The following is a 144,179-nucleotide window of genomic DNA, read 5'->3' as shown; positions in this document are numbered from 1 at the left end:
CGGACAAGATGACGGCTCTGTTGACCGCCGCGGTTGACCCGGCGGATCAAGCTCAGCATGACGCGGAGGTGGCACAGTTAAGGTTAGATCTAGTGAAAGCCAAGGAGGATCTAGCAACGGAAGGGATCAGGATGGCTGCGGAGAGGGCGGCTCTCGACGCCCAGACTCAGTTGATTCAGGCGCAGTCCTTCCGGCTCGCGATGGATCAGAACACGTCCAATGAGGTCATGAGAAGGAGGCATCAGAAGGCCCAGTCTCGGCTCCCTCCGGTCTACGATCCTCGAAACCTCTTCAACACGCCAGGTGCAGGGTCCAGTAACCCGCCAGGGATCATAGTGCCCGGGTCTGGGACCCCTGTTCAGCCACAAGTGATGGGGCCTCCCCGGGTGAGCCCTGCCCCGCCTCAGTATGTACCGATACCGCCGGGTCATTATGCTAACCCGCTGGAGAACATGGTCGCCGCAGCAGCACGGCTGGCGGCCCTCCCAATTGACAGCGACTCTCCAACGGCTATTGAAACCCGCCGGGTCAGGGAACTCCTTCAGACAGCGCTGGCACAGCAAGAGGCGTACTCTTACAGCCGGGACAGGATCCACTCGACCCCTCATCCAGGCCGGAGCCCGAGTTATAGCAGACACATGGTCTCAGCAACCGGCTCAAGTAATGTCCGACGCCATGACCCGCCCCCTGGCCATGGCCCGGCTCATAACGGAGCTTTTCACGCAGCAGACCAAGACAAAGCGCGGCAAGAGGCGGAGCAGGTGCCTCAGTTGACGGCTTACCAGACCCCCTCGGCTTATCCGACGAGTTCCGTCGACGTGGGTATCCCTACGAGGACTGGAGGTGTCCCTTGCTTAGTGTCAGCTCTCCGCAATGAACATCTACCCAAAGACTTCAAAGGCCCTAGGAAGGTGCCTAATTACACGGCTGACTTACAACCCGCAGCCTGGATCGAAAGCTACGAGATGGCCATGGAACTACTGGAGGTCAGTGACGCGGCGATGGCCAAGTACTTCACCATGATGCTAGATGGGACCGCCCGCACTAGGTTGAAAGGGCTACCGCCGAATTCCATTGGATCTTGGGCTGAGCTGAAGGCCCGGTTCATACAAAACTTCAAAGACAGCTGTAGGCAGTCTATGTCAATAGTGGATTTGACTAACTGTAAACAGCAGGAGGGTGAGTCCACGACACATTGGGTTCGCCGGGTCAAAGAGATCATACATTCATCGGATAAGATGGATGCCGGCTCTGCGGTCTTGATGTTGGAGCAAAATTGTCGTTTTCTGCCCCTGAAGATGAAACTCGAGCGGCTTAAGCGCGACTGCAATGATATGGGTACGCTGATGGCGGCTCTCGTCAAGTACGCCGATTCTGATAGTACCAAGGACCCCGCTTCGGATGACGAAAGGACAGGGAAGGGAAAGAAGAACGGCAATGGCAAGGGTCCTCAGCATAACCCGGGGAACCAAGGAGGTGGCAAGCGTAAGGCCGACGGCAGCCTAGAGTTCGTGGCCAACGCCAGCTCACAGGGTAATAGCCAGAGACGCAAGGGGAGGCCCCCTCCCCGAGCCGGCAGGTCAGGCCCGACGCTGGAGCAGCTGTTGAATGAGCCCTGTCCAAGGCATGGCTCTAGAGAGAAGCCAGCTACTCATCTGTGGAAGGATTGTGCAATCATGAAGGCCTTTAAGAATTCCAACGCTTTTAACGGCAACAATGGCCCGGGCGGTGGCTCAGGCGCTGGCGGCTTTCATGGCCCGGGCGGCGGCTCAAATTCTAATCCTCAGAACGGTCAAGGGGGCTTTAATCAACAGTCTGGCCAGGGCCATCAACAGCAGCAGGGGGGTTATCAGACCAATCCAAAGCAGCTTAGCGGTGGACAGTATCATGTATTTACCACCAGTCTGTGCAAGCGAGATCAGAAGCTTCATAAGAGGGCTGTGAATGCTGTTGAGCCGGCGGTTCCGCGCTACTTATGGTGGTCTGAGCAGCCTATAGTGTGGAGTAGGGAGGATCACCTCCCCGGGTGGATAATCCGGGTCACTTGGCCTTGGTGGTGGCTCCTCAGGTGGGAGGATATAAGTTCACTAAGGTGCTCATGGATGGAGGCAGCAGCATCAACATCCTCTATTATGAGACTTTCCATCGTATGGGGTTGATTGATAAGAACCTCAGCCAGTCAAACACTATTTTCCATGGTGTAGTACCTGGTAAGTCGGCTTATCCAGTCGGCAAGATCGAGTTGGAAGTGGCCTTTGGAGACGAGCACAACTACAGGGCGGAAAATTGACCTTTGAGGTGGTCAAGATAAGAAGCCCGTATCATGCCATATTCGGGCGGCCTGCTTATGCCAATTCATGGCACGACCGTGTTACATGTATTTACAACTCAAAATGCCGGGTCTCAATGGGACCATTACGGTTCATGGCAGCCGGAAGGTGGCCTTGGAGTGCGAGGAAGGCGATGCAGCCTATGCAGAATCTGTTTGTGCAACAGAGGAGTTAAAATTCTACAAGGACAATGTTGACCCAACAGATATGACCTCTCTGAAAAAGCCGACTACGGAGCATGAGCCGTCAATGAAATTTAAGTCGGCTGATGAGACTAAACTTGTTGATTTCGTTCCAGGTGATTCATCTCAGCAGTTTAGCATCGGTGCCAATCTGGATCCAAAATAGGAAGGCGCGCTCATCGAGTTCATCCGTGAGAATAGGGACATTTTTGCATGGAAACCTTCTGACATGCCAGGTGTACCTAGAGAACTCGCTGAGCACACTCTCAATGTTGATCCGAAATTTAAGTCGGTCAGGCAATTCCTTCGGCGGTTTAATGAAGAGAGGCGGAAAGCTATTGGTGAAGAGGTGGCCCGGCTCTTGGCGGCTGGGTTTATTGTCGAAGTTTTTCACCCAGAGTGGTTAGCTAACCCGGTGCTCATGCTCAAGAAGAACGGCACTTGGCGGATGTGTGTGGACTACACGGACTTAAACAAGGCGTGTCCGGCTGATCCTTTTGCCCTTCCCCGTATTGATCAAATCATTGATGCTACGGCGGGTTGTGAGCGCTTAAGTTTCTTGGATGCTTATTCTGGATATCATCAGATTAAAATGGCAGTTAAGGACCAGGAGAAGACGGCGTTCATCACTCCCTTTGGATCCTTCTGCTACGTGTCTATGTCCTTTGGACTCAAGAGTGCACAGGCGACCTATCAGCGTTGCGTGCAGAACTGTCTTCATAACCAGATTGGGCGCAATGTTCATGCTTATGTGGATGATATTGTGGTTAAATCCAGGAAGGAGGAAACCTTGATAGACGATCTGAGGGAGACCTTTGATAATCTCCGGGTCTACAAGATGATGCTTAACCCGGCCAAGTGTGTTTTTGGTGTTCCTGCAGGCAAGCTCTTGGGTTTCTTGGTTTCTAATAGAGGCATTGAAGCTAACCCGGAGAAGATCAAGGCCATCACCTCCCTGGCTAAGCCGGCGTGTATAAGCGACGTCCAGCGCTTGGCGGGTCGCATCGCTGCTTTAAGCCGGTTTATAAGCCGTTTGGGAGAGAAGGCCATGCCGTTATATCAGTTGATGAAGAAAACTGATGACTTTGTCTGGAATAATGCAGCTAATACTGCTTTTGAGGATTTGAAGAGGCAGCTGGCAGAGCCCCAGTCCTTGCTGCTCCGGTTGACAAGGAGCCTTTATTGCTGTATGTGGCTGCTAACACACGAGCCGTCAGTGTGGCCGTGGTGGTGGAGCGCAAAGAAGAGGGTAAGGAGCATCCGGTTCAGCGGCCGGTTTATTATGTCAGCGAAGTACTCATTGAGTCCAAGCAGCGATATTCGCATTGGCAGAGCTTGTTTATGGTGTGTTCATGGCAAGCCGGAAACTTAAGCATTATTTCCAGTGTCACCCCATGACTGTGGTCAGTTCTGCCCCCCTTGGAGATATCATTCAAAACAGAGAGGCCACGGGGAGAGTGGCTAAGTGGGCTATAGAGCTCGGACCTCATGGTCTGAAATACGTGCCACGCACTGCTGTTAAATCTCAGGCCTTGGTGGATTTCATCAATGATTGGACAGGGTTACAAGTGCCTGAGCAAAAGCCGGATAACACATACTGGACTATTCACTTCGATGGGTCCAGGCAATTGGAGGGCTCGGGGGCTGGAGTCGTGTTGGCTTCCCCTAAGGGTGACAAGTTCCATTATGTGCTACAGTTGATGTTTCCTTGCACTAACAATGCGGTTGAGTACGAGGCCTTGCTCCACGGTCTTCGGATGGCTAAGGAGATGAGCTTGAGCCGGGTAAGGTGCTTCGGCGACTCAGACTTGGTGGATCAACAAGTATCAGGAAAGTGGGACTCCAAGGACCCTCTCATGGTGGCTTATCGCCGTGAAGTTGATGCCATTGCTGGGCACTTTCAGGGTTACCAAGTAGAGCACATCGATCGCAGGAAGAATGAGGCGGCTGATGTTTTAAGCCGGCTGGGCTCTCAGCGAAAACCGGTGCCGCCTAATACTTTCCTTTACGTCCTGCATAACCCTTCTCTTAAGTTGCCCACAGAGGAAGACTTGGCTGTCCCTGACCCGGAGGCACGACTGGTGGCGGCTCTCCACATCATCCCGGACTGGACAGTGCCCTATCTGGCTTACATGACCCGGGGAGATTTGCCCGAGGACGAAACTTTGGCCCGACAAATAACCCGGCGGTCTAAGTCAATGGTTGTTATCAATGGTGAGTTGCATCGCCGCAGTGTTACGGGAGCGTTCAAGCGATGTGTCTCCGCTGAGGAAGGTCAAGACATCTTGCGTGAGATTCATGAAGGGGATTGTGGCCATCACGCCGGTTCAAAGTCTCTTGTGGCCAAGGATTTTCATCATGGTTTTTATTGGCTGACGGCTCATGCTGATGCGGAGGACTTGGTCAGTAAATGTGATGGTTGCCAAAGGTTCTCGCGACGGGCACATGTGCCGGCTCAAGAGCTGAGGATGATCCCAATTACTTGGCCCTTTGCGGTCTGGGGGCTTGATATGGTAGGGCCTTTTAAAAGGTCCAAGGATAAGAAGACCCACCTTTTGGTGGCAGTTGACAAATTTACCAAGTGGGTTGAAGCGGAGCCAGTTAGCAAGTGTGATGCAGCCACGGCAGTTCAGTTTATGAAAAAGGTGATCTTTCGTTTTGGCTTTCCACACAGCATTATAACTGACAATGGTACCAATCTATCCAAAGGCGCCATGGAGGAGTTGTCAACGAGAGCATATTCGACTTGATGTTTCATCAGTGGCTCATCCTCAATCCAATGGTCAAGCTGAGAGGGCTAATCAGGAGATTCTGAAAGGCATCAAACCCTGGCTTTTGGTCCCTTTACAACGAACGCCGGGTTGTTGGGTGGAGGAGTTACCCTCCGTGTTGTGGAGCATCAACACTACTCCTAACAGGTCTACGGGTTTCACGCCTTTCTTCATGGTTTATGGAGCGGAAGCAGTTCTCCCCAGTGACATCCGTCATGACTCACCTCGAGTGGCGGCTTATGTGGAGGTGGATAATGAACAGGCGCCCCAGGATGCTCTTGACTTGTTGGACGAACAGCGTGATGTGGCAGCAGCTCGCTCAGCGATTTACCAACAAGACCTGCGCCGTTATCATAGTCGCCGGGTTAAATCCCGGGTCTTCCAGGAAGGCGATCTGGTGCTCCGGCTCATCCAAGATCAAACAGATACGCACAAGCTATCCCCGCCTTGGGAAGGGCCCTTTGTGGTCAGCAATAATTTGCACAACGGGTCATATTACCTCATTGACATTCGGGCGCACAAAGATTCACGTAAGTCGGAGGAAGAGACCCGTCGGCCGTGGAACATAGCTCAGCTTCGGCCTTATTACACTTGAGCCACCGGCTCTCATAATGTACATATTTCTCTAAGCCATGTATATATTATGAGAAGCAATAAAGCAGGACCTCTGTCCTTTTTTCTCCTCCAAATGTGAACGTGTTGTTTTCGTTACAAGATCACATGATAACTTGAAGGAGGATCCGGCTTATGATCGTATTCGAATCTAGCCGTATGCAATAAGGTCACTTGGGGGCTTCCTGTTCAAACATAGGTCGTATTCGAACCAAAGAGAACATAGCTGTCGATACCCATTTGATTGGCAAAGTGCCGAGCTCATTGGGGAGTTTTCTTTGGTCATATTTGAATCATGGTTCAACCCCCTTTGGGAACCGACGTGGATCGTATTCGAATCAGCGTCGTTAAACAATTCTTAAAGTCATTTGGGGGCTTCCTGTTCAAACATGGGTCGTATTCGAACCAAAGAGAACATAGCTGTCGGTACCCTCTTGATTGGCATCGCCACACCCACTGGGGGCTATATGATCGCATTCGAATCCTAGCATAACCCCTTTGGGACGGGTCTCTGGTCGTATTCGAACCGGAAGCCCCTAAGTTTTTCTGATTTATAGCGAGTTCTTCTGATTATTTCAAGTGTGCTCAGCGGGTCTCATTTTGCCGGCTTAACTTTGATTCACAGTACTAGTCGAACACAATCGGCGTTGTTAAGACTGGTAAACCGGGATTGAGGTACCAGCCTTATTACCCGGGTTATATAAACCGGACGTGTACTTAAAAACCGGTAAGTGTGTTGTTACGACTATGTCAAGGACATAATTGAGGCCCAGTTTTTTATGATTCATATTCCGGGTTATATGTATAAGCTATGATTCTCAGTGCGGTAAGCCGCCTAGAGACTTGTGATTTGTCTTTCTATGCAGGATAGTAAAAGATAACTATTTGAGCTTAAGGAACATGAATGATCATTTATGACCCGGAGGAACATAAGGAAACAACTTTCATAGAATTCAGCATTCAACACGTGCACGATGGCACGGCAAAGTTAAACTGTTGATCCTATTCTATTACAAGACTCATCGAGTCCAAAAGGGTGAAGCATTGTTTCAAATAAATCGCCTACAGAGTTAAGACGCTTGCTGGGATGAAGTTTCCGGCTCATCCCTCTCCGCTCCTCCGGCTGTTCCCAAGACCTGGAAAGTTGACGATTTCCAGTCAATGCCGCTCAGAGCTTCAAATTGAGCTTCCTCGTCAATTAACCCGGCGGGTCAATTTCCGGGGCAAAGGTGTGCTTACGAGTCGGCGGGACTAAGCTGATGGCTTCGTAACGCGGAGTGGGGATCCTCTGATTCTCGGCATCGTAACCCGGCTGGTACTTGGTCAGATCCGTGTCATTTCCAATCAGAGTGGCCACCTGGCGCACGGTCTTCACACAGGCTGCAAAGTCCTTTTGGTCGAAGGGGGTGCCGTCTTCCTTCAAGCTGGGATAGCCAAGGGCAATGTCCGCCGGGTCTAATTCCGGAAGGAACGCCTTGGCCCGGCTCAGAGCAGCTATGGCTCCGGCTCTTGCGGAGGCCCGTCGCAGCTCTTGGACACGCTGAGGAAGAACGGCAAGCCGGCGAAGAACTTCTGCCAGGTGAGTCGGCACCTCATTGGAGAGGGCCACCACGGCCAAGGCACGCTGTGACCCGGTGTAGAGTTGCTCCACCAGGGTGTACACGGCCTTCAGCTTGGTCACCACACTTTGGTTGAGGTTGGCGCTTCTGGGACCTGTTTAACAGAGTAAGATAAGCCGCTGGCAATGGTGGGTTATGATATATAAAGATTATAAACTGGACGAGAGCCGGTGGCATGACTTACCGAAGATCGCGGAAACCATCTGGGACACGTGGCGCTTTAAGCCGGAGAGCTCGGTGGTTTTCTCTGTCAGAGCCTTCTCCGCCTGTTCAGCCCGGCTCACCAGAGTAGCCTTCTCTTCGGCCCAAGCTTTCCGTTCAGCTTCAAAGTCCTTTTTCAGCTTCTCTTGAGCAGCAATACTGGACACAAATTTGGCGTTGGCATTCCGGGTCTCAGTTTCTTGCGTCCTCAGGCGGGTCTTTAGATCGGAGATGTCAGCCTCAAACTTCTTGCAAGCAGCCTGCATAATTTCCGGGTTATAGTATGAACAGTTACTATGCAAATTTAAATTCCCAAGCGTTTTCCAAGCAAAGACACTTGGCTCTTGGGGGCTAATGCATATCGAACGTTTCTATCTACAAATTACCGGTTCATGGAAGTAAGCCGGAACTTAAGTCTACAACATATTTAATCATAAGTCGTCGACTTGGGGGCTAGTATGGTAAAGATAACTATGCAGTAAGCAAGAAGAGTGTACCTCAGACTTCTGCTGAATCTGATTCACCATGTCGATCTCTAAGTCCCGGCTCTTGTGCACTTGACTGACATAGCCGGAGACGATCTCTCCGATGCTCAGATTGGCATAGTCGGTGAGGTCCAGATTGGCCCGGCGGCGCTCTAGCAGCTCTTCTTTGGCGGAGCACTTGGCCAGTGCAGTGGGTCTCCCCGGCTCAACAAACTCCGTCCGGGTGATTACCACGTCCGGGTCATCGGCCGGGTGAGCCAGGCCGGAGGTCTCCGGGTTAGCAGAAGTTTTTGCGATTGGCTTGTCGGTTGGAGCGGCGGCTGCAGGAGCAGAGGCAACTGGCGGTTCTTGAGCTGCAGCCTCCGGTTCAGGCAAGTCCGGTTCTTCGACCGGTTTGTTCTTTTTTGCCCTCTTGCTGAGCTTTGCCTGGGCACTCAAAGGACAAAAAGATTAGTATAAAAAGTATGAGTAAAGACAAAGCACAGCAAGAGATGATCATCATTACCCGGGTACAGTCTTGAAAGTCGGCAGATTTGACTGCATCGAGTCACCAGAAGAAGGAGACGTTTCCTGATAATTTGAATCAGAAGAATTGAGAGGTTCACGTATAACACCCGCCAAAGGATGAAAAGGATATAAGTTGGAAATAACCTCGGTCCGGCGTTTCCTTGATGCCTCAGGTAAGCCGGAGGAGAGGTCAGCATCCTTGTTGGTCCGGGTGTGCCGCCGGTTCTCATGGATCTGTTGCTTCAAAAGAAATTGAGGATCTTGATAAGCTAAAGGATGTGAAAATCTTACTTTCCGGGTTACCCTTCGGACTTTCAGCCTTGGCAAGGGCTCCGAGTCGGAGGAAAGTGTCATTACCTCTTCAACCACCGGGTTACTTGCTCCGGTGTCATCCTGTTGATGAACGGTATTGATAAGGTGGACAGAAATAAACAAGACATATAACAAGAGCTTACAGGTTCAGGGGTTACCTCTGACTCGGAGCTGTCGCTTAGTTGCAGCAGCTCTGAAGCAGTAGGCCTACTTCCCTTCTTGCGGGGAGCGGCTCTCTTGGCGGCTTTCTTCGCCTTCCTGGCCTTCTTGGCCGCCTCATGGTCATACTTGACCTTCCAGAATTTGTCATCAACCTGAAAAATACAATGACGATTTCTTAAGGATCAGATGAAAGTTATCTACAGAAGAAAATAAGATGTTCAGATTAGCGGCTTACCGCTGGGGCCGGGTTGGTCTTGCAGAAGGGGCTTAAGTCGGTCCTCCCGCAGTCTGCCAAGCTCTCGTTCAAGAGAGCCTTGGTCATGTCCTCAGCAACGTCTTCAGGAAGATCGTTGCGGCTGTGTCTCAGGGGGTCATCCTTTCGGCCCGTGTACTCACACATTAAGCCGGGGCGGCGGCTCAATGGGATCACCCGCCAGGAGATCCAGACTCGGACCAGATCAATGCCGTTAAGGCCATTTCCCAGGAGAGCCTTGATCTTGTTGATGGTGGGGATCAGAGGTTGGCGCTCTGCTTGAGTTAACTTGTCTGACAGAGGGTGAGTTGGTTCCAGACGTGAAGGGCGAAAGCCGGGCAGCGGGCTCTCGTCAGCCGGCGACGTGTCTTGGCAGTAGAACCACGTCTGGTTCCAGTCCTTTGGGTGGCTTAGCGGCTCGGCGTAAGGGAAAAGGCAGTCTCTCCGTCACTGAATGGAGATTCCACCAAGTTCTAAGCTTGGCCCGTTGGCGCACTCGTTCTGGCGGTTCAAATAGAACAACTCTCTAAAGAGCAGAAGGCTGGGCTCCTCTCCAAGGTAGACCTCGCAGAACACTTGGAAGTTGCATATGTTTGACACCGAATTGGGTCCTATATCTTGTGGCCGCAGGTCAAAGAAATTCAGTACATCTCTGAAGAACTTTGAGCCGGGCGGTGCGAAGCCCCGGCTCATGTGATCCGCAAAAATCACTACCTCCCCGTCCTTTGGCTGTGGTCTCTCCTCTGACGGGTCAGGGGCACGGTAGGACATGACGTCCTTCTTGGGCAGGTAACCCGATTTCATGAAATCTACTAAGGTCTCGTCGGTGACGTTGGACCTCATCCAATTGCATGTGATGGGTGCTTTGGGAGCTTTGGGAGGCATGGTGAAAGTCGGAAGCCTATGATAAAAGGAAATGTCCGGTTTAATTATAAGCCGGAGGAAATTTACAGTTCAATGTTTAAAGTGGCGGCTTATGGAGGGGCCTAATGACATATATCTAAGTGCATCGGGTTATCTAAGCCGCTGGAGGTATTGAGAGTAATTCAAATCATCTACAGCCTTGTTGTGAGTGAGCCGGAAAATTTTACGGCGCGTGGCTTCTTTTGAGCCGGAAGGTTTTACAGTGCGTGGTTTCTTTAAAGCCGGAAATGTAAACCTCCATGACTCAGCAGGTGCAAATTTTCACTAAGTGTAGTGAAAACAGGTTTCACACATCGCAGTAATTAATTTGGATCAAAACGGTTGGCTAAAAGGAAAATTTCTAGACCTAAAACAGACGCAAGGGAAGTTCTTGGGTTCGAACGGAGCTTTCATGCAGTGAAAAGAGATCTATTTTACATTTGAAATGGGTGCCAAACAGCTACCGCGTTGGTTTTGTACTATCTTAAGATCAAGAAAGGGCGGTGGTGGTGTAATCTATGAAGAGTCATGACGAACGGCGAAGAACACGGGAAGAACGGCAGGAGCTAAATGCAGATCTATTCTACAAAGAGGAAGGAACTTACAGATGCAGGTGTCCTGCGAGGGTTCGCCGCGGTTTTTCTGGACGGTTCAGGGTGATGCGACGGCCAAGGTCGACGAGGGCACGGAGCTCTGCTGCGGCGGCGGCGGCGGAGCTCGAGCAGCACAAGAGTAGCGGGAGGAAGAGGACGACAGAAGGAGGAGAATGGGAAAGACCCGAGGGTCGGGCTATTTATAAGGCCAGACTCATAAGTGGGCGCAAGAAACGAGGAGACCACGGCGTGGTTATCTCCCCATAAAACGCCTCGATTTTCGGGATGGCAGTAAAGATAAGATCCGTTGCGGATATGGTGGAGTAAAAAATGGACTTAATGGAAGATGACGTCACGGTGGATTACCCGGAAACCAGAGGATGACGTCACGCCGGGTTATGGCTTTCACACAAACGTAAGCCGGAGATTTTTCTGTTGAAAAGGATTGAAGATTGACATGAGCCGGCTCAAATCAATCTGGGGCCTAATGTTGAGGATATAACCCTTAGAGTCACCCGCCCAGCGGGGCCGGGTTACACATACGGGTCATCACCTGAAGCCTGGCGCCAAGCTTGAAGACGGCGGGCCGAAGATGGGCTTAAGACCCGGAGATGGCTTCGGGCCCGTAGTTACAACCGCCATTATGGTAGAACTTGTAGCGTAAGGCAAGAATAGTTGAGAGTCCGAGCCGGACACTCTTATGAGCCGGCCGGGATTCTGAGAGCTGCTGGGCGTCAACCTCCCTATATAAAGGGACGACCCAGCAGCGGTTTAGGGGCAAGAGAGATCTCATCGAGAGCCAGGCATAGCAGTTAAGCTCCCTGGTCATCGAAATCTTAATCAACACCTCCTCAACTGGACGTAGGCTTTTACCTTCACCGTAAGGGGCCGAACCAGTATAAACCCTCGTGTTCCTTGTCCCGTTAACCCCTTCAAGCTTCCTAGCGGCGATGGCTCCACGACTAAGTCCTAGCTTGAGGACATCTGCCGTGACAATTCCACGACAAGGGTCTTACTGATAGAGTTGTACAACGAGGTGTTTATATAAGCAGGGAATTATCACTACTCAGATAAGTTTAGATTACAAGAAAGGTTAAACAAAACAATGGAAAGGAAAATGTGTTTATACCCGAGGATCAGGAATATATCTTTTCCAAGGAAAGGCAAAGTATCATATTAATGATAGGGCTCCCAGTATGTAACCATCTAGGGAAAAGGGGCGAGGAAACTCATGATGTTACCCATACAATGGTGTTTGGATAATTGATCAAGAAACATTTAGCATTATGCTTTCAACGTTCTTGTTGATGTTTGAGTACCACGGTCATGTAAAGGTCAAACTTTGGATAAAGGTCAAACTTTGGATAGCATTGACATGGTCATCAGGTAAAGGTCAAACTTTGGATACACAAAGGATCCATCGGAAGCAACTTATAGAATAAGTCTTACAATTTCAGCAAGGAAAAGATGAGGATGTGGCCGACAGGCTCAACAACAATTCATCAAGATTTCCATAAACATGGATTTCCACAATTAAGTGAACAAGGTGATAGCATTGGACACACTGATATGTCCATTTTGCATCATGTTTTCTTACTGTTATTTATAATATTTTTATCCATAATAATGCTTTTTGGAGTAATTCTAATGCCTTTTCTCTCATAATTTGCAAGGTATACACCAACAGGGAGAATTCCGGCAGCTGGAAATGTGGACCTGGAAAAGCTACGTCAGGCCTCCTATTCTGCACAACTCCAAACAAGCTGAAACTTCATGGAGATTTTTTATGGAATATTTAAGAACTATTGGAGCAAATAACTACCCTGGTGGGTTGTGCTCACCTAGGCCCACCTCCGGTGCCCATCTTGTGGTATATAAGTCATTTTGACCTAGAAAAAAATAAGGAGAGGACTTTCGGGACGGAGCGCCACCGTCTCGAGGCGGAACTTGGGCAGGAGCACTTTTGCCCTCCGGCGGAGCGATTCCGCCGAGGGAACCTCCCTCCCGAAGGGGGAAATCATTGTCATCGTCATCACCAACGACTCTCCCATCTTGGGGAGGGCAATCTCCATCAACATCTTGAACAACATCATCTCATCTCAAGCCCTAGTTCATCTCTTGTGTTCAATCTTGTCACCGGAACTATAGATTGGTGCTTGTGGGTGACTAGTAGTGTTAATTACATGAAAAAGAATTTAATTTTTCCAAGTTTAGTAGAAATCTTCATGAAAAAGAATTGCCTAGTAAGGATAAATTAATTGGTCTTGCTTCTATTGTTGTGCCACCTACTGACCCTTTAGAACAGTATTTGCTAGACCATGAAAATGATTTACATATGCATGAAAGGAACGAAATAGATAAGATTTTCTTTGAACAACGTCCTCTACTTAAACACAACTTGCCTATTGAAACTCTGGGAGGTCCTCCTCCACCTAAAGGTGATCCTATGTTTGAATAAAAAAAATTTACAGACACTTTGAAATATGCTTATCTTGATGAAAAGAAAATATATCCTGTTATTATTAGCGCTAACCTTTCAGAACATGAAGAAGAAAGATTGTTGAAAGTTCTAAGGAAGCACCGAGCTGCTATCGGATATACTCTTGATGGTTTAAAGGGCATTAGTCCCACTCTATGTCAGCACAAAATTAATATGGAACCTGATGCTAAACCCGTATTTGATCACCAACGTCGGTTAAATCCGAAGATGAAAGAGGTGGTAAGAACAGAAATATTAAAACTTCTGGAAGTAGGTATAATCTATCTTATAGCTGATAGTAGATGGGTAAGTCCTGTTCATTGTGTCCCTAAGAAAGGAGGTATAACAATTGTTCCTAATGATAAGAATGAACTAATTCCACAAAGAATTATTACAGGCTATAGGATGGTAATTGATTTTAGGAAATTAAATAAAGCAACTAGAAAAGATCATTACCCTTTGCCTTTTATTGATCAGATGCTTGAAAGATTATCTAAGCACACACACTTTTGCTTCCTTGATGGATATTCTGGTTGTTCACAAATACCTGTTTCTCAACCTGATCAAGAAAAGACCACATTTACTTATCCATTTGGAACCTATGCTTATAGACGTATGCCTTTTGGTTTATGTAATGCACCTGCTACCTTTCAAAGATGTATGACTACTATATTCTCTGACTTTTGTGAAAAGATTGTTGAGGTTTTCATGGATGACTTTTCTGTTTACGGGAAGTCTTTTGATGATTGTTTAAGCAATCTTGAGCGAGTTTTGCAGAGATGTGAACAAACAAATCTTGTCTTGAATTGGGAGAAGTGCCACTTTATGGTAAATGAAGGCATTGTCTTGGGTCATAAAATTTCTGAAAGAGGTATTGAAGTGGACAAAGCTAAGGTTGATGCAATTGAGAAAATGCCATGTCCTAAAGATATAAAAGGTATTCGTAGTTTCCTAGGTCATGCTGGTTTCCATAGGAGGTTTATCAAGGACTTCTCTAAAATTTCTAGGCCTCTCACTAATCTTTTGCAGAAGGATATTCCTTTTGTTTTTTATGATGATTGTTTAGAAGCCTTTGAAACGCTCAAGAAAGCCTTAATTTCTGCACCTATTGTTCAACCACCTGATTGGAACTTGCCTTTTGAAATTATGTGTGATGCTAGTGATTATGCTGTTGGTGCTGTTCTAGGACAAAGAGTTGATAAAAAATTGAATGTTATTCATTATGCTAGTAAAACTCTGGACAATGCTCAAAGAAATTATGGTACTACTGAAAAAGAATTCTTAGCAGTGGTGATTGCTTGTGATAAATTTAGACCTTATATTGTAGATTCCAAAGTAACTGTTCCCACAGACCATGCTACTATTAAATATCTTATGGAAAAGAAACATGCTAAACCTAGACTTATTCGTTGGGTTCTTTTGCTACAAGAATTTGATTTACATATCATTGCCAGAAAAGGAGCTGAGAACCCCATAGCTGATAGCTTGTCTAGGCTTGAAAATGTGCTTGATGACCCACTTCCTATTGATGATAGTTTTCTTGATGAGCAGTTAGCTGCAATAAATGTTTCTCATAGTACTCCTTGGTATGCTGATTATGCTAATTACATTGTTGCTAAATATTTACCAGCTAGCTTTACATACCAACAAAAGAAAAAAAATTCTTCTATGACTTAAGACATAACTTTTGGGATGACCCACATATTTATAAGGAAGGAGTAGATGGTATTATTAGACGTGGTGTACCTGAGCATGAACAGGGACAAATCCTACGGAAATTTCACTCTGAAGCTTATGGAGGGCATCATGCTGGAGATATAACTGCTCATAAGGTATTGTAGTCTGGATTTTATTGGCCTACTCTCTTCAAGGATGCCCGTAAGTTTGTCTTCTCTTGTGATGAATGCCAAAGAATAGGTAATACCGGTAAGCATCAAGAAAATGCCTATGAATTATTCACTTGCTGTTGAACCATTTGATGTTTGGGGATTTGATTACATGGGACCTTTTCCTCCTCTAATCGGTATACACATATTTTGGTTGCTGTTGATTATGTTACTAAGTGGGTAGAAGCTATTCCAATTAGTAGTGCTGATCACAACACCTCTATTAAAATGCTGAAGGAAGTTATTTTCCCAAGGTTTGGAGTCCCTACATATTTAATGACTTATGGTGGTTCACACTTTATTAATGGTGCTTTTCGTAAAATGCTTGCCAAGTATGATGTTAACCATAGAATTGCATCACCCTATCATCCTCAGTCTAGTGGTCATGTTGAACTTAGCAATAGAGAAATAAAATTAATTTTGCAAAAGACTGTCAATAGGTCTAGGAAAAATTGGTCTAAGAAATTAGATGATGCACTTTTGGCTTATAGAACAACATATAAAAATCCTATGGGTATGTCTCCTTATAAAATGGTTTATGGAAAAGCTTGTCATTTGCCTCTTGAGTTAGAACATAAAGCATTTTGGGCAATTAAAGAACTCAATTATGATTTCAAACTTGCTGGTGAAAATAGGTTATTTTATATTAGCTCATTAGATGAATGGAGAACCCAAGCTTATGAAAATGCAAAATTATTCAAAGAAAAGGTTAAAAGATGGCATGACAAAAGAATTAAAAAGCGTGAGTTTAAAGTCGGAGAATATGTTCTTTTGTAAACCTCTCATTTCAGATTCTTTGTAGGAAAACTCCTCTAAAAATGGGAAGGCCCCTATGTCATCGAGGAGGTTTATCGGTCTGGAGCCATCAAAATAAATAATTCCGAAGGTACTAACCCGAAGGTTGTCAATGGGCAACGAATAAAGCATTATATGTCAGGTACGCCCATTAATGTTGGAAGTAATATTATCCAAACTTTGACACCGGAAGAACACATAAAAGAGTCCTTCCGGAACACTCCAGAATCATGAAAATAAGGAGGTACGTGATATGGTAAGTAGATGGACTCCAAAAACTCCGCAAAAATATTTTTTATCAGTTTTGAAATATTTAAGAATTTTGGAAATAAAGAAACTTCCAGGAAGCGTCCCCTGGTGGGCACAAGACACCAGGGCGCGCCAGGCTTGCCTGGCGCCCAGGTGGGTTGTGCCCACCTGGGACACCTTCCGTACTCTGATCTTATCCTGTATGCTTGTCCTCCAAGATAAAAAAAAGTCTATATATACTCCCCGAACCTGTTAACCACCATATCGCGCAAAAATTCTCTGTTCTCTTTTCTTGTTGTTTTCTGACAGATTCAACTAGAACAACGTCATGTTTTCCTCACCCTTCAACAATGGGGAAGGAGACATAAGGTTGGTTCAGGAAGATATAAGGGGAGATGAAGCTGAAGAGGTTGCTATGGAGGAAAAAGAGGAAAGTCCCTTCGGGATTCACCCTCCGGCCTCTGAGAGGGGCACACTAGCTGGCATCTCCACTCACCCTAATCTTCATCAAGCCATGGGATCATCGAACAATCAAGCGATCCTGGAAGTGCAAGAAAATCTCCCACCAAGGAGGCCCTTACACGGGTTACATCGTAACAATTTTCACAATTTGTTTCACAATTATGGGTTCGAGAACACTCCTCGTAGGCACATACCATCCAATTGGGACATATCTCGGCCAAAAGAAAACAGTGCAGAACCAAACCACGGGGCCCTGAGAATAAACACATAATGGCCGAGGTGAAGAAAAACAGTGAAATAATTCATCAAGACCTCCGGGAGATTCAAGGATTGAAGGATATACTCATGGTTATATTGGAGAATACTACTTCATCACCACCATCATCTTCTTCACCACCAAAAGAGAACTAAGTATCGGGTATGGGCACTCCCCTTGGCTTCCGCCAAGCTTGGGGGAGGTGCCCCGGTATCGTATCATCCCACTATCCTTTTGCTTTTACTTATCTTAGTTCAATCTTTTTTGCTTTAGATGAATAAAAGTTTAGTTCGACCCTTTCCTCTTTGAGAGTTTGCTTAGTGATCTATCATTGTAATCGCGTGCAAGTTATATAATAAAGTTTAGTTTGATTCTTTTCTTTCTCTACTTTCATGTTGCAAATAAAGAAAAGAAATAAAAAGCGAAATGAAATAAAAGAAAGGAATTAAATCAATAAGATCATATACTAATCCTATGGTAGGTGATGGCACCACATAAGGAAAAGTATAAGTAGGAAATTTTATTAGAGATTGACAAACATAGTATTAGTCAATGATGCAACTCATGAAAGAATTAATAAGGGAAGAGAAGATTCACGTATAAATATACTATCCTAGAAATCTTTTGTGATTGTGAGCCCTCATCAAAATATTATATGCCAAAATGGTTGACGTTGGACAAGGAAGACAACTTAATGGTTTATATTTGTTTACATTCACATAGAAGTCATATTGTCATAGATCCTTAAACATGTGGTGCTTGCCCTATCTTTGCTAGCCAAAAATTCCGCACTAAGTAGAGATACTACTTGTGCATCCAAAAACCCTTGAACCCAAATCTTATTTTCAAGTGTCCACCATACCTACCTAGGGATTGAGCAAGATCCCGCAAGTAAGTTGTCATCGGTGCAAAAAGGCAATAAAAATTGCTTCTAAAAATGTGATATCATTTAGTGTAAGAGAAGATTGAGCGTTGTACGAACTTGGATGACAAAGAATAAAAGCGACAGACTGCATAATAAAGGTTGTCATCTTAAGGGGCAATACAACGCGACGCTCTTTTGGACTAAGGGATTGAGCATACAAACAAATAAGCGCATGGAACCTCTGCTTCCCTCTGCGAAGGGCCTATCTTTTACTTTTTATGTATTTACTTTTATGCAAAGAGTCAAAGTTTTTCTTCTATTCTCTTTTATTTTTCTCCTTTGGCAAGCATCATTTGGCGAGGAAAGATTTAGGCACATATGTCCAGTTGAATATAGATAGCATAAGTTATTATTGTTAACATCACCCTTGAGGTGAATATGTTGGAAGGCGAAACTATAAGCCCCTATCTTTCTATGTGTCCGGTTGAAACGTTTTGCTCATGTGTACGCGGTGAGTGTTAGCAATCATCGAAGACTATATGATGGTTGAGTATGTGGACTTGCCTAAAGACTCCGACGCGTGACCCTTCCTGAAAAGATGATGAATTGTAGTTGCAAAGTGGACTGAGAACATAGTTTGTTGGTTTCTAATAGAGTTTTTGCTTTGTACTTTGATTGTGTGATGGATTGTTACTTATTCATGAGAAGTACATGATAAAAGTTCTATTATAAAAGTCCTATGTTTAAATTTGTTGCTGTTATAATAATCAACATGATGCTTCCATGTCCGTATTTTGTTTTTATTGACACCTCTCTCTCAAAGCATGTGGACATGCTTTTCGATTTCGGTTTTCGCTTGAGGACAAGCGAGGTCTAAGCTTGGGGGAGTTGATACGTCCATTTTGCATCATGTTTTCTTACTGTTATTTATAATGTTTTTATCCATAATAATGCTTTTTGGAGTAATTCTAATGGCTTTTCTCTCATAATTTGCAAGGTATACATCAAGAGGGAGAATTCCGGCAGCTGGAAATCTGGACCTGGAAAAGCTACGTTAGGCCACCTATTCTGCACAACTCCAAACAAGCTGAAACTTCACAGAGATTTTTTATGGAATATTTCAGAATTATTGGAGCAAATAACTACCAGAGGGGGCCCACCAGGTGGGCACAACCCACCTGGGCGCGCCAAGGAGCCCAGGCGCGCCCTGGTGGGTTGTGCTCGCCCAGGCCCACCTCCGATGCCCATCTTCTGGTATATAAGTCATTTTGACCTAGAAAAAATAAGGAGAGGACTTTCGGGACAGAGCACCGCCATCTCGAGGCGGAACTTGGGCAGGAGCACTTTTGCCCTCTGGCGGAGCGATTCTTCCGGGGGAACCTCCCTCCTGGAGGGGAAATCATCGTCATCATCCTCACCAACGACTCTCCCATCTTGGGGAGGGCAATCTCCATCAACATCTTCAACAGCACCATCTCATCTCAAGCCCTAGTTCATCTCTTGTGTTCAATCTTGTTACCGGAACTATAGATTGGTGCTTGTGGGTGACTAGTAGCACTACAAAAAAAGACACATCCGTGACATTTTGGGCCGAACGAAATTTTTTCTGTCATACATATGACACTTCTATGACGATAATTGTGACAAAACCAGATATCATCATAGCGACAGAAAATGGGCTTTTCGTCCTGGGCGGGCCGGAGACGCAGCTGCATGACATTCTTTGGGCCGTCCATGACGGAAAAAACCGTGGTAGAAGCGAGGGCGAGGAAAATTTCGGGGAGTTCCCGGTTACGGTGGGAGGTCGGGGGCCGAGCGATGCGCGTTTCTCTCATACACGTACGCGCGTGTGTGCGAGGCGTTGGCTCTAACTGAACCCGAGCGAGGCGTTGGGCTCTAACTGAACCCGAGCGATTGCACTGCAGGCTACGCGTTACTGAACCCGAGCGATCGATCGATGGCTGTTAACTAAACCCGATCGAGCGATTCCTTCGCTACTGCTGCTAACTGAAGCCGATCGATTGGATGAACAGTGAGCGTTGCAGGGGGGTTGGATGAACAGTGAGCGGTGGCGTTGCCTCTGGATGAACAGGACCCCGTGGTGTGGAGGGCTAGATGAACAGTAGACGATGGAGGGGTGCCCGTGGAGGGGTGGTTGAACAGGACCCCGTGGTGTGGAGGGCTGGATGAACAGTAGACGGTGGAGGGGTGCCCGTGGAGGGGTGGTTGAACAGGACCCCGTGGTGTGGAGGGCTGGATGAACAGTAGACGGTGGAGGGGTGCCCGTGGAGGGGTGGTTGAACAGTAGCCGGTGGAGTAGCGCGCGGTGGAGGCTGGATGAACAGGAGCCCGTGGAGGCTAGAGGAGGTCGACGGTAGCCCGTGGAGGCTGGAGGAGGTCGACAGTGGAGATGAACAGTATCCCGTGGATTCCCGTTTTGCGGTACGCCACACCCCTCCCGATGAATAGGACCCCCGTTTCGACCGTAGGAGGTCCGTTTCGTCCGTTTTGCGGTACGCCACACCCCACCCGATCAACAGGACCCCCGTTTCGACCGTAGGAGGTCCGTTTCGTCCATTTTGCGGTACGCCACACCCCTCCCGATCAACAGGACCCCCGTTTCGACCGTAGGAGGTCCGTTTCCTCCGTTTTGCGGTACGCCACACCCCTCCCGATCAACAGGACCCCGTTCCAAACATAGGAGGTCCATTTCCTCCGTTTTGCGGTATGCCAGGCCTCGTTTCCATCGCCTGTTCCGTCCAAGCCCTCCCGATGAACACGACCACGCATTCTGTTCTGACCCAGCTGGTTGGCTCCCACGCGTTCCGTTGCCTCCCGATGAACACGACGCATTCCGTTGCCTCCCATGAACACGGCGCATTCCGTTGCCTCCCCATGAACACGACGACGACGCTGTTTCTCCGTTCCGACCCAGCCATGTACACGAGCCCTGGCCGTACGTATGCGCGAGTAGGCGTTCGAGACCCCGCCCGCATGTACACATACGTGGCCGTATTTTCTTTCTTGCACCCTGGCCGATGTACGTACGTGTACATGCTACATGCACGCCACTACTACGATACGTACGCGCCTCTACTATGACACGTGCGCGCCTCTACATCCACCAGTATATATGTACGTACACGTTCGCGACCAGAGTGACAATGCTACGTATGCTTCGACCAGGTGGGTCCCGACTATGAGGCACTTCCTTGCCTGCGAAGATGTAGCTGGTGGGTCCCAGCAGTCCGGGGGGCGAATCGTTTTTTTCCCCGACGCACTTCCTTGCGTGCGAAGATGTAGCTGGTGGGTCCCAGCAGTCAGGGGCAAACATTTTTTTCACGAAATACGGTGGCCCGTCCGGTGGGTCCCCGCTGTCAGGTGGAGGAATAATTATTTTGCACGTAATAAGGAGGCACTTCCTTGTTGCGGCCGTGGACCCAGCTGTCAGCCTCTCCACGTACAGTCCACGTCCGATGGAAGCCATTCCTTGACCACGTTGACCACGCCGCGCCGAGAGCACCAGGGCGGTGGACGACGGCGAGGCCTAGGAAGGGGACGACGCGGAGCCAGGGAAGACGCGGTAGTGGATGCCCACGCGTAGAGGAGTACGAGGGTTCACTGGTTCGCTGCGGTGTGAGGCTGCCGTCGCCGCAGAATAACAGGGGGTGTGGGTGAGTAGAGGGATGGCCTGGCCAGCGGTGGGAGTAGTAGGGGGCGGTGAGGCCTCCACCACATCACAGCCGGCCACGGGAGGCAGGAGCACGAGGCACGGCCGGCGCTGGTTTGGGCGGCTGGAGCAAGAGGACCAGAGGTTGAAGAAGCACTACGGCCGTTGGATGGACATCGTACGGTCACTGGAGCTAGAATCGTGCATATTGACTAAGTTAACAAAGCCCTCCGTCTCCGTCAACTTAGTAGGCCCACAAGTCAGCCTGCCACCATACTGGGTCCCAGCTAACAGGGGGAGTATTCATTTTTTTGTGCATAATAAGGAGGCACTTCCTTGCATGCGAAGATATAGCTAGTGGGTCTGAGCTCTCAGCGGCGGTAACGTTTTTTTTCACGAAATACAGAGGTCCTTTCGGTGGGTCCCTGATGTAAGGTGGAGGAATCATTATTTTGCGCGTAATAAGGAGGCATTTCCTTGCGTGCGGCCGTGGACCCAGCTATCGGCCTCTCCACGTACAGTCCACTTCAGATGTATATCGGTCGTTGACCACGTTGACCAGGCCGCGCCGAGAGCACCAGGGCGGTGGACGACGACGAGGCCTAGGAAGGGAACGACACGGAGGCAGGGAAGACTCGGCAGTTGTTTCCCACGCGGAGGGGAGTAAGACTGTACGAGGGTTTACCAGTTCGTCTACCGTCGCCGCAGAATAACAGCAGGTGTGGGTGAGTAGAGGGATGGCTAGGCAGCGATGGGTGTCGGAGTAAATGGCCACGGGTAGCCTAACCGACTCCCCCTGGCTCTTCAAGAAATTATCAGGCCATTTAAGCCTTCAAGCATACAAAGCATAGGGCCGCCTTCCCCCGGCCGGCTATCCCCAGGGCCGACTCCCAGAAGGCGACCCAGTCTCAGAAACCTTCCCCAAGAAAGCTACGAGGTGGCCGACTCCAGGAAGCCGGCCCCAAGGGGACCGACTCCCCGAAGCCGGCCATGAAAAGCGCCGACTCCCAGAAGCCGGCCAAGACTGCACCCACCAAGACCGTGTCCACATAACGGTGATAAGATGGGGCGTGGTCGCGGTACGGTCCACTACCCCCGAATCCCGAAGCAGGAATGGCCACAGGACGCCGTACGGGTCAGCCATCTCCCGTCCGGCACGGCACTGTAGCCATGTTGGCCTCAACGTCATCCACGACAGACGCCAGTACGGCCCGCAGGCGGCGGGCCCCTTTAGCCAGAGAGACGCTCAAAGGCGGCCCGACCTCCCATAGTCGGCCAGGGGCGTAGCCGGCCCCCAGGAGCCGGCTACCTCCCTACCTCGAAGCATGTGCCACATTAAGGAGACAAGACGAGGTAAGGCTACAGTGAGAGCTCGCAAGGCAGCTGCGCTGTAGCCATGCTTACCTCGACAAAGCCCTCGTCATCAGGGGCGAGGCAACAGTAACCCGCCGCCGACAAGACCCCCAAGCGGTGGGGCTGGCCTGTCGACCAAGAAGCCGGCAGCCGGCGGGCCCCACCAGTCGGCGGGCCCCAATGGTCGGCGGAGAAGCCGGCGAACACAGGCACTGATGGCTGGGACCCTCGCCCAGCCGGATTACTATTGTACCCCCGGGGGGTAGGCCTATATAAACCCCCCGGGGCACCCATGCAAAGGGTTGGTCTCATAGAATTACACACACCACTTAGAGAGAGAAAAGGAGAGCTAGCCTTGCCTTTCTTCTCCCTCTAGCCCGACCGCTCAAGGAGCGTTTGTAGCTACTCATTTCGATCTAGTGATCATGCGGAGACCCCGCAGAGCAGGACTAGGGGTATTATCTCTACGGAGAGCCCCGAACCTGGGTAAAATTCGCCGGCGTGTAGTCTTCGCCTCATCCCGTTTCTAGGCACCGGCGACGTCTTATTGGCTCCCACAATGATAAGCCACCCGTTGGCATATGTCGCACCTACCAGCCGACATTTGGCGCCCACCGTGGGGCCAGGTGCACCGTCGTCCGGGGACCTGTTCTGGACGGGAACCCTTTTCCTTCCTCGCGAGCGCAGCCAGCCTGCTGCACCCGACGGCGTTTGCCCCGACGCGCTGCAAGGCGTCGATGACGCCTGTGCGGCGAGCCGCCTCGCCGATCTGCTCGGCGAGACTCGCATCTCCGACAAGCCCGCGTCCGACGCGGGCACGGACTACCCCGAGAGCCGCCTCGTCAGCCTCCTCGACCAACTTTACGTCTCCAGCGAGCCTGCTGTAGACTTGGAGTCGGTCGGCTCCACCGACCCGATGCTTGTCGACTCCGACACGGCATCGCTTGACGCCTACCCCTCCGATGTGGTAGTCTTCGACGACCCTCTCCCCCGAGCCGACAGCGGCAGCTGTGCTGTCACGGAGGTGCTGGTCATCAGCCACGCCGCCAACTCGGGCGAGAACGCCCACGACGCCCTGCAAGCGGCGATGCACGACTTATCCGTCCCTATCCCGGTTGACGCCGACGCAGAGACCCTCGAGGCACGCCGCCTCGCCCTCATCGCGGAAGGCCAGAAGATAGCCTCCATGAGACGCCTCACCGAGGCTCACCAGCGCGAAGTCGACCGCGCCACCTTTGGCACGCCGCCTCATGGCGGGCCGAGCCGTGCCGGCTTCGTCCAGAAGCGCGGCGCGGCTATCGCCAGCATGCTGGGGGCAGACCGCCCCGTCTACGCCACCCCGCTTGAGAATCTGCGAGGCGCTCAGGCGGCTGCTGAAGAGCTAAATGGGCTGGGGGCCGATGAGCTCCCCTCGTGACAAGGCGAATCCAGCAGCTGATCGACGCGGCCGCAGAACGGCACGAAGCCGGCGCCCGCGCTGAGAGTCCTCCCCCGCGTCGAGAGCAGGTCGCGACATCCCGGCCGCCGACTGCGAGCGGTGCCAGCGCGAGGAAAGACAAGGAGCCGGCTGCTAGCTGCAGCCGGACTCGGATCACCATCGAGCGCGACGCGGAAGGCCGCCCTCGAGCAGTGGAGCACCAAGGAAATCCGCCTCCTCCCCCGCCTCGAGGGGAGAGATATCCCACCCCGTCGCCGGTCACGCATCCGACTCTTGGTGGCCGACTAGGCCACCGTGAAGCAGTCGGCGAGAACGACGCCCGCCACCGGATCGACCGCCTGGCTCGATCCCTGGTGCTAGAAGAAGAAGACGATGTCGGTCCGCCATGCTTTGGCCCCCGCATCCGCGACGAGCCCTTCCCCAAAGGATTCTCGCTCCCCAGAGACACGCCCAAGTACAACGGCTCTGTGAAGCCGGAAGATTGGCTCATCGACTACTCTACTGCAGTCAGCATAGCCAACGGCAACCGGCGCGTAGCCGTGAAGTACGTCCCCCTCATGCTGCAAGGCACGGCGCGCACCTGGCTCAACAGCCTCAAGCCCTACAGCGTCAACAGCTGGCTGGACTTCACTGAAGTCTTTGTCCGCAACTTCACCAGCACGTACAAGCGGCCTCCCAAGCCGCGCCAACTCTCCCTATGCGTCCAAGGGCCCAACAAGTCGACCCGCGAGTACCTCACGCGGTGGGCCGAGCTTCGCAACTCCTGCGAGGGGGTGCACGAGGTTCAGGCCATCGAGTACTTCACCGTCGGGTGGCGAGAGGGCACCCTCCTCAAGCACCGACTCCTCTGCGACGAGCCGGCTACGCTCGACGAATTGCTGATCATCGCGGACAAGTACGCCATGGCCGACTCCTCGATGAAGACTGAGCTTCGAGTGGACGCCTCCGGGAAGGTGATCGCTCGGCTCCCAAGACGCCGGCTGGCGACTCCAATCGGCACCCCTACCAGAGTGATCACAAGCGCAAGGCCCCTATGCCGCCTTCCACCAGTCGGCAGGTGGCCACAGTCGAAGATGAGCAGCCCGAAGAACGGCCCCCTCCCAAGAAGAAGGGCGGCAGGCCTGCTTGGCAGCCGGCTTTCTCCTACGAGCAGACTCTCGATGCCCCCTGCAAGTTCCACAGCGGCGCGAAGCCGTCCAACCACACGACCCGAAAGTGCCACTGGCTCACGCAGATCTCCAAGGGCGAGGGGCTGGTGCCGCCTCCGCCTCCCGGCCCGCCGCCTCCAGCCCCCCAGCAGCCGGCGGCTCGACCAGCAGCCGGAGCCATTCAAGATGAGTTCCCTGAAGAGCACGCCGCCTACGTTGTCTTCACAAGCCAAGTTGAAGACAAGCGCAGTCGGCGCCGACAGCACCAAGAGGTTAACGCAGTCGCCTCCAGCAACCCCGAGTTCATGCACTAGTCCGAGAAGCCCATCAACTGGAGCCAGGCCGACCACCCAGAGGTGATGCCGTCCCCTGGCTCGTACGCATTAGTATTGGACGTGACCCTCGCAACGGAGAGGCGAGCCGCCCGATTCTCCCACGTTCTGATTGATGGCGGAAGCAGTATCAACATACTGTACCGCGATACCATGGAGAAGCTGAACATCAAGGCGAAGCAGCTCATGCCAAGCCGGACCGTGTTCCATGGCATCGTACCCGGCTTGTCCTGTTCCCCGATCGGCAAGATCAAGATGGATGTTCTCTTCGGAGACAAGGATCACTTTCGCCGAGAAGCGATCTGGTTCGAGGTGGTGGATCTGGAGAGCCCTTACCATGCCTTGCTTGGCCGACCTGCTCTGGCCAAGTTCATGGCTGTGCCCCACTACGCCTACCTGAAGATGAAGATGCCGAGCTCGAAGGGGATCATCACTGTAGCCGGCGACTACAAGAAGTCCATCGAGTGCGCTACAGCCAGCAGTCGGCTGGCCGAATCCCTCATAGTGGCAGAAGAGAAGAAGATACTGGAACGGGTTGTGGCCATGGCTGGCAAGCAGCCGGCCTTGTCCCCCAACCCCAAGGATTATGATGCGCAGGGCTCCTTCCAGCCGGCCAAAGAGACCAAGAAGATACCTCTGGACCCAGAGAACCCGGAAAGGTTTGCTGTCATTGGGGCAAACCTGGACAGTAAATAGGAAGGCGAGCTCGTCGACTTCCTCCGTGAGAATCGAGACATCTTTGCATGGTCCCCAAAGGACATGTCGGGTGTTCCGAAGGATTTCGCCGAGCACAAATTACACGTCCGAGCCGACGCGAAGCCGGTCAAGCAGCCCCTCCGCCGACTGTCAGAAGAAAAGCGAAGAATCGTAGGAGAAGAGATAGCCCGGCTCCTCGCCGCCGGATTTATTATGGAAGTATTTTTCCCAGAGTGGCTTGCCAACCCAGTCTTGGTGTTGAAAAAGAACAACAAGTGGCGTATGTGTATAGACTACACCAGCCTGAACAAGGCCTGCCCCAAAGATCCGTTTGCTTTGCCACGGATTGACCAAGTGATAGATTCCATGGCCGGATGCAAGCTGTTGAGTTTTTTAGATGCCTACTCAGGGTACCATCAGATCAAGTTGGACCCAGTGGACCGCCTGAAGACTGCCTTCATCACACCATTCGGAGCTTTCTGTTACCCGACTATGACATTCGGCTTAAGGAATGCCGGTGCCACTTTTCAGCGTTGCATGCAGAAATGCCTCCTCAAGCAACTCGGCAAAAATGCCGACGTCTATGTATACGATATTGTGGTGAAGACAGAGAAGCGCGGCACCCTGCTGGAGGACCTCAAAGAAACATTTGCCAACTTGCGCCGATTCCAGATCAAGCTCAACCCCGAGAAATGCGTGTTCGGAGTACCAGCCGGCCAGCTGCTAGGCTTTCTGGTCTCCGAACGCGGCATTGAGTGCAACCCTGTGAAGATCAAGGCCATTGAGAGAATAGAGATTCCCACCAAGTTGCGAGATGTGTAGAAGTTCACTGGGTGCCTGGCCTCCTTAAACCGCTTTATCAGCTGGCTAGGAGAGAAAGCTCTCCCCCTATACTGACTCATGAAGAAATCCACTCATTTCGAGTGGAATGACCAAGCCGACCAAGCCTTCCATGAGTTGAAGAAGATGCTGACTACTCCACCTGTCCTGGTGGCGCTGACTGAGAAGGTGCCCATGCTCCTCTACATTGCCGCGACTAGCCGAGTGGTCAGTACAGTTGTCGTGGTCCAGCGCCCAGAAGAAGTCGAGCCCAGCTAGTCCAGAGGCTGGTGTATTATCTAAGCGAAGTACTATCCAGCTCAAAGCAAAACTACCCGCACTACCAGAAGATGTAATATGGGGTGTACTTCGCCGCCAAGAAGCTGAAGCCCTACTTCCAAGAGCATCCCATCACGGTCGTGTGCACCGCCCTGCTTGCCGAGATCATAGGCAGCCGGGATGCATCCGGCCGGGTGGCTAAATGGGCCATTGCGCTGGCACCCTACACCATCTTTTACCAGCCCCGCACCGCCATCAAGTCCCAAGCATTGGCCGACTTCCTCATCGACTGGGCCGAGACCCAGTACCTACCGCCGGCTCCCGACTCTACCCATTGGCGGATGCACTTCAACGGGTCCAAGATGTGCACCAGCTTGGGAGCCGACATCGTCCTCACCTCTCCCAAAGGCGACAAACTCAGATACACGCTGCAAATCCACTTCGCCGCCTCCAACAACGTGGCCGAGTACGAGGCACTCATACACGGGCTCCGACTGGCCAAAGAGCTTGGCATACGCCGGATCCTGTGCTATGGCGAGTCAGACTGGTGGTCCAGCAGTCATCTGGCGACTGGGACGCCAAGGATGCAAACATGGCGAGCTATCGATTCCTCGTCCAGCAGATCAGTGGGTATTTCGAAGGGTGCGAGTTCCTTCACGTACCACGGGCCGACAACAACCAAGCAGATGCCCTGGCACGGACCGGCTCCACCCGACAGGCTATACCGACCGGTGTCTCTCTCCAGCGCCTCCTCAAGCCGTCCATCAAGCCGTCTCCAGAGTCGGACTCTATCTTCGTACCGCTTGCCCCTGATGCAGCCGGATCCGACTGGAGGATCCCAACAGGCGGCACGGGGACTTCGACAACCGGCCCGGGGACTGACGTAGTCACACCCGACCCGGGGACTTCAGAACCCGGCCTGGGGACTGCAGCAGTCGGCCCAGGGACTGCAGCAACACAAGAAGCGGTGGCTGACTTCAATTCCACGCCACCCAACCCGCCCGCCCGAGTCATGGTGGCCGTACTGACAATAGAAGAAGTCACAGCTCCATCATGGCCCCAGCCCATCCTCAAATTCCTAGTCAACAGAGGGCTGCCGGCTGATGAGATCTCAGCAAGACTAGTGCAACATCGAGCCGGAGCATATGCAATAATAAACAAAGAACTCGTCAAGCGCGGTGTCACTGGAGTCTTCCAGCGCTGCGTCGAGCCAGAGAAAGGAGTGGCAATCCTCAAGCATATCCATAAAGGCGAATGCGGCCACCACGCAGCCTCAAGATCACTTGTGGCCAAAGCTTTCCGCCACGGTTTCTTTTGGCCGACTGTGTTGGCAGATGCCAAAGAGATAGTCAAGAGCTACAAAGGATGCCAAGTCTTCAGTTCCAAGCAACACCTGCCGGCTTCTGCACTCAAGACCATCCCCCTCACCTGGCCCTTTGCCGTCTGGGGGCTGGACATGGTGGGCCCATTCAAGACAGCCTGCGGTGGCTTGACACATTTGCTTGTCGCCGTGGACAAATTTACCAAGTGGATCGAAGCAAAGTCGATCAAGAAGCTGAACGTGCCGACTGCCGTGACGTTCATCACCGACATCACTACTCGGTAAGGCGTGCCGCACAACATCATCACCGACAACGGCACAAACTTTGCCAAAGGAGCACTGGCACGTTTCTGCGCGACGCAGGGTATCCGACTGGACTTAGCGTCCGTTGCCCACCCACAGTCAAACGGCCAGGTCGAGCGAGCAAATGGACTCATCCTCTCCGGCATCAAGCCCTGACTGGTCGCACCACTGGAGCGATCGGCCGGCTGCTGGCTCGATGAGCTGCCGGCTGTCCTCTGGAGTCTGCGTACTACCCCCAACAAGTCAACTGGCTTCACTCCATTCTTCCTCGTATATGGTGCCGAGGCTGTCATCCCAACTGACATCGAGTTCGACTCGCCTCGGGTCACCATGTACACGGAGGCGGAGGCCAAGGAAGCACGAGAAGACGGCGTCGACCTGCTGGAAGAAGGCCGGCTGTTGGCCCTCAGCCGGTCCGCCATCTACCAGCAGGGGTTGCGCCGTTACCACAACCGCAAGGTCAAGCCAAGATCTTTCCAGGAGGGTGACCTTGTGCTTCGGCTGATCCAGCGAACAGCCGGCCAGCACAAGCTCTCGGCCCCTTGGGAAGGCCCTTTCGTCATCAGCAAGGCACTAGGCAACGACTCCTACTACCTGATCGACGCGCAAAAGCCAAGAGCACGCAAGAGGGATGATTCTGGCAAGGAGTGGGAGCGACCATGGAACGCGAATCTCCTGAGAAGATTTTATAGTTAAAAGCAGTATGTATCATGCTACCCTTTTGTATTAAGTACGAACAACAGCCCCCCCGAGGAGCACTCGGGGACTGCCTTCCTTTATCTATGAATGACGAGTGCCATATTCATGAATGTACTATTACATTTGATATTCTGTCTGGCACCGGGTTCGACTAGTCGGCCCGGGGACTGGCCTCCTTAAGTTATATCAAAGTTCTATCTGAAGTCAGACAAGTAGTGTGCCGGCTCCCGAGTCCTCTCTTGTTGAAAGTCGCAGCTCGAAGAACCGACTGTCCGACTAGCAAGAGCCAAGGCAGAAAGGATGCCCACACGAAAAGCGGCTAAGGACTAACGAACTTGTATAGCGAAAAGACGGCCTCCAACCACGCTTGCCAACTGTCAAAACAGCCGGCTGGCCGGCCTCCCAAACACTTCGCTATAATCCAACAAAGCTAGAGTACTTGCCCTCCCAACTGGCCAGGCACTCCTCCAGCCACAGATTGCAGAGCAACTGTCCGACTGGGGAGGCAGCAACCAAGGGAAGGCGACAAAGGAAACAGCAGAAGGATGGAAATCAAAGAACAAGGGAAAGCCAAACGCATGCATAATCATATTTACATATAAAGCCCCCAACAGGCCGGCAATCAACATAGTTTGAATACACCCCCAGTGGGTGGAATTGCGCAAACTTAACAAAATATTGTTCCAAAAGTGATAAGACAGGAACATAAAGATAGCAGACTAGACTAAAGGAGCGGTTTGGGAGCCGGGTTGGTCGGTGGAGACGGCGCCACCAGCTGGAGGAGTGGCCGGCTAGCGGGTCTCGGCTTGATCATCGCCGGCTGCAGGCAGTGCACCCGCGCGTGCCGTGTTGCTGGAGGCACGGTCAAGTTGAGGCTGACCGGGCGCTCCACCATCTGGGCCGGCATATTCACCCTCCTCCTCCTCCTCTTCGCCCTCGTCGCTGGAGTCGATCTCCTCCGCCGAGTCTTCGCCGTCTGGCGGGTTCAGCCCGAACCATTCCTCCGGCTGGGCAACACCGTTGTCGTCCACCTCAGGAGCGAAGGCGCTGGTGTCGGTGTAGTCGGCGATCGCTGAAGCCCGCCGCGCCGGCTCCAGCTCCGTGTTAGCCTGCTGCCACCAGGTGGCCAGTAGGTCCAGACTAAGCTCGGGATACTAGGCCTTGACGAACTCCAGCGCCCGCCTGGCGCCGGACCGAGCCGCCGAAGCCTTCCAGGCCTCGAAGCGGCCGACCGCCACCTCCAGCCAGCCGGCAGTCCGACTGGGGGTGCGGGGAATCACTTCACCAGGCCAGAGAGCGTCCAACACCTGCGCCCCGACACGTTGAAGCCGGCGGAGCAGGCGATGAGCCGGCTGGAGGCGGGCCTGGATCGCCAAGAGCTGCTCCTCCAGCGACCGGCGAGCGCTTGGCGCGATCTTGGCGCCAGCCTGCCTCTGTGCCTCGCGGCGGGCCTCGATGATCTGGTTGGCAGTGGTAGAGTAGCCAGGGAAGTACTCTGCGCAAGAAAGAAAGAGAAAGAAGAGAAAAACACCAAGTTAGAAAATGAGCCAAAACGGCAAACGGTAAGCAAGGACGAAGAAGAAGGCGGCTTACCGTCAACCAAATCTTCGATCTGGCCATAGCCGTTGGTCAGCGTCTGCTTCGCTTCGGCCCAGCTAGCCGCCTCTGTCTCATACTCGGCCTGGAGGGCGGCCTCGCTGTCCTGCACTGCCTTTAGGGCCGCCTTGTGGCTCTCCTCCTGGTCGGCCAACATCTTGGCCAGGCGGTCACGCTCCTGCGCCAAGGCGGCAAACTCGGCCTCCTTAGCACGGAGGGCGGCCTGAGACCCTCCCAGCTGCTCCCTTAGACTGGCGTTGGCCGCTGCAGGGATGGCAGAGTAAAAGAAGCAATAAGAAGAAGTCGTCAAGGAAGATCCGACCCGACTGCTCAGCAGTCGGCCCGAATCTCGGGGACTACACCTAGTGGGTGCGCTGACGCGCCCCCACGTGAGATAAAAGACGAAGCACTTACCCCGGCTCTCAGATTGGTCAGCAGTCTTTTGGGTCAGCTCCCGAGCCTGGGAGTTGAAGGCAGCCGCGCGGAGGTTGTGGTAGTCCTGCAAGTCAGGCAGAAGAGCGAAATAAGAGCACGAATAGCAAAACAAGATCCGCTAGGAAGTTCCAAGCCGCCTACTCAGCAGCCGACTCGGAACTCGGGGACTACACCCAGTGGGTGCGCTGACGCGCCCCCACGGAAGAAACCAAGATCAAAAAAGTAAAGACAAGAAGACTAACCCGGATGGCCACCCGCGTCGCAAGGAACTTGTCGTTGTAGTTCCTCAGCGCCGTAGCCTGGGCTTGAAGCCGGGTTCGGACGTCCTGCGCGGCCACATTCATCACGGCCGTCCCTCCGCCCGGCGTCCACCCCGAGCTGGCGCTGGCCGCCTCCATATCCTGGGCCGACGAGCTGGAGCCCGCGGCCGGCTGCGGCTCTGATGCTGCCTTCTGCGGCTCTGATGCGGCCTTCCCCGCGCGCTGGCGCGACGGCGTCCGGACCACCAGATCAGTCCTCGCGGCCGGCTCGCCCCCGGTCGATTGCACAAGCGGCAGGTTAGGCCGGCCGCCTTGAGTCGCCCCAGTCGGCGGGGACGGTGCCGCCACCCTATCCAGGACGACGACGTCGTCCTCCCTCTCCAGCCCCGGCTGGTCACCGCCGGCTTCTTCTGGCGAGGGCTCTGGGGCCCCAGGCGCCGCACGCGCAGTGGGGTGACCAGCAAGGCCCCCTCCGCCATCGCTGCAGCCGCAGCCTCCGCTTGGGCCTTGGCCGCGGCGTCGGCGCGCGCCTTCGCCGCCGCCTCCTCCTGCGCCGCCTTGGCGGCGGCCGCCCTCAATGCCTCCGCCTCCCGCGCCTCCCGCTCCTCCCGCGCCTCCCGCGCGTTCCACTCCGTCGCCGCCTGAAGATCGGCACGGGGGTCCACGCGGCCAGTGGTGCTCCCGGATCCTCCCGGCGACCCAACGATGGAGGCGGCAGCAACCCGCTCGAGCGACAATGGAGCCCTGGTTTTTTGAGAAAGGACAAGGATGCATGAACTACCAGAGAAAAGAAAAAAGAATACACGAAGGAGTATATACTTACGCCGACACCGTCTGCGGCTGCTTCACTGCCTTGCGGAAGCGGGCTGCCTTCGCGCCGCCTCCTCCCGCCTGGTCGCCGCTGCCCCGCCTCTGGGCTTCCTCGGCCGACTACCGAACAAGCCCGGCGCGGCACGACGCTTTTGCCCGCCGCCCCGAGCAGGTGGCGCGGCGGAGGAACCCGCGCCGTGGCCAGGCGCCGGCTGGCGGCGTGGGACGACTTCCGCCTCGTCATCATCCGGCCAGTCGTCGAAGCTGACTCCAAGCCCGGAGCCGCCTGCCTCGCCGCCGGCTTGGCCACCGCCCGCCTCGGTGTTGTCATCCATGGCGGCCACCCCCAAGTCGGGGTCCTCCAAATCGTGCTCCGCCCGGTCGGGGACGAATCGGCGCTCCATGTCCAACCCGCCTGCAGGCCGAAGAAGAGGGCTCTGTCGAGAGAAGCCGACTAGTCAGAGTCGGCCAAAAGGAAGTCGGCGACAAAACTGAGAGAGGAGAAAGGGAAAAAGAGAACATACCGTGGGCGGCGGGTGAGCTCGGCAATATGGCTCCTTGCCAAACTGCCACTCTGCGGAGAGCCTGCAGTTCGCAAGGTAGTTCACCATGTGGGCCACTTCTTCGTGCGGCATGTTTTTGGTGCACATCCGACTCGGATCGAGCTAGCCGCTCATCTGACAGATCAGATGAGGGCGGCTCTGGAGCGGAAGCACCCGGCGCGTGACGAAGGTGGCCAGCAGGTCGGGCCTCGATAGGCCCTCCGACTGGATCATAGCCCGCAATCGGGAGACAGCCGCGGCTCCAGCCGGCGTCAGCGTCACGGCCCGATAGGACCACTGGGGCCGCCTGCCCGCCAGCGGGCCGGCTTCGTAAGCCGGCAAATTGACGTAGTCGCCTTGCGGGGCGACGTTCTTCACATAGAAGTATGACTTCTGCCAGAGCTTCACCGACTGGATCAGCGTAATGACGGGGAAGGGGTTGTCGGCTGTCACCCTCCGCATCGCAATGAAGGCGCCACTCTGAGCCGGCACGCCCTGCATACGCGTGCCTAGCTTGGACTGGAAGAACTCCCCCCAGAGCTCGAGGGTGGGGAGGACGCCGAGGTAGCCTTCGCACAAGGTGACGAAGGCGGACAGTAGCACCACCGTGTTCGGGGTGAGGTGGTGCGGCTGGAGTTGGTAGAATTCAAGAAAGGAGCGGAAGAAGGCGCTCACCGGCAGGCCGATGCCGTGCAAGAAATGCGAGCGAAAGACCACCCGCTCGCCTTCCTCCGGCTCCGGCGTGATCTCTTTCTCCAGCGCGAGACGGACCCACACCTTGTCTGCGCCGGGCAGCCGCCGCGTCTTGCGGAGGAACTCGACGTGATCCTCATGGACGTTGGAGCCGTCCCAGTCCCCGCCGTACTGCATCGCGGCGTAAGGCTGGCGAGAATGAGAGCGGCGGCGGGGAAAAGAGTAGTGGAACGGTGCGGCGGCGAGACGCTGTTGTGAGGAAGAGTAGAAGGAAGAAGATGGCGGAGAGGAGAGGGACGTGCAAGCGCCTGCCGCTTCCCCCTCCCCCTACTTATAGATTCGTACAGCGAAGCCGAGGAGGCGAGGCGTGGGGTGGGACGCGGGATTAATTGCACCCACTCCCTCCACGACCCGCGATTACTGCGCCCTAATGGCGTGCCGAAACCGCCGCAGGAAGACTTGCGGGCGGCTTTGGGCCACAGAGAATCCGCGCCTGGGCCCAGGCGTAGGAGTGGTGGGCCCCCGACCTGCGGCGACGTCTTGTCGCGCGCGTGGACTAGTAGGCTTTTCAACCACGGGATGCCACGTGGTTCGCAGGCGGCGAGTGGCCGGCCCGCAGCCCGGTGCGCGCGCCAGCAGACTCCCGCCCTCCGACTTCAATTTTTTTTGCCAAAGACAGCGCGCCCAGCCGAAGCCGGCTCCCAGCTGCCGGCTCGTCAAGATAGGAAGCTGACCGAACTTCTCGACTTCCACCCAACCTCGAAGCCCAATCAGCTTCGGGGACTACTGTCGGAGTAAATGGCCACGGGTAGCCTAACCGACTCCCCCTGGCTCTTCAAGAAATTATCAGGCCATTTAAGCCTTCAAGCATACAAAGCATAGGGCCGCCTTCCCCGGGCCGGCTATCCCCAGGGCCGACTCCCAGAAGGCGACCCAGTCTCAGAAACCTTCCCCAAGAAAGCTACGAGGTGGCCGACTCCAGGAAGCCGGCCCCAAGGGGACCGACTCCCCGAAGCCGGCCATGAAGAGCGCCAACTCCCAGAAGCCGGCCAAGACTGCACCCACCAAGACCGTGTCCACATAACGGTGATAAGACGGGGCATGGTCGCGGTACGGTCCACTACCCCCGAATCCCGAAGCAGGCATGGCCACAGGACGTCGTACGGGTCAGCCATCTCCCGTCCGGGCACGGCACTGTAGCCATGTTGGCCTCAATGTCATCCACGACAGACGCCAGTACGGCCCACGGGCGGCGGGCCCCTTTAGCCAGAGAGACGCTCGAAGGCGGACCGGCCTCCCATAGTCGGCCAGGGGCGTAGCCGGCCCCCAGGAGCCGGCTACCTCCCTACCTCGAAGCATGTGCCACATTAAGGAGACAAGACGAGGTAAGGCTACAGTGAGAGCTCGCAAGGCGGCTGCGCTGTAGCCATGCTTACCTTGACAAAGCCCTCGTCATCAGGGGCGAGGCAACAGTAACCCGCCGCTGACAAGACCCCCAAGCGGTGGGGCCGGCCTATCGACCAAGAAGCCGGCAGCCGGCGGGACCCACCAGTCGGCGGGCCCCAATGGCCGGCGGAGAAGCCGGCGAACACAGACACTGACGGCTGGGACCCGTGCCCAGCCGGATTACTATTATACCCCCGGGGGGTAGGCCTATATAAACCCCCGGGGCACCCATGCAAAGGGTTGGTCTCATAGAATTACACACACCACTTAGAGAGAGAAAAGGAGAGCTAGCCTTGCCTTTCTTCTCCCTCTAGCCCGACCGCTCAAGGAGCGTTTGTAGCTACTCATTTCGATCTAGTGATCATGCGGAGACCCCGCAGAGCAGGACTAGGGGTATTATCTCCACGGAGAGCCCCGTACCTGGGTAAGATTCGCCGGCGTGCATGTCTTCGCCTCATCCCGTTTCCAGGCACCGGCGACGTCTTATTGGCTCCCACAATGATAAGCCACCCGTTGGCATATGTCGCACCTACCATCCGAAAATGGGAGTACGGTGGGGCGATGAGGCCTGCGCGGCAGCAGAGCCGGCCGCGGGGAGGAGGGAGCAGGCAGTCCCGCCGGCGCTTGTTTGAGCGGCTGGAGCAGGAAGAGCAAAGAATGAAGAAGCACGACGGTCGTTGGATGGACATCCAACAGTCAGGTCTTGGGCGTCAACCTTTTTTTTAGGAAAGCCTCAAATCTGTGGAAAACAGCATACAGCCCATCTGCCATTATTTCTAATAATTTACAGCCCATTTGCTAATTATTAAGGTTTTTTTTGGAGCCCATATTCTTTTTGTTAGCATTACAGCCCATATTGTGGCCACGGTTAAAAAATTATACGAAATTTTGCATATTTCTGTGCGGTCCGAACTGTTTTTAATCCCGAAATTTTGACTCACATTCAAACTGATTTTAAAAATAAATGTATATCAATATAAAATCCAACAAATTCTCCACGCATAAAAATTAATGTAATTTAAAATCTCGAAATGAAAAAAAAGATATTTGAAACTAATTGCTGGTTTGATGTGTTTTAAAAATGTACAGCCCATTTCTCATTACTGATGGGCCATTTTCTCGGCCAGCCGAATGAAAGCTCTCCTCGTCTTGAAAGATTTGCAGCCCAACAGGCCTGACAAAGCGACTTACTTGGCAAATCACAAAAAAACTGGGCTGTGGCCATGGACCCAGCTGTCAGCCTCTCCACGTACAGTACTCTTCCGATGGAATGTTGTTGACCACGTTGACCACGCCGCGCCGAGAGCACCAAGGCGGTGGACGACGGTGAGGCCTAGGAAGGGGACGACGCGGAGCCGGGGAAGACGCGGCAGTGGATGCCCACGCGGAGAGGAGTATGAGGGTTCACTGGTTCAGCTGCGGTGTGAGGCTGCCGTCGCCGCAGGGCCTGGCTAGCGGTGGGGGTAGTAGGGGGCGATGAGGCCTCAACGGCAGCACAGCCGGCCACTGGAGGCAGGAGCAGGCGGTCTCCCCGGTGCTGGTTTGGGCGGCTGGTGCAAGAAGAGCAGCGATTGAAGAAGCAACAGGACCGTTCGATTCAAATCCAACGGTTACTGCTGCTAGAATCGTTTGTTGACTAAGTTGACAAGCCATGCGTACGCGTCAACTTAGTAGGCCCACAGGTCAGCCTCCCAACCGGTGCGCCCCAGATGTCAGTGGGAGGAATCATTTTTTTCGCGTAATAAGGAGGCAGTTGATTGCGTGCGGCCAGGCCAGCGGAGGGAGTAGGGTGGGCCGGGGAAGCCTGCGCGGCATCACAGCGGGCCACAAGAGGTGGGAGCAGGCAGTCCCGCCGGTGTTAGTTTAGGCGGCTGGAGCAGGAAGATCAGAGATTGAAGAAGCACGTCGGTCGTTGGATGGACATCCAACAGTCACTGCTGCTAGAATCGTGTGTTCACTGACAAAGCCTTGCGTAAACAAGTCAGCCTCGAAATCTGTGGCGTGTACAGCCCATTTGCTATTATTTTTATAATTTTTACTCATTTTCTAATTCATATGGAATTTATTGCAGCCCGTTTTCCATTTTTAGAATTGCTGGCCATTTTCTGGTCAGTACCAGGGTAAAAAAATTAACTAAATATGTGGGAAATTTTGAAAATTCGCAAATTTTTACTAAGGAACGAAATATTCTTAATCCAAAAATTAATAGCCATACTAAAACAATTTAAAAATAAATTAGTACTATGTCATGTTAAATCCAATGAAATACGTATAAGATATCAGTGAAGAACAAAAACAAAAAAGAAACTTATATCCCATTTGCTATAATTTTTTTTGGAATTTTCAACCCCTTTTGATATTACTTTTAACAGACATTAACCATACTCTTAAGCCAGGCCGGAATGCATCCCTCCTCGTCTTGAAAGATTTGCAGCCCAGTAATTCGGAGAAAACAAATAGGCCTAGCTTGGGTATTCTTCAAAAAGAAATACTGGGCTACCTATTTTCCCAAAGAACTGGTGCATGAGCATAGCTTTATTTATTTATTTATTTACTTATTTATCTTTAGGGGACCATGAGCATGTACCTGGGCCGGATTCATGTGAGAGCCTCCCTTCCAGTTAATTATGGGCTTCTCTATTGGGCCTTCATCAGTGGGCTGCATGTTATCAACAAGTGGAAAATGTGTTCCGTATGAAAAATAGTATGCGCTACGTACGGTACGGGGCACCAAAGGATCGAACCGTGCAACGACTTCCAAAACATTGTGTTTGTCGTTCTAACAACACATTTATTCAACCAACAGACGAAATATACTACTGATTGTACATTGAAAACAGCAGCAGCAGCAGCAGCAACCAGGGCTGGGGGTGCAACAGAAGCAGTAAGCAGGCCAGAAGAGTGAAGACGCAGCTCTCTCTTCCAAACCAAACATCAGCCATCATTACAAAAGGGCTACCAAAAAAGAACAAGTGTATGCATCAAACTAAATAAAAATCCTACTACACCAAGTGTACGCATCTAACTAACTGGCTCAGTTAGACGTTACTATTTATTAAGCTATGGAGATTGGCTGACGGCTAGAACCAGATGGGTGCCTGACGGGGGAAACTCCAGCCAGCAGGTCAAAGTCTGATACTTGCGACCCTCTCTCCTACTTTGGGCTGCACAGCGTGCCGGCACATATCAGGGTATGGTGCATGCAGAGACGCATGGTACGCTGTGTACACACAGTTTTGCCTGATGAACGAAACCACGCTGCCATCATGATCCTTGCCGTCGGTTATCTCCTGGTTAATCGGATAATTCAGTCCGACAAACAGAGAGCATCTACCAAGGCTACTTACCAGCCTCCAGTCAAAAATTCCTGATGGCCCGGAGAAGCTGGGATCCTGCTCAAAGACCTTGCAGTGACTGTGATTGTATTCCGCGAAACAACACGTCCGGTACGTGCGAACGATCATCAATCTTTCGCCGTCGTCTGATTGAGCCAGGAACCACCTGGAGCTGCCATGCCGCTTTTCTTTGAAAGGTTCTGGGATTAGGAAGGATAGGGACACCAGGCGGCCTACAACATCATATCAAGTTGGAGTCAAATAAAAAAGGGCTCTTGATTTAGTCAATCTTAAGAACAGCATGTTATGAGCATGAATATTTTTTCAGCAAATGTTGACAGTAATATAAGCAAGCCATCATGATATCATAGGAAAGTAACATACTGCTGTAATAGCCGTTTGTAGCGATGACTGGAGTAGGCCAGCAATACGTCCAGCCATAGAAGGAGTCGACGGCGTAAATGAAGCCCTTGTGTTCAATGGCATCAGAGAACCATGGAGGATGTATGATCCTGTGATGGACATGCAGATTTATCCACTTACCGCAGTGACCTGTCAGATAGGCGAGACCGCGGTTGAAGAATGCAATTAGCCTGAAGTCTTTATAATTCGCAGATCTTGTGGGCACTTGGCAGATTACAATCTTGAGCAAATCAAACTTGGTATCATGTTGTCTACTGTAAGATTCCGAGTATTCTGGGCTGCGGTGCCAAAGCAGTGCAGTGTTAATCGAAGGAAGGGGGATCAATCGCCGGGTGTAGACCTCCACGAGCATCCAGCTGCCGCGACCGTCGACGAGCACCATCCAAGACGTGTTCATGCCCACCCAGTACATACCGTTAATGTAGTTGAGGCTGACGGGGATCGGATCGCAGTCAAGGGGGTTGATGCTCGCCACCCTACGATCGTTATGCTGCGTGACACGCCGTTTCTGAAGATCAGGCGGCATCAGCAAGCAAGGAGTTTCTTAAAAAGCTCCGGCCTGAGGGCTTTGAGTAAACGGTACAGCCCCGACGAGCACGCGGCGAGCGGCATGGTACTGAGATTGTCCACGCGCGAAACAATGAGCTTGATTACCTCGGTGGGGAGCGAATTCCAGCCACTCTTTTGACGGACGCTGCTCGGTTCTGCCATTGTTAGTGCTTGGGTTTCGGACGAGGGGGAGGCGCCTTAGCGGGGATGGAAGATTGGACGAGATTATGTGCGGACAAAGATGGAGAAGCGAATATGTGTTGCGGGAAGTGGACAGGTGATGATGACTGCAGCACGCCGCTTGACTTACGAGACACATACCAGCAGCGTAGGGTCATGTCGATGCCAGACAACTTGCTTGAGTGATCACAGTACTGGTACTCCCTACAGTGCTATGCCCTAACTTGCTTGAGTAGAGTAGTAGAGTAGGACTCTGCTCTACTAGTAGTATATTCTAATCTAAAATAGTTACAAACTTCAATGCCCGAGCATGGAACGACTACAAACCATGCTCAAAGACCGTGTCTACGTGGTGTTTGGACATGGGCGACAACCTCAACGCCAACAGTGCTGCTCCCGTTACACCGTATGTGTTTCTGTCCTTCCTGTTCGAAATCGTGGTAGAATTCATGTTTCTACTCTGTATCCTACTACTATGCTAGTCCACATGATTAGTTTCATCTCTGTTATAGCCGTCATGATTTATTTTGTGCTTATTCGGATTAAATCTCGTAGTAACTTGCTCATATATTAAACTGGCACAATGTCCCCTACAGCCACTACCATTTCATGGACGGCCTGGTCGATGCCTCCAAGGAGCCCTTCGTCCACTGCTATGAGTGCCCGATGCCGTTTTGTGGCTCGCCGGCGGACATGGTGCATCACCTCACGGATGCGTGCATCGGTCACTGCTGGCCCTTGGCGGAGAACATCAAGTACGAGACGTGCTACCCGTTCACCATGCCGGAGTCCCTGGAGGATCACCGCCGCCTGCTAGTCTCGGAGGAGGACGGCAGCGTCTTCCTCTTGATCGTGGGCAGGAGTAATCGCATGTGTAAAAACTAATGATATCTTGAGAATTTTATCAGAAAATAGTATGTCGACCATTTCATCGAAAAAATGATATGTCGAGAAAGATGATAGAGGTGAGGAGGAGTGGGGCGTGGTGGTGACCGGTGGTCGGACTGGGCGGAGGCATGGGGATGGACGGCGCTGGCAGCGGCCACCATGCCAGATTGTTCCAGAGACTTCCTTTTGTAATTGCTCAGCAATGAGGTTGTGGGAGATAAGGATGAATGAGGCAAGGCCTTATCTGTAAATGTGGAGAGAGGAGCGGGTATCTTTTGTAAATTTGTCATGGTTTGCTTTTTATCCGTCACATATAGATCGGACAATCTATATTATAAGATGGCAGGCGCACCATCATCACCAACTCAGTTTTTTCTCTACCCCTACTCCTATAAAAGACTCAGTTGGTGATGATGGTGTGTCTGCCATCCGCCATTTCTGACCATTAGATCTGCATCTAACGGCTGTGATGTAAGTTGTGGACTTTTGCAACAATTCCCACTTCTCTGCTCCAGTTTACACAAAACCCCTTAGTATCTTGAAACCAACCACATTCCTCCCTTACTTCATCAAAATAGCCCAAAGAATATATTTGGAGTGAAACATAAGATTTTTTTAGTGATATGTATATCAAAAGTAAACTGTTTTCTTTAAAATTTGTGAATATGTATTATTCTACTTTGGATCTGTTGAAACGGACGGGCTCATAGTTATAAAGGTTTATCTCTTGCATTCTCCGCAACCAACACCTAGTGTACTGGTCCGGGCCGGATGCTCGCAGCCCGATGACCTGAGTTCGAATTCTGTCCTAAACTTTAGCTTTTTATATTTTTTAATATATACTACTTCTTTTGCTACTGTACTGGCAGTGGAACCCACAGAGTACTTAGAATACATGATTAAGGATGGATTTGTTTCTTTTTAACTTTCTGTACGAATCTGTAGCCAGCCTGCAAGTCATGTACACTGTACTGACAGTGGAACCCACGGAGTACTTAGAATACAAGATTAAGGATGCAATTAACTTTTTATAGAGGGAGAATCATACACGCAATCAACTCAAATGGATTGGACGTGACTCTATTATTCTCCAACTGCAACCGACAAATTTCCTCCCGCGGGCCAGAGTAGGTTTCTCGGTTTGCATGCTGGTTTAACGGAGGGGTTTGATGGAGGCGAGGAGGCGTGTTCAGCTGGGCGTGCAGTGGACGGCGCAGTACTATTCGATTTGACAACTACAACTAGTATATTATAAATAACAAAGAAGAGTAGTAGAGATAGAGATAAGAATAGAGACTAGGGAGGAGCACCATCTACTGCTTCGTGGGCTACTCTTGCGCTCCATTCGGCGGCCGCAACGTCCCCTACAACCACTCCCTCTTGCGCTCCATTCGGCGGGCACTGTTGAGATTTGCGGAGCGCACTCTCGCGACTGCTAGCAGCGACAACTTCACCGACGACAACTTCTTCCCCGACCTCGACAACCTCTTCCTCAACGACATGGGTGACAACCTCAACGCCAATGGTGCTGCTCCCGTTGCACCGTATGTGTTTCTGTCCTTCCTGTTCGAAATCGTGGTAGAATTCATGTTTCTAGTCTGTGTCCCAGATTCGATCTGTTCATCTACTATGCTAGTCCACATGATTAGTTTAATCTCTGTTATAGCCGTCATGATTTATTTTGTGCTTATTCGTACTAAATCTCGTAGTAACTTGCTCATATATTCAACTGGAGGAACGTCCCCTACAGCCACTCCCGTTTCATGGACGGCCTGGTCGATGCCTCCAAGGAGCCCTTCGTCTACTGCTATGAGTGCCCAGTGCCGTTTTGGGGCTCGCCTGCGGACATCGTGCATCACCTGACGCAGGCGTGCGACGGTCACTACTGTCCCTTGGCGAAGAACATCAAGCATGAGACATGCTACCCGTTCACCGTGCCGGAGTCGCTGGAGGATCACCGCCGCCTGCTAGTCTCGGAGGAGGACGGCAGCGTCTTCCCCTTGATCGTGGGCACCGGCGAGGCCCGCGCAAGCCGCCACCCCGTCTCTGTAGTGTGCGTCAGGGGCGCTGACGCTGACACTGACACAAGGCCGATGTACGGGTGCGTGCTCACTATTACTACCCCTCGGAGGTACGTGGGTGGCGACACTGGCTACGTCAAGCTGACTTGGACTCTGCCGAGCTGGGACCTTCCCGCCGATGTGGACATGGAAGACGCACGGTATTATTTGACCCCCAACAATGTGCACGAGGACTCCAAGGAGGTTCACCTGGACATCTGCATTATCAAGTTAAATGTTGATCATTAGTCTTCGCTCAATGTAATCCGCTGTCTAAGCATGTGGAGACTTCCATGCATGATCTTGCTCTATTGGAGTATCGCGCATGAATAAAAGTGTGTCCATTTATGGTTTAGTCTAGAATCCTCCATGTATGAATTTTTACTACAGTACTGGTGAAAGACTTATGATGAACCATTTCTTACATATCCTCTGCCCCCTTCCAAGTCATCCTGATTTAATCCCTCCGTCTAGGTGTATTAGGGCATGGTTAATACTTAAATAGTATTGCCAACTGTTGACTATAAGAAAGTGCCATGTCATCTGTAGCCAACATGTATAACAATGGATACTCAAAAACTAATTCTTGAAGATCATTTCTTGCAAAGCACAATAAGAGTTATTTCTTCACAAGTTTTGGATGCAGGTTGAACAGTTGAACGCTTTTGTTTGCAAACGATACTTTTTTATCTATTTCACCCGGATGTTTGTGAGCTCTAGAGATGAAATAATATCCGAACAAACCTATCGTTACCCGTTACACATGAGATGACCCCCACATCCTTTGTCAAAATAAACAACTCCCCAATCAATGCTTTTCACTCTTCCGTGCAACGCACGGGCACCTTACTATAGATTAGTACGACCAAAAATTGAACTAACATTATATATAGTATGATAAATGATGATGCATGTCACCTAAAATTATATCATTGAAAACTATGTTCAAATACGAATCCAACGATATTGTTTTTGTTGACATGCACTAACATTTTGTCAGTTAAATCTTCAGTCAAATTCAATGGGGGATAAACCACGACCGATGTAGTACTAGTGTAGACGGCGGCGCTGCACGGGAGTCTCGCCCCGCTCGTGGCGCGGCAGTAAAGCCGTCATATCACAAAACCCAACCACTCCCAGTAATAAGTGGCCTGGTAAAATAAACGGACAAGCAACCATCACATCCCTTCGTATTTTTTGCATTTCATCTCTCTGCATTTACTTTCTCCGGTTCATCTCGCACACTCGATCCCTAGCTACTACTCCTAGTATCCCTAGCTACTACTCCTAGGGCCAGTTCTTTTGGCGGCTTCCCCAGCTTTTCCCATAAGACTAGTCACAGTGGAGAGTAACATTAAGGCGCCTCACTCATTTATTTGGGATTCTAAACTACTACTAGTAGTACCTCCGTCTTGGTTTATTCCTCACCATTGTAATTTGTGCTAAATTTTGACCAAAGATTTAACTGATAAAATATTAGTGCATGTGACATGCACTAACATTTCATTAGTTAAATTTATGATCAAAATTTGACACAGATTACAATGGGGACCAATAAACCAGGACGGAGGTAGTAGTTATGGGATTACTAATCTAGAAGCCTAAAAGAACTGGCCCCTGGTACTCCTACTAGTAGTAGTACTCAAGTTGGAATTCCAATTGCACGGCACAACTTGTTAGGCAAAAAATTCGATACTGGGTGTAGGAAGCGGTTTTGGAATTTGCATGCCTTTCCAACCAGTGAGATACTCCGTACAAAGTACGACAGAGAAATAACCACAGAGAAGGAAGCTAAAAGTAAACAATCAAACGAGCATTTTTGCATTTGTTTTGCATTGAATCATTTCACAAGCTTGACTAGTGCTGTTTTTCTACTTTTACAAAAACCGCATCGTAATGTTAAAACGTGCATTTGCACGTACATAAGTAATACTAGTACTCCCTCCGTCTAGGTGTATAAGTCTTCCCTCCTTCTTGGTCACGGTGCACAACCAAAGATGACTTATTGACCTGGACGGAGGGAGTAGCACAGTCTGCAAGCATATATCAAGAGAGACGTGTAGTGCGATAGTATATAGTGAAGTTTGTGCTATATGCACGTACTTGCAAAATGCGTACGAATACACAAGGTTTCCAAACTTTCCCTTTTACATACTTAATTAAGGATGCTAAAAATTCCTGAACATTCGGGATTTATCATTTCCGTCCCAAAACTAATGAGATCGCCTTACGAAACAAAAATTATACTCCTCCTAAAAGCCACAGCGCTCGCAGGAGCGCTTGCGGCGTGCCACGAGTGCCCTGGTGCGCGGCCGTTTCCCAGCGCGCTGACACAACGCCTCTTCCTCAGCCTCGCAACTCGCTAGGTGCTGATTGGCGGCTTGCCGGCGGGCGAGCGCGATCTCACTGGTGTGGTGATCCAGTGCCAACAGGTACTCCTCCTCGCTGGAAGCGTCCACCCGGTCCACGTACCGCCAAGCGTAGATGAGGCGCTTGGGCCCGACTGCACTCTGGCGTCGGCACGGGCGTCCTCCGCCACCCTCATGGCCCTCGCACGAGCCTTCTGCCAAAGAGCCAATTGCCTGACTCTCGCGGACGCAACATAGGCCTCCCAGGCAGCTTGTTCCGCGGTGCGCTTCTCTTCCTCGGCCTTCTTCTCCGCCTCTATTTTGGCGCGCTCTGCTGGAGGCAAAGCCTCCCACAAGGCGACATCCATTTCTTTCCAAAGCTCCTCAAGGGTGGGGGGCTCGGCGGGCGGCGCGGCGTTCTCCTCATAGCGGGGAGCCGACGCGTCCTCCGGCGCGCGTGCTGGCGAGATTGGGAACGCCGACACGTCCACCTCGATGCGTCGCGGCGAGGAGCGGAACACCGACGCGTCCTCCTCGACTAGTGGTAGCGAGGAACGGAACAGCGACACGTCGCATCGTGGCGAGGAGCGGAACACCGATGCGTCCTCCTCGACTAGTGGCGGCAAGGAACGGAACGGCGACGCGTCGCGTAGTGGCGAGGAGTGGAACACCGACGCGTCCTCCTCGACTAGTGGCGGCGAGGAACGGAACGACGACGCGTGACCGTCCGCGCGGTGCAGCGAGGAGCTCCTAGGGCTTGGGAGGGGCGATGCCATGGTGGTCGACGTGAGAGGGAGGGGAGGAGATAGCGATGAACGTGAACGTGAGGGGGAGGAGATAGCGATGAACGTGAACGTGAGGGGGAGGAGATAGCGATGTCGTGGGAGGCGCGGTATTTATAGCGAGCAATGGCACACCTACGTAAGATATGGACTGACCTGCACTGACTGAACTGCAGGTCTAGTTGCGTCACTGACATGTGGGCCAGACCCCTGTTGGGCCCATATGTCAGTGACCCAATGCACCTGCAGTTAAGTAACAACTACGTGGGCATATTTGTTGGAGTAAATTACGGGGGAGCGAAGGGGTGGAAATATTGATGGTCACAACGGATTGGACGAGCATGGGGGGAGGAGAGTCATGCATGCAGATTTTTTCACACGGGGTGGAGTGGTGGGACCGCCGGAGGGAGAAGGAGAGTTTGGCAAGCATATTGTTTCCACACATGGAGAGGAAAAGATTTGGAGACGAACGGGCTTCCTGTAGGTATGGGGAACGGTGCATAATTAGTCATCTTGCATGCCGGGCTAGGTATAGTCTCAAGTCATTAAAAACATACACACCCCACACATGTTCATATTTCAAGGTGCACTAAATTATTGCATGCGATGATTAAGGCTGGCCATAATGGTGGTATCTTAGCTGGTATCATGCACACGGGAATAGCAAACATGCTGATGTGGCAAAGAATTGAAGAAGAGAGGGGGGTTAGAGTAACTAGTGTTCATGCATGCATTGGTAAACACATTTTTTTGTGAAGAACGACAGCACTAGTTGAGTACTTTTGCAGACTTCAAAAACTATTCCACCGCCTCTACTATCTTGCTAAGAGTAGGTGAAATTTTTGGATCGAGCCCTTTAAACTAGAAGGGAGGTAGTGGTACTCTAAGGCTGGTCATAGTGGGGAGTAACTTAGACTAGTAACATGCATATGTTACTAGTTTATGTTACTACCTCGATAGTGCATAGTATCATAGATTAGTATCATAGGTGGTCTCATTTATTGCCATGCATGACACATAGTAGCATCACATTTATTTTGTTACGGTATCTACCTATGTTACTATAACCATCTCTCTCTTCTTTAATTGCCTACCACATTAGCATGTTTGCGAGTCCCAAGTGCATGATACTACTTATGTTACCCCCACTATGGCCAGCCTAATAGCTAACCTTGTTGTGATGACAAGATAGGACATGGCACGCACCTGGACGGAGGAACTAGTCTGCATTGTGCATTTAAGTTTTGTCTGAAGTCAACATACCTCTACTTTCACCAGACTTATAGAAAAATGTGTCAACATTCACCATGTCAAATCAATATTTTTACACTCATTATAAAACGTAGTTCTTATACTCATTATAATCAGTATTGTAGATATTGATATTTTTGGTATAAATTTGGTCGTGGGATTTCATTGATGCCTGTCAAAGCGTGGAGGAAGCGGAGCTTAGGGCTTGCATTGCCGGTCTCTACATAGGCATTTCTCTTCATAATCCTGTAATTTTAGAGACTGGTTGCGCTTTTTTGGTAGCGTCTCTTGCATTGGGGGACTATGACAGGTCTGCTATGCGTGACCTGAAGATGAAAGCATTGAGCATCTCGAAGTTGATCAACAATCTTCAATTGTCAAAGATTAGCCGTTCGGCCAATAAGGTGGCACACTTAATCGCTAAGTATAGCTTTGACAATAGATTAGATGGTATTCTTGTAAATAACGTACCGCCCTGTGTGGTGAATATTGTATCGAATGAGTGTACTCGTGTGGCTGGTTAATTAATATAAGGTGGTGTTCAAAAAAAAGTATAAATTTGGTCAAACACTTTGCAAATGGTTGACGGGAGTAAAAAGGACCAGAGGGAGTATCATGCATGCGGAGTAGGCAAAAAAATTGCTTGTCTAAAAAAAGGCAAAAAAAAATTGCTCATTTATAGCCGGTCAAAGTCTCAAAGGGCGCGACCGCGCGAGGGAGGCGAAGGTCGTGGGAGGCGCAACGTTTGATGGAATTAAGTGAAGTTACATCCACGCGCCGGCATGGCGTGCGAACAGGCAGAAGCTATATCGTCAGGCCTACGATATGGGTCTAGTAGACATGACATCTAGTGGGTTCCGCATAGTTCTCGAGAACTCTTTGGGGCCTTGCAGCCGTTTATCCACCGGGCAAGCCAGCAACCCCACGCCGTTCGCACGCCCTACTCGTCCCCGTCTTCTACCATACAACAGTTCTCTCCCAGTCGTCCCGTCCTTTCACATTAGTTCGCTCCCAGTTTTTTTTGCGGGGTACAACAGTTCAACTTCTCCTAACCCTCCTCCAAAATCCATGGCCTCCCAAATCTCCATGGTCACCGCTGAGTACCAAGTTAGAGCCATCACCGGCGATCAGTTCATCGTCATGTACACACGTGGATCCGAGACGGTGAAAGCATGGCTTGCTCGCTTCCTACGCATGTTCAACAGTTCAACGGATGAGTGGGTCGCTGGGCTAGATGTTGAGTACACCACAGTCCTGGGACGAGATAAGGATCTAAAGGACGAAGAGAGGAAGAAGCCCGCCGTGATCCAGGTTTGCGTACATAGCGTTTGCTTGGTCTACCACATATGCCATGCCGACGTTGAGTGCCAGGATTTTAAGAACTTCCTCAAGGACAAAAGAGTGAAATTCGTTACTATAGGCTTTAAGAACGACAGGGATGTCCTGCGTCGGATAGGTCTCGTTGTAGGCTAGCCCTTCGATCTCCAGAAGGCAAGCCTGGTGTCCTCCTCTCAACCTTCAATGCTGACCCTGGCAGCAGCCATGATTGATCCTTCGTACACTAAACTGAAGAAACCTCATCACGAGTTTCATCATGCATGGGAGTCGAAGACATTAGATGAAGATCACATCCTGTACGCAGCAATGGATGCCTACCTTTGTTTAAATATCTACAAGGGTTGGATGAAGAAGCAGAGCCCAGTGTCCGGTTCAAGCAAAGAAGCGTTGGCGAAGAGGAAGAGGAAGAGAGACGAGGACGAAGTCGAGGACGTGGACTCGGACTCCGAGTAGGTGGCAGTGCCGTCGCTCATGCTGGTTCTACTGCAGTGTCAAGCGGACTAGTTGCTTAGTTTAATTTCAAGGGTGTGTTGTGCTGAGGCCCCAGCAGAACTATGTTTATGTTCTTTCTCGTTATTTGAACTCTTTAGTATATACAGTAGTACTAGTACTATGTCTTACTACTGTTCTTCTTGCAGTTGGTACTACTGCTCGTATTTTCGTGTTCCTACTGTACTTAATACATTCGTACTAGTAGTATAATTTGGGTTAGTCGATTTGTGAAAGAAGTTCGACGGAGCGAAGGAAGAAGACGGCAGAAGAGGTGGAAGAAGCCCTTCTAGCCATCCATGTTGCATCAAACGGCTCACATGAGTCGACTGACCCAAATTTCTCCTTCAGATTGCAGGATCCACATGGCATTCAAGGTCTCGAAGGTAGATTCCGCGTCCGCACCCGGTTTGCGGGCTCTACGCGCGCGCGCGACAGGCTTCCCCCGCGACAGCCACCATGCGCGCCTCCTCCGCGCGGGCGGAGACAACAATGACACGCTAGTTCCTCCTCGCCGGCGTGCTGGAGCATGTGCTCGTCCTCCCCTTCGTATGCTGCGTGCATAGACGCGGCTCCACCAGCTGCTCGCGTGCTTGGCAGCGCGGCGGCATCGCAAGGAGGGACTGCAGACAACGTGAGCGGGCGAGCCTTCGGCTTCATGGCACGGGGATGGCGGCGACACGGCGGTGATGGGCGAGAAATTGTTGGCCGGAGCAGGCAGGCGCCGGCATGCGCAACGGCGGTGGCGGCATTTGATGAGTGCGCGTGTGGGAGCTTACTTTAGTTTTATATATAAGGTTGGTCAAACTTAAAAGAAAACCGTACTAGTACACGTAAACATTAGACTTAGGCAGCGCTTTTATTAGTTAGTACCACAGCCATGATACGGAATCCTGTGCAAGCGCGTGAACCGCGGCCGCGCGGTCGATCGAACGGTGCGTCACCGTGTCGCGCTCGAAGGACATCCACCGAACCTTTTTGTGTGTGTGAAAACAATCCTCGAATATTACTCAACTTTTTTTCTTGTGAAAGTTCTTGACGCTGCAATATTTCCATATATTTCAATTTAGCTCCAGTTCGTGTTTATTTGGATTTGGACGTTTTAGGTGCGCCCTAGTTTTTTTAATACTGATTTTGTGTGTGTGACTGAGAGAGAACGTGTGTATGTGTCCATATGTGTGTTGTGGCGGAAGGGCAATGTGGAGACGGTGTGCGTGTGATACAGACATAGAGAGGTGTGAATGTGCAAATGATCATGCATGAGTGAGACATAGACAGATGCCGATACGTTGTGTATACATGAGAGAACGGTCTTATAGTTTACTTGTGTGTGTGTGTGTGTGTGTGTGTGATAGAGAGAGGGAGAGAGAGACAGAGAGAGACAGAGAGAGGAGCATCCGTAACACAACAACCATCTCTCTCGATTCGTCTGTCCCTCGCACGGTCGCATGCAACACATGCATCAACGCGCACATTTTGACACCCTCACCCGGCCCCTGCCCACCTCAAGGCTCGCACAATCTCTTCGTGAATACCCATTTCTCTCCTTAGGTTTGTTTTCTCTCAATATCTGACACACACACACACACACACAGACACACGTAGCACAACACACACACACACACACTCCCCCGAGCACACAATTCATCCCCATCCAAGGTTATATGGCGACCACTCTCGCTTGTGCTTCTTTGCACCCCAACATGCACAACACCTCAATCTTCAAAGAGGGCATCGAGCAGATCGAAGACGGCGACCACACCACACTAGAGAATGCGGGGTCATTTGGAAGCAGGGTGATGTGACGACGACTGACTGACTCCTCCCCCCACCCTCTCTCTCTATCTTGCACAAAATTACCAATCCCTCTCTCCCCCGCACAAAATTGTCAATCCCTCAACCCACGAGATCCTTCCCCTCTCGTCCATGTTTTTCCAGCTCTCTCATCAAACATGTTGTCTCTTCTCCTTCCACGTATACAGAATCCAGATGCACACGCATCTCATGTATATTACATGTATCCATCTTTCTCACAGACCTAACTTCTTCCTCTCTCTTTCTCTCTCTATCTCTCTCTCTGTCTCGTTAGGTTTGTCTCCTACTCTCTCGTCCACATACATACAATCTTTCCCGCCCTATCTACTTCATCTTCAAAAGCTCTCTCTGCATGTTTCATTCACACATTGGGATATGTCAAAATGTTGCTTCTATAATGGCTGATGTAGAGTTATGGTTGTTTTTGTTGCATCCTACAAAGTAATAACTATGAAATGCATTTAGATTCTCATTTGACTGGGATTATGTGAGTTTGAGCATGTTGTGAAGTACTATAGACCTTGTATACATCTTGGGATTCGACAATGATTGTAACTATTGAATTGTATAGACCATTACATTCGAAGTCAATAGCCTAATATATGTATTTCACAATTTCAACAAATGATTAGTTCACTACAAACTAAGAAAACAAATGTGTACTCCGTCCGTTTTTATTTAAGTCCGCGTATTAGCATTGATCAAAGTCAAGTTTTGTAAACTCTCAGAAAGCTTATAGCAAAAAATATTAACATATACAATAACAAATAAATACCATTAGATTCATTATTGAATGTACTTTCACATCATACATATTTGTTATGGTAAATGTTTATATTTTTCTATAAACTTGGTCAAACTTTAGGAAGTTTGACTTCGGTCAAACCTAATATGCAGAGTTTACTACTACTACTCGCTAGTTGCTTAGCCGAATCACTCAACACGCCACACGGGGAGTCCAGTGTCACGAAATTTTGAGGTCAGCGGGAAAATCTCCCGCGACCCTGATTCGAGTGGGAAGTTACCATCATAGCCTTCGGAACAGGCCTACGGATGACGCTTGGTAGGGGGCTGTTTTCGTAACTTCAGGTTCACCCTACCCAGCTAACCCCACCCCGGCACCCAAAGTAGTACACCTGAATACTCCCCATTTTCTATCCCCACCGCAAAATAGACTTCTCCACGGCACCGCAGCCTTCGTGCTCCTCCCCTTTACATCAGCGCACTTGTCCACCGCAGCGCATCTGCCTCATCGACGACCTCGTATGCCGCACTGGAGCCGGTCCACCGTCGTCGTCGTACACGGAGCCTCTTCCCCGGCATCGTCTTCCATGGTCTCGGATCTGCTTCCCGGAAGCCGACGCCAAGTGCAGAAGTACCACCGTCGTGGACAATGAACTGACTCCCGTTGCTGACCATGACTCACAGAGGCCGCCGCGACCATCGTTCTCCTCCTCGATTGGTAATGTGTGTATTGAATCACTTAGCAGTACATGTGTAGTTCCAATTTTGTTCATACCTACCCTTCAAATTTCCTGGGTGCTATTGTTCCCGTAAAGTAATTGGTTATAGCCTCCATTGTCCAACAGAATATCAGCTTTTAATTGTGCGTCGCTCCTGTACCGCGTTGTGCTTGGGTAGGTTTTTCATCTGCAACCAGTAGTGTGGCAAATGATGGAAAGGTTTTTAGAACTAGCAAGATGCCCATGCGTTGCACGCATCAAGATGCATTTGTATGAGTAGTTTATCTTGTGGGAGAAAACGATGAACGAGGGAAGGCCTTATTTGCAAATCTGGAGAGGGGTATGGGTATTTTTTTGCAAAATTCCCTTTTGTTTCCTTCCTATCTGTCAGATATAAATCGGACGGCCTATATTGCAACAAAAAAAGTATAGAGAAAAAAAAGTATATAGTAAAGGAAGTAGAGATAAATATTAAATATTAAATATGAAATAAATATAACAGTAGAGAAGAGAGTAGAGATAGCAGAGACGTCGAGAAAGGATCGCGCGCGCGGGAAAAAGCGGCCGGGCGTGCGCTAGTTTTGGCGTGCGGCGTCCGGCGCGCTTTATAAAATCCAACGTCCTCCCACCGCTCTGTGCCTTGCCACCGCTTTCTCCCCGCTCTGTGCCTCGCCACCGCTATCTCCCCGCTCTTTTTCGCCTCGCCGCCGCCGCGCCACCATGCCGCCGCGTCGCCGGGAAACTTGGGGATACCGCGGCATCCGTGCGCGCCCCTCCGGCGGCTTCTCCGCTGAGATCCGGTTCCGCGGGATGCGCCTCGGCCTCGGCAATTTCGACACCGCCAACGAGGCCGCCCGCGCGTACGACGCGGCGGTGTGGTGCCTCCGGCGGCCTCATAGAGCATTGAACTTCCCCAACGTGCCGACGCGGGAGCGGGCGCAGGAGCTCGCGCCTCTGCCGCGGCTTAGCACCGACGAGGATCGTCGCGACAACCGGAGGCGGGAGCACCGTCTCGGCATCTCTGAGATGCACGAGGAAGCCATGGCGCTGTGGCGCCAACACTTCCCGCAGGACATCATCAAAGATCGCGAGTTCTACGCGCAAAGGAGGGCGGAGAGGGATAAGAGGAGGGCGGAGTGAGCCGCCTATCGCGAGGACAAGCGTAGGCGAAAAGCGGACACTCAATTCAACATGAGGCTAGGAGCAGCGTCGCCCTGGGAATCCGACGATGATCGGTATCTTCACGCCTACAGTCAGACGTCGGAGGAGGACATCACCGAGGAGGAGTCGGACGATGAGGAGTAGTTGGATTATCTTTTTTTATCTATCTATGCTGAGAACTATCCTCTACGCTCTAGTATCTACTTCTCGATCTCAGCACTATAAACGCTTTTTTAAAGCACCACGCGTTGCGATTCTGTTGGAGATGCTCTAACATGGCTGACGAGTGCTTTAATGTTGCCCACAAGATGCGCGAGTATTACTAGTAGTATATTTTTCTTGCCATGTTGAGATTTTAAAACCACGAGTGCGAACATGCAGAGGAGCAATGAAGACCAAACACGGGATATTTGGGACATCTTCAAGGAGCATGGCAAGTTAAAGAGGAGCTGCACCGAACCTGTAAAACGAGCTTTGGTAATTAACACCCTTTCAATTACTTTCGTGTAGCCTCGTGTTCTTCGATGTGTATATGTTGTAGTTTCTGTTTCTCTTAAGCGTGGTGTTCTTCGATGTGTAATAAGAAGAGTCTTAATCGTCCTAATGCTTTCGTTTTTAGCTTGATGTAGGAAGTGGGTGTTCTCACCTTGTAGTCTGTTTTTATTTTTATTTTCCTTTTGAATTCACTTCTCCAAGTTCTGTTTATCTGGCTTCTACTAAATGGATCTAGGTTGCTCTAAGTATTGATCTAAAAAAGAAGTAACTTCATGTCAGGATGCAGTTCCTGCGAGGAGGGAAGTATGGTCAACCTCGAGATCATGTTTCCAAAATGAGGCTGGATTACACACAAGGTGCCAGTTCCCTAATGATGCTGGATTAGACACAAGGTGTAAATTCCCAGATGATGCTGGATTACACACAAGCCAGGTGGAGTCGTCAGCTGTTCGTGTCCTCGTGGCATTAGTAAAGGCTGAAAGAAAGCGTGCAACAGCCCTTGAGAATGTAGCTGAGTTCCTTAAGAAGCGAAAAGAGCAATCAGATGCTCTCTTCACCCAAGCCAAAGAAGAGATGGAAGAAGCCAGCAATAAGCTAGCAGAGGCAGAGCAGGCTAGGCATCTCCTGCTATCTAAAACTGTTGTCAATACAAAATTTCCTTCATAATAGCTAGGTTCAAATGTTTATCCAGTCAGCATGCCTGTTGTGATGTCCGTGCATCTACTGATGTGGCACAAAATGTTTTTTTCGGGTCATGTAATAACAGCAATTACTTTCCAAACAATAACAGACGAAGCATTGGACATGGTATAGTTCACGCGCAAGCCCGACATTCCAAGTTCAACTTCCACATCAAACTCATGTTCACAGATATCTGCACATTCATACATAATGTCCACAACCATGATTCACTTCAAAGCCAAAAAAATTGTGAGGAGAGTTATAAATAAAGAAAATCCCCTACTAGTTCCTGCTACCAGTGCGAGCACAACAAGTCAAGACCATGCGTAAATTAATTATATTTTAGTCATTTTTTGTGTTCTAAAATGCCTGCCGGCTCGCGGAAGGACGTGTTGCCGGCACACGCGCGGATTCAATGAAGGCAGGCGGGGCAGTCTTAAGCTGGTTGCACGCGGCGAGGAGGCGTGCTCAGCCGGGCCTGCAGCGAGTGCGGCCCTCTTGGCCGGCGCGCCGGTTCAATGCCTGCGCTATGAGAGGTCGCGTCCGTGTCAGAGCAATCACTCCCTCCAGTCCTTTTTTGTTTGGGTATAACAAAATCTCGTTTTCCATTCACATTTTACAGGTAAAATTCATGGACAAACTTTGACCCAAAGTACGATGGGGACTAGTAAACCAGAATGGGGGTTGTAGTTTTTTTAATCAAAGAAGGGTTTCCCCTTCTGATTTTCATTACTGAAAACCAGCATCTAAATCTAAACCATAGTATTTGCCCTAGAACTACCAGGTTCAACATCTCGCAACATAAACCCATACAACCTCCATCGCAAAAAAAAACCATACAACCATACGCCAAGGAGGTACGTAGTACTATGAATTCCATTTTCGCTCCATACCAATCGTTCTAAAAACTACTTACTACTTATAACGCGCCATTGAAAATCGGAACTCTTAACCCCACTAAAAAGCGATATTTTAAACGTGGCTACTCGATCTGTGGCAACTGGCGAGCCACCGCGCTCCAAGTCGTTCACCTGTGGTCCCGACCATCAACTCCTACGGATCAAATTATCACGCGAGCTGACTATTCCTACAAAGGTGCTCCACCACGTACCCGGTACCCGCGAATGCAGCAATCGTGCACCTAGGGTTTTAGGGTTTATTTGTTAACGTCGCCTTTACGTAACACTCATGTGTGCGAGACAGCGAGAGGCCGACTGCGTGCGTGCGCCTCTTCTCTAAGTATATGTACTCCACCGTTTGTCTGGTGTCCAAAAAATTATAATAACTACTAGCAATGTGCCAATGCGTTGCCACACGATCAAAGTAGATTAATACATATTCACCGATTTGATAGAAAAAAGTCCAGTTTTGAAATACGTATATAACTAGAAATATGTTATGTTTCACTCAAAATATATTCCTTTGGCGGTTTTGATGAGATAAGGGAGGAATGTTGTTGGTTTCAAGATTCGAGAAGTGGTATATGTCTAATTTTGCACGGAACATCAAGATCTTGTGGGAGAAAAGGATGAACGAGGGAAGGCCTTATCTGCAAATGTGGTGAAGAGTGCGGGTAAATTGCCATATTTTCCTTCCTATCCGTCAAATATAAATCGGACGACCTACATTGCAGGATGGCAGGCCCACCATCATCACCAAGTCTATTTTTTATCCCTACTCTTATAAAAAGCATTGTTGGTGATGATCGTGTGCCTGCCATCCTGCAATATAGGCCGTCCGATCTATATCTAACAGATAGGAAGGAAACTATGGCAATTTTGCAAAAAGATACCCACACCCCTCTCCACATTTGCAAATAAGGCCTTCCCTCATTCATCCTTTTCCCCCACAAGATAAACTACTCATACAAATGCATCTTGATGTTCTGTGCAACGCATGGGCATCTTGCTAGTTGTTGTAAAAAGCCCATGTGTGTGTGAGAGAGAGGGAGAGTGGAGGAGGACGGAGTGCATGTGTGACAAAGACACAAGGAGTGTGTGTGCGATAGGTATCAGCTTAAAATGAGGCGATAGTGTGTGTGTGCACGATCGAGATGGCGTGTCTCAAGAAGGGAAGAAAAATCTACATAGATACAAGGAGAGGGAGAGAGACATGTATGCGATGGTGGAGGCACGAGTGTGCGGGTGTATAAACCTATCTAGAGGCTAGCTAGTCGATAAATGTTTGTGAGAGAAATACGAGTCAGGGTGCGAAAGCAAGAGTTTTGTGTGTGTGAGAGAGAGACGGTAGTCGGGAAGGGGAGTGGAAGCAGGAGTTGTGTGTGTGTGTGTCTGTGAGAGAGAGAGGAGACGGTAGTCTGGGTTGTCTGATCGGTAAACAAATGAATAATGTCAGTCTGGGATGGAGACGAAAAGGAGACCGCAACAAATGTTGTGTCTACAGGAGAGAGAGTAATTTTAGTGGTATGAGTCATATGTAGAGACATATATGGTGTGAGAGAGAATCCATAGAGAGAAAGACAAAGTGAAAGACGAGTGGAGACTGTGTGTGTGGCGGTCAAAAAGAAAGCTTAGGTACCGAGTGATACCAGAGAACAGTAGAGACGTGAGAGATAATGAAAACCGTGTAATGTATAATGATAGGGTGAGTTTGACACTTCACAAGGGAGACGTCGAGAGAACATGTTTGCCAGGATAGGAGAAACATGAAGTGAGCGTGCGGGTGAGCTGGAGAAAAGAGAGTGATAGCTACCTGAAGGAGCATGCATGCGAGAGAGATGGGCGTGAAAGGAGTACAAAAAAGGGATTCAAATATTTGAATTCGAGATGATGGTACATTTAATCCATACTCGAACAAAAATTGATCTATCAAACATGCATACTCATATGAATTCACGCACATCTATGTTATTTAATATGTAGATATTACTGATCCATACATTTTAGTAGAACATAATTTGGTTAAATTTTTTCGAATTCAACCTTAAGATTTTGAGATCGTTGTATTTGTAAATCATATTATACATATAAAGGAGCAGAATTCTTTGTTGTGCTTTTGAAAGTATATATAAAAAATGATGTATATAGAATGTAATTCCAATTGAAAATGGATCCCGCCCGAAAAAAATAGAATACAAACGGGATTCGAATTGAGTTGGCACGGTAAACATGCACTTTGCAAAATTTGAATGAAGCGGGGAAAGTCGCAGTAACCGCCCGAAACCAAAATCTACGAGATGGAAATCACTACTGCCTATCCCTGCCACGCAAAGCCTATCTGCTGGATTTCTATAGGTTTCGATAGGCGTAGGTTTGTAATTTCACCCAAACGTGACGTAACCGCCTCTCACCCAGATTCATACACAGTGGGCGCCAAAACACAGTGTGTCCTCGGCCGAAATCGACTCCCTCCCTGATTCATATTCATACACGGTGGGCGCCAAAAACAAACTCTCGTCGGCAAATATTCGGTGTATGCGAGATTACCGTCCTATCCCCAACCGACTAATGTTGCTGTGATGTAGTATAAATTCGAAACGGGGGCTAAGTTTGTAAATTTCCTCACATTTGAGACAAGCGCGCCCTGAATACATGGTTCCCCCCTTCCTCTCTACCTCCCTTTTCCCCATTCGTACTCCGTGGGCGCCAAAACACCCTCTCCACCCACCCTCCTCCGTCCGCCGCCGTCCGCCACCCCATCCACCGCCGTCCTCCTCCACCATGCCGGAGCTGATACCCCGACGCCGCCGTCCATTACAAGAGATCGACCTCTCTCATCCACGGCTTCGGACCGGGATCCTTGCATCCCGTCCTCTCGCTTCATCCCCGCCGTCGTCCACCTTGCCGGCGCCGCTCCTATGACCGTCTCGTCCATCGAGCCCCGCCGCCATCGTCTACCCTCCTAGATCTGCTTCCACGCTGCCGATAGCCATCGCTACCGCAGCACCGTCAAATTCTCAGCAGATGCGTACATGGCGCCGCACGAGAGGCGGTACTCTTTCGTATCTGCTCAACTTATTTATCGCATCAAGAAAATAGATCACCACTGCTTTACTCTGATTTCTTGTCTTGGTTGCGAAGTTGCCTTTGTCTGGTTTGCACCTTCAGATCCGCCATGGCACGCTCAGCACTATACTCCCAATGCTTATGGTTTTCCCCTTTTATATTCCACACTAGTTAAATCACAGTAGACTAAATTTCAAAATTGGGTCAGTCGATTTTTCAGAGCTCGCCGGAGTTCGCCGGTGCGATCGAAGGGGCTCGACTGGTTGTGGGGCCTCGCCGAACAAAGAAAACTCAACGCGGGTGGGGGTTGGGGCGGGGTGGGGGGTGGGGGTGGCGGAGGAACACAAGCGATGGGGGCCGGTGGTCCAGCCGGCGGCCCGTGCGGTGTTCTGTATGGGAAGAATCAAAGACGAGGAAGAAGAAGGGTTAGGAGACGTAGGATCTTCATCCAACCGCCTGAAATGGTCGAGAGACAGCTGGGAGTTGCATTCTTGATGCGCTCTGGTTCATCATGTGTGGGCACTGCGCAACCAACATTTTATTATCCAAAATCTGCTTGCTCTTCTTTACCATGTTCCTCTTCCGTTCTTCTTTAATATGTACTCTCTCCGTTCCTAAATACAAGTCTTTGTATAGATTCCACCATGGACTACATATGGACCAAAATGAGTGAATCTACACTCTAAAATGTATCTGGATACATCTGTATGTGATCCATAGTGGAAATCTCTACCAAGACTTATATTTTGGAACGGAGGGAGTATGATAGTAGTACAGTATGTTCCTTGTACTGAAGATGAGCAGGGACATTTGCAATGTAGAGGTCTATACGGTCGGTTGTGATGGACACTTTGAGCCTCTTTGATTCGTAGGATCTTGTAAACATAGGAATAGGATTTGTAGTGGCCTGCCCACTTGAATCCTATAAGAATAGCAAGGAAATGCGGGGGGCTGTGTCGCCTTTGAGAGTTACACTGATATTAACAGTACCGCACCTTCACTTGAAGAGAGCTGGTATCCGAAGACTTTCTAGGCGTACCGGCAATACTAGCACATATATTCCAGCAAGTTCCACTTTGCTCATTTTACTCTGATGCTTAAGGTTTTCTACACTATGATCTGTGTAGCTGCTTTGTGTCGCACTAGCAGCAGTCCACTCTTGAAGCTAAACACTGCAATGACTTAAAAAATTGGCACCAAGGCATTGAGTGCCATTCTGGATGCAATGAAACTCATACGCTCCCCACCTATTGATTCTTGTTCAGAATATGATCCTAATGACTATTCTAACCTCGAGGAGTCAAAGGCAGATGGCCTGTCCTGTTCACCCATCAACGTGCCTGTTCTAATTTGGCAATGTTTTATTGATTGCGGGTATCTTGCATATGTTGTCTTGCATTTCTTCTACTTTGTTGCACCGCCATCTGCTTAGTTTACTCATCATATATGTCGAGATGCCATGCCCATCCATTATCAATACATATTCCATCTGTCAGCATACCATGTTTTTTCACTCAAATGCTGTTCTGGTGCATCAGACATCAAAAAGGAAGAGGGTGATTGCCGAACCTGAAGGAGCACCAGCAAAGTCCTTGAAAAACGTGGTGGTGCCGGAGAAATCAGACAGCACCCCACTTATATTGGCTGTACAACCAGTGACACAAAACGTAGGACCGACTCCAGCAGACTATACCCATACTTCACTGGCCACACCACTAGCCCCACCACACAGGACCTGCACTCCAGCAAAAGGTATACCGATTTGATTTGCCATAGCACCAGCTGTACCACAGAAAAATCCCACTCCAGCAAAAAGTACAGCAAGTCCACCGGCCGAAGACCTATCCCAACTATAGAGATGGCCAATTCCTGCAGATTGGAACCCCATTCCGTTTATTCCTAGTTTAAAAGACAATGCTTTCAATGTTGTTAGGGACTACGTGCATATATTCCCATCATGGGAAGATTATTGTGAAGACAAACACCATTTTCACATCTTCCTGTCCAACTTACTTGTAAGTGCTATTATTCATGGTTATTATTTTCCTGTTTTGTGCTGATTGAACACATCAATGATTTACATTACATTGTTGTAACTAGGCGAGGGTCAATCTGGATAGTCATGACGAGCAAAGCTTGCTTGTGCTTTTCAAGGAAGCATTGTAGCAGTATCGGTGTTACCTGAGGAAATCACACTTTGATGGCAAGTCTATAAACGAATTTCTGGTGAAGTCTCCTGTGCTAAATTTAGAAGACATTGAATGGAAAAACCTTGTTATGCATTGGTCTCATTCCCAGGATGAGGTACTGTCTATGAAATCACATGACAATTTGAACTTCTACTTTTCTGCATGTGCCTTATGGATCTTTTTTGCAGGAAATCTGCTCGAAGAAGATATCCGGCTTGACAAGAACGACAGGATATCGCAAATATGCTGCCCGCTGCTTTGCTCTTGTTAGTACCTGTTGTCCTGTATCACTGTACTTGCATACATACCTGGTTCATTATGTGACAACAGTATGCATGATAGCTTGCTTATCAATTGTTCGCTCCAAATTATCTGATCTGTATGAATGGTTACACTAGTGTAGAATATATCCAATGCCAATGTTTTTTTAGCTCTGCATTGTTCTTGTAAGTACATGTTGTCCTTTATCAGTGTACTTATAATGACAGGTAGTTGTTTATGTACCATCACTCTGCAGCTTATTTTCCTTTGCCCTCCATTTTCTACACATCAGATCTATATTTACTCTTACCATAAGGTTGGTACTGAAGAAGTTTAGCTGTGCATTGCTCTTGGCTGTACCTTTTGCCTGTATCGCTGCACTTACATTTATAGCTACTTGGTTATGTAGCATCACTCTTCATCTTATCTTAAATATTCTCCATTTTTTCGTATATTATCACATCTATATTTACTCTTAACAAAATGTAGAATAAAGGCAATGCTTTTGAAGAAGATTCTGTGGTAAACTTCTTGAATTGCCCCCCATCAGCATGGACAAGGCCTTTATAGAGCCTGTCTTCACCAATAATGTAAGTTTGTCCATCTCAAGCCTTCAAACTTTGTTGTATATATTTGGTTAGGCATGACTGCAACAGCTGTTTATTTTTGGTGTTTGCATCAAATTGCTTGTTTAAAGTTTATTATGTAGTTCATAAAAAAAGTTTGTCCTTTCTCAATTTAAGTTTTCAGTTGTACAACCAAGTTCCTTCTTCATACCATGTAAATTAAACTATACAGAGCAAGTGATCTTCTTTTGCACTGCATGTATGCTTCTGTTCTTCATCCGTAATCCAGTGGTGTGGTGAACCTACCCACTACAGCACAATGTCATATTCTGCAATGTCTTAACTATGAACAATGTCATATCATTCTACTATTATTTAAACCGTCTCTTTATTTGCCAATCTAAAATGGTATAAATTGACAGCACACTAACCATTGATACTTATGAGTTCTTGATCTGTAATCCAGTGGTGTCGTGAAGCTGCCAACTCCTTCACAATGTCATTTCCTGCCATGTCTTGACCTGAACAATACCATATTGTGTGAATGCAATTTTAAACTGTGTCACTTTATTCGTCAGTAAGAAATGTGATGAATTGTCAGCACTGATACTTTTATGTGCAAAACATGTCATCTGTCTGCTTGTTTATCTTTCAGAGTGAGGAAGATATAAGTGTTGAACAAGCGCAATCTCATCATCTTGCTCAGCTGCTTGCAATGCAGCTCCCAAGCAGGGCTAACCTTTCTTGAACTCTATTGAAGTGCTGTCGGTTTTGTATATTATTTTGTCGGCGTGTTTATTTGCACTGGTGGCGATCTTTGATGCCCAGTGTATGTAATCTGCTGTCTGCTTGTTCAACACTTATATCTTGTTCAACACTTATCATAGTGGCGAACTTTGATGCCCCGTGGATGTAATATGCCGTAATTTCTTTATTGTATAGTCTAGGTTTTTTCTTATTCACGATGCTGCAGTTATTTTACTGTATATATATCCTGTCTTCGCAGTAAACCGGCCAAATCGTAAAATTACGGTACATAATCGGGCCGTCATGCAATCACGATGTAGGTTGGGCCTGAAACGTGCCGAATAACTCACGGGCCGGTAGCAGCCCGAAATGAACCCCGGCCCATGATTGTGCGAATCAAATCACGTGCTTTTAACAGGCCAAAATTGTCTCGGTCCTTGTTTGGCCCAATCAGATATCGGCTGCGAGCAGGCCGGATGCAAACCGGGCCGTAGTTAGGCCCAACTATATGACGGGCTTTTAACAGGCCCAAATTAATATAGGGCCAAAATGTTAAACGGGCCCTTAACAGGCCAAAACTAATATGAGGCCGAATTACTAAGTGGGCCTTTAGCAAGTGGGCCCAAAAGCATAGTGTCCAGTTGACGGGCCGAATCTGATATAGGCCATAATTGAGCCTAAAGCCTCTTAAAGGGCCGGACCTGATCTGGGCCGTAATTTGGCCCAGATCGTGGTAGGCTTTTAACGGGTCGGATCTCTTATGGGGCACTATTAGGCCCGGAGCGTGGCAGGCCATTAATGGACCGGATCAAATATGGGCCGGCATTTGGCCCAAAACATGGCCGCCAGTTAATGGGCTAGTCTACTAGGGTCCTCAAAATCTTGTGGGCCTACAGCTGGGCCGGCCCATTAATGTTGGCGAAATCTTGTGGGCCTTTAGCTGGGCTGGCCCATTATGATCCGCAAGAATCTTGTGGGCCTTTACCTGGGCCGGCCCATTATGGCATAGAAAAATCTTGTGGGCCTTTACATGGGCTGGCCCATTATGGCCCGCAAAATCTTGTGGGCCTTTAGCTGGGCCAGCCCATTATGGTCCGCAAAATCTCGTGGGCCTTTAGCTGGGCCGGCCCATTATGGTCCGCAAAGTCTTGTGGGCCTTTAGTTGGGCCGGCCTGTGACGCCCTCGACTCAATCATACACTAATCATACACGCAAATGTGTACGATCAAGATCAAGGACTCACGGGAAGATATCACAACACAACTCTAGACACAAATAAAATAAAACAAGCTTTATATTACAAGCCATGGGCCTCGAGGGCTCGAATACATAAGCTTGAATACACAAGAGTCAGCAGAAGCAACAATATCTGAGTACAGACATAAGTTAGACAAGTTTGCCTTAAGAAGGCTAGCACAAAAGCAACATCAATCGAAAAGGCAAGGCCTCCTGCTTGGGAGCCTCCTAACTACTCCTAGTCGTCAGCGGCCTCCACGTAGTAGTAGGCACCCTCAGTGTAGTAGCAGTCGTCGTTGAAGGTGGCATCTGGATCCTGGGCTCGACTATCTGTTTGCGACATCCGAGAAGAATGGAGAAGGGGGGGGAGGGGGAGCAAAGCAACCGTGAGTACTCATCCAAAGTACTCGCAAGCAAGGATCTACACTACATATGCATTAGTGTCAATGAAATCGGTAGTATATGTGGACCGAACTGCAGAATGCCAGAAGAGAAGGGGAAAGCCTAGCCTATCGAAGACTAGCATCTTCAAGGAGCTCCAAGCAACTTGCAGCATCAGAAGAGATAAGAGTAGCATAAAGTAAAGTAGTAGTAGTGTTATCAACCTCGGCCAGAGATCCTTTCTCGAGTCCCTGCGAGAAAGCAATCCCAGAGCCATTCTATCCAGTTATCACCTCAAGTATCCAGTTCTAGTTGTATCGATCGGGATACAAATCCAAGTGTCCGCTACCGTAGGACAGTCTATCGATAGATGTTTTCTTCCCTACAGGGGTGCACCAACTTACCCACCACGCTCGATTAACTCCGGCCGAACACACTTTCCTGGGTCATGCCCGGCCTCGGCCAAACAATACGCCGCAACCCGACCTAGGCTTAATAGAGAGGTCAGCACGACGGACTAAACCTATGCCCCCAAGGGTCATGGGCCATCGCCCCGGGAACTCCTGCACGTTGCGTGGGCGGCCGGTGAGCAGACCTAGCTACCTCCTTAAAAAAGGCAGGAGCTTACCAGTCCAACCCGGCGCGCGCCGCTGAGTCGCTGATGCATACGACGCAGAACGCCCATATAATGCCCACGTGATGGTTAGTGCTATCAGGCTAGAGGCCCCTCGGATCAAATATCCAAATCGTAGTGGATTAGGAGCACGCGGTAACAAGCAGAGACTCACGAAAGATGTGACCCCGTTGCCCCGTCTCGAGGACTTGCGGCAAGGGCTAGGGATGCCCGGCCACGCCTCGTAATTATCTCGCGGGCACCCTCCAGGTCAACCCGACTCCACATCACTCGCAATTAAGCTCGTGCGGGTACCCCACAGGGCCGACCCGTCTTTAGTAACATGATTCAGTGTAAAGTCATAGTAACCATTGTAACCGTGTGTCTAACACCAAGGGGAAAACCTGAGGAATCACCCTTGACGGATTCCACTCGATGTAATCATCAAGGTTAACGTAAGAGGAACCACCCTCGAAGTTCACACTTGAGGGGTTGCACGACAGAGTCGTATCGGAAGTGGTTAAGGCGGAATCACCCTCGATGACCACGACCGAATAGCTACACTACAGAGTTAACATCAGAAGTGCTGTAGAGGTCTCACCCTCGGCACTCGATAGTAACCCAGTAGTGTCGAGCAACTAAGGGGAAAGTGATGTGCAGTGCCGGGGCCTGGTCTTCGATCCCGTTGATCGGGTCTTCAATGATGAAGCAGCGGCAACAAGGACAAGGTGGGGGTAACTGATGGATCACTAATCAACCTATACTAAGCAGTTTAGGATAAGCAGGTAGGTAACAATGAGCAAGTTACAAAAGCAGGCTATGCATTAGAATAGGAGCAAACAATAACAGTAGCAAAATCTAATGCAAGCATGAGAGAATGTAATGGGCGATATCGGGATGATCAAAGGGGGGGCTTGCCCGGAAGCTCTGCTGCAAAGGAAGAAGAGTCGTCGGTGATGTAGTCGATCACAGGGGCGGCATCGGCGTCAGTCTCGAAGTCTACCGGAGAGAAGAGGGGGAAGAAGCAGTAAATACAAGCACACAAATGCATGACATGACAACAAGCAAAGCTAGGGGGCTCTAACGCAGGGCTATACGATAAAGGCGAAGGGGAGATTCAACCGGGAATGTTTTCCCGGTTCCGGACCTGTGTCAGACAGATGACCGAAGGGGGGATGTTCCATGTTCAGATAGTTAGAGGCATCTGGCAGGTATGTGGGTAGCGTATTCGGGTTCGTCTCGTTTTTCTGAGCAACTTCCATGTAGAAAACTTTTTCATCCGAGTTACGGATTATTTTCTATGAATTTTCTAAGTTTCAAACATATTTTGAAATTTTTATATTTAGTTTAATCCGAATTGACCAAGTCAATTTGACTAGTCAAAAGGGCATGTGTGGCCAACATGTCATAGACTATTTACCTAAACAAATAAATAAATCTAACTTATTTAATGGGGTCTACATGTCATCTACTACTAGATTAACTTAGCACTAAACTAGTAGTACTTCTAACTAAGCCTAGACTAATTAAATAAGGGCCGGCCGTGGCACAGCCGTGCACACACACGAACACACACTCACGGCCATGGCAACCAGCAACAGCAGCGGCATGAGCAGTACATATAGCAGCAACAGCAGTAGGCCTTTAGCAACAACAAGCAGGAGCGTTACAAGGAGCAAGGAGCAGATGCAGCTGCGGCAAAGTAGCGGCAGCAGCAGAATGCATCAAGAGCGGCGAGCGGGAGCAGCAAAAGGAGCAGCGACAGAGCAGCACGAGCAGCAGTCAACACGGGCGCGCGTGAGCGGCAACGGGCGGACGGGCAGGGGCGCCGGGCGCGGCTGGGCACACGAGGGCAGGCGCGCGGCGCGCGGGACTGGACACAGGCAGTCATACGCGTGCGGGTGAGCGCGGAGCTCATGCCATGGCGGCCTCAACGGGAGCAAGCGGCCACGACAGTGGAACGACGACCTACGGCGAGCAAATCGAGGGGCAAATAGGGGGAATGGGCAGAGGAGCTCACGGGGGCGGAGGGCGCGGACGGCGTGGCGGAGGAGCTCCGGTGAGGTTGATTGGGCGCGGGGCATTGGCGGTCGTAGGCGAGGAAGACACGTCGATCCTGGCGCTATAGTGCTTCCCCGCTCGAACCGGTAACACTAGTCGAAGGAGACGTCCATGGCGCAGCTCCGGACATCTTTTCAAGCGCCGGGGAAGTCGGTGGCCGCGATGACGACGGCGACCATGGCCACGGCAGCTCGGTCGCGGGCTGTGGGGAAGTGGAGGAACCGAGGGGGAGAGGGGCAAGTGGGTTAGGGTTTGCCGGGGGGTGCTTGGGGTCCTTATCTTCACGACGCACCGCCGGATGGCCAGCGTGTGGCTGGAGGGGCGACCATAGCCGCCGGATGGCCGCCACGCCCTCCCCCTGTATCCTGTAGCGTGAGGAGGGAGAGGAGTTGAGGTGGGCCGCTGGTGCTATGTAGCCTCCAGGGCCCAGATGCACATTAGTTAGTTAGGCCCTTTTACTAATTTTTTTCCTGTTTTTATAATTTCCTCACTGTTTTATATTTAAAGCAAAACACAATTGAATTTTCCTGACAAAGAAATTTGGCACATAATTATTAGTCATAAATTTGGAGAGGCCCACAAAGTTTGAGGTCAAAAGAAATTGTTTAAAATATTTGTTTATTTTGAAAAGGCTATTCTATTTGCTGCTGGACCAGTTATTATTTTCCTAGGAATTTATTTGTGAGCCAAATGAAGTTGGTTTCAACACGAAGATGATCAGGGGAATTTATAGAATTATTTGAACATTTTAGTTTTTCCAATCGAAGAATTAATACTTTCACTTGAAATTTAAATATGAATTTGACTTCGATTTTGGACAAATGGAAATTTGCATAGTAATCATGATGACCTGGCCACCATTTAGGGGAAGATTACTGTAGCATGATTCTTGGGGTGTTACAAATCTCCTCCACTACAAGAAATCTCGTCCCGAGATTTAAGTGGGGAAGTAAAGAGTAACTCCGGGAGAACTGACCCTTATTGGGTTAATTATCTGGTGAACAATTCAGGGAATGAGGCAGAGGTATCTCTCGAGTTGAAACTTAATAAAACATCGAGAGCAAAGTATGAAGGTACAATAGGAAGTTTCAAGCGAATGGACAAATTGATACTTGAACAGAGTTTGAGAAAGGGGTTCAGAGCATCGGGAATAGATCATCTCTCGAAAGGTGGCTCGTGACATGATACGAAGCCAGTTGCATGAATATTTCGGAATCAAAGATATACAGGAGAGTCAGGTTCCGATCCCGTGGAACTGTGGGTTATGAGCCCACCATGTGGGTTAAAATAGAAAGGGGGCCGATAGCAAGGCATCTCGGATGATAGTCTGTCAGCTATGTTGCCAACCACGTTGGTACCAAGGGCGAGGGACGAAGAGAACTATTTTCCTGCTCGTTGAAACGAGGCGGACCAGTTGGCAAAGTTCTCATCCATGGATGGTTATCGGAATGTCATCAACATTAGTAACAGGGTCGTACTGACCGAATTGTACCTTGAGGCGTTTTTATAAGCAGGGAATTATTTCTGCTTATGTCATATAGAACAAAAGAAAGATTAACAAACCAATGGAGAGGAAAACGTGTTTACACTCAAGAATTGGAAGTATATCCTTCCCAAGGAAAGGCGGAGCACGATATACATGATAGGCCAGCAAGATCAAAAGAATTTAGATAAAGGGGCGAGGGAAGAATCATGATATTACCCATACAACTGTGTTTGGATAATAGAGCAAGAAACATTTGGCAATGCACTTCCAATGTTCTTGTTGTTGTTTGGCGTACCACAGTCATGCTTCGGGATAGCACTGACATGGTCACCAGGTAAAGGTTAGACTTTGGATACACAAATGATCCATCGGAAACAACTTATAAAGTAAGTCGTACAATTTCAGCAAGGAAAAAATGAGGATGGGGCCCACGGGCTCAGCAACAGTTCATCGAGGGGGCAAGGATGGTATTTCTCATCATGAATTCGATTGATAACCTAGAAGAGCTCATAATGTTGATGGTGATCACGACATATTTGTCGAGAGGTTTCATGAAGATGTAATCAATCAGCGATGACATCAAGTCAAAGGAATGATGAAGCGAAAGGTTATTGGAACCTCGGGTACAACACAAACTCAAAATCAAGCTTGTTGTTCAAGGCGAAATGATATGACGAGGAAGATCGACATAGGCTTAGCTCATCGTCGAAAATTGTTCCGGGAAGAAGGACCAGGTAGCACAGTTAAAATTGAACACGATAATGATATAGCCGATCAGGCTCGGAATGACTTGAAGGACTACTAAACTCACAAGCAACGAAAATTACTTAGAGTTATTGAATCAGGGTGTGGAATTTATTCAGTTATCGGTGTTCTCGAGTGATTAATAACTCACAACCTCGAGAAATCTGAAATCGATGAGAAGCAATACTAGATGAAGACTCATAGGAAGCAACACATTTCTTTGTTATTCTCAAAATACTGGATGGTAATACTCAAAGGAAGATCAAAATAGAGGTTACGGAGATGTATTGATTTACAAAAGGCAAGTGCTTTAACTTGTCTGATAAATGAAATCGAAGGAGAACAATTTGGTCGGAACCACCTTTGTAAATGATCAAACCATAGATACAAGATGAACTTATAACAAGGGGGTAATAATTTTTTTTACGAGAAGCTTCCTTGATAAGACCGGCATCGTGTCCATGGGCATGAACAGAAAGTTCAAGGTCGACCCCCACTTCTTCAATGCATAACCTTTCATTCACTTCTCGCTTTCAATGAATTTGCAGTGTTGAAATTATATCTGGCAAAACACCAGAAGAGTATGACTCATGAAAACTCTCGGGTTCACTCGAATTATGGAAGGCATAAGTTCAACCCATCGGGGTATTTTTACGAATCTATACAACCATCAACCAAGCAAAAGATACGAGTTCGAAAGCAGAGTATCGAAGTCAAAGCAGATGATACAATTTACCGAAGGTATTATGTATCAGGGAAAAACTCACAAGATTTTGGATGTGAAGGACACTGTCCGATAACATCCCAGCAATGGATCTGGCGATTCACGACAGAGTTGATGTGAGTATCGGTAATCAATCAGATGAAGAAGGGGATGCAAAGGCATCGGCTTATAGAAACGTCTGAATGATTCGATGCTTGGGTACAAAGGAATTATGATTTCAAGACGAAGGATCAGAAGCAGAGGCTCTGATCAAAAGATGAGTAAGTTGAATAGACTTAGAGGTGCACCCGATCAAATCTGGATTGGGAAAGAACCAGCTCATATCTGGAAGGATGTATGAGCCGGGAAGAAAATTTCCAAGGACTAATTGATGATTGCGAGTATTCGCACACACGTTGAATCCATAGGAACAGAAAGACAATCACAAAGAATTTTAAAGAATATTGCTAGACATATGGAATTAATCCTAATGCAAGCAGGCAAGGAAAATCAAGAGCAATAGGATGCTGAGGATTTTGAAAGATCAGATAACACTTTCAGTTATTTTGGAAAGCATATGAACAACTGGGGACGAACGAACCCCGGTTAAATGAATTATCCGCAGTGCGAAAAGAAGCTGCAAAGCAGAAGGCACAAAGGATTCTCGGAACAACAGAGAATACTATGGGTATCTTGTAATGACAGGAGCAACTGGGGATGAAGGTACAAGCAGCAAGGATGTTATTCACGGGGATTATCGGTGGTCAGGAACTGCAAGGCAGTTGGCACAGTGTCTCGAAAACATCGAGGAGTATCTGCAGAATCTTCTGGCGAAGCAAGTGATCATCGATAATGTCGGGGCTCTCCGGGAAGAAGTGGGCACGAGAGCCTAATGTCAGAGTTAGTAAAATGTCTAACCCGAATAGACGAGAGATCAGAGTCCCAGAGTATAGACGGGGAATAAAAGATCCTAATACCACCCAATGGCGACGTGGGCCCGTAAGCCACACAACCAAGTTAGTAAAGCAGTTTTGGATGACTAGACTCAAGTTCGACCACGGAGTTGGAAAGGGGGCTACCTATAGGCAGTCGGCTCTGATACCAACTTGTGACGCCCTCGATTCAATCGTACACTAATCATACATGCAAATGTGTACGATCAAGATCAAGGACTCACGGGAAGATATCACAACACAACTCTAGACACAAATAAAATAAAACAAGCTTTATATTACAAGCCATGGGCCTCGAGGGCTCGAATACATAAGCTCGAATACACAAGAGTCAGCGGAAGCAACAATATCTGAGTACAGACATAAGTTAGACAAGTTTGCCTTAAGAAGGCTAGCACAAAAGCAACATCGATCGAAAAGGCAAGGCCTCCTACTTGGGAACCTCCTAACTACTCCTAGTCGTCAGCGGCCTCCACGTAGTAGTAGGCACCCTTAGTGTAGTAGCAGTCGTCGTCGAAGGTGGTGTCTGGATCCTGGGCTCCACCATCTGTTTGCGACATCCGAGAAGAATGGAGAAGGGGGGAAAAGGGGGAGCAAAGCAACCGTGAGTACTCATCCAAAGTACTCGCAAGCAAGGATCTACACTACATATGCATTAGTGTCAATGAAATGGGTAGTATATGTGGACCGAACTGCAGAATGCCAGAAGAGAAGGGGAAAGCGAAGCCTATCGAAGACTAGCATCTTCAAGCAGCTCCAAGCATCTTGCAGCATCAGAAGAGATAAGAGTAGCATAAAGTAAAGTAGTAGTAGTGTTATCAACCTCGGCCAGAGATCCTTTCTCGAGTCCCTGCGAGAAAGCAATCCCAGAGCCATACTATCTAGTTATCACCTCAAGTATCCAGTTTTAGTTGTATCGATCGGGAAACAAATCCAAGTGTCCGTTATCGTAGGACAGGCTATCGATAGATGTTTTCTTCCCTACAGGGGTGCACCAACTTACCCACCACGCTCGATTAACTCCGGCCGGACACACTTTCCTGGGTCATGCCCGGCCTCGGCCAAACAATATGCCGCAACCCGACCTAGGCTTAATAGAGAGGTCAGCACGACGGACTAAACTTATGCCCCTAGGGGTCATGGGCCATCGCCCCGGGAACTCCTGCACATTGCGTGGGCGGCCGGTGAGCCGACCTAGCTACCTCCTTAAAAAAGTCAGGAGCTTACCAGTCCAACCCGACGCGCACCGCTCAGTCGCTGACGTCTAATAAGCTTCAGCTGATGCATACGACGCAGAACGCCCATATAATGCCCACGTGATGGTTAGTGCTATCAGGCTAGAGGCCCCTCGGATCAAATATCCAAATCGTAGTGGATTAGGAGCACGCGGTAACAAGCAGAGACTCACGAAAGATGTGACCCCGTTGCCCCGTCTCGAGGACTTGCGGCAAGGGCTAGGGATGCCCGGCCACGCCTCGTAATTATCTCGTGGGCACCCTCCAGGTCAACCCGACTCCACATCACTCGCAATTAAGCTCGTGCGGGTACCCCACAGGGCCGACCCGTCTTTAGTAACATGATTCAGTGTAAAGTCATAGTAACCATTGTAACCGTGTGTCTAACACCAAGGGGAAAACCTGAGGAATCACCCTTGACGGATTCCACTCGATGTAATCATCAAGGTTAACGTAAGAGGAACCACCCTCGAAGTTCACACTTGAGGGGTTGCACGACAGAGTCGTATCGGAAGTGGTTAAGGCGGAATCACCCTCGATGACCACGACCGAATAGCTACACTACAGAGTTAACATCAGAAGTGCTGTAGAGGTCTCACCCTCGGCACTCGATAGTAACCCAGTAGTGTCGAGCAACTAAGGGGAAAGTGATGTGCAGTGCCGGGGCCTGGTCTTCGATCCCGTTGATCGGGTCTTCAATGATGAAGCAGCGGCAACAAGGACAAGGTGGGGGTCACTGATGGATCACTAACCAACCTATACTAAGCAGTTTAGGATAAGCAGGTAGGTAACAATGAGCAAGTTACAAAAGCAGGCTATGCATCAGAATAGGAGCAAACAATAACAGTAGCAAAATCTAATGCAAGCATGAGAGAATGTAATGGGCGATATCGGGATGATCAAAGGGGGGGCTTGCCCGGAAGCTCTGCTGCAAAGGAAGAAGAGTCGTCGGTGATGTAGTCGATCACAGGGGCGGCATCGGCGTCAGTCTCGAAGTCTACCGGAGAGAAGAGGGGGAAGAAGCAGTAAATACAAGCACACAAATGCATGACATGACAACAAGCAAAGCTAGGGGGCTCTAACGCAGGGCTATACGATAAAGGCGAAGGGGAGATTCAACCGGGAATGTTTTCCCGGTTCCGGACCTGTGTCAGACAGATGACTGAAGGGGGGATGTTCTATGTTCAGATAGTTAGAGGCATCTGGCAGGTATGTGGGTAGCGTATTCGGGTTCGTCTCGTTTTTCTGAGCAACTTCCATGTAGAAAACTTTTTCATCCGAATTACGGATTATTTTCTATGAATTTTCTAAGTTTCAAACATATTTTGAAATTTTTATATTTAGTTTAATCCGAATTGACCAAGTCAATTTGACTAGTCAAAAGGGCATGTGTGGCCCACATGTCATAGACTATTTACCTAAACAAATAAATAAATCTAACTTATTTAATGGGGTCTACATGTCATCTACTACTAGATTAACTTAGCACTAAACTAGTAGTACTTCTAACTAAGCCTAGACTAATTAAATAAGGGCCGGCCGTGGCACAGCCGTGCACACACACGAACACACACTCACGGCCATGGCAACCAGCGACAGCAGCGGCATGAGCAGTACATATAGGAGCAACAGCAGTAGGCATTTAGCAACAGCAAGCAGCAGCGTTACAAGGAGCAGGGAGCAGACACAGTTGCGGCAAAGTAGCGGCAGCAGCAGAATGCATCAAGAGCAGCGAGCGGGAGCAGCAAAAGGAGCAGCAACAGAGCAGCACGAGCAGCAGTCAACACGGGCGCGCGTGAGCGGCAACGGGCGGACGGGCAGGGGCGCGCCGGGCGCGGCTGGGCACACGAGGGCAGGCGCGGGGCGCGCGGGACTGGACACGGGCAGTCATACGCGTGCGGGTGAGCACGGAGCTCAGGCCATGGCGGCCTCAACGGGAGCAAGCAGCCATGACGGTGGAACGGCGACCTACGGCGAGCAAATCGAGGGGCAAATAGGGGGAATGGGGAGAGGAGCTCACGGGGGGAGCGGAGGGCGCGGCCGGCGTGGCGGAGGAGCTCCGGTAAGGTAGATCGGGCGCGGGGCAGTGGCGGTCGTAGGCGAGGAAGACACGTCGATCCCGGCGCTGTAGTGCTTCCCCGCTCGAACTGGTAACACTAGTCGAAGGAGACGTCCATGGCGCAGCTCCGGACATCTTTTCATGCGCCGGGGAAGTCGGTGGCCGGGACGACGACGACGACCATGGCCAAGGCAGCTCGGTTGCGGCCTGTGGGGAAGTGGAGGAACCGAGGGGGAGAGGGGCAAGTGGGTTAGGGTTTGCCAGGGGGGCGCTTGGGGTCCTTATCTTCGCGAGGCACCGCCGGATGGCCGGCATGTGGCTGGAGGGCCGACCATAGCCGCGGGATGGCCGCCACTCCCTCCCCCTGTATCCTGTAGCGTGAGGATGGAGAGGAGTTGAGGTGGGCCGCTGCTGCTATGTGGCCTCCAGGGCCCTGATGCACATTAGTTAGTTAGGCCCTTTTACTCATTTTTTTCTGTTTTTATAATTTCCTCACTATTTTATATTTAAAGCAAAACACAATTGAATTTTCCTGACAAAGAAATTTGGCACATAATTATTAGTCATAAATTTGGAGAGGCCCACAAAGTTTGAGGTCAAAAGAAATTGTTTAAAATATTTGTTTATTTTGAAAAGGCTATTCTATTTACTGTTGGACCAGGCATTATTTTCCTAGGAATTTATTTGTGAGCCAAATGAAGTTGGTTTCAACATGAAGATGATCAGGGGAATTTATAGAATTATTCGAACATTTTAGTTTTTCCAATCGAAGAATTAATAATTTCACTTGAAATTTAAATATGAATTTGACTTCGATTTTGGACAAATGGAAATTTGCATAGTAATCATGATGACCTGGCCACCATTTAGGGGAAGATTACTGTAGCATGATTCTTGGGGTGTTACACGGCCCATTTAAACTTGATGGGCCGATCCACATGTCAACATATCATAGGCGCGTCTCGCCCATTGGATGAGTGACACCTGTGCCAACGCGGACCTGACACCTGTCTCCTCCAGCCAATGATGATTTTACACGTGGAAAATCCCCATTGGTCAGGGCTGTTAACGGGTTATCGGATCCAAAACCCGACCCGATAGCTTAACGGCGTTCCGTTAGGGTGGATGCCACGTGTCAGTCACCCTTGACGAAAGCAGTTCTGTGACGCGCGATTTATCATCATGGAAGTGGACACTTCCGTGATGATAATTTTGGTAATGTCATGGAACACTTCTACGACAGCACAGGTATGACTATCTTGATTCTGTCATAAATTTGTCATGGATGTACATGCATTACAAAAAACACGACCTACTGTGACAAACACGTATCATCACAGAAGTGTATTTTTTTGTAGTGTAGTGTTGACTACATCTTGTAGTTGATTACTATATGGTTTATTTGGTGGAAGATTATATGTTCAGATCCATTATGCTATTTAATACCCCTCTGGTCATGAGCATGTTTATCATTTGTGAGTAATTACTTTTGTTCTTGAGGTCACAGTAGAAATCATGTTGCAAGTAATCATGTGAACTTGATATGTGTTCGATATTTTGATAGTATGTATGTTTTTATTCCCTTAGTGGTGTCATGTGAGCGTCGACTACATGACACTTCACCATATTTGGGCCTAAGGGAATGCATTGTCGAGTAGCAATTAGATGATGGGTTGCGAGAGTGACAGAGGCTTAAACCCCAATTTATGCGCTATTTCGTAAGGGACCGATTGGATCCAAAATTTTAATGCTATGGTTAGAATTTATTCTTAATACTTTTCTCGTAGTTGCGGATGCTTGCGGGAGGGTTAATCATAAGTAGGAGATTTGTTCAAGTAAGAACAACAACTAAGCACCGGTCCGCCACATATCAAATTATCAAAGTAGCGAACACAAATCGAACCAACATGATGAAAGTGACTAGATGAAATTCCCGTGTACCCTCAAGAACACTTTGCTTATTATAAGAGACCGTTTTGGCCTGTCCTTTGCTTCAAAAGGATCGGGCTACCTTACTGCACTTTTGCTACTACTATCATTACTTGCTCGTTACAAATTATCTTGCTATCAAACTACTCCATTACTTACAATTTCAGCACTTGCAGACATTACCTTACTGAAAACTACTTGTCATTTCCTTCTGCTCCTCGTTGGGTTCGACACTCTTACTTATCGAAAGGAGCTAAAATTGACCCCTTATACTTGTGGGTCATCACACACCAAAGTATATAATGAATTATGTTCGAGGAGAACATCCACAATTAAACATTAAACGAAAGTGCACCTGGAATTATGAACCAAGTAGCACGATCAATGTTAGAATGGTGATTCAATAACCAAAAGACCTGGAATGAAACTATCGATCATTCACTTCAAAGCAATAGGGTTGCTAGAAGTTTTGAATTCACACATCATAGTTCAATTGTCGGTATTCCGGTTAGAAACAACACGGGGACCAAGATATGAACGGAGATGGCGAGAAGTATTACTATATCAAGAATTCCCTAAGAGGTGGAGCAATTCTCACAACATTCTTGACAGAAAAGACGGTAATAATCCAAGGTAGAATCGAGCATAAGTTTAAATAGCAAGGAACTCAAGGTACAACACAAAACATGAACAATTGTGTTGGAGGGAAGGCAAGAGTGTTGTCGATTGTAACATAAATCATTGAGGGGCACGGATGGTATTTCTCATCATGAATTTGATTTATATCCTGGAAGAGTTTAGAATGTTTATGATGATCACGACATATTTGTCGAGAATGTTACATGAAGATAATCGATGATCGACGACATCTAGCAAAAGGAATGATGAAGCGAAAGGTTATCGGAACCACAGATAAGTTTGCAATCTCAAAATTAAAATTGTCTTTTAAGATAACCAACAAGATGTTGAAAGCTAGAGGTAAGCTTATTGTACTATTGGAATTGTGTTCCGGGAATGAAGGACATAGATAGCATGGTCAAGTTTTCAGCAAGACGGTGATGAAGTAGCCAATCAACTTGGAATGACATGATTGAGTTCAAACTCGTAAGCAATGAAGATTACTAAGAGTTGTTGAATCGCAATGCGGACTCAATTCCGTTATCGGTGTCCTTGAGGGTCTAGCAACTCAGAACCCGGGAACAAATTGGAATCGGTGAGAAATAATAGTTGATGAAGAACTCATAAGGAGTTATGTAGTTCCATGATATTCTCGAGATACCAGAGGGTAAAACTCGAAGGTAGAGCAGAGTAGAGGTTGGACAGGTGAAATGATGTGTAGAAGACAAGAACTTTAACTTGTCCAAGAAATGGAACCAAAGAAGAATAATCATGGTCAGAACCACGATTGCAAAGGACCAAACAAGGGGATTATTATTATTACAAGAAGCTTCAATCATAAGATCTACATCATGTCCATGGGAATGAACACAAAGTTCAAGGTCGACTCCCACTTCTACAATGCATAACCATTCATTCGCTGCTCTATTAAAAATGATTTGAGTGTGAAAACCTACCTGGTGAATTACCAGAGGAGTATGACCCGTGAAAACTTTTGGGTTCACACAGATTAAGGAAGACATAGGTTCAACCCATATAGGCATCCTAGAAACATATACCACAAGCTTCAAGAGTAAATATCACCAGATCGAAAGCAGAGCATGGTTGGCCAAATCAGACAATAGGATTTACCAATGGAATTATGTATCAGGGAAAGAACTTCTCGAAGTTTTTGTATACAAAGGACACTATCAGATGATAATTCAACAAAGGATCTGACGGTCCATAATGGAGCTGCTATGAGCACCGACACACAATCAGAGGAAGAAACAATGTAAAGGCATTGGATTATAGAAGCATCCGAATAATTCAATGATTAAATATGGAGGAATTATGATATCCGGATCAATGTATCAGGATCAGATGCTCTGATTAAGTATGAGTAAGTTGAACAGAATTAGAGGCACAATCAGTCAAGGTTTGACTGGCTGAAAACTAGCTCATATCCGAAATAATGTATGAGCCAGAAGGGTAATTTCTAAGGGTCAGTTAATGACGACATGCATTCACACACATTTTGAATCAATAGGATCAGAATGGTCATCATAAGAATTTTTAATGTATATTGCTAGACATATGGATTTAACCATAATGCAGGCACGCAAGACTTTCCAAAGTAATAGGTTGCACTGGATTCTCGGAAGGTCGAATAACATTTCGGGGTAATCTGTGAAACACAAGAATAACCGGGGGTGTACGAATCCTTGGTAGGTGTTGATACGTCTCCAATGTATCTATAATTTTTGCTTGTTCCATGCTGTTATATTATCATTCTTGGATGTTTTACAATCATTTTATAGAAACTTTATATCATTTTTTGGGACTAACCTATTGACATAGTTCCTAGTGCGAGTTGCTGTTTTTGCTTGTTTTTTACTTCGTAGAATATCAGTACCAAACGTAGTCCAAACGCAGCGAAACTTTTTGGAGATTTCTTCTGGACTAGAAGACACCCAGTGGGCCAAAGAAGTACCAGAGGGGAGGACCGAGGTGAGCACAAGACACCTGGGCGCGCCAGGAGGCCCAGGAGCGTCCAGGTGGGTTGTGCCCACCTCGGTGACCTCCTGCACCGCCTCTTCGCCCTATAAATTGCCAAATATTCCAAAAACCCTAGGGGAGTTGATAGATTGGAAGTTCCGCCGTCGCAAGCCTCTGTATCCATGAAAAACCAATCTGGACCCTGTTTCGGCACCCTGTCGGAGGGGGAAATCATCACCGGACGCCATCTTCATCATCCCGACGGCCACCATGATGAGGAGGGAGTAGTTGTAAGTGCATCTAGTGCCCCTTAGTGATTTTGGTGTATTGAAGACTTATAGGTTAAGAGACTAATGTGTTTATGAGTGTACACAGGTCTACAAGTCTATGAGGAGTTTGATATTTACAGTGAAAGTCGACCCCTAAAAATGAAGTTCTTTGACTGAAGACTATGGATTTCTGAAGACTTCCTGAAGACTTTGAAAGTGAAGAAATTGGTGTGACCTTGAAGACTTGGTATTCATTTGAGGAACATGAAGCGTGAAGACTTTTGTTTTCGTAGTTTCATTTTCTCTTTCTTGAGTCATAGGAAACACCATACTATTGAAGGGGGTCGAGGAAATACTTAGGAAAAATTTCCATGTGATGCTCAACTCAAAATCCTACACCTACCAATCCCTTCGAGTGAAGCCATTGGAAATCTCATACAGTTCAGTCATATTCTTCAGTGATAGAGACGAAGTTCTTCTGGTCTCTGAGGAATTTGTTCTGACTGAGGAGTTAGGAATTCGCTAGTGCGGATTGCCTACACAGTGAGGAACATGATAGCCCCGAGGAATTTGATACACAAATTTCCGACCGTTGCTGTGCTATGCGCCCGCTGTCCCAAAATATCTACCCACCTAATGGTCATATCATTGAAGGGCATTTATGTCTTATCATGTCGGGCTGCTCCCTAGGCTATAAATAGCCGCCCCCTACAACCACTAGCTGGTTGGCTGCTCCGAGAGAAACTGACACTTGTCATTTGAGAGCATCCCATCCTCCGAGGACTTTGAGAGAAAATCATCGATTGAGGAAAAACCCAAACACCTACAAACCCAAAGTGATTGAGCATCACTGAAGAGATTGATCCTGCGTGGATCCGACGCTTTTTACCTTTGAAGACGGTGCTTCTTCCAGACGGTTAGGCGTCATGGTCTAGAGCATCCAAGAGGATTTGTGGATCACCGAGTGGCCGAGTTTGTGAAGGTTCGGAAGTCACCTGAAGACTTACCACGAGTGATTGGACGAGGTCTGTGTGACCTTAGTTCAAGGAGAATACGGTGAGGACTGTGTGTCCGGGACTGTGTGTCCTCAGGTTTAAATACCTAGCCGCTCCAACCAGATGTACAACTGAGACAGCAGTTGGAACTGGTCTACCAAATGATTGTCTTCACCAAGCTTACTGGTTCTATTTCCTCAACTCTTTCATGTCCTCATTACTGTGTTGTGTGCTTGTCATATCTATGTTTGAAGACTTTGACTGAAGACTTTCACAATTTCCTCAGTTCAATTTCTTCAGTCTGTTTTGTCTTCATCCTGTGTTATCCTGTGATTACGCTTTCTATACTCTGTGCTTGTCTTCATTTCATCATGATGACCATGCTTGTATTCTGTTATGTTTACTTTTGAGTACTTATTCCGCTACAAGTAGTCCTTCGCTAAGGAATTTCCTCACCCGCAAATTCCTCAGTGAAGAATTCATAAAAATCGCCTATTCACCCCCCCCTCTAGTCGATATAACGCACTTTCAATTGGTATCAGAGCAAGGTACTCCCTTGTTCTGTGTGATTTTGGTTTAACTGCCTGGAGTTTTAGTTATGTCGACCGCAGGTATGAAGAAACTGACATGCCCCATCTTTGACAGTCACGAGTATCCTAAGTGGAAGGCCATGATGAAGAAGTGCCTCATGGCGATGAACAGCGAACTGTGGACCGTCACTGAGATTGGTCTTACCGATCTGTGCAAGACGGCGGAAGCTGATGACATTCGCAAGTACACTCTTCTCAACCTCATGGCGAAGGACGTCATTTGCTCCTGTCTGTCATAAATCAGTTCAGGAACATCATGCATCTCAATCATGCGAAGCTTATCTGGGACCGTCTCTCTGAGGTCTATGAAGGTCATCGAACCCGTCATGATCCTTGGTTTGAGGACTTCAAGGAATCTCTCAAAGCGATGACATTCAAACCAGAATCATCATCCTCTTCATCATGCCTTATGGCAAAAAGTGCTGAGGTAACTGAATGCTACCTATCCGAGTCAAGTGATGATGAATCTGGTGATGAATTTGGACCCAACTATGTCAAACTTGCTTCCCTTGCCACTAAACAACAAAGAGCTTTGGAAAAAGTTCAATACATGCTAGACAAAAGTGATGATATGTTGGGTGAAGAAATGGATCGCACTAAAACCTTGACTGAAAATCTTCAGAGACTTCAGACTAGGTTTGACAACCTTCAAGGTCATCATAACACTCTCTTATCTGATCATGAGAAGCTTTCTTATGAATTTCTTCAAAGAAAGCAAGATCTTGAGAAGCTAAGAGTGAGTTATGAAGATCTTTAGAAGGAGCGCGATTCATTACTTGCTCAACAAATCAGCGCTGCTCAGGAAGAATTTGCTCCTCCATGTTTGAAATGCATTGAACGTGAATCTGCTAATTCTTCACCTGAATGTTCAAATGCTTCTAATGCTACAAATTCTTCAACTGTCTCTGCTATCACTAATTCCTCATCTGAGGACATTGCTAGTATCACTGACGATGCAGGGCTGAAGGAATTGTACATGACAGGCATGTACAAAAGCCTCAAAGGGCATCAGACTCTTTGTGATGTGCTTAAAAAGCAGATCCTCAACAGGAACCCTGGGAAAGATGGTATTGCCTTTGAGAGGAACCTCAATGCTGATGGTACATATTGGAAGCCTGAGCAGTACCCCAAAACCTCATGAGTTGTTGCAAAGGGACCTCCAGTTGATCCGTCTATTCTATCTGGCAGCCTCCATCTTGAAGCAGTAGAAGAGAATAGCAAGTATAGCATAATCCTACCCGGCGATCCTCCCCTCATCGCCCCGTGGGTGAGTGATCACTTGGTTGTATCTGGAACTTATCTGGGTGTGTTTTATTAAGTATCCAGTTTTAGTTGTAAGAGGTTGGAATACAACTCGAAGCGTCCTGTTACCGTGGACATGACTATTCGAATAGATCAACTTCCCTGCAGGGGCGCACCACATTGCCCAACACGCTCGATCACTCTGGCCAGACACACTTTCCTGGGTCATGCCCGCCTTGGAAGATCAACACGTCGTAGCCCTACCTAGGCTCAACAAAGAGGCCAGCACGCTGGTCTACATCCTAAGCGCGTAGGGGTCTTGGGCCCATCGCCCTTTGCACTCCTGCATGTTGCGAACGCGGCCGGTGAGCAGACCTAGCACCCTTATACAAGCGCAGGCGTTCCAGTCCAAGCCGGCGCGTGCCACTCAGTCGATGGCGTCTGGAGAGCTTCGGCTGATACATACGACGCCATGTGCCCATAACCGTTCCCGCGTGGTGGTTAGTGCGTATAGGCCAAAAGACCAACTCAGATCAAATACCAAAAACTCGTTAGGCGTGTTATTAAGAAATAACCGCGGACAACGACCAGGGACCAGGCCCACCTCTCTCCTAGGTGTCTCAACCTGCCGTGTCGCTCCGCCACAAAGATTCACTTAGAGGGCCGTCGGGTAACATGTCCTTTCAGCCCCCAGTCCGTGAATCACTCGCGGGCACTCTACGAGCCGACACGACTTTAGTCACAACATGTATCATGTATGGTATGTATATAAGTATATACCCGTGATCATCACCTGACGTGCTCACGGCCCGATAGTATAGCATGGCAAACGGACAAGAATGTAGGGCCACTGATCACTACTGCAGGATGCTGCTAACGCGACACTACAATCAGAGGCCCTTCGACGAAACTGTGTGCGATGCATTAATCGCAAACGGTGATGTAAAAAACTATAAAAAAAGATGAAAAACTTTTGCAATGGTGGATACATCAAACACACGGTTCGTATCATAGTTGCGTGTGCGATGCGTGACATACGGTTAATCCATAAGAACTGTTTTCGATGAGGCAAAACAACAGAAGTGGGCAACCATATCAAGGTGTGTGCAATATACGACACACAGTTCGCTCGGATGAACTGTTTGCGATTAGGGAACACAACAGAAATGGTCAGCGAGATCAAGGTGTGTGCGATATACGACATACAGTTCATTCGGATGAACTGCTTTTGATTAAGGAACACAACAGAAATGGTCCAACTTAAGAAGATGTTCGTGATATGCGACGTACAGTTCACATAGATGAACTGTTTGCGATGAGCCAAAAGAACACAAACAATTCGTGTAAACAAGATGTGTGTGATACGCGTCAAACAACCCACTTGGATGAACTGTTTGCGATGAGAAAATATAACACAGACAATTACTAGAGTTAATTTGTGTTCGATTCTGTGTGTAGAAAAAACTTTGAAAATTGCTAACTAGTTGCTTGCGATGGCTAGGAGTATCGCACGCGATGTGTGTGCGAGAACTCGTGTGCAATGATTAGTAAGTTACACATACGTTTCCTTATGGTAACATGTGTGCAATAACACGTGACACCGCATATGGTTGTCAGGTTGTGTGCTCCACTTAGTCTTCCCGTGCTCCTGCGAAGGCTTCACGCGCTCCACAGTGGTGAATTGTAAAATCGCCAATCCCCTAGACAACTGCTAGCTATGAATAACCACAGCAATGGCCGGCGGCGGTGACTCGCTACTGATCCAGTTTTTAGCTAGTTACCCACACATACCTGCAAACCCCCAACGGCCTACGACGGGATGGAGTCGCGTGATAGCAGAATCGAGGCTGAAGGCACGATGGTGGGCTTGGCGGTCGACGACCATGCCGCCTCCTCTCTCGAGGACGACCAGAGGAAGTAGGAAATGCGGTACAAGCAAGCCACTAGGTTAGCCAGGGTCATCCTAAAAGCGGACAGGGATCACCAGCGGGTGATATTGTTGGCTCAGCGCAGAGTGCGGCGGATGGTGCGGGCGGCGGAGCAGCAACCGCGACAATGCAAGGACAACTGCGGCAGTGGCGGCCGCCGCTCGAGGCGCATGCTTATGTCCGATATGGAGGAGGGCACAGCACCGGACGTCGCCGGGGCATGCCTGTGGGGCGTCACGGCCGCCCTGGCGGGAGCCAACGTCGTGTCGCCGGGGCAGACCCGGCGGCCGCGCTGGCCCTGGTGAGCGCTGCGCCAGAGGCAGTACTGGTGGTCCGTGATGTCGAGTATGCCCCAGCTTCGATCGATGAAGGTCTGTAGGTCATTGACTTAGCGGCTTCCGATCCCACTGAGCCCATGATTGACACGCTGATGGACGATGGCTGCTGTGCGTGCTGGGTCAGCGTCAGGTGCACATCAGCTCTATTGTGTGCGCGCGGTTCATTATATTCTTGTAAACTAAATGAACTGTGTACGATACTAATTCTTTCCATGAAAATTTAGAACTTGGCTAACAGCATTTGAGTAACATATATATAGTGATGACACTATTCGACAAAAGGCGGATATTGGTAACACGGTTTTGACAACCATATGGTCCATATCTACATACTTAACATAGTAACAACTAGCACAGTTTAAGAGGCTGAGGGCCAACCACAACTATCCGCTAGAAGCAGCTTGATCACAGTGACTCGGCATCTCTCAATGAAAAGGAAGAACCCTCCTGTGCCTTGATAGAACATGAGTAGAACAGTATCTCCAATTTTCCAATGTGGATGCATTGCCACAACAAGCGAGAACTTGTTAATTTGAATGGTCCCATTTCTGCGGGAAATGCAGTACATTGCAATCACTTTGGCGTTATTAGCAGGCACAAGTGTAATTCGACCACGTTGGGAAATCGATTCAGGAACAGCTGCAATGGACAATTTTTGTTGAAATGTAGAATAAAAACCAATTGTAACATATTGTTGTAGATACATTTAGTTTATGAACATCAACATAAAAATAAGACTTTGTACCAACGTTTTGTGCACACAATTGGTCTTGTTCAATGTGTGCACCATAGCTACAATTAATTCCATCCAAAATCCAGCGTTCATATGCTGTGCTATCTCTGTCAGATTATCAACAAATTTTATGACATGCTTCAAGTCTTTCCAGTGAAATTTGGTACACTGGGTAAAATATAGATCGTTAACTATGCATCCAACATATCCTGCTTAAAAGGTGGAAAGGTATTATTTATTAAGAAATGGAAGAAGAATATATAGTGGATATAAATAGTAAATAGAATTAGTTATTGCCTGGGAATGGAGTCAAAAAATGTAATCACAGTTGGTTGCTTAAATAGCGATCAGTTAGTCAGAACAAATACCCCGATTTTGCTAAGTAATATGCTAGCATGGAGAAAGTCGAAAGAACACTAACCTCAATCAGACTTTAATCGGCTGATGATGTTGGGGAAGTAAACATCCATGTTAATTAGACAAGGCTGTGGTGCACGCACTAAAATTTTATTGCCAGCTTTTAGTTAATAAAACTTAGAGATTTTTCTCCAAAGGTCCACATCAAAATAGGAGTGACCATCTTTATCAAGTTTTACGCTAACTGTCATTGTAAATCCATGTTGCGTTGTCAATATGACATCCATGGAGTCATCAACAAAGTAAAGCCCAAGATTTCTTTCTACTTGTGTTCTTGCAAAGCAAGGGATGTACTGCTTGAAATGAAAATTAAGATAGTAAATTAGATATATTGAAATAACAGAGCAAGATGCAAATAAGGGAGTAACTGAGAGAACAAAAAAATATACAGATGAAACCATCCAAAAATATATAATGTAACAAAGATTTGATGCAAATATGAGAGTAACCGAATGAACAATACATCATTAATTTGCCTAATATAGGGAAAAATCGGGTTCGACACCTAGGCTGCATGTGGTACCGTACCTTTTATCCAAATGTAGCAATAGACGGTATATGTTCATAAACTTAGGCCATGCCGACCGTGGCAGGGTGAGGTTGAACATACCGAGCGCTCCATGAAGTCATCTGGAATGGTGAGATAAAACTTCTTTTCGACTGGCCGCGACCACACTTGCCCGATTTGTGCTTGCACTGTGGACACTTGAATGAAAACCCTCGAATTAGGTAGAAGAAAAATGAATCCACGGTGATTTCCACCGGTTGATTAACAGGGACGGATGGACTGTGATAAGAGATGAGTGAATATTTTGCTAAATTGATTACCTTCTCCATGAGAAAAATCCCCGACCCAATCCCGCAGAAAACCCGTGCCATTTGGAGCGCGACCTCCGCCCACCGACGACATCCGTCGAGCTTAGGGAGGCCACCGTGATAGAAGTTGATGAGGTGCAGAGTTCCAGAGGAGTCCGTGGCGAGTGGGTGGGGATGAAGTGAGCAGGGGGTGAGGGTTTTCTTTTTTTCCTTTTGCATGTGTAGGTGAACACACATGGTTCACAGAGGCGATGGAGATGAATTGTGTGCGATAGTAAACACCGAGATTGAATGGGAATCCAAATTTCCTTCCTAGTTTGTCATTAAGTTCTTTTCTACGATCAACATACCCCTCCAATGCAACATGTTCAAATTTGGCATTTTTTCAGGCTCATTTACCATATTTTGGTGATTATGTGCCTTTTCTAGGCATTAATGCATATAATTCAAATTCAAACAATCGGTGCATGAAATGTGCAACAAAAAACGGTCTAGAAAACCATGATCATGGTATTTAGTAAATTCTCATGCCTTTTACAAGGAATGGGAGAGATTTCAAGGGTATGTGTGGCAATAGTCAACCACAAATGCGTCGTTTATTGGTTTTTCAATTATAGAAAAAATGAAATACATGCTTGAAAAACATGATGTCTGGCATGGTGCCATGGTATGGCCTCAGCCCTGGTAAAAATTTGAGAAGGTTTGGCTTATGTCATCATGCACGCCAAAAATCAAACCATCACCGAGGAAGTTCCATGGTTTGAGAGGGAAATCCGCAAGATTGAAGGTGAGTCCAAATTTACTTCATCCTTTGTCCTTGAGCTTTTTTATATGATGAGCATACACCGTGCAAATCGCCATGTTGAAATTTGGCACTTTTCCGGGCTCATTTACCATATTTAGAGGATTATGTGCATTTTCTAGGCATTAATGCACATAATTCAAATTCAAACAATTGGTGCATGAAAAGGTGCACAAGAACGGTCTGGAAAACCATGCTTGTGCTGTTTACTAAATTCTTATGCCTTTTACAAGGAATGGGCAGAGATTTCAAGGATATGTGTGGCAAGAGTCAACCACAAATGTGTCGTTTATTGGTTTTTCAACTATAGAAAAATGAAATACATGCTTGAAAAACATGATGCCTGGCATGGTGCCATGGTATGGCCTCACCATGCCCTGGTAAAAATTTGAGAAGGTTTGGCTTATGTCTCATGCACGCCCTTCATAAAATCGAACCATGACCGAGGAAGTTCTGTGGTTTCGAGAGGGAAATCCCCAAGATTGAAGGGGAATCCAAATTTAGTTCGTCCTTGAGTTTTTTTATGATGAACATGCACCCTGCAAATCACCTATTCAAATTTGGCACTTTTCCGGCCTCATTCACCATATTTAGGGGATTATGTGCATTTTCTAGGCATTAATGCACATAATTCAAAGTCAAACAATCGGTGCATGAAAAGGTGCACAAGAACGGTCGAGAAAATAGTGCTCGTGCTATTTATTATATTCTCATGCCCTCTACAAGGAATGGACAGAGATTTCAAGAAAATGTGTGGCAATAGTCAACCACAAACGTGTCGTTTATTGGTTTTTCAACTATAGAAAAATGAAATACATGCTTGAAAAACATGACGCCTGACATGGTGCCATGGTATGGCCTCACCATGCGATGGTAAAAATTTGAGAAGGTTTGGCTTATGTTGTCATGCACGCCCTTCATAAATCGAACCATCACCGAGGAAGCTCCATGGTTTCGAGAGGGAAATACCTAAGATTGAAGGGGGATCCAAATTTACTTTGTCCATGAGTTTTTTTCTCTACGACGAACATACTCCCTGCAAATCACCGTGTTGAAATTTGGCACTTTTCTGGGCTCATTTATCATATTTACAGCATTATGTGCATTTTCTACGCATTAATGCACATAATTCAAATTCAAACAATCGGTGCATGAAAAGGTGCACAAGAAAGGTCTGGAAAACCATGCTCGTGCTATTTACTAAATTCTCATGCCTTTTACAAGGAATGGGAAGAGATTTCAAGGAAATGTGTGACAATAGTCAACCACAAACATGTTGTTTATTGTTTTTTCAACTATAGAAAAAAATGAAATACATGCTTGAAAAACATGACGCATGGCATGGTGCCATGGTATGGCCTCACCATGCCCTGGTAAAAATTTGAGAAGGTTTGGCTTATGTTGTCATGCATGCCCTTCATAAATCGAACCATCACCGAGGAAGTTCCATGGTTTCGAGAGGGAAATCCCCATGATTGAAGGGGAATCCGAATTTACTTCGTCCTTTGTCCTTAAGTTTTTCTCTACGATGAACATACACCGTGTTCAAATTTGGCACTTTTCTGAGCTCATTTACCATATATAGGGGATTATGTGCATTTTCTAGGCATTTAGCGTTGATAAATCCAATCTAGCTACAGCTGCATGGGTGTGATAAGAGGGACGTGGATTGCCGTTCGATCGCGGCGCATCCTATGGTGCACACGCGCGATCCGCTTGGCTGGGGTTCCGGGCAATCATAACGCAACACACAATAGGCTCAGCACACACTGTTTCTGGAGGCGACGGAGATGAACCGTGTGCGATATGAATGACCAAGATTGTAAGGGAAGCCAAATTTCCTTCATCGTTTCTCCTTGAGATCTTAAAAACCACCGCACTGTATGGCTGTCCGGCCACTCTGCCCCAGAGCTCTCTCCAAGCGTCGTTCACGGCACCGCGCCGCATACTAACTGGTAAGGAAGCGATGGCATCCCACCGCGCCAAGTTCCTCGCCGCCCGCGACCGCGCACATGGTATGGAAGCGATGGCATCCTGCCGCGCTGAGTTCATCGCCGGGCGCGGCCAAACAAGTACGTGGGCGGAATTTGATGCTGTCATGGACAAATGGGCGGTGGATCTAGGGCGGCCAAAGCCACACTGAAGGAGTGGAAAAGACAGAAAATAGTCAAGAAAAGAGAGTCTCACCAAAGAAAGAAGAGGATGCACGCCGTGCTGAGGAGAGCTCAGCGGAGATCGAAGCGCGATGGTCTGCCGCCGATAAGGCCGGGAAGGAGAACGACAATGTTTGGCCAACATGCCCTGATGTCAGCATGTGAGAGGTAGTTAGTGTGTGTGTCGCTCATAAGTTTGTATAATTAATTACGAGCATCTACCAGTACTACATACTAGGAGTACTAGTTTTAGAGCAAATTACTAGTAGTACTTTAAGTTGGTACTATATATTATTAACGTACAATGTCAGTAAGCGCATCCTTTGAGGCCTTTGAGAGTTGATTAGCATGTGTTCACTAAAGTTTTGTAGCCACACCCCGGCCCTAAATCCTCCCGAAACATCCGCGCGCAGCCACCCGAAGCCACCAGAGACTAGAGCTGGCCGCAGCTGGTTTTTAATCCCACCTCGCCGCCCGAGTTGGCCGCACACCAGCTTAAATAGCCGTGCCAGCGGATGGCAGCAAGCTTCTCTTTTTTTGCATAGGATCAATGTTGGCTATGTGAGCAAGGAAGGTTGACACTTGATTGCATTTCATAAACCGATGATTGTTCATCGGGTGTCATCTTTGCCTCGTTCATGTACATTGAGTAACCCTCCTACAATGAAAGAGATTTTTAAATTAGGTGCGGCTGGAGATGCTGATAGATATAAGAATTATTAGAAGAGCACAAAAACACGGTTTGTATGGCATTCCCGTGTGCGTTTTTTTGCATTAATGTTCCATAAGTTCGTTACCTGTGCGGTGTTTCCTAATAAAGCAAGCGTACCATTAACCGAAAAAATCAACTACACATGTACATTTTTTGGGGACGGGATCCGCCAATTTTCTCTTTTCACGCACACGAGTATTTTACGCACTTGGTCTGCGTTGTGTGTTTCCCCCGCCCAAGTTTCAAGCTTCGTAGTGAAATTTTCATTAGGCGCGCAATTTCAAAATTTATTCCTCCCACCACATCCCCACCCATCACATTTCCTCAGTATCTCCCCCGCCCCCGGTAGCTCAAACCCCCACCGATCATCGTCGATCCAGTCAGGTAACCCACCGATCTCTATCACGACCCCGGCCTGATTGCTTAAATGGCGTCTGTTAAACATCCTCATGCCTCCAAATCCCCACTGCCCTACCTCCAGAGCATCGCTGCTCAAGCCCAACCACATATCATGTGGAGGTCAAGGAGCTGATGGCGATCGATGGCGCGATGGCCGCTGTGCGTGTCGACCCGGAGGAACACCTTGCCTAGCCACCGCCGACTTGGTGCAGGCTCTGGCCCAGATGAAGTGCCCCAGCGACTACCCCTAGGACTTACCAAGTATGATCTGACCAGCTCAATCTTATCAATACCAGTTGCAATGGCTATGTTTTGTACGGTTGATGTATTAAGCATGTTCATGCTTTGTTTATTCTGCACATTATGTGATGTTCAAGTATTAACTTTCCAGCTCAATTTCACCAATACTAGCAACAAACTTACAATACATGACTCAGGATGTTGTTAAGCATGTTGTAATTAACAATTGTACCCATTTTTTAATATGTCCCTTTGCTACCGTGCTACTCTCTGCAATGAAGATATCACTAGAGATGCTGTCGTTTTATTTCCATTTGCTATTTTTGGTGGATGCTAACCCTATCATACTTAACATGCCTTCCCATGTACTAACACAAGGCCATAACGGGCGGTGCTGTTGTTTGCCGACGAGGTTAGCTTCACCCCATGTCTTACAGTATTTTACAACATTTATGCAATTGAAGTTTAACTTCTAACATTTACTGGTTGCCTGTAGGTACACATGTCAACGGCACTGATCCACGCTTCGACCCGGAGGAACACCTCGCCTCCGCTGCTGCTGACTTGGGGCGGGCTCTGGCCAAGATGAAGTGCCCCAGCAACTACCTCTCAGGACTTACCAAGTATGAACTCACCAGTTCAATCTTACCAATACCAGTTGCAATGGTTATGTTTTATACGGTTGATGTATTAAGCATGTTGTAGTAAACATGCCTAACACGTCTTAGCTATTTTTCCTACCTTTTTATAGACAACCGGGCCATTCTCTGCTCTAGTAGCACCTGCCTTGCGATGTTTAACTCTGCCAATTGCATTTTTATCAGTACCTGTTTCAATGGCTATACTAGGTTGCATGTAGTTAAACGTGCCTTGTTTTTTCAGTACTGCACACTGTGTGATGTTCAAGTATGAACTGTCCAGCTGAATTTCACCAATAGGAGCTACAAACTTACAAAACATGACTTAGGATGTTGTTAAGCCTATTGCAATTAACAGTTGTATCCATTTTTTAATCTGTCCCTTTGCTACTGTGCTACTTTCCGTAATGAAGATTTACTAGAGATGTTGTCGTTTTATTTCCATTTGCTATTTTGTTGGATGGTAACCCTGTTGTAGTTAACATGCCTTTCCATTTACTTATGCAGGTCCATAACGGGCGATGCTGTTGTTTGTCGTCGAGGTTAGCTGCATTCCATGTCTTAAAGTATTTTACATCATTTGTGCAATTGCAGTTTAGCTTCTAAGATGTACTTGCTTCTTGTAGGTACACATGTCAGCGACACTGATCCATGCTTCGACCCGAAGGAACACCTCGCCTCCGCTGCGGCCAACTTGGGGCGGGCTGTTGCCCATATGAAGTGCCCTAGCAACTACCCCTGAGGACTTACCAAGTATGAACTGACCAGTTGAATCTTACCAATACCAGTTGCAACGGCCATGTTTTCTACGGTTGATGTATTAAGCATGTTGTAGTAAACATGCCTAACCCGTCTTATCTATTTTCCCTACCTTTGTATAGACAACATGGCTATTCTCTGCTCTAGCAGCACCTGCCTTGTGATGTTTAACTCTGTCAATTTCATTTCTATCAGTACCAGTTTCAATGGCTATACTAGGTTGTGTGTTGTACTGAACAATTCTATCCATGTTTTAATCCGTCCCTTTGCTACCATGCTACTCTTTGGCAATGAAGATATCACTACAGATGCTGCCATTTTATTACCATTTGATATTTTTGGTGGATGTTAACCCTATTGTAGTTAACATTGCCTTTCCATGTACTTACGCAAGGCTAGAATGGGCGATGCTGTTGTTTCCGTCGAGGTTAGCCGCATCCCGTGTCTTATACACCATCTTTTCCTAAATATAAATATTTTTAGAGATTCCAATATTGACTACATATGGAGCAAAATGAGTGAATCTACATTCTAGTCTAAACTATGTCTATATACATCCGTATGTAGTTCATATTAAAATCTCTAAAAATACTGAAAGTGCGAGTTCGACTAGAGGGGGGGGGGTGAATAGGCGATTTTTATGTAAGTCTTCAAAACACGTGGGCTTTGAAGACAAACAGTAGAAATAAACCTATTGATATGCAATGGAAGGTAGACTACACTAAACAAGCCATAGTCAAGTAAATATTGAAGTGAAAGCACGAAGACTATTAGCAGCTAGGTAGTATGGATCAGAATGGAACATAGTATGAAGCCAAACAACCACAGTCTTCACACAGTAAAGATAATCAGATCAAGCAAGCAGGCAATGACTTCACGAAGACAAACTGTATGTAAAGAGAGAGAAAGGATAGAACCAGTTGCTTGGTGAAGACAAGGATTTGTTGGACCAGTTCCAGTTGCTGTGACAACTGTACGTCTGGTTAGGGAGGCTGAGATTAAACTCAGAGGACCGCGTCTTCACCTTATTCCCCTTGAGCTAAGGAACTTAGTCCTCACCCAATCACTCTGGTAAGTCTTCAAGCTAGACTTCCAAACCTTCACAGACTTTGTTCACCGGCAATCCATAATGACTCTTGGATGCTCAGAACGCGACGCCTAACCGGCTGGAGGATTCACAGTCCTCAAGTGTAATAAGTCTTCAGGTCACGCAGACAAAGACTTCAGTGATGCCTAACACTCTTTGGCTCTGGGTGTTTTGGGATTTGTCCTTGCAAGGATCTCTCTCTCAAATGCTTCAAAGGTGGGTTGCCCTCAAACGACAAAAGTCATGCACTAACTCTAAGCAGCCACCAATTTGTGGTGTAGGGGGTGGGCTATTTATAGCCAGGAGGCAACCCGACCTGATTTGTCCAAAATGACCCTGGTCCACTAAGGAACTGACACGTGTCCCACAGTCAGATTTCAAACGCACGCGGCAGCTTGACTTGGGCTACAAGTAAAGCTGACCCATCCAGCTCTGGATAAGATTTGCTCTCATTGTCTTCGCTCGAAGACACATGATTTGGTTGAGCATCACATCAGTCACTCTGACTTTGTTCACATGGACCCCACTTAACACTGCGGTGGTTCCCATGACTCAACAAAGAAGAAAAGGAAACTACGAAACAACTATGTCTTCGCACTCCATAGTCTTCATGCGATGTCTTCTCATGTCATAGTCTGCAATGTGAATATCTTCACGGACCACCATTGTCTTCAATGTCTTCACACATTTTTAGGGGTCATCTCTGGTAGGTAAACCGAATCAATGAGGCACTACTACCTGTGTTATCCTGCAATTCTCACAAACACATTAGTCCCTCAACCAAGTTTGTCGTCAATACTCCAAAACCAACTCGGGGTGGCACTAGATGCACTTACAATCTCCCCCTTTTTGGTGATTTATGACAAACTGGTTGAAGTTTTCAACGGGGATATAAGTATGTGAAAGTTTAAGGATAAAGTCATTGTCTTCATAAGTAGCAAAAGGCTCCCCCTGAAGATGTGCATATAAGTAGTTTGCTTTTGAATGCAAATGCACATGGCAGGTTTTACTTGGTGGAGATCCTCTTCAACTTATGAAGACAATTCATCATGCATATAAAGATATAACAAAGAAAATGACATGCATAATGAAAAATGGACGTCTGCGGAATGACTTGCGGGATTTATCATCGCATCACAAGGTAGCATAAGAAGTAGTGGACGACCATCGAGTTTAAGTGTTACAACCCGAAGAACCAAATGTATCAAAAGTCGAGAGTTGTAAACACTTGGCAAAAAAAATATAGCAACCACCCATAAGGACCCGCTTGAAGACTATCAACTCATATGTTTCTCCTCCTTTTGTTAGTAAGGACCAAAAAGGTTTGAAGACATAGAGCATATACTCGTTCCCATCAGGAGTAGATGAAGGTGCAGGGTCGACGTTTGAGTTTGGTAGTGCAGAAGGGCCTGGTGCAGTGTCGAGATGCAGTGCAACCATGGTTGGTGAAGTGGCATCGTCTTCTTCATCGACGACTCTCGCAACAACAGTTGCAGCCGAAGATGAATACTCAGAATCTTCTATTGATGGAGTGCAGCGCCAGCTTGCCTTGCGTGGAGGTCTGGAGTCAAATTTGAAGCCTTCTGTGATGCCATCTTCGTGAAGATCTTCTTCAGGGCATAGCAGTGTGAGACTCTTCCAAGACCGCCGACAGGCTTCATGAGCTACGAATGAGTTCTTGGTGGCCAAGTTTCGGATGTGATTGACATCCACCAAGATACTCTACATCTGATGCTTTAGCCAGTCATGGTGCTTGTCCTGCTTCTAATGTAAGGCAACAAGAAGCTCTTGGTTATTGAGAACGCGGGAACGCTTCCGAGGCATTTGAGCGATTGTACTCGCAGTGGCTTCAGTGTTGGCACGATGTGGCTCACGCATATTGCCAGCCAGAGGATAAGCAGGAGTCACAGCATTTGGAACATGAATCCCTTCTATGGGTTGCGTGAAGCTTTGACGATCAACATTGTGAAGATATAGGGGTTCTTTGGCAGGCTCAGGGTAGATGGCTTCAACTAACAGGTCAACCTCAGGTAGAAATACAAGATGGTTACGCGCTGAGGGCTGATAGTCAACAGATGAATGGAGTTTGATCAGGCGCATCACCCATGGAGCATAAAACTTCAAGCCAAATAGATCAATCCCAGATGCAGCAAGTTGCCTGATGAAGAAATCCTGGGTATTGAAGCTAATGCCATTGAGAATACAGAACACCAGAGTCTTCATGGTGCCTTCAAGTTTGGCTTCAAAAGAATATCCCTTGACTAGCCAGAGAGTACACCTCAGAATGTGATAAATCATGCGGGGTAAGTACTCGAGGTCCTTGACAAAGAAGTCCTTGGGATATTCAGCATCTTGTGGCAATGGCTTCATCATGCTGAGCATCTGACTCATATTTGGCTCTGGCTTCTGAAATATACTCTGCAGCGCATTCCTATGTAGCTGACAACCAGGTTCATAGAGCTCACCTGGAGTGGGCAGGGAAGTAAGCTCGATTATATCTTGAGCTTTAGCTTCATGATGCACATCACCTGTCATCCACTCAAGTATCCAAGTCTTCGGATCCCTGTTGTAGCCATAGATGTGAAGTGTGGCATCGAACTGCAGCAGAAGCTCTTCATTCCAGTGCTCTTTGTCAGTGACGAATTGCAGAAGACCAGCATCCCTAAAGCAGTCCAGAGCTTCTTCAAGGTAGGCCAGACCAGCAATGGCTTCACAATCCAGACGCATGTGAGAAAAGATTCGCTCTTGATTGTGAGACACATGAGTAATAGCTGCGCTGCTGATAGCTCCAGAAGCGATCAGAAGAGATCTTTGGCTTCGAGTATGAATTCTTGGCACTGTCAAAGAATGTGTTGTCTGCCCTGAAGCTATTCACACTGAACGATCCTGGTGATGTAGCAGCACCTGGAAGCCTTGGCGGTCTGGGCTTTGGCTTCTGGACCTGAGGCATTTGCTCCACATGGTAATCATAGTGTGGTCCGGGAGCTGTGGGAGGAACCAAAAAGGTCCATCGTACAGTGACAAGCTGGCTACGATCATAGGCCTGTTCAATGGTGTGAGGCCTTGGGGGAGGAACAGTGCCTTCAGCATGGACTGTGTCTTCAGGTTCCGCATGAGCTTCAGGCACAACATTGGCTTCAGGCTCCCCATTGTCTTCAGCCATGACAATGTCATTGGCGTCAGCAGTGTTGTTTGTGGTAGTCTCAGTGTTTTCAACCTCCGTTTCAGTAGCAGGAGGGTCGGGCATAGTCACATTCTCCTCGAGAATGACTTCATCAGTGACAGGGGCTGTGGCAACTCATGCTTCTTCTTCTCTTGTTTCTTGATTTTCTTCGGCTGATGCAGCAGGAATGTCTTTAGCAGCTTTTGATTTAGACTCGGAGACATTCGCAGTAGGGGTGGCTTCAGGAAACACTTGACGTGCTATTGAGCTTTGTTGCGTTTCCCCTTCTGGAATGCTTGACATGGTGACCTGCGGCCTAGGGCCTTTGCGAAGCCTGCGGAATGCGGGCGACGCCTGTGGTGATGGAGTGGTCTGCACCATGTAATTGTCGTTGTCAAGCACCGGAGAGGTGACTTGAGGTGGTGGAGTTCTGGGTGTTTCATCATGAATGGGGGTGTCTTGTTGAGGGCGATCGGCCCACAAATCATCCTGAGCAATTGGCGTCAAGGGACGACCAATGCTGATGAGTTTGCTGTTCGTAAGAACAGGCGATGATACCAGTTGGTGCTTGAGTTGAGGAAGGACTTCATCATGTTCAACATTGTCTTCGCGACCAATGTCTTCAGCTGTGATGGGGTCAACAGCTGGAACTTCTTCATCTTCATGAGCCTCTGTGGAAGCAGGCTTGTGGATCACAATGCGACGATCCTTGTTGGTGGTGGCTGGAAGAGCGACAGAGATGGGTTCAACTATGAGGGGCTGAGAAGCCGCAACACGCTCTTCCTTTGAAGATGTTGTATGCAATTTCTTCTTCGATGGGGCATCATCAGAAGCATTCTTGTGCTTGCGTTTCATGGCTTCGGCTTCAGCTGCCCTTGTCTTCTCCAGCTCAGAAGCTGCTGAGGTGACCTTAGGCTTCGAGCCTGTCATGCTGGCTGGGAAGACAATGCTTGGTTCTTCCCGCCTTGATGCTTCAGCTTGGGCAACAACAGAATTCTTCTTCTGTTTGGCGGCCATTCTAGGGTCGATGCCAGGACGCCCAAGAGCCTTGCGCTTCTCACCCTCATTGTGTGCTTGGACACATTTTTGTGCAAAGTATTTCATGCGCTCTCTTGAACCTTTTGCTTCTTCACGCTTCTTGTGAAACTGTTCCTTGAGCTCATGCAACATCTTCTTGAAGATTTGAACATTAGCCACGCTGAGCTTGGCCATGTTCTTGTTGAAGTGAGCCTTCTCATAGTCAATTTTGTTCTTGAGCTCGACTATCTTTTGAGCCAAGGCCAACTCATTAGCAATGGCTCCGTGGAATGTGATGCTGATGTCCACAGGAAGCTGAAGATCATCAATACTGATAGTCTGGTCATCAAACCACTCGTCGATGAAGTTGTTCAGAATGTCCACATCAAAGAGGGGCAGATCGTTGAAGATCTCCGCCTCTTCCTTGCTCTTGATAAGCATCTCAAGGGCTTCATCACCAAGATCTTCATCACTAGACAGATCAATGGTGGCATCCTCATTCTGCAGAACGGCAGCAGGGGTCAGTTCATGCCCATAACTCTTCATGGGCTTCTTCTTATTGGACTTCTCAGTCTTCTTGGAGACCCGAGACAGATCTTCATATTGCATACTGAGTTCAGGAGGTGAAGTGGCCAATGGCTTCACAGTTGAAGCTTTTGGTGCGGCAGAGGGCTTTGAAGCCTTTGTCTTCTTCTTCTTCTTCTTCTGCGGCTTTGGTGGTGCTGGCGCTTCGTCAGAGTCAGCATCATCAGCAGATTGATCCACAGTGGCCCTCTGAGTAGAGATGTGAGAGAGCAGGCCATCGAAGTTGTCAAAGGGGCCGATGACATTGGGATTGGCATCGCGTGTGCCATCAGCCTTTGGAGCAGACGGCCCAGGGTTGAAGTTGAGACCCAGATTCTTCTTGTTCTTCACAGCAGAATCTCTTGCAAACTGATAGTTGTGCTTGAAGAGATTGTCTTCTCAACACCATAACATAGATGATGGGTCGGCATTCTCTGGCTCCGGTCCTTGGACCATGCATGGGTAGAAGCCGTGAGCAATGGCTTCAGACTTGGACTTGGGCTGAAGATTTCTGTATAGAATATCTCCCCATGGGCGCTTGATTGCATTCTTCTCTGCATATTCAGGGGTCACAAATCTGTATTTGAGCCACTCCTCTGCCTAATACCTTCGAATCCATTGGATTCGAGTCTTGGGCTGGCCATAGTTCTCCTTAGGGTCTGTCTTGTACATTTCAAATAGTTCTGGAGGCAGATCCTTAGCTGTATCTCCACGGCGCTGCCTGCCGCCGTTCCTTGCAGATTTGTCAGTTGCCATAATATTCAGACTGAAAGGCTTCAATACAGTGAATGGCTTCCTTTTGCTGGTCAGACAAGAACTGGCTTCTGGTGAGTGAATATGACGTTGTAAGAACTCTGCAAATGAATGCAGACTATGAGCACCATGGGATTCTCCCACGGACATGTACCTGTGACAGCATTAGTGGTGCGAGGGAAGGGGAAGAGGTCATATGCATTCTCAGAAGATTTTGAAGATAAATCAGTTTGAAGACATTGACCTCATAGCGCGAAGACATTCACTTATTTGATGAGAGTTGGTTCTAGATTTGTACGAATCCATGAATAAGTACAAGTGAGGAATCTAACTAGTTGTGAAGCATAAGTGAATATACTTGGCAAGATATGAGATGCGTAAGAAGACAGATCCAGATTTGGAAGTTAAGAAACCACTTTTGGTTGAAGTGGATGGATCTGACGAATCAAAAAGGCGGTAAAAAGTAAGTTTTATTTACCGTTTGACGAACTGCTAGACGAGATGGAGAGAGAGGCCGAGCAGTTCAATCTACCGGGCCCTAACTCGGCGGCGGAATACACCTACGGCGGCGGCGGAGAGGACGAGGTCCGCGGATGGCGTGAGGACGGCGTCGAAGAAGTCACGACAGCTAAGCGCTTCGTCTCCAGCGTCGACGCGAGCTAGCGGAGGCGTGATACGTCTCCAACGTTTATGTAATTTTTGATTGTTCCATGCTATTATATTATCCATCTAGGATGTTTTATATGCATTTATATGCTATTTTATATGATATTTGGGACTAACCTATTAACCCAGAGCCTAGTGCCAGTTTCTGTTTTTTCCTTGTTTTTGAGTATCGCAGAAAAGGAAAACCAAACGGAGTCCAATTGACCTGAAATTTCACGGAGATTGTTTTTGGACCAGAAGAAGCCCACAGAGTATCGGAGATGGTCCAGAAGAGGCCCGAGGCACCCACGAGGGTGTGGGGCGCGCCCTACCCCCTGGGCACGCCCCCTACCTCGTGGCCGCCTCGGAGACCCCCCTGACTTGTTCCCGACGCCAAAACCTCTTATATATACAGAAACCCCCAGAACATAACCTAGATCGGGAGTTCTGCCGCCGCAAGCCTCTGTAGCCACCAAAAACCAATCGGGACCCTGTTCCGGCACCCTGCCAGAGGGGGGATCCCTCACCGGTGGCCATCTTCATCATCCCGGCGCTCTCCATGACGAGGAGGGAGTAGTTCACCCTCGGGGCTGAGGGTATGTACCAGTAGCTATATGTTTGATCTCTCTCTCTCTCTCTCTCGTGTTCTTGATTTGGCACGATCTTGATGTATTGCGAGCTTTGCTATTATAGTTGGATCTTATGATGTTTCTCCCCCTCTACTCTCTTGTAATGGATTGAGTTTTCCCTTCAAAGTTATCTTATCGGATTCAGTCTTTAAGGATTTGAGAACATTTGATGTATGTATTGCGTGGGATACCCGTGGTGACAATGTGGTATTCTATTGATTCACTTGATGTATGTTTTGGTGATCAACCTGCGGGTTCCGTGACCTTGGGAATCTATGCATAGGGGTTGGCACACATTTTCGTCTTGACTCTCCGGTAGAAACTTTGGGGCACTCTTTGAAGTTCTTTGTGTTGGTTGAATAGATGAATCTGAGATTGTGTGATGCATATCGTATAATCATACCCGTGGATACTTGAGGTGACATTGGAGTATCTAGGTGACATTAGGGTTTTGGTTGATTTGTGTCTTAAGGTGTTATTCTAGTACGAACTCTATGATAGATCGAACGGAAAGAATATCTTCGTGTTATTTTACTACGGAGTCTTGAATAGATCAATCAGAAAGGATACGTTTGAGGTGGTTTCGTGCCCTACCATAATATCTTCGTTTGTTCTCCGCTATTAGTGACTTTGGAGTGAGTCTTTGTTGCATGTTGAGGGATAGTTATATGATCCAATTATGTTATTATTGTTGAGAGAACTTGCACTAGTGAAAGTATGAACCCTAGGCCTTGTTTCCTAGCATTGCAATACCATTTACGCTCACTTTTATCACTTGCTACCTTGCTATTTTTGTATTTTCAGATTACAAATACTCATATCTATCATCCATATTGCACTTGTAACACCATCTCTTCGCCGAACTAGTGCACCTATACAATTTACCATTGTATTGGGTGTGTTGAGGACACAAGAGACTCTTTGTTATTTGGTTGCAGGGTTGTTTGAGAGAGACCATCTTCATCCTACGCCTCCCACGGATTGATAAACCTTAGGTCATCCACTTGAGGGAAATTTTCTACTGTCCTACAAACCTCTGCACTTGGAGGCCCAACAACGTCTACAAGAAGAAGGTTGTGTAGTAGACATCAAGCAATTTCTGGCGCCATTGCCGGGGAGGCGAGTGCTTGAAGGTATATCTTTAGATCTTGCAATCGAATCTTTTAGTTTCTTGTTTTATCACTAGTTTAGTTTATAAAAGAAAACTACAAAAAATGAAATTGAGGGTGCCTCATATGCTTCATCTTTTTAATGCCTTTCGTGAAAATGATGGGAAGGAAAATTGTGCTCAAGTACTAGAAGAAGAATTACATAGAATGCTTGGCATAAAATATGTGAATGATGAGCATGATCGCAATGTTGTTAGTATGAATTCTTTTAATACCCATGATGCTAATGATATGCAAAGTCACAAGCTTGGGGATGCTATGTTTGATGATATGTTTGGTCCCCCAAGTTTTGATGAGCAAATTTATTATGATGAAAGCATGCTTCCTATTTATGATGATTATTGTGATGACTTGTATGCTATTGAGACTAGTGGTAACCATGAAACTTGTCATCATGATTTTAATTTTCAATTGGATTATGCCTCACATGATAATTATTTTGTTGAGTTTTCTCCCACTACTATTCATGAGAACAAATTTGCTTTCGTGGAGAGTAATAAAATTTCTATGCTTGTAGATCATGAAAAGAATGCTTTTATGTGATAGTTATATTGTTGAATTCATTCATGATGCTACTGAAAATTATTATGAGGGAGGAACATATGCTTGTAGGAATTGCAATAATATGAAGTTTCCTCTCTATTTGCTTAAAGTTTTGAAGTTATGCTTGTTTTGCCTTCCTATGCTAGTTGATTATTGTTCCCATAAATTGTTTGTTCACAAAATCCCTATGCATAGTAAGTGGGTTAGACTTAAATGTGCTAGTCATATTCTTCATGATGCTCTCTTTATGTTTCAATTCTTATTTTCTATGTGAGCATCATTGAAATCATCATGCCTAGCTAGGGGGCGTTAAACATTAGCGCTTGTTGGGAGGCAACCCAATTTTTATTTTTGTTCTTTCCTTTTTGATCCTGTTTAGTAATAAATAATTCATCTAGCCTCTGGTTTGATGTGGTTTTATGTTTTAATTAGTGTTTGTGCCAAGTAGAACCTTTGGGAAGACTTGGGTGAAGTCTTTGTGATCTGCTGTAAAAAAACAGAAACTTTAGCGCTCACGAGATTAGCTGCCATTTTTTACTGGAGAGTCCTTTTAGGTTGATTCTTTTTGAGGATGATCAATAGAGAAATTCTTCACGTCCAACAATTTATTCAGAATTTTTGTATTTCCATAAGTATTTGTTTAATTCAGATTACTACAGACTGTTCTGTTTTTGACAGATTCTGTTTTCATTGTGTTGTTTGCTTATTTTGATGAATCTATGAGTAGTATCGGAGGGTATGAACCATAGAGAAGTTGGAATACAGTAGATATTACACCAATATGAATTTATAATGAGTTCACAACAGTACCTAAGTGATGATTTATTTTCTTATACTAACGGAGCTTACGAGTTTTCTGTTAAGTTTTGTGTTGTGAAGTTTTCAAGTTTTGGGTAAAGATTCGATGGACAAAGGAATAAGGAGTGGAAAGAGCCTAAGCTTGGGGATTCCCAAGGAAACCCAAGGTAAAATTCAAGGACAACCAAAATCCTAAGCTTGGGGATGCCCCGGAAGACATCCCCTCTTTCGTCTCCGTCTTTCGGTAACTTTACTTGAGGCTATATTTGTATTCACCACATGATATGTGTTTTGCTTGGAGCGTCATTTTTTTTCTTGCTGTTTGAATAAAATACCAAGATCTGAAATTCTTAAATATTAGAGAGTCTTCACATAGTTGCATAATTATTCGACTACTCATTGATCTTCACTTATATCTTTCGGAGTAGTTTGTCATATGCTCTAGTGCTTCACTTATATCCTTTTAGAGCACAGCGGTGGTTTTATTTTGAAGAAATAGATGAACTCTCATGTTTCACTTATATTATTTTGAGAGTCTTTAGAACAGCATGGTAATTTGCGTTTGGTTATGAATTTAGTCCTAATATGATAGGCATCCAAGATGGGTATAATAAAAACTTTCATCTAGAGTGCATTGAATACTATGAGAAGTTTGATACTTGATAATTGTTTTGAGATATAAAGATGGTGATATTAGAGTCATGCTAGTTGAGTATTTGTGAATTTGAGAAATACTTGTGTTGATGTTTGCACGTCCCGTAGCATGCACGTATGGTAACCGTTGTGTGACAAATTTGAAGCATGAGGTGTTCTTTGATTGCCTTCCTTATGAGTGGCGGTCGGGGATGAGCGATGGTCTTTTCCTACCAATCTATCCCCCTAGGAGCATGCGCGTAGTGCTTGGTTTTAATGACTTGTAGATTTTTGCAATAAGTATGTGAGTTCTTTATGACTAATGTTGAGTCCATGGATTATACGCACTCTCACCTTTTCATCATTGCTAGACTCTTCGGTACCGTGCATTGCCCTTTCGCACCTCGAGAGTTGGTGCAAACTTTGCCGATGCATCCAAACGCCGTGATATGATACGCTCTATCACACATAAGCCTCTTTATATCTTCCTCAAAACACCCACCATACCTACCTATTATGGCATTTCCATAGCATTCCGAGATATATTGCCATGCAACTTTCCACCGTTCCTTTTATTATGACACGCTTCATCATTGTCATATTGCCTTGCATGATCATGTAGTTGACATCGTATCTGTGGCAAGGCCACCATGCATAATTTTTCATACATGTCACTCTTGATTCATTGCCCATCCCGGTACACTGCCAAAGGCACTCATATAGAGTCATATTTGTTCTAGAATCGAGTTGTAATCATTGAGTTGTAAATAAATATTAGTGTGATGATCATAATTATTAGAGCATTGTCCCATGAAAAAAAGAGAAAGGCCAAATAAAAAAAGAAAGGACAAATAATAAAAGAAGAAGAAAGGCCAAATAAAAAAAGGGAGGCCCAAAAAAAGGAAAGAAGGGATAATGCTACTATCCTTTTTCCACACTTGTGCTTCAAAGTAGCACCATGATCTTTACGATAGAGAGTCTCTTGTTTTGTCACTTTAATATACTAGTGGGAATTTTTCATTATAGAACTTGGCTTGTATATTCCAACAATGGGCTTCCTCAAATGCCCTAGGTCTTCGTGAGCAAGCAAGTTGGATGCACACCCACTTAGTTTCTTTTTGGTGAGCTTTCATACATTTATAGCTCTAGTGCATCCATTGCATGGCAATCCCTACTCCTTGCATGACATCAATTAATGGGCATCTCTGTAGCCCGTTGATTAGCCGCGTCGATGTGAGACTTTCTCCCTTTTTTTCTTCTCCATACAACCTCCATCATCATATTCTATTCCACCCATAGTGCTATGTCCATGGGTCGCGCTCATGTATTGCGTGAAAGATGAAAAAGTTTGAGAATACTAAAGTATGAAACAATTGCTTGGCTTGTCATCGGGGTTGTGCATGATGAGAGCATTTTGTGTGACGAAAATGAAGCATGGCCAAACTATATGATTTTGTAGGGATGAGCTTTCTTTGGCTATGTCATTTTGAGAGGACATAATTGCTTGGTTAGTATGCTTGAAGTATTATTATTTTTATGTCAATATTAAAATTTTGTCTTGAATCTTATGGATCTGAATATTCTTGCCACAATAAAGAAAATTACATTGATAAATATGCTAGGTAGCATTCCACATAAAAAATTCTGTTTTTATCATTTACCTACTCGAGGACGAGCAGGAATTAAGCTTGGGGATGCTTGATACTTCTCCAACGTATCTATAATTTTTGATTGTTCCATACTATTATATTATCCATCTAGGATGTTTTATATGCATTTATACGCTATGTTATATGATTTTTGGGACTAACCTATTAACCCAGAGCCCAGTGCCAGTTTCTGGTTTTTCCTTGTTTTTGAGTATCACAGAAAAGGAAAACCAAACGGAGTCCAATTGACCTGGAATTTTACAGAGATTGTTTTTGGACCAGAAGAAGCCCACGGAGTATCGGAGATGGGCCAGAAGAGTCCCTAGGCACCCAGGAGGGTGGGGGCGCGCCCTACCCCCTGGGCGCGCCCCCTACCTCGTGGCCGCCTCGGAGACCCCCCTGACTTGTTCCCGATGCCAAAACCTCTTATATATACAGAAACCCTCAGAACATAACCTAGATCACGAGTTCCCCCGCCGCAAGCCTCTGTAGCCACCAAAAACCAATCAGGACCCTGTTCTGGCACCCTGCCGGAGGGGGGATCCCTCACCGATGGCCATCTTCATCATCCCGGCGCTCTCCATGATGAGGAGGGAGTAGTTCACCCTCAGGGCTGAGGGTATGTACCAGTAGCTATGTGTTTGATCTCTCTCTCTCTCTCTCTCGTGTTCTTGATTTGGCACGATCTTGATGTATCGCGAGCTTTGCTATTATAGTTGGATCTTATGATGTTTCTGCCCCTCTACTCTCTTGTAATGGATTGAGTTTTCCCTTTGAAGTTATCTTATCGGACTGAGTCTTTAAGGATTTGAGAACACTTGATGTATGTCTTGCGTGGGATACCCATGGTGAAAATGGGGTATTCTATTGATTCACTTGATGTATGTTTTGGTGATCAACTTGCGGGTTCCGTGACCTTGGGAATCTATGCATAGGGGTTGGCACACGTTTTCGTCTTGACTCTCCGGTAGAAACTTTGGGGCACTCTTTGAAGTTCTTTGTGTTGGTTGAATAGATGAATCTGAGATTGTGTGATGCATATCATATAATCATACCCGTGGATACTTGAGGTGACATTTGAGTATCTAGGTGACATTAGTGTTTTGGTTGATTTGTGTCTGAAGGTCTTATTCTAGTACAAACTCTATGATAGATTGAACGGAAAGAATAGCTTCGTGTTATTTTACTACGGAGTCTTGAATAGATCAATCAGAAAGGATAACTTTGAGGTGGTTTCGTACCCTACCATAATCTCTTCGTTTGTTGTCCGCTATTAGTGACTTTGGAGTGACTCTTTGTTGCATGTTGAGGGATAGTTATATGATCCAATTATGTTATTATTGTTGAGAGAACTTGCACTAGTGAAAGTATGAACCCTAGGCCTTGTTTCCTAGCATTGCAATACCGTTTACGCTCACTTTTATCGCTTGCTACCTTGCTGTTTTTATATTTTCAGATTACAAATACTCATATCTATCATCCATATTGCACTTGTATGACCATCTCTTCGCCGAACTAGTGCACCTATAAAATTTACCATTGTATTGGGTGTGTTGGGGACACAAGAGACTCTTTGTTATTTGGTTGCAGGATTGTTTGAGAGAGACCATCCTCATCCTACGCCTCCCACGGATTGATAAACCTTAGGTCATCCACTTGAGGGAAATTTGCTACTGTCCTACAAACCTCTGCACTTGGAGGCCCAACAACATCTACAAGAAGGTTGTGTAGTAGACATCAAGGCGCTAGGGTTTGTGTGAGGTGGCGAGGTGGTAGAAGAGATAATGACCGTGGTGAGTTGTGTATTTATAAGGAAAGGGACAACACAACATAATTCTGCAGGTGCCCCTCGCGGTTCACATCTTAAGGACACGTGGCATGCATGCAACTTATTGGGAGTTGTTCCATGTTCCCACACACGCCTGGATGGTTGGGTGGTCGTTCTGGCTTCTCCGGTGTTCATGCAATCAGGATGTAGCATTAAAAACAGATTTAACTTTTGTCTTTGTGTCTTCTGCTGACAAGGATTCAGAGAAGATAATCGACAGTTTCAATAGAATGCATATGATTTGGATAGATAGACTTTGAGGTAGAAGCACAGAAGGGGTAAGGGTCCGATCACATTCACTTAGCTCGAGAAAGATGCAAATATGAAGACATAGCTATAAGTGAATGCAGTAGAGGACAGAACACGAATATATGTATATATCAGCATAAGACCAAATCAATAGTGTGAAGATAAACATGAAGTCAAATCAATGTTGAAGACATACTAAATGCGAAGACTTCGCAGTTATGACGCCAATAGAAACACTTCAAACAAGAATTTGGTGGTGGCGTTACCCACCGTATAGGAAGTATTAGACCCAGACACGACATACAATTATCGTGGCGCTCCGAAGTCAAATTCCGTGTTAATGTATTCACACTTAGAGTGTATGTCTTCATTGATTGAAGATATACGTTACTTTGTGTGTTGCACATCTAAGTCATCAACATGCATAAGCGTTAGGATGTGTGTCCAATTACAGGACATTTGAGGATTCTAAGATATTTAGCTCACACCGCAACTTGCAAAACCTTTTCTCATCCAAGGGCTTTGTGAAGATATCTACCAATTGCTCTTCAGTGTTGACGTGAATGATATCAATATCTTCCTTCATGACATGATCCCTGAGAAAGTGATGACGGATCTGAATGTGCTTTGTCTTTGAGTGCTGAACTGGGTTGTTAGCAATCTTGATGGAGCTTTCATTGTCGCAGTAAAGTGGCACTTGCTTCAGATGGATGCCATAGTCCTTGAGAGTTTGCTTCATCCATAGAAGTTGAGCGCAGCAAGATCCAGCAACAACGTATTCAGATTCAGACGTGGAGAGAGACACACAGTTCTGCTTCTTTGAAGACCAATAGACAAGAGATCGTCCAAGGAAGTGACATGTGTCTGATGTGGACTTGCGATCAACCTTGTCACCAGCATAATTAGCATTTGAGAATCCAACTAGATCAAACTATGAGCCCTTTGGATACCATAATCCTAGTGTTGGGGTGTAAGGCAAATATCGAAGAATCCGCTTCACAGCTAAGTGATGCGATTGCTTTGGTGCTGCTTGGAATCGGGCACACATGCAAACGCTAAGCATGATATCTGGCCTAGATGCACATAAATAGAGTAAAGAAACAATCATGGAGCGGTATACCTTTTGACCGAAGTCTTTACCATTGTTGTCGAGACCCAATTCACCTTTGGTTGGCATTGGCGTCGTGTACCCTTTGCAGTCTTGCATTCCAAACTTCTTCAGGCAATCTTTGAGGTATTTCTCTTGAGATATGAAGATGTCTTTGCTCTACTGACGGATTTGAAGACCGAGGAAGAATTTCAGCTCACCCATCATGGACATCTGATATTGCTCTTGCATCATGTGCCCAAACTCATCACTGTATCTCTTGTCAGTGCAGCCAAAGATAATGTCATCCACATAGATCTGGCACACAAACAGTTCACCATCGTATGTCTTCGTGAAGAGTGTAGGATCTAGAGAACCAGGTTTGAAGCCTTTGCTCTTCAGGAAGTCTTTGAGTGTGTCATACCAAGCGCGAGGAGCTTGTTTGAGGCCATACAGTGCCTTGTTGTGCTTGTATACCATGTCAGGATGTTTTGGGTCTTCAAAGCCCGGTGGTTGTGCAACATACACTTCTTCTTCAATCTTGCCATTGAGAAAGGCACTCTTCACATCCATTTGATACAGAAGAATGTTGTGATGGTTGGCATAGGCTAGCAGTAATGGCTTCAAGCCTAGCCACGGGAGGAAATGTTTCATCGAAGTCAATCCCTTCAACTTGAGTGTAACCTTGGACAACTAAAGGAGCCTTGTTTCTGACAACTTGACCATGCTCATCTTGTTTGTTGCGATTGATCCATTTGGTGCCTATGATATTGTGCTTGCGAGGATCGGGACACTTGACCAATTCCCACACATTGTTCAGCTCGAACTGTTGAAGCTCTTCTTGCATAGCTTGAATCCATTCAGGTTCCATGAAGGCTTCAGCAACTTTCTCGGGTTCAGATATAGAGGAAAATGCAAAGTGTCCACAGAAATTTGCTAGTTGTGTTGCTCTTGAATGAGTGAGTGGACCAGGTGCATTGATGCTATCAATTATCTTCTCAATCTGTACTTCATTTGCAACACGGGGATGAACTGGACGAAGATTTTGCCCTTGTTGGCCATTGTCTTCTTCATCAGCATTAGCTTCAGGCTAAGCATTGTCTTCAGGTTGACTTGGTGCAATGATGATTTCTTCAACAGCCCGAGCTTCTGAAGGTATGATTTCTCCAGTACCCATCACCTTGATAGATTCACTTGGTGGGACTTCATCTAGTACATTTGGCAGGTGCTCTCTTTGCGAGCCGTTAGTTGAAGGAAATATGCCCTAGAGGCAGTAATAAAGTTATTATTTATTTCCTCATATCATGATAAATGTTTATTATTCATGTTAGAATTGTATTAACTGGAAACATAATACATGTGTGAATACATAGACAAACATAGTGTCACTAGTATGCCTCTACTTGACTAGCTCGTTAATCGAAGATGGTTGAGTCTCCTAGCCATGGACATGAGTTGTCATTTGATTAACATGATCACATCATTAGGAGAATGATGTGATTGACTTGACCCATTCCGTTAGCTTAGCACTTGATCATTTAGTATGTTGCTATTGCTTTCTTCATGACTTATACATGTTCCTATGACTATGAGATTATGCAACTCCCGTTTACCGGACGAACACTTTGTGTGCTACCAAACGTCACAACGTAACTGGGTGATTATAAAGGTGCTCTACAGGTGTCTCCGAAGGTACTTGTTGAGTTGGCATATTTCGAGATTAGGATTTGTCACTCCGATTGTCGGAGAGGTATCTCTAGGCCCTCTCGGAAATGCACATCACTATAAGCCTTGCAAGCAATGTGACTAATGAGTTAATTGCGGGATGATGCATTACATAACGAGTAAATAGACTTGCCGGTAACGAGATTGAACTAGGTATTGAGATACTGACGATCGAATCTCGGGCAAGTAACATACCAATGACAAAGGGAACAATGTATGTTGTTATGCGGTTTGACCGATAAAGATCTTCGTAGAATATGTGGGAGCCAATATGAGCATCCAGGCCGCTATTGGTTATTGACCGGAGACGTGTCTCGGTCATGTCTACATAGTTCTCGAACCCATAGGGTCCGCACGCTTAAAGTTTGGTGACGATCGGTATTATGAGTTTTTGTGTTTTGATGTACCGAAGGTAGTTCGGAGTCCCGGATATGATCACAGACATGACGAGGAGTCTTGAAATGGTCGAGACGTAAAGATCGATATATTGGATGACTATGTTTGGACACCGGAAGTGTTTCGGGAGGTTTCGGACATTTAACAGAGTACCGGGGGTTACCGGAACCCCCCGGGGAGTATATTGGGCCTAATGGGCCTTAGTGGGAGAAGGGGAGGGGCGGCCAGGGCAGCCGCGCCCCCTCCCCCTCTAGTCCGAATTGGACAAGGAGGGGGGGGCGGCGCCCCCCTTTTTCCTTCTCCTCCTCTCTCCCTTCCTTCCCTTCTCCTACTCCAACAAGGAAAGGAGGAGTCCTACTCCCGGTGGGAGTAGGACTCCCCCCTTGGCGCACCCTCCTTGGCCGGCCGCCTCTCCCCCTTGCTCCTTTATATACGGGGGCAGGGGGCACCTCTAGAGACACAAGTTGATCTGTTGATCTCTCCCAGCCGTGTGTGGTGCCCCCCTCCACCATATTGCACCTCGGTCATATCGTAGCGGTGCTTAGGCGAAGCCCTGCGTCGGTAGTAACATCATCACTGTCATCACGCCGTCGTGCTGACGGAACTCTCCCGTGAAGCTCTGCTGGATCGGAGTTCACGGGACGTCATCGAGCTGAACGTGTGCTGAACTCAGAGGTGCCGTACGTTCGGTACTTGGATCGGTCAGATCGTGAAGACGTACGACTACATCAACCGCGTTGTGCTAACGCTTCCGCTTTCGGTCTACGAGGGTACGTGGACAACACTCTCCCCTCTCATTGCTATGCATCACCATGATCTTGTGTGTGTGTAGGAATTTTTTTGAAATTACTACGTTCCCCAACAGTGGCATCCGAGCCTGGTTTTATGCGTAGATGTTATACGCACGAGTAGAACACAAGTGAGTTGTGGGCGATACAAGTCATACTGCTTACCAGCATGTCATACTTTGGTTCGGCGGTATTGTTGGATGAAGCGGCCCGGGCCGACATTACGCGTACGCTTACGCGAGACTGGTTCTACCGACGTGTTTTGCACATAGGTGGCTGGTGGGTGTCAGTTTCTCCCACTTTAGTTGAACCGACTGTGGCTACGCCCGGTCCTTGAGAAGGTTAAAACAGCACTAACTTGACGAACTATCGTTGTGGTTTTGATGCGTAGGTAAGAACGGTTCTTGCTCAGCCCGTAGCAGCCATGTAAAACTTGCAACAACAAAGTAGAGGACGTCTAACTTGTTTTTGCAGGGCATGTTGTGATCTGATATGGTCAAGGCATGATGCTATATTTTATTGTACGAGATGATCATGTTTTGTAACCGAGTTATCGGCAACTGGTAGGAGACATATGGTTGTCGCTTTATTGTATGCAATGAAATCGCCCTGTAATTGCTTTACTTTATCACTAAGCGGTAGCGATAGTCGTAGAAGCAATAGTTGGCCAGACGACAACGATGCTATGATGGAGATCAAGGTGTCGCACCGGTGACCATGGTGATCATGACGGTGCTTCGAAGATGGAGATCACAAGCACAAGATAATGATGGCCATGTCATATCACTTATATTGATTGCATGTGATGTTTATCCTTTATGCATCTTATTTTGCTTTGATTGACGGTAGCATTATAAGATGATCTCTCACTAAATTTCAAGATAAAAGTGTTCCTGAGTATGCACCGTTGCCAAAGTTCGTCGTGCCGAGACACCACGTGATGATTGTGTGTGATAAGCTCTACGTTCATCTACAACGGGTGCAAGCCAGTTTTGCACACGTAGAATACTCGGGTTAAACTTGACGAGCCTAGCATATGCAGATATGGCCTCAGAACACTGAGACCGAAAGGTCGAGCATGAATCATATAGCAGATATGATCAACATAACGATGTTCACCATTGAAAAGTACTCCATCTCACGTGATGATCAGACATGGTTTAGTTGATTTGGATCACGTGATCACTTAGATGATTAGAGGGATGTCCATCTAAGTGGGAGTTCTTAAGTAATATGATTAATTGAACTTAAATTTATCATGAACTTAGTACCTGATAGTATTTTGCTTGTCTATGTTGTTGTAGATAGATGGCCCGTGTTGTTGTTCCATTGAATTTTAATGCGTTCCTTGAGAAAGCAAAGTTGAAAGATGATGGTAGCAATTACAGGGACTAAGTCTGTAACTTGAGGATTATCCTCATTGCTGCACAGAAGAATTACATCCTGGAAGCACCGCTGGGTGCCAGGCCTGCTGCAGATGCAACTGACGACGTTAAGAACGTCTGGCAGAGCAAAGCTGATGACTACTCGATAGTTCAGTGTGCCATGCTTTACGGCTAGAACCGGGACTTCAACGACGTTTTGAACGTCATGGGGCATATGAGATGTACCAGGAGTTGAAGTTAATATTTCAAGCAAATCCCCGGATTGAGAGATATGAAGTCTCGAATAAGTTCTACAGCTGCAAGATGGAGGAGAATAGTTCTGTCAGTGAACATATACTCAAAATGTCTGGGTATAACAATCACTTGATTCAACTGGGAGTTAATCTTCCGGATGATAGTGTCATTGACAGAATTCTTCAATCACTGCCACCAAGCTTCAAGAGCTTCATGATGAACTATAATATGTAAGGGATGGATAAGAAAATTCTCGAGCTCTTCGCAATGCTAAAGGCTGCGGAGTTAGAAATCAAGAAGGAGCATCAAGTGTTGATGGTCAACAAGACCACCAGTTTCAAGAAAGAGGGTAAAGGGAAGACGAAGGGGAACTTCAAGAAGAACGGCAAACAAGTTGCTGCTCAAGAGAAGAAACCCAAGTCTGGACCTAAGCCTGAGACTGAGTGCTTCTACTGCAAGCAAACTGGTCACTGCAAGCGGAACTGCCCCAAGTATTTGGCGGATAAGAAGGATGGCAAAGTGAACAAAGGTATATGTGATATACATGTTATTGATGTGTACCTTACTAGAGCTCGCAGTAGCACCTGGGTATTTGATACTGGTTCTGTTGCTAATATTTGCAACTCGAAACAGGGACTACGGATTAAGTGAAGACTGGCTAAGGACGAGGTGATGATGCGTGTGGGAAATGGTTCCAAAGTCGATATGATCACCGTCGACACGCTACCTCTACATCTACCTTCGGGATTAGTTTTAGACCTAAATAATTGTTATTTGGTGCCAGCGTTGAGCATGAACATTATATCTGGATCTTGTTTAATGCGAGACGGTTATTCATTTAAATCTGAGAATAATGGTTGTTCTTTTTGTATGAGTAATATCTTTTATGGTCATGCACCCTTGAAGAGTGGTCTATTTTTGTTGAATCTCGATAGTAGTGATACACATATTCATAATGTTGAAGCCAAAAGATGCAGAGTTGATAATGATAGTGCAACTTATTTGTGGCACTGCCGTTTGGGTCAAATTGGTGTAAAGCGCATGAAGAAACTCAATACTGATAGACTTTTGGAATCACTTGATTATGAATCACTTGGTACTTGTGAACCATGCCTTATGGGCAAGATGACGAAAACGCCGTTCTCCGGAACAATGGAGCGAGCAACAGATTTGTTGGAGATCATACATACTGATGTATGTGGTGCGATGAATATTGAGGCTCGCGGCGGGTATCGTTATTTTCTCACCTTCACAGATGATTTGAGCAGATATGGGTATATCCTTAATGAAACATAAATCTGAAACATTTGAAAAGTTCAAACAATTTCAGAGCGAAGTGGAAAATCATCGTAACAAGAAATAAGTTTCTACGATCTGATCGTGGAGGAGAATACTTGAGTTACGAGTTTGGTCTAAATTTGAAACAATGCGGAATAGTTTCACAACTCACGCCACCCGGAACACCACAACGTAATGGTGTGTCCGAACGTCATAATCATACTTTACTAGATATGGTACGATCTATGATGTCTCTTACTGATTTACTGCTATCGTTTTGGGGTTATGCTTTAGAGACGGCTGCATTCACGTTGAGGGCACCATCGAAATCCGTTGAGACAACACCTTATGAACTGTGGTTTGGCAAGAAACCAAAGTTGTCGTTTCTCAATGTTTGGGGCTGCGATGCTTATGTGAAAAAGCTTCAACCTGATAAGCTCGAACCCAAATCGGAGAAATTTGTCTTCATAGGATACCCTAAGGAAACTGTTAGGTACACCTTCTATCACAGATCCGAAGGCAAGACATTCATTGCTAAGAATGGATCCTTTCTAGAGAAGGAGTTTCTCTCGAAAGATGTGAGTGGGAGGAAAGTAGAACTTGATGAGGTAACTGTACCTGCTCCCTTATTGGAAAGTAGTTCATCACAGAAATCTGTTTCTGTGACTCCTACACCAATTAGTGAGGAAGCTAATGATGATGATCATATAACTTCAGATCAAGTTACTACCGAACCTCGTAGGTCAACCAGAGTAAGATCCGCACCAGAGTGGTAGAGTAATCCTATTCTGGAGGTCATGTTACTTGACCAAGGCGAACCTACAAACTATGAAGAAGCGATGGTGAGCCCAGATTCCGCAAAATGGCTTGAGGCCATGAAATCTGAGATGGGATCCACGTATGAGAACAAAGTGTGGACTTTGGTTGACTTGCCCAGTGATCGGCAAGCCATAGAGAATAAATGGATCTTCAAGAAGAAGACTGACGCTGACGGTAATGTTACTGTCTACAAAGCTCGACTTGTTGCAAAAGGTTTTCGACAAGTTCAAGGAGTTGACTACGATGAGACTTTCTCACCCGTAGGGATGCTTAAGTCTGTCCGAATCATGTTAGCAATTGCCGCATTTTATGATTATGAAATTTGGCAAATGGATTATAAAACTGCATTCCTGAATGGATTTCTGGAAGAAGAGTTGTATATGATGCAATCAGAAGGTTTTGTCGATCCAAAGGGAGCTAACAAAGTGTGCAAGCTCCAGCGATACATTTATGGACTCGTGCAAGCCTCTCGGAGTTGGAATAAACGTTTTGATAGTGTGATCAAAGCATATGGTTTTATACAGACTTTTGGAGAAGCCTGTATTTACAAGAAAGTGAGTGGTAGCCCTGTAGCATTTCTAATATTATATGTGGATGACATATTACTGATTGGAAATGATATAGAATTTCTGGATAGCATAAAAGGATATTTGAATAAGAGTTTTTGAATGAAAGACCTCGGTGAAGCTGCTTACATATTGGGCATCAAGATCTATAGAGATAGATCAAGACGCTTGATAGGACTTTCACAAAGCACATACCTTGACAAAGTTTTGAAAAAGTTCAAAATGGATCAAGCAAAGAAAGGGTTCTTGCCTGTGTTACAAGGTGTGAAGTTGAGTTAGAATCAATGCCCGACCACTGCAGAAGATAGAGAGAAAATGAAAGATGTTCCCTATGCTTCAGCCATAGGCTCTATCATGTATGCAATGTTGTGTACCAGACCTGATGTGTGCCTTGCTATTAGCTTAGCAGGGAGGTACCAAAGTAATCCAGGAGTGGATCACTGGACAGCGGTCAAGAACATCTTGAAATACCTAAAAAGGACTAAGGATATGTTTCTCGTTTATGGAGGTGACAAAGAGCTAGTCGTAAATGGTTACGTCGATGCAAGCTTTGACACTGATCCGAACGATTCTAAATTGCAAACCAGATACGTGTTTACATTGAACGGTGGAGCTGTCAGTTGGTGCAGTTCTAAACAAAGCGTTGTGGCGGGATCTACATGTGAAGCGGAGTACATAGTTGCTTCGGAAGCAGCAAATGAATGAGTCTGGATGAAGGAGTTCATATCCGATCTAGGTGTCATACCTAGTGCATCGGGTCTAATGAAAATCTTTTGTGACAATACTGGTGCAATTGCCTTGGCAAAGGAATCCAGATTTCACAAGAGAACCAAGCACATCAAGAGACGCCTCAATTCCATCCGGGACCAAGTCCAGGTGGGAGACATAGAGATTTGCAAAATACATACGGATCTGAATGTTTCAGACCCTTTGACTAAGCCTCTTCCACGAGCAAAACATGATCAGCACCAAAACTCCATGGGTGTTAGAATCATTACTGTGTAATCAAGATTATTGACTCTAGTGCAAGTGGGAGACTGAAGGAAATATGCCCTAGAGGCAATAATAAAGTTATTATTTATTTCCTCATATCATGATAAATGTTTATTATTCATGCTAGAATTGTATTAACCGGAAACATAATACATGTGTCAATACATAGACAAACATAGTGTCACTAGTATGCCTCTACTTGACTAGCTCGTTAATCAAAGATGGTTGAGTTTCCTAGCCATGGACATGAATTGTCAGTTGATTAACGGGATCACATCATTAGGATAATGATGTGATTGACTTGACCCATTCCGTTAGCTTAGCACTTGATCGTTTAGTATGTCGCTATTGCTTTCTTCATGACTTATACATGTTCCTATGACTATGAGATTACACAACTCCCGTTCACCGGAGGAACACTTTGAGTGCTACCAAACGTCACAACGTAACTGGGTGATTATAAAGGTGCTCTACAGGTGTCTCCGAAGGTACTTGTTGAGTTGGCGTATTTTGAGATTAGGATTTGTCACTCCGATTGTCGGAGAGGTATCTCTGGGCCCTCTCGGTAATGCACATCACTATAAGCCTTGCAGGCAATGTGACTAATGAGTTAGTTGTGGGATGATGCATTACATAACGAGTAAAGAGACTTGCCGGTAACGAGATTGAACTAGGTATTGAGATACCGACGATCGAATCTCGGGCAAGTAACATACCGATGACAAATGGAACAACGTACCATGTTATGCGGTTTGACCGATAAAGATCTTCGTAGAATCTGTGGGAGCCAATATGAGCATCCAGGTTCCGCTATTGGTTATTGACCGGAGACGTGTGTCGGTCATGTCTACATAGTTCTCGAACCCGTAGGGTCCGCACGCTTAAAGTTTGGTGACGATCGGTATTATGAGTTTTTGTGTTTTGATTTACCGAAGATAGTTCGGAGTCCCGGATATGATCATGGACATGACGATGAGTCTTGAAATGGTCGAGACGTAAAGATCGATATATTGGATGACAATGTTCGGACACCGGAAGTGTTTCGGGAGGTTTCAGACATTTACCGGAGTACCAGTGGTTACCGGAACCCCCCGGGGAGTATATTGGGCCTAATGGGCCTTAGTGGGAGAAGAGGAGGGGCGGCCAGGGCAGCCGCGTGCCCCCTCCCCCTCTAGTCCGAATTGGACAGGGGGCGCCCCCCTTTTTCCTTCTCCTCCTCTCTCCCTTCCTTCCCTTCTCCTACTCCAACAAGGAAAGGAGGAGTCCTACTCCCGGTGGGAGTAGGACTCCGCCCTTGGCGTGCCCTCCTTGGCCGGCCGCCTCTCCCCCCTTGCTCCTTTATATATGGGGGCAGGGGGCACCTCTAGAGACACAAGTTGATTTATTGATCTCTCCCAGCCGTGTGCGGTGCCCCCCTCCACCATATTCCACCTCGGTCATATCGTGGCGGTGCTTAGGAGAAGCCCTGCGTCGGTAGCAACATCATCACCGTCATCACGCCGTCGTGATGACAGAAGTCTCCCGTGAAGCTCTGCTGGATCGGAGTTCGCGGGACATCATCGAGCTGAACGTGTGCTGAACTCGGAGGTGCCGTACGTTCGGTACTTGGATCGGTCGGGTCGTGAAGACGTACGACTACATCAACCGCGTTGTGCTAACGCTTCCGCTTTCGGTCTACGAGGGTACGTGGACAACACTCTCCCCTCTCGTTTCTATGCATCACCATGATCTTGCGTGTGCGTAGGAATTTCTTTGAAATTACTACGTTCCCCAACATTAGGCTCATCGAACCGCACATCCACAGTTTCAACCACTTTATAGTGAAGGAGGTTGAAGACTTTGTAGGAGTGCAAATCCTTTCCGTAGCCAAGCATAAAACCTTCATGTGCTTTTGGTGCAAATTTTGAAGTGTGATGTGGATCCTTGATCCAGCACCTAGCACCAAATACTCTGAAGTAACTGACATTTGGCTTCTTACCAGTTAGGAGCTCATAGGATGTCTTCTTTAGAAGATTGTGAAGATAAACACAGTTGATGGTGTGGCATGCAGTATCAATGGCTTCAGGCCAAAACTTCCTTGGAGTCTTGTACTCATCAAGCATCGTCCATGCCATCTCAATGAGGGTTATGTTCTTGTGCTCCACGATGCCATTCTGCTGAGGTGTGTATGGAGCAGAGAACTCATGAGTGATGCCCAATTTAACAAGATAAGTGTCGAGGCCGGTGTTCTTGAATTCTGTGCCGGTGTCACTTCTGGTGTGCTTGATCTTGATGCCATAGTTCGTCATGGCACGATTGGCGAATCATCTGAAGACATCCCGCACTTCATTCTTGTAGAGGATTATATGCACCCATGTATATCTTGAATAATCATCAACAATGATGAAGCCATAGAGACAAGCAGTGGTAGTAAGAGTAGAGTAGTGAGTAGGGCCAAAATAAATCCATGTGAAGCAGCTCGAAGGGACGTGATGTCGTCATGATTGTCTTCGAGGGATGCTTGGCCCTAGTCATCTTTCCAGCTTCGCAAGCACCACACAGATGATCCTTCTTGAACTTGACGCCCTCGATGCCAACGACGTGTTTCTTCTTCGCGAGAGTGTACAAGTTCCTCATGCCAGCATGCCCTAGCCTCCGATGCCAGAGCCAGCACTCTAAAGCTTTTGCCAGAAGACATACGGCCAACTGTGGTCCTCCTGAGAAATCTACCATATACAGATCATCTTTCCGATACTCTTCAAAGACTAGAGACTTGTCAGATTCCATTAGAATAAGGCAACGATATTTTCCAAATATCACAATCATGTTCAAATCACACAGCATTGAGACAGACATTAAGTTGAAACCAAGGGATTCAACAAGCATCACTTTATCCATGTGCTGATCCTTTGAGATTGCAACTCTACCTAGACCCAATACCTTGCTTTTACCAGTGTCAGCAAATGTGATGTGACTCTTGTTAGATGGACTATTGTTGAATCCATCAGAAGAATCCGATCACCAGTCATGTGGTTAGTGCATCCACTGTCCATAATCCATTCTGAAGCCTTTGGTGTCATACCCTATAGTGCAGTTAGGGGGATTGGCTTCACCAAGGGTATTGTGAAGCATAAAAATTTGACGAACGAGTGGATTATGAAAGTTCAGATCTTGGTTAGGATAAACAGGGTGATCTTCAAGGAATCCTGGGACAAAATAAAAAGTAAGACCATTTGGACATTTTATCTTGCGTCCCACAAGATGTTTTAGGTCCCCAGCATGAGCATCAGACGCCTTTGATTTCCGGCTGGAGACCTTTCCTTGCAAAAGAGAGTTATTTTTTCTTAGCCACCCACATCTTCAGGGGTGGCTTAGAAGCAATGAGTCTAAGTGCAGCATCTGAGAACTTCGGCTTTGGATCCCTAGCAAATAGCCTTGCAGGCGGTGAATAATACTCATATGAATAGGCAGAAAAGATCTTAGTTTTATGCACATAGCGGTTTGAGGAAACACGCTCATATTCATAGGTCTGAGTATGATTTCCCTGCAAAACATTGGCGTTAGGGTGACTCTGTTGAGTCATCTGTCTGTATGAAGCCTTTGGACCATATGAAGCCTTCGGTCTGGGGTTTGTCTTCTTCCCAGGTGGTGTCATGATGACATTCACAGGAAGATTCTCAAGACAACTTTTGGGCACCCAAATCTTCTTCAAAGGTGGTCCATTCCTGCAGTTAGTACCAATATACCTGGAAAACACTTCACCATTCTGATTCTTCAACAGTTTATAGTTTGCATCAAAGGATTCATCAATGATAATCGGGTTAGCACAGGTGAAGCCAGATAAGGTAGATGGATCCACTGAAGGTCCCTTTGCAGCAACCCATGTGGTTTTGGGGTACTGCCCAGGCTTCCAGTAAGAACCATCAACATTCATGTTCCTCTCGAACCCAACACCCTCTTTCCTAGGGTTTCGGTTCAAAATCTGTTTCTTGAGGACATCACATAGTGTTTGATGCCCTTTGAGACTTTTGTACATTCCTGTCTCAAGAAATGTCTTCAACTTGACATTCTCATCAGCAATAGTAGTGGTATCCTCAGCAGAGGGGTTAGTTACCACATCAGCAATTGAAGATATTGCAACAGTAGTAGCAGTGGAACATTCAGCAATAGAGGCAACATTATCATGCTCAAGGCATTTTAGACATGGTGGTTCAAATCCTTACTGAGCGGGATTGATCTGTTGAGCACGAGATAACGTGGGAAAGCTTTTCATGAGTTGTTGAGAGCGTTTCATGACGACTTTCAAGTTCCTCGTACTTAACATGAAGATTTTTAACGTCTTCAATTAAGGACTGAGTTTGGGTCATTTCCGCGTCCAACAGGTCATCGCTTTTGTCTAGCTTTTGAATATGTTCCATAGCTTTATGTTGTTCAGTTGCAATTTTAGCAAGTGTTTTGTAGCTAGGTTTAGATTCATATTCAGAGTTATCTTCACTTGATATTAGAAAGTAAGCATCGCGTGAGTTTACCTTGGCACCGCGTGCCGTGAAGCAGTAGGTGGGAGCAGAGTCATCCTCATCCTTAGCATTAGTGTTGGTGACGAGGCCATTGTCTTCAGTGTTGAAGATGTACTTGGCGACATATGCTGAAGCCAGAGCCAGGCTTGCCACGCCTGAATCGGACTCCTCCTCAGACTCCACCTCTGCCTCCTCAGAAGCAGACTCCTCCTCTGAATGCATCTCCTTGCCAACAAATGCACGAGCCTTGCTTGATGAGCTCTTCTTGTGTGATGAAGACTTCGACGAAGACTTGGAAGAAGACTTTGAGGATTTCTTCTTCTTCTTGTCATCAGAATCATATTACTTGCTCTTCTTCTTCTTCTTGTTTTCATTGTCCCGCTGCGGACATTCAGAGATGTAGTGACCAGATTTCTTGCACTTGTGGCATGTTCTCTTTTTGTTTTTTTGACAGAAAGACTGTAAGGGAACCCCCTACAGTATAATTGGTGCAACAAATCCAAATTGCAAGTACAATGCCTTGAACTTGGGTGGGTGGGAAGGCATCAGCCCTTTCCCACCACTAGGCTATGCCTTAGTCTGCATGTTCTCTTTTTGTGGTCATGAGCAGAAGCTTCATCATTTCTTGAGATGGATCTTGAAGACTTTCTGAAGCCTTTCTTCTTAGTGAACTTCTGGAACTTCTTGACAAGCATAGCACACTCCTTTCCAATGTCTTCAGGATCCCCATAACTGCAGTCAGATTCTTCTACAGATGAGGAAACAACCTTTGCCTTCAAAGCGCGAGTTAGGCCATAGTTGGGGCCATAGATATCTCTTTTCTCAGATAGCTGGAACTCATGTGTGTTGAGCCTCTCAAGTATGTCAGACGGATCAAGAGTCTTGAAGTCAGGGCGTTCTTGAATCATCAGGGCAAGGGTGTCAAATGAGCTGTCAAGCGATCTCAAGAGTGTCTTGACGATTTCATACTTGGTCGTGAAGCTCATTTCTGATATCAGTGAGGCGGTCAAATCTGAGCTGGACATTCTCATTGTAATTTCTCTTGAAGCGGTTGAAGAGGTTGCGAAGAACACTGATCCTGGAGTCTCTCTGGGTTGAGACGCCTTCGTTGACCTTGGAGAGCCAGTCCCAGACTAGCTTCGCAGTTTCCAGAGCACTCACACGACCATACCGTCCTTTGGTCAGATGACCACAGATGATGTTCTTGGCAGTCGAGTCCAGTTGAATGAACCTCTTGACATCAGCAACAGTGACACCTTCACCGACCTTGGGAACGCCGTTCTTGATGACATACCAGAGGTCGACATCAATGGCTTCAAGATGCATATGCATCTTATTATTCCAGTAGGGGTAATCAGTGCCATCGAAGACAGGGCATGCAGCGGAGACTTTGATTATCCCTATAGTCGACATAGCTAAAACTCCAGGTGGTTAAACTGAATCACACAGAACAAGGGAGCACCTTGCTCTGATACCAATTGAAAGTGCTAGTTATCGACTAGAGGGGGGTGAATAGGCAATTTTTATGAAAGTCTTCAAAACACGGGGGCTTTGAAGACAAAAAGTAGAAATAAACCTATTGATATGCAGTGGAAGATAGACTACACTAGACAAGCCATAGTAAGTAAATACTGAAGTGAAAGCACGAAGACTATTAGCAGCTAGATAGTATGGATCAGGATGGAAGATAGTATGAAGCCAAACAACCACAGTCTTCACACAGGGAAGATAATCAGATCAAGCAAGCTGGCAATGACTTCACGAAGACAAACTGTATATAAAGAGGGGTAAAGGATAGAACCAGTTGCTTGGTGAAGACAAGGATTTGTTGGACCAGTTTCAGTTGTTGTGACAACTGTATGTCTGGTTAGGGAGGCTGAGATTCAACTCAGAAGACCACGTCTTCACCTTATTCCCCTTGAGCTAAGGACACTTAGTTCTCGCCCAATCACTCTGGTAAGTCTTCAAGGTAGACTTCCAAACCTTCACAGACTTCGTTCACCGGCAATCCACAATGACTCTCGGATGCTCAGAACGCGATGGCTAACCAGCTACAGGATTCACAGTCCTCAAGTTTAATAAGTCTTCAGGTCACGCAGATAGAAAGGCTTCAGTAATGCCTAACACTCTTTGGCTCTGGGTGTTTTGGGCTTTGTCCTCGCAAGGATCTATCTCTCAAATGCTTCGGAGGTGGGTTGCTCTCAAATGACAAATGTCGTGCACTAACTCTGAGCAGCCACCAATTTATGGTGTAGGGGGTGGGCTATTTATAGCCAGGAGGCAACCTGACCTGATTTGTTCAAAATGACCCTGGGTCACTAAGGAACTGACACGTGTCCAACAGTCAGATTTCAAACACACGCGGCAGCTTGACTTGGGCTATAAGTAAAGCTGACTCATCCAACTCTGGATAAGATTTGCTCTGATTGTCTTCGCTCGAAGACATAGGATTTGGTAGAGCATCACATCAGTCACTCTGACTTTGTTCACTTGGATCCCACTAAACAGTGCGGTGGTTCCCATGACTCAACAAAGAAGAAAAGGAAACTATGAAACAACTATGTCTTCGCACTCCATAGTCTTCACGCGATGTCTTCTCATGTCATAGTCTTCAATGTGAATATCTTCACAGACCACCATTGTCTTCAATGTCTTCACACATGTTTAGGGGTCATCTCTGGTAGGTAAACCGAATCAATGAGGGACTACTACCTGTGTTATCCTGCAATTCTCACAAACACATTAGTCCCTCAACCAAGTTTGTCGTCAATACTCCAAAACCAACTAGGGGTGGCACTAGATGCACTTACAAATACTTGTACTTAGGAACAGAGGCAGTTGTATTTTACATCATTTGTGCAACCGCAGTTTAGCTTCTAACATTTATTGGTTGCTTGTAGGTACATATATCAGTGGTAGTGATCCACGCTTCGATCCCTTTTGCGTATGGGGCAATGATATATTCATGAACAAGCATCAAGTGAGGAAACTAAGAAAGATTGTCAGGCGAACGAGAAGGGTGATGGGTATTAAGCTCTTTATTTACACTTTGTCCAAGACAATAGTGAACTTTAGGATGGTAAGTAATGTGTTGCCTTTACCCCTGCCCACAACAAGTTACTCTATTAGACATGAGTATCTGAAAGTTTTCTCTTTCTCTTCAGTGGTTTCTGAAGCAATTTACTGATAATTACCTTGCAAACTACATGACCGGAGTGGAGGCAACTAAGGTTAAAGTATATAATTCATACTACCATGATAATGGTCTAGAAGTCTTCCGGAAGGCGGTGAAGGATGGGCAGGCGATCATCACAAGGGGTTGGACAAAAGTTGTTCATGCCTATGTCATGCAGGAGGGCACATTAAGGGCATTCCTCTTCTTCAACACCATTGGCAGCCAACATGATTTACACTTGTCTCTTCACCTTTACCGCCTCAAAATATTGTGGTTCATCATAGTTAATTGTTGCCTAATCGTGTAATAACTGAACATATTGTACTGATAATTTTATTTATGGATTGGTTGTTGAACCATTGTGCTGAGAATTCGAATTCCACATTTCATATTTCAAAATTTCCAATTCGAATAATAAATTACAGGGAAAAACAATTTTAAACACGAGCGAATAAAATAATGTACACACGGTTAGAAAGAAAATAGTGTGTGCGATGGAAAGATAGAGAACAGACGGTTCTTTGACGTGAAACATTTGCGAGGCCTGACGGACGCACACACGGTTTCGTCTCATACGCGTGTGCGATTCTTGGTAATACGACAATGTTTCAAACGTGTATGTGTGTGTGATCAGAATACCTGTCGCACACAGTTATGAAAATGGACACTTTGGCGATAGTAGAGGCACCACACACATTGTACATTTTTGAACTGTGTGCGATAACGTGATAACCCACAAGTATAGGGGATCGCAACAGTTTTCGAGGGTAAAGTATTCAACCCAAATTTATTGATTCGACACAAGGGGAGCCAAAGAATATTCTCAAGTATTAGCAGTTGAGTTGTCAATTCAACCACACCTGGAAAACTTAATATCTGCAGCAAAGTATTTAGTAGCAAAGTAGTATGGAAGTAACGGTAACTGTGGCAAAGGTAACAGTAGCAGTTTTGTAGTAATTGTAACAGTGGCAACGGAAAAGTAACTAAGCAAAGATCAGTATGTGAAAAGCTCGTAGGCAATGGATCAATGATGGATAATTATGTCGCATGTGTTTCCTCATGCAACAGTTATAACATAGGGTGACAACAAACTAGCTCCAGTTCATCAATGTAATGTAGGCATGTATTCCGAATATAGTCATACGTGCTTATGGAAAAGAACTTGCATGAAATCTTTTGTCCTAACCTCCCGTGGCAGCGGGGTCCTATTGGAAACTATGGGATATTAAGGCCTCCTTTTAATAGAGTACCGGACAAAGCATTAACACTTAGTGAATACATGAACTCCTTAAACTACGGTCATCACCGGGAGTGGTCCCGATTATTGTCACTTTGGGGTTGCCGGATCATAACACATAGTAGGTGACTATTGACTTGCAGAATAGGATGAAGAACTCACATATATTCATGAAAACATAATAGGTTCAGATCTGAAATCATGGCACTCGGGCCCTAGTGACAAGCATTAAGCATAGCAAAGTCATAGCAACATCAATCTCAGAACATAATGGATACTAGGGATCAAACCCTAACAAAACTAACTCGATTAAATGATAAATCTCATCCAACCCATAACCGTCCAGCAAGCCTACGATGGAATTACTCACGCACGGCGGTGAGCATCATGAAATTGGTGATGGAGGAAGGTTGATGATGACGACGGCGACGAATTCCCCTCTCCGGAGCCCCGAAGGGACTCCAGACCAGCCCTCTTGAGAGAGATTAGGGCTTGGCGGCGGCTTCGTATCGTAAAACATGATGACTCCTTCTCTCTCATTTTTTTCTCCAAAAACGTGAATATATAGAGTTGGAGTTGAGGTCAGTGGAGCTTCAGGGGGGCCCACGAGGCAGGGGGGCTCGCCCCAAGGGGGTGGGCACGCCCTCCACTCTCGTGGACAGGGTGTGGGCCCCTTGGTGTTGATTCTTTTGCCAGTGTTTTTTATTAATTCGAAAAATATTCTCCGTGAAGTTTCAGGTCATTCCGAGAACTTTTATTTCTGCACAAAAATAACACCATGGCAATTCTGCTGAAAACAGTGTCAGTCCGGGTTAGTTCCATTCAAATCATGCAAGTTAGAGTCCAAAACAAGGGCAAAAGTGTTTGGAAAAGTAGATACATTGGAGACGTATCAACTCCCCCAAGCTTAAACCTTTGCTTGTCCTCAATCAATTCAGTTGACAAACTAAAGGTGATAAAGAAAAACTTTTACAAACTTTGTTTGCTCTTGTTGTTGTAAATATGTAAAGCCAGCATTCAAGTTTTCAGCAAAGATTATAAACCAACCATATTCACAATAACACTTAGGTCTCATGTTTACTCATATCAATGGCATAATCAACTAGCGAGCAATAATAATAAATCTCGGATGACAACACTTTCTCAAAACAATCATAATATGATATAACAAGATGGTATCTCGCTAGCCCTTTCTGAGAACGCAAAACATAAATGCAGAGCACCTCTGAAGATCAAGGACTGACTAAACATTGTAATTCATGGTAAAAGAGATCCAGTCATACTCATTGTAAATTAATAGTGATGCAAGCAAATGACAGCGGTGCTCTCCAACTGGTGCCTTTTAATAAGAGGGTGCTGACTCAACATAAAAGTAAATAGATAGGCCCTTCGCAGAGGAAGCAGGGATTTGTAGAGGTGCTAGAGCTCGATTTTTGAAATAGAGATAAATAATATTTTGAGTGGCATACTTTCATTGTCAACATAACAACTAAGAAATCTCGATATCTTCCATGCTACACACATTATAGGCGGTTCCCAAATAGAATGGTAAAGTTTATACTCCCCCACCACCAACAAGCATCAATCCATGTCTTGCCCGAAACAACGGGTGCCTCCAACTAACAACAGTCCTGGGGGAGTTTTGTTTGTAATTATTTTGATTTGAGCATGGGACTAGGCATCCCGGTGACCAGCCATTTTCTCGTGAGTGAGGAGCAGAGTCCACTCCTCTTGATAATAACCCGCCTAACATGGAAGATACGAACAGCCCTAGTTGATACATGAGCTATTCGAGCATACAAAACATAATTTCATTTGAAGGTTTAGAGTTTGGCACATACAAATTTACTTGGAACGGCAGGTAGATACCGCATATAGGAAGGTATGGTGGACTCATATGGAATAACTTTGGGATTTATGGAAGTGGATGCACAAGCAGTATCCCCGCTTAGTACAAGTGAAGGCTAGAAAAAGACTGGGAAGCGATCAACTAGAGAGCGACAACAGTCATGAACATGCATTAAAATTAATCAACACTGAGTGCAAGATTGAGTAGGATATAATTCACCACGAACATAAATATCGTGGAGGCTATGTTGATTTTGTCTCAACTACATGCGTGAACATGTGCCAAGTAAAGCCACTCGAATTGTTCAATGGAGGATACCACCCTATCATACCACATCACAACCATTTTAATAGCATGTTGGCACGCAAGGTAAACCATTATAAACTCTTAACTAATTAAGCATGGCATGAGCAACTATAATCTCTAATTGTCATTGCAAATATGTTTCATTCATAATAGGCTGAATCAGGAACGATGAACTAATCATATTTACAAAAACAAGATAGGTCGAGTTCATACCAGCTTCTCCCATCTCAATCAGTCCATCATATATTGTCATTATTGCGTTTCACTTGCACAACCGAACGGTGTGGATAATAATAATAGTGCACATGCATTGGACTAAGCTGGAATATGCAAGCATTTAATACACAGGAGAAGACAAGGTAATATGGGCTCTTGATTAAATCAACAATAATGCATATGAGAGCCACTTAACATTTTCATCATGGTCTTCTCCTCTCGACCCCCAAAGAAAAGAAAGGAAATAAAACTATTTACACGTGAAAGCTCCCAACAAGCAAAAGAAGAACGAGTAATATTTTTGGGTTTTCTTTTTAATTACTACTGCTACAGGCATGGAAAGTAAACTAGCTAAAAGCTACAACTAATTTTTTTTGGTTTTTCTTAAGGTTTTTCAGAAACACAAGAAGAAAGTGACAAAAAGGAAATAAACTAGCATGGATAGTACAATGAAAAAGTATGAGCACCGACAACTGGTATGAGTGTGTGAACATGAATGTAATGTGTCGGTGGGAAACGACACCTATGGGATCACAAGAATCCCTACTACGGTTGCCGGGGCGCGGGGTTGTGAGAAGAGCAGGATTAGAGGTCAACACAATGGTCGTTTACCCAGGTTCGGGCCGCGAGGATCCGTAAAACCCTAGTCCTGCTTTGGTGGATGTATTGAGTGTTCTTGAGCTCTCGAACTAGCTACGGTGGCTATGCAGTCCAAAAGAGCCGAATCCCTCTCGAGTATGCCATGGGCCTCCTTTTATTGTCGAAAGGGGCTGCCACAGTGGCACACAGGAGGTGGAAAGGCCTAAAGTGCTGCGAGCTTATCGCCCGTATTACAGGACAAGACGCATTTAATGCGTAGCTTAGGTGTCCCGTAGCTTTATCGGGGACGGGAACGAGGCCCGTCCCGTCCATCGCCGCTCCTCCTCGCTTCGACACGCTGCCTGGCCGGTGGTGCATGCGGTGCCATGTAGGCAGGCAGGCAGCTGAGGTGGCGCGGTGGTAGGGTCTTCAGGAAGATCTGCATGCCACCACGAAGGTGCCTCCCGAGCCCTGGTCCCAACGCAGTTGGTTGGGTTGGGACGCGTGGGCTCAAGGGTGGCTCACTCTGTTGGCGTCGGGCGTGCCGCCCCGGCAAGGCCCTTGCCGAGGCTGCCGAGGCTGCCCCGGCAAGGCTCCTGCTGGGGGAGCCTACTTCGCTCTTCTGTTCTTCGTGTTCTTGGTCTTGGCGTTGCCTTGGGCTTCAGCTTCTCTTCGGCTCCCCTCCTCTACCCTGCTTAGTGTGGTCGTGGCGCGCGGCTCCGACTGCCCGTGCACAAGTAAAGGGGTACAAAGGTGCGCCCCTACTTTTGTACACCGACAGGAGCCCCCGGGCCTGGGCCACACATAAGCGCGACACGTTGTTGGGCCAGGCCCAGAACGGTGCGCGGGCAGGTGGGGCAGATTTTTACCGCAGTAACTTTTTGTCCGCTGCGCTTCCCCATGACCCGCGTTGAACGCACGACATGGGGGCGTCGTGCATGACGTGGGGGGGCATGCGTGGGGCGGTTCCCGCACGCATGCGTCACATCGCAGTTAATGGGAAAGGAGGCGGCCCGCGCCTTCCCCGTAAAAAGGAATAACCGCGAGCGCGCTGCTCACTTTACCCCCTCCCTTCCTGCGTCTTCTCCAATCTCAGAGCCGCCGCTCCCTTTCTCCTTCCTTCCTAAGCTTTCGCCTTTGCTCGCCGTCGCTGCATCTCTGCCGTCTTCTATCTCTTGCTTCCCCCGGCCGCCATGGCGCCCAAATCCACCAAGGGCAAGGGAGTGGCCAAGGACGCCGGAGCGACGGAGCCGCCAGAGAGTGCGTTGGCGGCGCAGCGGACGCAGCTCGCCTACTTCCCCTTGATGGTCGACGTGTTTGAGCTCCGGTAGGCGTTCAAACCCTTGTGGGGGTGCAAGACGGGGGGAGAGACGACGGGGCATCCAGGCACGCGCGTCATCCCCACCAATTGCGCCGAGGCCGCCCCAAATCGGTACCCTTTCTTTGTCAACTACTTCTCCTGCGGGCTCTGTCCCCCTTCTCCGATTTCTTCAGTGACGTCATGCACACCTACGGCTTCCGCCTTTTGGATTTCATTCCAAATGCCGTGGCGTGCATGGCTCTTTTCGCGCACCTCTGCGAGGGCTTCGCCGGGGTGCACCCCAGCACGACACTCTTCCGCCACTACTTCTTCCCTCGGATCCAACCGAGGGGCGCCATTTCCGGTTGTGTCGCCTGGATCCCACAGGCCAAGGGGGCATACCCGGAGGGCGCCATGAAGGATAGGTGGGAAGAATGGCGGGGCCGGTGGTGCTGGATTGAGGAGAAGGACCCGCCGGACTTTTGCCGGGTCCGCGACGCGCCGCTGGTTCACCGGAGCAACCGGAGCGAAGTCGACGCCGACGGCGCGAAGCTCACGGTCGCCACCACCAGGATCCTTCACCTTACCAAGGCCGGGCTCACCCTTGAGATGATCGGGGCAGATTTCATCCGTTGCCGGATCGCTCCGTTGCATAACAAGGGGAGGCCGGCCTGGCTCTTCACGAACGCCGCTGACATCATGAGGCTTCGCCCCGGCCTCGACCACAACTTCACAGTGATGGGGCACGTCCACTTCTGCCAGCGACTCTTCCATCTCGATGTGAACCGCGACGGCGAGGTCAAGCGGACCGGCAAGGCCGCGAGGGCCACCGCGAAGGCCGGCAAGGTCGCCCAGGGGCCCTTGTTCAGGTTGCCGGTAGGAGTGGTCCCGCTGAGCAACAATTCGCGCTGGACCGACATCATCGCCATGATGCCGGAGTGGGTCAAGCTGGAGGAAATTCAAGTGCAGGAGTTCTTCGACACCTTGCATGAGGGGTACGTCACCGCCGAGCCGCGGCTCGTCCAGGACACCACCCAGGCGAAGCTGTACTACATCACCGCCAGGGCGATAGAGGCAAAACTTGCCGAGGAGGCCGGTAACGCCGGTGGTGTGGAGGACAAGGCCGCAGCGGAAGCAGAGGAGAAGGAGCTTGCCCAGTGGGCGGAGGCCGCTGGGGAGGCCAGCATCGCCGGCACCGGGGCTCCTCTCGTCGAGGACGTGTTCGACGAGTCATCATTGGAGGAGGCTGAGGCTGTCGATTCTCCAGCCATGGGGAGAGGGCGGGTCCTGCGGCAGGCAACCTCTGGTGAGCCGGTCCGGCCCGGCAGGGCCGTACAACCGCGGCAAGACCAGGAGGGATCTGGGCGCCAGACAAGGGCCGCAGCAGCGAAGAAGTCGGTGAAGGCCGCGGTGGCGAAGAAGAGGGCGGCCGCCTCTTCTTCGTCCAAACGCCCTCGGACTCCATCAGCTTCCCCTCCCCCGGCAGACGATGACGCAGTGGTCACTTTCGACTTTGGGTCCCTCAGCCCAAGGAGGAAGAGGAAAGCAACAGATGAGGAGGTGGAGGACGAAGAAGTATTGTTTCTTTCTGCCATCTCCACCCCCCTAGACCGTGCCACTTATCTTGATTTGGGTTCATCTTTGCAGGGACGCGGAGACGCTGGCCCAGAGGGTGAAGAGTGCCAAGGCTTTGGCGGGCGGCCAGCCCTCTGCGGGCGCTGCTGGTGCACCGCTGGTGGTGTTTAGCAGTCCAGACAACAGCCCCCGGCACAGCCCCCAGCGTAAGTTCATCATTCACCCCTCATCAACATGTGTTGGGGGCACGATCTCCTGGTGCTGACTTTGCCATGGTCGCAGGAGGAGGACAACAGCAGGAGGAGCCACAGAGGGCTACCCCCAACACGCCGCCCCCATCAACCACGCCGCCCCGAGGGGCGTCCCCGACAACGGCGCCAAGCACCGAGCCCATGCACATGGAGGAGGAGGAGCACTCGGGCGCTGGTGGATTTGCCTCAGCGCCAAACATTGCCTGGGAGGGGACCTCTGCTTCCCAGCCCGGCACTGGTAAGCCGCTCGCCTTTCGTCCCTGTTCTTTTTCTTTTCTTGCTGACTCTTGATCTTGGCTTTGTCTCATCCCCCTCTAGGTGTCCAGAACGTCCATCGGCGGGCCAGGAGGACATAGACGCCATCATCGAGGATGTCGCAAAGGACGCCACGGCAGAGGCCGAGAAGGTCTCTACGGAGGAGTCCGCCAAGGGTGCTACCGAAGACGCCGCCAAGGGGCGTGCTGGGGAGCCCGGCAAGGGGCCTGCCGGGGAGGCCGGCAAGGCCGCCACCGAGGAGGAGGTGGTTGATGACCAGCCTTCCTCCTCTGCTGCCTCCGGCTCCGGCAGGTATCTGAGGGTGACGGACGACCTCTTCGTCCACCTCCCAGGGGCGTCCAGCTCCAGGGCGCCTATCGAGGGAGAGGTGTTCGATGAAGAGGTGCTTGCCACCGTCGGGCTCGAGGTCATCGACGAGCCGAGCGCCGGTGGCGATGGCTCTCAGGAGGAGCGGCTTCTCCAGGCCATGGGTGCCAACTTCCGGAAGCTCCAGGCGCTCCACCGTGCACGTCTGGACAAGGCCAAGTCCAGGATGGCAACGGTGGACAAGGCGGAGGCGGACCTCAAGGTGCGTGTCGCCGAGGCGCAGACTTGGTTCCGCCAAGCTAGCGAAGAGCTGAAGGCCGCCCAGGGCGAGCTGAACAAGCGCGACGTGGTGCTCACCATGAAGCTGGCCGACCTCGAGAAGGCCCAGGAGACGGCGAAGGGCTTGGCCGCTGCAGCCGAGGCCGCTCGGACCTAGCACCAGGCCGCGCTGAACTCCTAGGAGGAAGACCTTGCCGCGCGTGAGGAGAAGCTTGCCGCAACGCTCCGCTGCAAGGATGAAGAGGTGGAAAAGCTCGTTGTGCAGCAGAACCAGGAGCTGGAGCAGAGGCACAGAGAGGCGCTCGATGCCCAGGCCCAGGTTCACGCCGGCAAGGTGAAGGAGCTGGAGGTGGAGCGGGACGAGCTAAAGGGCCATGCCCTGAAGCTGCCCAGGAGAAGGACACGCTCAACGGCGCCCTGACGGAGGCGCAGGGCGTGGCCGTCAGCAGGGCCGGGGAGCTCTCCGAGGCCAACAACTCCATCAAAACCTCAAGCTGAAGCTGGAGGGCCTCGAGGAGATGCTCTCAGAGGCCAAGGCTCCTGGCCAAGGATTTGGAGGCCGAGAAGCTGCAGCGGAGGAACGAAGCCGCCAGCCACAAGGATTTTGTGGAGGGCGAGAATCGCTGGATCAACCGCCTCGAGGACGTCGCCGGTAGGATCACCACGTAGCTGGCTACCATGGGGATGCCAAATGTGAGGTACGCCCCAGAGCGCAGCGGGACTACCAACGCCAAGCTGACCCTGTTCTTTGAGGGTGTCCTCGGGGCCCTGGAGCAGCTCCACTCCAACAGGGTGGCTTTACTGGCCGACGAGAACCGAAGGCTCTGCCGAGGCGCCATGACCAAGGTCCTCACCAAGGTGGCATACTGGAACCCTGCCCTTGACTTCAACGCCGCGCTGGAGAGCTTGCCAGAGGGTACTGACCTCGCGCCGCTCAAGGAGCGTATCGAGCCCATCATCAGCCTCATCGACGGAATTCAAAGGGTGGAGGGCCAGCGCCGGGATTAGGCACCCCATTTCTTATTGCCGCTGCAGGTTCATGACCAAGACAATTTCTATCTTTGTTAGAACCGCGGCAACAATTTGATGTAATATAACTTTGCAGTACTCTTGATATAATGCAAGTTATTTGCCTGTTCGATTTTCCTTTGTATGTCCACCCTACATTAACTGGGTAGGCTTGCCGGCGTGTAAACCCAAGGCGGCGTCTTGAGGACGGATCCCCATTGGCCTGCCGGGTGTGCTTGCTACCGGGCAACTGTCGAGCTTGACTCGAGTCAGAATCGAGAGCGTTGCCAAGTGCGGAAGGCTACCCTGCCACTCTCGACGTGGCTGCTTGAGCTGTTGAGCAGACTCGAAACAGAACAAGGGTGTTGCCAATTGCGGGAGGGCCCCTTTGCGTGCAGGCTTTCCATACATAGGCAAGATCTCCGAGGACAATAACCTTATGTATAAAAGGAACTTGCTCAAGGCTCTGGATGACTTAGCTTTCCTGTTGCCGTGCTGGCGTCCTTCGTGCTTACAGGTGACGCCATTTTCTCCTGGTCGCCTCCTTCTCGGGAGCCATGGCGATGAAGGACTGCTTGGCTAACTACTATACCAGATTCTCACAATTGCGCCCCCTACCTGGCGCGCCAAAGATGCTGGTGGGAAACGACACCTATGGGATCACAAGAATCTCTACTACGGTTGTCAGGGCGCTGGGTTGTGAGAAGAGCAGGATTAGCAGTCAACACAAGGGTCGTTTACCCAGGTTCGGGCCGCGAGGATGCATAAAACAATAGTCCTGCTTCGGTGGATGTATTGAGTGTTCTTGAGCTCTCGAACTAGCTACGGTGGTTGTGCAGTCCAAAAGAGCCGAATCCCTCTCTAGTATGCCATGGGCCTCCTTTTATAGTCGAATGGGACTGCCACAGTGGCACACAGGAGGTGGAAAGGCCTACAGTGCTGCGAGCTTATCGCCCGTATTATAGGACAAGACGCATTTAATGCATAGCTTAGGTGTCCCGTAGCTTTACCGGGGACGGGAACGAGGCCCGTCCCGTCCGTCGCTACTCCTCCTCGCTTCGACACGCGCCCTGGCCGGTGGTGCATGGGGTGCCATGTAGGCAGGCAGACAGCTGAGGTGGCGCGGTGGTAGGGTCTTCACTAAGATCTGCATGCCACCACGGAGGTGCCTCCCGAGCCCTAGTCCCAACGCAGTTGGTTGGGTTGGGACCCGTGGGCTCAAGGGTGGCTCACTCTGTTGGCGTCGGGCGTGCCGCCCCGGCAAGGCCCTTGCCGGGGCTGCCGAGGCTGCCCCGGCAAGGGTCCTGCCGGGGGAGCCTGCTTCGCCCTTCTGTTCTTCGTGTTCTTGGTCTTGGCGTTGCCTTGGGCTTCAGATTCTCTCCGGCTCCCCTCCTCTGCCCTGCTTAGTGTGGTCGTGGCGCGCGGCTCCGATTGCCCATGCACAAGTAAAGGGGTACAAAGGTGCGCCCCTACTTTTGTACACCAACATAATGTTGGTGAGAAATACGTACTCCCCCAAGCTTAGGCTGTTGGCCTAAGTTGGTCTATGCCCACGGATGGCCTGGCGGATATCCAAAGTTGTAACTGGGGTCGTACTGAGATGCAGCAGCTACTGCCTCAAGAGCTGCAGCTTGGAGGCGAGCTGCTTCCATCCTCCTCTCATACTCGTTCGCCTACTCCCTGGTTATGACATATCTCCCTTTTGCCTGAAAGTTAAAGCAAGTAGGGGCAGGGAGAGCAACATGGACAGTGCGACGTCTGTCGAAGATTAGTCGGTACTAGAGGAACTATTCATTCCTCTCAACAAACTGATGAAGAACCATAGCATTATAATCTAGATAAGCAGGAGGCAATTCCATATCATTTTCATGTATGGGTATCTCAATATAATTAGCTACACGGGTTGCATAAATTCCACCAAATAAGTTTCCATTTAAACTATTAAGATGCAACCTTCGTGCAACGATGGCCCCCAAGTTATATTGTTTATCACCTAATACCGCACTCTTGAGGACACTAAGATCTGGAACGCACATGTGGGAAGCCTCATCTTTACCGTTAATGCATCTACCCACGAAGAGAGCAAAATAATGTATGGCAGGAAAATGAATGCTCCCTATGGTAGCTTGTGTGATTTCTCTAGATTCCCCCACAGTGATACTAGCAAGAAAATCTTTATATTCAGATTTACGCGGTTCACTAACATTGCCCCACTGCGGGAGTTTACAACTAGCACTAAAATCTTCTAGGTCCATAGTATATGATTTATCATAAAGATCAAATAAAACAGTGTAAGAATGCGCGAGGATGTAAATTTAAACCTTCTCACAAAGGAATCAGATAGGTAGTTATATTGGGGGCACTTATCTGACACGAAGCCCTCAAGTTCAGCATTACGCACATACGCGTCAAATTCCTCCTTAATTCCTGCTTGGACCATAAAATCTTCTGATGGCCATTCACAAGGCCGCACTTGAGCTTCTCTTGGTAGTTCATTGTCCAGCTCACATATTGCGAGCCTGGGTGCTTGCTTCCTTGAGGAACCACCTTGGTACATTTTCCTAAACATTTTACTTCCTCTGAAAAATTTCTAAATTTTTAGTGACTCAAAATAAAAGTGAACAAAACTCAACAAGATTGATAGCAACTACTCCCACAAGTGCCTAGAAGCTATATCATGCATTAATACTACTTGGGACCATATAAATTTGACATGCAAGCTCAAGAATAGGGTCACCTAAGCAGCAAAAATTTGCAATAAATAAAGCACTAGAACAAAAACTAATTGGACCATTGGAGGAGTCACATACCGAAGAACAATCCTCCAAAGCAGTTTTGTGAATGGAGCTTTGAGCAAGGAGATCGAAAATCACAACAAAACGAGCTAGAACACGAGTTTGAGCTGTGTGGTGATTTTTTCTGGAGGAAGACGAAGTGTGTGGGTGCAGGAATAAGTGGAGGGGGCCACATGGGGCCCACGAGGCAGGGGCATGCCCCAGGGGGGGTGGGCGCGCCCCGTGCCCTCATGGCCAGGTGGTGAGGCCCCCTCGTGTGTTCTCAGTGCCAATAATTCGTAAATATTCTACAAAAAATCATATTTCAATTTCAGGACATTTGGAGAACTTTTATTTTTGGGGGTATTTTTTATTGCAAGAATAATTCAGAAAACAGAAAGAAAAATAATATTTTTGCTTTATTTAATCTAAATAACAGAAAGTAAAAGGAGGGTACACAGAATTGTGCTTTCTAACTTCGTCCATCTCATGCTCATCAAAAAGGAATCCACTAACAAGGTTGATCAAGTCTTGTTAACAAACTCTTTTCGAATAACATGAAACCGGAGAATTTTCGAATAACACTAGGTTACCTCAACGGGGATATGCACATCCCCAACAATAAGAATATCATATTTCTTCTTCACAGTAGGAAGAGGGAATTCAAAACCTCCAATAGTAATCGTTGGAATTTTTCCAATAGAATTGATACTGTGGACTTGAGGTTGTTTCCTCGGAGAATGTACCGTATGCTCATTACCATTAACATGAAAAGTGACATTGCCTTTGTTGCAATCAATAGCAGCCCCTGCAGTATTCAAAAAGGGTCTATCAAGGATAATCGACATACTATCGTCCTCGGGAATATCAAGAATAATAAAGTCCGTTAAAATAGTAACGTTTGCAACCACAACAGGCACATCCTCACAAATACCGACAGGTATAGAAGTTGATTTATCGGCCATTTGCAAAGATATTTCAGTAGGTGTCAACTTATTCAAATCAAGTCTACGATATAAAGAGAGAGGCATAACACTAACACCGGCTCCAAGATCACATAAAGCAGTTTTAACATAGTTTCTTTTAATGGAGCATGGTATAGTTGGTACTCCTGGATCTCCAGTTTCTTAGGTATTCCACCTTTAAAAGTATAATTAGCAAGCATGGTGGAAATTTCAGCTTCCGGTATCTTTCTTTTATTTGTAACAATATCTTTCATGTACTTAGCATAAGGATTCATTTTAAGCATATCGTTCAAACGCATACGCAAAAAGATAGGTCTAATCATTTTAGCAAAGCGCTCAAAATCCTCATCATCCTTTTTCTTGGTTGGTTTAGGAGGGAAAGGCATGGGTTTCTGAACCCATGGTTCTCTTTCTTTACCGTGGTTCCTAGCAACAAAGTCTCTCTTATCATAACGTTGATTCTTTGATTGTGGGTTATCAAGATCAACATCAGGTTCAATTTCTACATCAATGTTATTGCTAGGTTGAGCATCAACATGAACATCATCATTAACATTATCACTAGGTTCATGTTCATCACCAGATTGTGTTTCAGCATCAGAAAGAGAAATATCATTGGGATTCTCAGGTGTGTCAACAACAAGTTCACTAGAAGCATGCAAAGTCCTATCATTTTTCTTTTTCTTCCTCTTAGAAGTACTAGGTGTATCAACATTAGTTCTCTGAGAATCTTGCTCAATTCTCTTGGGGTGGCCCTCAGGATACAAAGGTTCCTGAGTCATTTTACCCCCTCTAGTCATAACTCTAACAGGATTATCATTTTTCTTATTATTTAATTCATTGAGCAAATCATTTTGAGCTTTAAGCACTTGTTCTACTTGAGTGGTGACCATAGAAGCATGTTTACTAATAAGTTTAAGGTCACCTTTAACTCTAGACATATAATCACTCAAGTGTTCAATCATATAAGCATTACGTTTCAATTGTCTACCAACATAAGCATTGAAGTTTTCTTGTTTAACAATAAAATTATCAAACTCATCTAAGCATTGGCTAGCAGACTTATAACGAGGGATATCACCTTCATCAAATCTATAGAGAGAATTTACCTTTACTACATGTGTCGGGTTATCAAGACCATGTATTTCTTCAATAGGTGGTAATTCTTAACATCTTCAGCTTTAATACCTTTTTCTTTCATAGATTTCTTTGCCTCTTGCATATCTTCAGGACTGAGAAATAGAATACCCCTTTTCTTTGGAGTTGGTTTAGGAGTTGGTCCAGGAAGTGTCCAATCATTTTCATTACTCAACATATTATTCAATAGCAATTCAGCTTGATCAACAGTTCTTTCCCTGAAAGCACAACTAGCACAACTATCCAGGTGGTCTCTGGAAGCATCTGTTAGTCCATTATAAAAGATATCAAGTATTTCATTTTTCTTGAGAGGATGATTGGGCAAAGCATTAAGTAATCGGAGAAGCCTCCCCAAGCTTGTGGGAGACTCTCTTCTTCAATTTGCGCAAAATTATATATTTCCCTTAAAGCAGCTTGTTTCTTATGAGCAGGGAAATATTTAGAAGAGAAGTAATAAATCATATCCTGGGGACTACGCACACAACCAGGATCAAGAGAATTAAACCATGCTTTAGCATCACCCTTTAATGAGAACAAAAATAACTTAAGGATATAGTAGTAGCGATTTTTTCCTCATGAGTAAATAGGGTGGCTATATCATTTAATTTAGTAAGATGTACCACAATAGTTTCAGATTCATAGCCATAGAAAGGATCAGATTCAACCAAAGTAATTATCTCAGGATCGACAGAGAAATCATAATCCTTATCAGAAATACAAATAGGTGAAGTAGCAAATGCAGGGTCATATTTCATTCTTGCATTCAAAGACTTTTCTTTTAGCTTAGCTAATAATTTCTTAAGATCATATCTATCATTGCAAGCAAGAAAATCTCTAGCAGTTTCTTCATCCATAACATAATCCTAAGGCACAACAGGCAGTTCATATCTAGGGGGAGAATCTTCATCATCACTTTCATCAACATTATCAGTTTCAATAATTTCATTCTCTCTTACCCTAGCAAGTTGTTCATCAAGAAATTCACCTAATAGCATAGTATTATCAAGCATAGAAGTAGTTCATCATAAGTATGATGCATAGCAGAAGTGGCATCATCAATAACATGCGACATAACAGAATCAATAGCAGAAGCAGGTTTAGGTGTCACAAGTTTACTCAAAACAGAAGGTGAATCGAGTGTAGAGCTAGATGGAAGATTTTTACCTCCCCTCGTAGTTGAGGGATAAATCTTGGTTTTTTCTTCTTTCAAGTTCCTCGTAGAGATCAACAGATATAAATCCCAAGTGACTCAAAGAATAGAGCTATGCTCCCCAGCAACGGCACCAGAAAATAGTCTTGATAACCCACAAGTATAGGGGATCGCAACAGTTTTCGAGGGTAGAGTATTCAACCCAAATTTATTGATTCGACACAAGGGGAGCCAAAGAATATTCTCAAGTATTAGCAGTTGAGTTGTCAATTCAACCACACCTGGAAAACTTAATATCTGCAACCAAGTATTTAGTAGCAAAGTAGTATGGAAGTAACGGTAACGGTGGCAAAGGTAACAGTAGTAGTTTTGTAGTAATTGTAACAGTGGCAAAGGAAAAGTAACTAAGCAAAGATCAATATGTGAAAAGCTCATAGGCAATGGATCAGTGATGGATAATTATGTCGGATGCGATTCCTCATGCAATAGTTATAACATAGGGTGACACAGAACTAGCTCCGGTTCATCAATGTAATGTAGGCATGTATTCCGAATATAGTCATACGTGCTTATGGAAAAGAACTTGCATGACATCTTTTGTCCTACCCTCCCGTGGCAGCGGGGTCCTATTGGAAACTAAGGGATATTAAGGCCTCCTTTTAATAGAGTACCGGACCAAAGCATTAACACTTAGTGAATACATGAACTCCTCAAACTACGGTCATCACCGGGAGTGGTCTCGATTATTGTCACTTCGGGGTTGCCGGGTCATAACACATAGTAGGTGACTATTGACTTGCATAATAGGATGAAGAACTCACATATATTCATGAAAACATAATAGGTTCAGATCTGAAATCATGGCACTCGGGCCCTAGTGACAAGCATTAAGCATAACAAAGTCATAGCAACATGAATCTCAGAACATAATGGATACTAGGGATCAAACCCTAACAAAACTAACTCGATTACATGATAAATCTCATCCAACCCATCACCGTTCAGCAAGCCTACGATGGAATTACTCACGCACAGCGGTGAGCATCATGAAATTGGTGATGGAGGAAGGTTGATGATGACGACGGCGATAGATTCCCCTCTTCGGAGCCCTGAACGGACTCTAGATCAGCCCTCCCGAGAGAGATTAGGGCTTGGCAGCAGCTCTGTATCGTAAAACGTGATGAATCCTTCTCTCTGATTTTTTCTCCCCGAACGTGAATATATAGAGTTGGAGTTGAGGTCGGTGGAGCTTCAGGGGGCCCACGAGGCAGGGGGCGCGCCCGAGGGGGGTGGGCGCGCCCTCCACCCTCGTGGACAGGGTGTGGGACCTCTAGTGTTGATTCTTTCACCAATGTTTTTTATTAATTCCAAAAATATTCTCTGTGAAGTTTCAGGTCATTCTGAGAACTTTTATTTCTACAAAAAAATAACACCATGGCAATTCTGCTGAAAACAACATCAGTCCGGTTAGTTCCATTCAAATCATGCAAGTTAGAGTCCAAAACAAGGGCAAAAGTGTTTGGAAAAGTAGATACATTGGAGACGTATCATAACGTACCTGTCGCAAACACGTCGGTAGATTAAATGTTTGTCATGTCCACCTTTTTCACACGACTATAGCGGCGTAATCATTTCGGATGTCTCTTGGATCAGAAACGTAACTTTGAGATGTAATGTGTGGGACAAGCGCGACTTCTCATAAGTTTATTGTATGGCGATCGTCAGTAGCCGCTTGACTATCCTCGACGGTTTCTGGGTCGTGTGGGAAGGACCCCCTATCGCCCACACTCACTAGGCGACGGTTTAAAACTCCGTCATGGAAAGGGGTTAAAAACCGTTTGTGTAGCATGTAACGGTACCACTGGATGGAATACTAGCATCCTACACTAAGCATTTAGGATTGCAGGTAAAGTATCAAGAACAATAGCAAGGACAAGCTATGCAGCAGTATATGATCAAACCGATGAAACAGTAACAACTACACTACTCTAATGGAAGCAGTAGAGAGAAGGACTGGGCGGTATCGGGATGATCAAGGAGGTTTTACTTGCCTGGAAGCTCTGCCGAGAAGGAGGGGTCATCAACACCGTAGTCGAACTAGGGGTCGCCGGCAGTCTCGGGGTCTACCGAAGAGAAGAGGGGAAATAAACAATAAATACAATGCAATCAGATGCAGCACGATGCATGGCAAGACAAAAAGCGATGCTAGGTGTGACCTAACACAGTACTACGCGGTATTGGCAAAGGGGGAAAACATCCGGGAAAGTATTCCCTGTGTTACGCATTTTTGGGCAGATGAAACGGAGGTGGACGGTTCCATGTTCACTATGATAGAGGCATGTGATAGATGAACAGGGTGCATATTCGGAATCGTCGTATTTTTTTGAGCAACTTTCATATATAAAACATTTTCATTCGAGTTACGGGTTATTTTATATTAATTTTCAAAGTTTTAAATCATTTTTTGGAATTATTTTCATTCAAAAATAACATGCAAAATGCCAAGTGTGCCCAGCTCTGTGTACACAGAGGCTGACGTGTGGGCTAGGGGGTCAACAAGGGTGGGGCCCCCTATCATTGACTGTTTAGGTTTATTAGCCTAATTAACCAGTTTACGAAGTTAATTAATTATCTATTCGGATAATTAATTAATTAATTTTATTATTATATTATTTATTTTTAATAGGGGATGGGGCCCACTAGGAGGGACTTAGCCGTACCGTCCAGTGGCTAAACGCGCGCAGGCGCAGAAGGCCCGGGCGGCCACGGTGCTTGGCCGGTGGTAGCGGAGGCGGGGCGGCTGTTAGTTGCTAGCGGGGCGAGTGGCTTTACGAGAGGGGGGTAGGTAGCAGCCCAACAGCGGGGGCACACGCCAAGGGAGTGGTGGGGATGCTCGGTGTGGCGCAGCTGCATGGACTGCAGCACAAACAACCGCGGCTGTGGGCGCGCACGGTGAGGGTGGGCACGGGCACAGTGCACGTTGACGGGAGCGGCAGGTGCGGACACAAGCAGGCGCGCGTGCGTGAGGGCCCTGGCTGGGGCGCACCGGGTGCGACCTATATGCGGCGGGACAGCAGCAGTTGGGCGCAGCAGCAGTAGCAAAAAGCAACAACGCCAGCAGGCAACAGGCAATAGCAGCACGCGAGCGGCAGCAGCTGCGCTAGTAGCAGTGGTGCAGGGTTGGGCAGGAGCGGGCTCACGAGCTAGGGGCGCAGCCTGGGATGAACGGTGACAGTGGCGCTAAACGATGATGGTTTGGACGGGAAACAAGGGAATTCGGTCGAGGGCCTCACCGCAGTGCTCGATGACAAGCTCGGGAGGCCCGGGAGGCGCTGGTGGTGGTGTTCCTGCACGAGGCAGAGCCGGACGCGACTATTGACGACGCGGGGGCGACGTAGGGACGGCGGCGGTGATGCTCCCCAGCTTGAGCCGAAGTGCGGAGCCAAGATGGACGACGATGGTGGTCTTCCGGGATGTCTCTGTGTCGCGTGGGGTGACGGGTGGTCGCGGGATCGATGGCTCCAGGGCGTTTGAGGCGTTTGGGAGAGATTGACATCGAGCGAGGTAGGGAGTGGCTGGTGCTATTGTTAGGAGGGGATCGAGGGGGGTCCCAGCGATGCTCTTATTCGACCGGGGGCAGGGATGGCCGCCACGAGACTGGGCGCCATGGGATGGTCGCCACGGCTCCCCCCTCTTACTGTACCGGAGGTAGGAGGCAAGTGGGGGTGTGGGCTGGCCCTCGCCAGCCCACATGGGCCTTTTCCTTCTTTCTCTTTTTTGTATCTTTTCTCTGTTTTACAATTTCTCCTTTGTTTAACAGTTTCTTTTGCTACTAAATGTTTTTTGTAAAAAGTGAAACTTTGCACATAAATCAAATGCAACATTTTTAGGCCACACGCAAAGTCTCAAGTGGTTTGTAATTGTATAAAGGGATAATTAGATTTATGCCCCTAGTTGTGTCCCACTCGTCTGTTTTACCCCTAATTCCCAAAAGTCACCAGTTCTGTCCATGTCACTTTGCTCCTCTTATGCTTTTGCCCTTTAACCGTTTGACCTTCAGTTTAAAAACTTCATAACTAATTCATACTAAATCAGAAAAATGCAAATAAGATACCAAAATGTTCAGAAAAACATCACCTATATGTCAGTGTCATTTGCATTCATGAAAAAAATGGTGGAAAGTGCACATCCGAGTTTTAGCTCTTTTGATACCACCATGAATAGTAAACTCTAAAAAAATTCAAAAAAATTCAAAAAAAATATGGTGGCAAAGAACGACAAATGTTCTAAGTGCTTGCCAAGTTTCATTAGGGAACGACATTCGTGGAAGTTGTGGCAAAAAAATAATCTATTTTGGAGTGCTGATTGTTTTTTTTTTGCCGCGGCACCGACGAATGTTATTCCCTGATGAAACTTGGCATGCCTTAAAACATTTGTCATTCTTTGCCACCAAATGTTTTTTGAATTTTTTTTGAACTTTTTTAGATTTTACTATTCATGGTGGTAGTATAAGAGCTAAAACTCGGATGGGCAGTTTCCAACACTTTTTCATGAATGCAAATGAAACTGACATATATGTGATGTTTTTCTGAACATTTTGGTATCTTATTTGCATTTTTCTGATTTAGTATGAATTAGTTATGAAGTTTTCAAACTGAAGGTCAAACGGTCAAAGGGCAAAAGCATAAGAGGAGCAAAGTGACTTGGACAGAACCGGTGACTTTTGGGAATTAGGGTTAAAACAGAGGAGTGGGACACAACTAGGGGCATAAATCTAATTATCCCTTGTATAAATATTTGTTTATATTTAATGGCCTATATTAGATGTTGTTGGACCACTTATTATTTTTTTAGGAATTTATTTCTGGGCCAAATTACGTGGGTTTCTACATATAAATACTTACGAATTTTTTGCAAAATTATGAACTATTTTGTTTGCATTTTTAAAATGTAAATTATTTGACTTGCATTTTAAATTTGAATTGGTTTTCAATCACGGGGCAATTAAGCTTAGTAATCAGGGTGACATGGCATCATTAGTGTGGACTTACCGTAGCATGATTCTCGGGGTGTTACATCGACTCCTGCTTGCATCTACTACTATTAATCCACACATCGACTGCTATCCAGCATGCATCTAGAGTATTAAGTTTATAAAGAACGGAGTAATGCCTTAAGTAAGATGACATGATGTATAGAAAGTAAACTCAATCAACATGAATAAACCCCCTCATTTTATCCTTAATGGCAACAATACAAATACATGTCTTGTCCCTTTCTGTCACTAGGAGCTAGCTCACCGCAAGATTGAACCCATTACAAAGCACCTCCCCCATTGCAAGATAAATCAATCTAGTTGGCCAAACCAAACGGATAGATCGGAGAGAAATACAAAGCTACAATTATCATGCATAAAAGAGCTCAGAGAAGACTCAAATAATATTCATAGATAATCTCATCATAAACCCACAATTCATCGGATCCCAACAAACACACCTCAAAAGAAGATTACATCGAATAGATATCCA

Source organism: Aegilops tauschii, chromosome 1, assembly GCF_002575655.3.
Source record: "Aegilops tauschii subsp. strangulata cultivar AL8/78 chromosome 1, Aet v6.0, whole genome shotgun sequence".
Classification (NCBI taxonomy): Eukaryota; Viridiplantae; Streptophyta; class Magnoliopsida; order Poales; family Poaceae; genus Aegilops; species Aegilops tauschii.
The sequence above is the reverse complement of the archived record's forward strand: the minus strand, read 5'-3'. Positions refer to the sequence as shown.